Source organism: Poecilia mexicana, unplaced genomic scaffold (genome assembly GCF_051168715.1).
Source record: "Poecilia mexicana isolate PSO_F unplaced genomic scaffold, ASM5116871v1 scaffold_7, whole genome shotgun sequence".
NCBI classification, from domain to species: domain Eukaryota; kingdom Metazoa; phylum Chordata; class Actinopteri; order Cyprinodontiformes; family Poeciliidae; genus Poecilia; species Poecilia mexicana.
Window position 1 is genome coordinate 25,007,706 of NW_028263376.1, and position 126,617 is coordinate 25,134,322.

At 38.5% G+C, this 126,617-nt stretch overlaps 1 protein-coding gene across 1 annotated transcript; it reads right to left on the minus strand.

Annotated features, from left to right (window-relative positions):
* Positions 1-5,188: 5,188 nt before the first annotated feature.
* On the minus strand, positions 5,189-108,911 carry LOC106918372 (A-type voltage-gated potassium channel KCND3). The gene is made up of 6 exons (XM_088007535.1): positions 107,809-108,911; positions 23,978-24,146; positions 11,008-11,109; positions 7,054-7,146; positions 5,877-6,139; positions 5,189-5,363 (listed from the first exon to the last, which is right to left on the minus strand). The coding sequence occupies exons 1-6, from the start codon at positions 108,909-108,911 to the stop codon at positions 5,189-5,191; spliced, it is 1,905 nt and encodes a 634-aa protein (XP_087863661.1).
* Between the last annotated feature and the right edge of the window lie 17,706 nt (positions 108,912-126,617).

Below are 126,617 nucleotides of genomic sequence, written 5' to 3' on the forward strand. Positions count from 1 at the left end.
TTTTAAATGAGACGGGATTGTTGAGCTTCTAAAAGATCCTTGGGGTGTTGATGATGAAGAGGACAGCTGAAGATGCAGAGTCAAAAGTTCCCGCTGTTTGTCTCGGCCGCTGTGGACTTCCTGAAGCGCTCTGCAGACGCGCTGCTGCTTCTCTCTGTTCTGCTCTGTGGGAGAGAGTACACCCGGCACCGTTCATCCATGAAGTCGTGTCAAAATGCTTTACAGTAAATATCGGCATGAGGTGCTTTAAAACAACTGCCTTTTCCTGTAAAACAGAGCAGAAGAAGCAAGAGTTTTGAGTTTTGGTTTGGATTTTTGACATGCAGCAAAGTTTTAGTTGTGACCTCTTGGATTCTCAATGTGATTCTTCCCCACTTTGTCCTTTTTTCACTTTGGGGATTCGGGTTATTTGCTTAAGCTACCCGAACAAGAGAGGGAGGCAAACTGGAAGAAATTTAGGAGCTAATTTAGAAATAATTATTTATTCCGGCAGAAATAAATTGTAACTGAACATGTCATTTACACACCGAGTCAAGTACATAACAGTAAGACAGGGAGCATGCAGAGTGCTGTTTTGTTTCTGTTGTCCACTCTGCTCATAATCAAAGATTTAAGGAAACATCGACAGTCTGGAGTCCAGCTGAGGCCGGCAGTGTCCCTGCTCCTTCATCAGCAGGGTCATCTCAGCAGGCCACTGCCTCCCTGCTGGACAACGACTTCCTCCACATAAAGGTCTTGTGATCTTGTCCTGGAATGTTTCTATGCAGTTGTACGCTGGACGTTGTAAAGAAGCCAATGCTCTTCCCACAAAAGCAGGGAACATTAAACATATCTTCTCACATAAATCAAACACAAGTCATCACCTCTTAGTTTAATAGAGTGCAAGTCTAGCAGTTTTTTCAAGATGTTGGTGAACCCGAAGACGGCTGAAGTCACTCTCATTACCCGATCTGAGTCATTACCGACAATGATTCACAAATGCTTTATCAACCATGCTGAGGGCCGTAGCTGTGAAATGTTCTGCCAATAAATTCCATAGTTGAACAGGAGTAAATACTATAAATACCTCCACATTTATTGACCTCTCTCATGAAAGTGATTAAAAGAAAAACTTTTTGCAGAAACCTAATCTTAGACTGAACGATTCAGAAAAATCCAACCGTCACCAAGATTACATTTAATTATTTATAAAATAACTTTAGGTAAAATGACTGACACCACTTGCTGCCCCCCTCTGCAAAGAGGACAGCATTTGGTGTTTGTTTTTAACCTATAATTTTCTAAATATTTCTCAAAGCTGGGTCATACAGACAAGCAGATTTTTGATCAGTTCAATTTGCACCATGCAAAGTTGTTGGAGCTGACCTATGTTCTCACCTAAAAAGCTGAGACGTTAGTAGAAGGTAGTCTGGTCAGTCTGTATAGATTCAGCCAAGTGTTTTTGGATAAGGACCCAATTTCGACCAATTTCAGATTTTTGACAGACAAATGTCCTGGTAAAGAGCCTGTGATGCGTTCTCCTCCTTACTAAGAAGGATTGTATTCCTGTTAGGAGAGAAACTGGCTCACAGCATCACAGCTCCTCCTCTTGCACTTTTCCATATATTTATTTGCCAAACCAAGCTGAAGTGTTTGCTGTTGAAAAGCTCAATCATGGGTTCATTTTAACATAGCGTAATGTTCCAGCTAGCGTGTAGCAATCTTCACCCAGAGCACTTGTGATGCAAGGACAGTAAAGGCTTATATTTAGCGCATATTTAGATTTGTTCTAGAGTGAAATTATGGCACTGCAGTCAAATATTAATTTATTCTCTTGCTCCTACACGTCTTCACCAGGAAAACCAATAAACATTTCACTTTACACAAATTTTGCTCATCTGCACTGTGCATATGGGACTCAATTTGTGCAGCAACTCAAGTATGACCCAAAGTTTTGGCTGTACTCTCAGTGACCCTTCTCCTCCATCCAAAGAAACCACTTAAAAGTAATAGCCTATGCTTTGATGAAAACATATGGATTACAACTCTGCACTTATGGAAGAGCAGAAAAAAAAAGCAGTGAAGCTCTGTCTTCTTGCCATTTCCTGCTGTTCACACACTTGGACTTATAGACAGGGTTAGAAGGTGAAGAAAAAATCCCACGGACTACAGGTTTTTGTGGCAGATATAGATGTTTTATCAGGCGTTTCACAGTTGGGACACAAGACAAGGTCATAAATAATATCCAACACATGACAAGTTACGCACAGCAGTAGTCTCAACAACAACAGGTGGCATAGGAGGGCAAAGCAAAGAGTAAGGGGAGACTGAGCCTGGAGAGAGAGAGAAGAGTACGTAACGGAGACGGACACAACCACGAACCTATCTTTGTTGCTTGTAAATAAAAATGCGTCCCTTAGACATTTCCAGTGTATCATATGCTTACATAGAATGTCAACCTGTGTCTATTGAAAGTAGAGCTGACGTAAAATAACCTGTTCTGATAACAAGCAGCAGGAAAAGAATCAAGTTTTCAAAAAAATCTCCCCAGCATCAAAATCAAGGAGTTTTGCTTCTGCCTCACCTGTTCTGCTCCATTCCAGTAGACTCTAAGCTTCTTAATGTAAAGTCAATTTCTTGATTTCATTTTTTTTAATATAACAAAAATGTTTTGTGTCTGTCCTTGTAATTTTCAATATGGCCATTTTGACTAAATGCAAATAGTGGATCTAGACAGTTATCTTTGTGCCCTAAGTTACCAAACTCAGGGAAAGGTTAATATTAATAAGTACCAGAAGTAAAACACATTTTGGTACAGTTTTGTAGAATAATTTAGCTTTTTTGGGTTGATACTAATCTCTGGAAGAGTTAGAACTGATGTACAGCAGAAAAGACAAGTTGACCTAAAAAAAAATAATGTTCTAATACGACACTTGGTGACATTAAAGAGTTAACTTCTGCAGAAATAAAAACAATCTACAGGATAGTATTGCTTTTAAAAAGTCAGACATGAATCTGTTGCTTAGTGGAGGTGCTCTTAATCACCATGTTTAAAGGGCAAATAGCAAACTTTAGAGTTGGAAAACCTAAAAATCATGAAAATCTGAATCATAGCAAGATCACAATCAGTTTTTTTTTTTTTTACCAGCTTTTTAAGTAGGTAAGACATTTCATGGCACAGATGAACCTTTGGGGCCACACCTCTCTAAAAGGACAACGTTTCACCTGGAACCTCAGAAAACAATTTCTTGACAAAAAAAATCCCACATTTTATTAGAATATGTCAAACATAAGTGGAGTAGTTTAATGGAAACATAAATGAGTGGGCACTGTTTGCTCTTTGTTGCTTTGCAAGAAAAGTGGGTAAAACTTGTTCAAGTAAATATGTAGAGAGGGCTATTTTCTAATCACACACCAAAAGCAGTTTCTCTGTTTAAAGATGTTTTCAAACCCAAGGCTATTGAAACAACTGAGATCTTGGCTTCAAGTGAACACGACAACAAAGATCTCTGGCAGAGTCAGCGGCAGCTACAAGTACAAACAAAATTGAAAAGGAAAAGTCAAAATATGATATGAGCCTTTAGCCTGCAGAGGTGGGCGGTTAGTCTGCTGCAACTCTAGCTGGTGTTCCCTGTTGTAATGAACTCCTGACAGTGGTCTCATTGATTTGAAGACACAACTGACTGACTGTATCGCTGCTGAAACCTACAAATTACATTCAGTATGGAAAAAAGGCCAAAAGATGGTTCATCTAGTACTTTTTTTTTTTTGTCCCTGCGGTCATTTTTACAACAGATTTGCCTACTGTAAAGTCTCCAGAAGATAAAGTGAAAAAGAAACATCGAGGAGGACAAAAAGTACAAACACCAAGTTTGCTTACCACACGGATTACGTACATATACTCAACAACTCTGAAAAATGCTCGCTGAGTTTGGGGAAGAAGAAAAAAATGTCGACGGCTATAAAAACTACTGAAAGCATACTGTTGTTCACACAGATGTCAGGGATACAACAGGACAACAACAAGAGAGAGAAGGATGTAGAGAGGAGAGCAAGAACAAGAGGACAGACTCACTGCTTCTGCCAAACGATGGTCAAATATTACAAAATATTCTATTAACAATATTCACAAAGATCACAGGCTCAGGGCAGATTTTTGTCAGAAAATTCTCAGCAAATGCTTTGTGCTTTTCGTTGTGTAGATTTGGACTTAAAGTAAGTTTTTTTTTGTTTTGTTTTGTTTGTTTGCAAAATAAATTGTGTGTTTTGAGGCCATTTGGGCATTTGGAGCCTAAACAAATGGGTGGTGATTAAAAGTAATAATTAAAAAAAATAAATAAAAATACTTAGTGCTGCAAACTATGCACAAACTGAGTGAAACCCTTGCTGCTGAGAATTTTTTGACAGAAATATGTGCAAAGAACCCTTCGAAGTGGCAGCTAGTTATATATTATCATATACTGAGCCATAGATACTTCCAGAAGAACTGAAATACAAGTTTTCAATCAACCGAGAAAAACACACACAAACACACGCAGACACACCTCCTTTCAGAAACGGAACAACTTACAGTCTATCTTAAAGTTACAAACACTCATTCACAATCACTGGTAATGCCATCACACGGACACCTACTGCTTTTTGGGTTTTTAAGAAATTACGCTAAAGTGGAATAATGTTTGACCTGAAAAGGAGGTTTGTAGACCAAAATGGCTGAAACGGGCAGTACTCTATTTCAAAGGCATTAATCAGAGGGGGGTGATTTTTTTTAATTTGTTTATTTCCCTTTTTCTTTGAGTTGTCCTCATTCCCCCTCCTGTACTTCCTGCCTTAAACTCAAGCATAAATTATAAAAAGGTGCTTTTGTGCACAGTGACACATGACTAACTCTGGGAACTTACCTCTGACACTTAGAGGCACACAGTCCTCTTCCTAAATGATTCCCTATCCATCTGTCTTGTTCTTTTACGCACACATTCACATACGAACACAAGTCTGCCGACCACTAACATGAAGATACTGCTTCTGAAGTCCATCCTCCATGTGTACAGGGGAGTCCGTGCCAATGCAACTCTTCACCAGCAGGGGGCAGGCTCCACCAGGGCCAGAATACGTCTCTGAAAGCCCTTTCCACCATAGTTAGTCCTTCTCGGTCTGCTTCTGTGAGTCTTTCTCTGTCTGTTTGTGCGGCGCTGCTGCAGTCCAGTCTTCACAGAGCAGACACCTTCACCACATTTTGCAGGGTGGGAGCGGCGGGCAGGTGAGCGTCGCCTTCCGGAGTCGTCACTGGCGGTGTGGGAATGCTGATGATTGCTGTTGTGATCTGGCTGCTCTGGCAGTTCAGAGGAGCTGGCTCATCTACGCGCATGTTTAAACTGGAGCGGCTGTGGTGGGGCGGACAAAAACAGCAAATTGATTAGAACGATCCCAGGGAAATACTTTAACCCAAACCTCCTAAGAGAACTGATCTAACTGAGGAAGTTCTGTGTGCCACTTTTCTTGAACACACCTTTTCAGGTTTTCACCATGGATTTTTCTGGAGGGCTAAGATCAGGGCTAGGTGAAGGCCACTTCTCACTATCAACTTTGCTACTTAACTAATTTGGCTGCGTGTTTATAATCATTGTCCACTTGCAAAACCCATGTATGCCCCAATTTTAACTTCCTTACGGATGTCTTGAGTTGTTGCTTCAAAATTTCAACATAAAATTCTTTGCTCGTGGTGCGCAAATCATTAAAGCTCAAGGACACAAAACCGTCACCTTATTTAAAAGCAGAATCTGGATTCTGTTTATACTTGCTTATTGCTTGTTTGAACAGATGAACATGGCATCTTCACACATGTGGATCAGTATAAGTCAAGGTACAGTCCAGTCCTTTAGGAACTCTGACCTTACCTGGTACTTAGGGGCTGGATGTGGATGGTGCTGAGCTCCTGCAAGCCTTGTGGGTGTGTGTGCGTGTGTTTCAAAGGCTGCATGTGTGCTGGAGCGCTGGCGTTTGGTAAAGGGGTGTGGTGTTGCTTCTTGCTTCTCCGGGTGCAGCATGTCCCCGTCACGCCGTCTTGGCTGGACAACGAAGGGCTTCGAGACGGATAGTTCTGCAGCCCCGCTTCCAGGTAGCTCTGCTGATAATACTGCTCATCCACAAACTCGTGGTTCTGCGGAGCAAAAGCAGGAAGAAAGCGTCATCTATGCGTAAGGTCAAGAAGTTCTCTCACAATGCATACAGTAGCTGTAGCCTGTTTTGTTGTCTGAATTATTTTAGGTTTTTTTTTTTTTTTTTTTAACTGTTTTACTCGATATCTTTGTAAAAGCTGAGTATAACTTCTTAAAAGATGAGTCCATGATGTAAACCAAGCAACTTAAACCAGCTCTGCCATTTGTGATGAGAAAACTGGACAAAAAAGTAGATGGAATGATGCTAGGATGTTGCTGATGGGTTTTCTCTGAAGTTTGCTAAAAAAAAAAAAAAAAAAAAAAGAAACTCTACAATTTTATTAAAGTCTTATGTTGTGTAAATGAGTCCAAACAGTTCAAAATCCATCACAAAAAGACCCCAAAATGTGACATGAGTGTAAGTAAACGTCTGACTGGTGCTCGAAATGAAAACAAAAAGGATTTTAAACAAATTAATTTTGTTTTTCAGTGAAGCCAACATAATTGTTTCCATGCTAATGTTTGCCCCCTACAAGATAAACACACAAAGAAATCATTTATATTGATTACTGCGTGGTGTTTTTGTTTTCACAGATAAGGAGGCTGTTAAATATGAGTCTGGGTCCTCACGGATCAGAGCATGCTAGAACAACTGCTTGTGCTTGGCTAAGTGAGAGATAAAATGGAAAATGTGTATCAAAAGCTAAATGAAGCGAGTCAGAATGAAATGTACTGCACTGTGCAAAGAGCTCAGTTCTTATTAACTCAGCTGTGGTTCTACACTCAGCTTTTAGAAGTATTTTTACAGTCAGGACTGGTGGATTTTAGTGTGATGATGGAAAAAAAAAAAAGACACTCATGACAGTTAGAAGAAGACTGTACTCAGTTCCAGAAGCTCCAGCAGCCATGCACTCACTGTGGTTTTCTCCAGACAGTGCAGCAGATGGTGGTGCTGGCTCTCTATTAGAGAGGTAGATTTGCTCAAACGCTTCTCGTCCTCAGTGGAACCCTGGAATAGAAGAATTCACACACAAACACGAAACGAACGTTAGGCTTCACTCTCTCTCTCTGTCTGGAAGGGATGTGGGAGGCGTGCCGCCGAATGCCGTCTCAGTACCTGATCTGAAAGGTTCATCTTGTATGGAAGTTGCTTGAGTTGAAGAAGGAGACAAAAGGAGAACAAGACAGGTAGAGTTTTACTCGTGTTCACAGTTTGGCGCTGAGAAAAGACAGCCGTCAGCGTTTGCAGTCATGCCAGTCAGACAGAGAATGTTTACTATTCCAAACCCCAAGAGGAAAGTCTAACATCTAGGACACCGACCTGTGTGGGGAGGGTGGAACGTCTAGCATTTCTGGCACATAATAGTTACTCAGTATACAGTTCACATAAAATTTCCATTATGACATTTTGCCTACTTGTCTGTGTTCGCTAAAGGGAACCGTCTAATGACTTGTTTACCATATTCCTTATGCTTTATACCACTGAACTGACGCTTATGTGTTTACTTGCATAAAAAAAAAAAAAAAAAAGTTTGCATGAAAAGTCAGTGGTACTTCCAACTCTGCAGATATTTGAAGAAGGAAGTTCTGGTTATAGCTAAGCTGATGAACAAGGTGTGAACAAATGTAAAACTGCTATATGTCTTTTTGTGAGTTCACTTGGTAATTTTTTTTGCAAGAATGTGTTATTAGTCACTAAAACTAGAAAGGATTAAAGGTTATAGAAGATATTTCCACTGTGAAGAAAGATAAAATCACTTCTTTAGAAAGATTTGGGAAACAGATCCTTGCCAGTCCATTCAAATCACCTCAAAAAGTTGCTTTATCGTATTGAATTAAATTCAAATAGTGAAACTCATATAACATAGATTCATTGCAGAGAGACTTATATATTTCAAATGTTTATTTCTGTATATATTTTTTTATCATTCCTGTTAAAAGTTACTGAAAATCCATATTTCAGTTCAAGTCAATATCTTTTTTATTCAGAAATATTTTTGCCATGGCTATGTTACGGTATATAATCACAGGGAGGACTGGTGGCTTGGCATTTAGTCATGGATACCCTACAAAACAAGGGCAAGCCACAAAGAAGAGCTCAGTTAGCAGAGTTCTGTGTAAAAGCATACTAATGAAAAACTGAGTGGAAGGAAAATGTTGTCAAAAAAGGTACCAAACATTAACCTCATGAGAATCTATAGGGTATTGTAAAAGAAAAGATGAAAAACACCAGAGACGCCAATGTAGATCATCTGATGACTGTTTTCAAAGCATCCTGTTCCAGGTAGCACAGGACGGCCACAGGGTGATCACCTTCCTGCTGCCTTTCAATTATGCAAAAGGAACCTTGATCAAATACAGGGTGAATACGCTGTATCATATAAAAACTCTCTTTTACCAGTATTCTAACTTTCTGAGAAACAGAAGTTAGATTTTTCTTTTCATTACTTATAGGTTTTAGTCAACTAAATTAATCAAAATAGGTGATTAATATATTATGTTGTGTAAAATAACTCAGCGATATATTACTGTTTTATATAAGTTAATGAAATACATGCACTTTTTAATGATGTTCTTAATTACTGGGGTACAGCTAAATGTGTTTTTCCATCCATCCATCCATCCATCTTGTAATTGTGGGGTTATGAGGGTTGCTGGTGTCGGTGAGATGTTGGGTAATAATTCAACTCAATATTAAATTAACCCAGAAATAATCCAAAAAATGACCCAAAAACATCTGGAAATATCGTCACACCGATCCGGGTAAGGTGCCTCATCAGAGTTCTTGTCCTGTTATCTCTTTCCTGCTATGATTTACTTACAGACTTGTAATAAGTTGCCTCTATGCTCCCCAGATGTACCTGTAAGCTCAGTGAAAAGTACTGCTGTCATCCCTCATAACAGCGATAAGCAAGCAAAATGCTGCATTAGGAAGAATGGTAGTAGGATCTTTCTGCTTGTTGAGCATGTGGCTGGTGTTGAAAACAGAGGCTTTCCGTGCTGAGAGGGTACATCGCTGCGCTGATGACTCAGTGTTCCTCGGCTCACTTGTGTCGCGGTTGCTTATCTGTAGCTAAAGCAGCAGCAGAGCACAGGTGTTTAGGTGTGAGCTATTTCTGTCCGCCCCACACCCCCCTCCATACATGTGACTACAGGTCCGTATCAGCGGTCTATCTATCTGGAGGCGGCCATGCCTCACTACCCAGGTGGCCACCATACTGTAGAGTGGAAACAGCTTGATCTGCCGGGTGACAAAACACATTGTGTCGCTCTGCGTGGTGCCGGGCGTACTGTGAATAAAAAGCCTCCTACCGATTAAACATTTGACAGCGATTAACATTTTGTTTAACTTCCACCCAGTCATCAGAAACAGCAATAAAAACCATCTGTCTGACCTTGCTGCTCAAACAACCCTGAACTGCTGGGCTAAGCGCTCCGGGTAAAGTGGTTTGTCACAGAAACCTTAGAAACCTTAGAGCAGATAATGTTAAGATAAACACAAAATGTGATGCAGAGTTAATAAGAACCAAGTAGCCATTTTCTTTTCTTCCTTGCTTGATCAGAAGCTTCACAAAGGAAAAGTTAACAAGTAACCAGGACCAAGTCCTGTTTGCTACTTATTCCATTCGATTTAACTCTGATGTTAAATCTTCAATCTGGTAATGACATCAAACTAAACTAAACTCCTTTTCATTCACAATTTTAAAAAGCAGTGAGAAACCAAGGAGTTTTCGTTGAGTTGTCTGAGGGAAAGATTTAATGAGCTAAATACTCACAGACACACACACAGCAGTGATCACAAACTTTTACATATCGATCGACTATATTGGATTGTGAGGCCTGGGCTTGTGGGAAACCTCTGACTTATATTTCTGTGTTAACCTTTATGACATTGAATAAGAACATCTCATTCTGGCGGCACTTGAATAATATATAAACGAGGTGTTTTAAAAAGTTATAACGCACACCCTTGGCAAACATTTTGTTTTAAGAAGACAATAATTATGCCACCTTACTTGAACAAAGTCTTTATGTTGGGACAGACTTTATTGATAATAAAAATGTTTATGGAACTTTTTTTTGTGTTGGAATGCTATTTACTTAAAGCGCACAAATAAACCAAAAATAATAAGATATTTTTTGCCACAGCGCATAAAAACTAAACTTTTGGGACATGGAGTTCTGTATGCAATGAGAACATGGAGGTATTTTCTACGACTAAATCTGCAAAAACAGAAATTCTTGCTCGCATATAACTTGAACCGTTTGACACTTTCTTCCAATTGATAGTTTAAAAACTACAACATTTTTCCAAAAATACAGTTACAGGTTTATAGTTTCCAGTGCCTTGCTGCAAATGTGTTGCGTGTTTCTCGGCCAACAAGTCTCACTGGTGCCAATCTGATTGTGTCCTCACCAGTTCTGCTGGAGAGAGATACAGCAAAGAAGACACTGGAAGACTGAGTTAGAAAAGTGGAACAAACACTTGTTTTTGTGCTGTGTCAGCCCCCGGGGCCACTATAGTGCTTGCTTGTAAACCGCTAGATTTTGGAGAGGCAGGGAACATCCTTGTGTTGTGTTTACATTTCTTGCCACAACGCCTCAAGCCTGTTCCTCAGCTGGGCAGCTGGGCTCAGCGATGCTCACATTAAATGTGCCGCTCGCCAAATGAGAACACAGTTAGTTCCTCCGAAGGGATGCTGGGATAATTAATGGATATTAGGGAGCAAGGCTTGAATTTAGAATCTCGGATAGGGCACGGGTCAGGTTTTATGTGTCACCGCTTAAACTATGCACACTTTTGACTGCGTCCTGTGCGGCTGGTTGTTTCTCGGAATAGTAAATGATGTGGCGCTGAGGCGAGTCTTACCGTGAGCTCGAGAGCTTCGTTGAACAGGCCGTTGCGCTTGCTGTGGAGGAAGGCACTCGAGCTTCCTGTTTTTGATAGTCGTATCCTGGCAAGGCGAGCTTTCTGCAAAGAGCATGAAAATCACCTGTTAGTGAGGGCATATACCACATCCTATAACAAGATGATTGGGGATCTCTGACACTGCACTGATTTAAGCTTCAACGTGCTTGATTTCTCGCTTGTGAACTCTCTGATCGCACCACGCGGTGCTACTGCATTCTCTCTGATCTCCGGTGATAAATTCACTCTGATCCTCAAATATACTTATGAATTATTTATGGGAATCGTACACTAACACAGTCCTTGGGTTGAGAAAGCAGTTAAGAGCGGCAGCTGTTGGAGCAGATAAATCCGGCATAAATCAGGCACCTGAGCGTCATACAGTAATTTGCACCGTTTAAAACAAACGAATTCAATTTGCTTGAACCATGTTAGTGACTTTTCTCTGGCTAAATGAAAAATTGTAAGAGTTCAATGCCACGCTGCTCTACTTTTCAGCTCAAAGTGAGGACTGTCGCAAGTGCAGGGTTAGTCATCAAGTTAACTGGTTACGGTTTGCGAAGAAGCTCCTTCTTTCAGGCTGTCAAATCTCTTGTTAGGCACACTGCAACAGATACGAACCAGACAGAGAAGGGACAGGGAGGGACGTGGACAGGAAGGTCCTTATGCAAGAGCAGCAGACAGTAAAATGATCCTTCAGGGGGAGCCATTTTAAAATCTTTATAGGAAGTATTTCTTTAATAATATAGTGTTTGATTCAGTATCACAGAATGAAGTGAGTACATTGGAAATATTATCCATTAAAGAAATTAGACAGTGTTGTATGTGTTTATGCTTTTTTTTGTCTTTATATTAATTAAGAAAGAGAGAGAAGATGAGACAGATGAAATTTGAGAATGAAAAGACCAACATCACAAACAAAAATATTCTCCTGACTTTCTCAAATTAGAAACCCCACATACTTGCTTTTCACTGTTCTGCGTTTAAAATATAGCCAAGCTGGAACACTCTGTATTATTTATTGGAAAGCTGTGAAAGAGCATTTTGCTTTCCATAAAACAACAAAAGCCACACCAAGCTGTTTCTGGGATGAGATATCAGGTGTGATGTTCCTGACAGCTTCCACAGGGCTCATCTTCTTATTGCTGCCAAAGTCTCAGAATGACACGCAGCTAAAAGAGAAAACAGCCGACAAAAGGTGCGCTGCACAGCACTGAACAATCCAAAGTCGTTTGAAGAAGGGCTACAGTAAGTATGTGCCATTTCGAAATCCTATTTTTTGCAAAAAATGTGAAAAAAAGATTAAAAATGCACGCCACACACCGAATACTATGTTGATGTTGATTCTTAAGTTTAGCTGTCCTTTTATGATTTTCTGACATTTGCTCCTTTTGCTAATAGGTTAAAAATGCATGATGGATATACCACAGCACAGGCAGTACTTTCTTGAGTAGAAATACTTCCAGGCCTTCCAATTTAAAAAATACTTGAGGGAGAAAGTGCTATGATTTTACGTAGTTAAACTTGATCATATGGTGTGATTCCAACAATTATTTGAAACAAAAGTAGCTCTACATATCATAAAAAAAAGAAATTCCCAAAATCACAATGCCCAAAGTGAAAGATAGTGAAGATAGCATCATGCTCTGGGAATACATTTCTTTAGATGTAATTGAGGATTTTTAACCTGTTAGTTCAGATTGCCAGCCAGTTTTTCTCCCAAAACCAGAAGGTGTCCGTGAGAAAGCTGAGGATGAAGAGGGATTAAATTTCTTATCAATCACAGAGTCCAACAGTACATCAAAATAAAAAAAACAAACCACTTTGTCAGAGGAAAATTGAAGAGTCCAGAACTAAAGAACTAAACCTGACAGAAAATCTGTTGAACAACAAGAAATGGGCTGTGGACATGATGCATCCTCCCAGGCGGACAAATTTGATGGATCTTTGCACGGTGACGTAGGAAAACAAAGTGGCCGAGTCTAGATTTATCACTCTGACAGAGTTCTACCGAACAAGACTGAATGCTGAAAATGGGTTAAAGACTGCTTTAACCAAGAGTTCTTTAAGGGTGTGCACACTTCTCCAAATATATTACAACGCCTTATTTATTTATTTTTAAATTCATATGACATTGGATCACAATATGGTGCTTCTAACAGCAACCCAGAGAGTTCATTTCATCGCTTGTGTTTTATGACTTGACTACACTTCTTGTTTTTATTTGTATTTTTTGACAAAGAGCTTTATTTGCATTTGAATACCAAACATTCACAATCTTCTGAAGAATAAAACTTAAGCATAAACTTAAAAATAAATGCATCAGGATTTTGAAGTTTCGTTCGACCAAACAAATCAGTGAGTGCTTCCTTTCGACCTCTGGCTGCTCATCCAGTACTGTAGTTATGTTGTGCACAATACTTGCAAGTAATTTATTAAACGTATTAGGCAAGTAAATAAAAATGATTTATTGTTGCAAGATCTGCAGTCTTGCAGAAAAAGACTTTTGCAGGGCACTGCTTCCAGGTAGCATTGTTGTGCAGGTGCTAAGCACCCAAACTGCTGACTTAGTGATTCCCGTGTCCATGTGCGCTTTATGACTGTGCCAAGGCATCTGGCCTCATTTGAAGCTAGCTTCTATGAATCTTGTTACTTTACCATGTCATGTAGGGGGTTATTTATAGGGCAAAGTAGTCAAAATCTTCCATCCACGCAGTCATAAAAGTTTTGACTCCATGCTGTTTGCTCCCTGTTGATTGATACTAACGAGAACCATTTTAGTGTGTGGATCTCCCAATCAAGAAATGTGAAATTAAAACAACTGACCTTTGAATTGTCCCTGCATGACTTTGCCAGTCTGTGTCCACAAAAAAATATTTAAAAAGTCGTCTGTTAGCTTTTTTTTATTGCATGGATTCATAAAGATGGCTGTGATGAAGAAAAAAAAAACTGCTGAATAATATTCAAGATGTTTAAATGATAGGATGTTGTGGGACTGGATGGGTGCATTAGGGCCCTTTCCAACTAATGCACTTCTGAGGATTAACTGGTGGTTTGGATGAGTTCTACAGAGGTTTATAAAAGCATTCCCACCCCTTTGAACTTTTCAAAGTTTTAGTCATTTGGGTCTGGATTTTAACAAATCCATTCTAACATAATGATTTTCTTTGATCCAAACTTTTCCTGCCAAGTTCTATTATGTTAAGAGTAGGATTTTTTTTTTTTACAAGTTCAAATTATGTCTCATTTGACCAAAGCAATCTTCTCCATATTTTCTGAGTCTATTATGTGGATTGTAGCAAGTTGCATGCAAGATTTCTCCAAATAGGATTATTTCAGCAATAGAAAACCTTTGAAAGTCATTGAAGTAGTCATGCAGATTGTGGACTGTAATATTTATAAATGCGCAAAAGATGCAAGATGTCATGGCAGTAAATGGCAATCAAAGATTATATCCTCACACAACTTCTATTAAAAACACGATAATGGAAGTCAAACAATATCTAAACACAAGCACCTATAGCACCTTTCGTGAAATTATTTATCTCTTCTTCTCCTGAATCATTATCTCATCCTGCCCTGCAGTCCTTGACAGGTTTCTTTCCTCTCTCTGTGCCCTCACACACTATGAACATTCACTTTGGCACAGCATTCCCAAAGGACTTTGGAATAACCTTCCTGCCTCCTCAGCCAATAGCATTGTCTCAGCCGGGGTCACCATGCAAACAGCAGCCTATGACTGTGGCAATAGTTGCTAGGCAGCACAGAGGTAATAGAGGGGACGTTTAAAACATGTCCTGCCAGAGTAGATCCACTTTCACAGTTCTGATTGATTCCCGGGACCTCAGGGACCAGGGCATTCCCGTCTCAGACCACAACATGCAAAACTGAGGATGTACTCTTGCTGAAGCATTGTTAAGAGCAAGGAGGGTTATATTGAACACCTTCATACGGATATTATCGGAAGGATGGTTAATAGGCAAAAATAACTTTGTCTTGTGCGAACTGCACGAGAGAAGAAATAAACACACAGATGGCGTCTTTGCCCCTGCTTAGACATGGAAACATACTCAGGCTTGAAATGTAAAACCATTTGCAAGCTGTGAAAAGTACAAGAGCTGGTCTTTAATGTTTATGAATTGTTTTCAAACACATCCCCATATTCTTTAATGCAAAAGTCTGTCCTTCATCTTAAAACCGTCATTACGATTGATACATTTCACATGGAAATTCCAGACTTCCCCTCTGAAGCACTACATTCAAGAAGCTAATTTATGAAGAGTGAAACATGGAAATTCTGATATGTGCAATGAAATACTCCCAAACTAAACCATCTGAAAACCTTTTTTGAAACAAAAAAGGGTTTTGTTAGGCATCTTTTTTTTCCAGAAGTATCCCTTCTGAATAGTGATATATCATAAAAAATAATTAAAAAACAAACCATATCAGTTCCAACAGCATTACCGATTAATTTTAGACTTTACTGTATGTTTATTAAAGTATCTCTGACATGTAGAGGAACAGACAATTTATTAAGGGTATTACACCCCCACTTACCAGGTGTTCACTCAGAGGTCATCCTGTTATGAGTGACTGATTAATATTAGTATTAGTACTATTAATACTAATACAACCTGTTAATGTTTTAATATGACATATTAGCTGAAAATTCTCACCTATTTTTCTTGCTTTATGTCATTTTATTGTTGGCTTTCTTCCTTTTTTTCAGCCTAATTTAAGGTTGTGCTTTGAGTTGTATTAGAGTTAATATATTAGAAATTTTTTTTCTGACAAATTGAGTTACACACAAACAAATTCTGAAAATTAAACATTTCAGAAAACTTTCAGGACAGAAAAAAGTTGTGATGTATTTCAGCAAAATTTTCAAGTATGTATGCAAAACTCCATTACATTTTTAGTTTTATTTTTACGTTTCAGGTTTCAAGACAGCCAGATGGATGGATGGATGGATGGATGGATGGATGGATGGATGGATGGATAGATGGATCCATGACTGCTGGAACATTGAGAAACAGTAAATCTCATACTAATAGTTGAATAAATTAAATGATTTTAACTATACATTTTTTGATGATCTGCTGTAATGAAGAAAGAAAAAATGTCATTACTGCTAACAACATCTTTTTCTTTGTAGTACAAAGGACATAACTAATTTAGGAGAAAAAAAATTAGAAATGGTATTCTGATCCTCTTTTTCGCCTGGAGGCCAACATCAAGTTTCTGGATTTGATTGGTGCCCAGCTGGCGAACAGCCCACCAGCTGGGGACCAAGCCAACAACCTTGTGCTACGATCTTTAAGCACGGATGGAGGGTACGTTGTTAACCGAAGTGCTGAAGAGTACGGACAGCACCAGCCTTCAAAAACAGCCAGGTACGTTTCAATATTGCTTCATGGCCTGAAACTAATTAGTCTGAAAACTTACTTCAGTAACATCTTAATTGTTAGAGAATGACGACCCGCAGTCAATATGAAGAAAGCTTAGTGCAGAAAAAATATAGTCATCTGCAGAAGGAAAGAAACGTAGTAACCCAAAACTACAGAGTACTTTGACAGCACATAACGCTGTTGAATAAAATAAGTAAATTCACAAAGCTGTCCATTTTGAATTTAGTTTCTTTTTTTTTATCTCTCCATCTTTTGTGTTTCCCATTCATGAATCAGATTCCACTAAAATATAAACAGATGCAAATGAGGCCAGCAGATGCAAGAAATGTTCCTTTTTCTGGGACTTCAAGTGATTCACCTTTTATTTTCAGTGTTTTTGAAAATAAAATAAAAAAAATAGTGAATGAAGTTAGAAAATAATCTCTGTAAAGTTGTAATATCTGGATAATAAGAATATGCACTGTACTAATATGTTTGCTAAATAAAATAAAAACAGGAAAATATCCTGTTATTTTCATTTAACAACTTAACACAAAGGGAAACATTTTATGTGTGGGTTACCTTCATTGCACTTTATTTACAGATTTCAGATTTGTTTATTAGTTTTTTCATGAGAAACCAGAACGTTCCATATTACAAGGGTTATACATGCTGAATAAGGGAAAAGCAAAAACTGGATTTAAAACACAATTTAGACAATTTATTTCATGAAATCCTATGCTGGCATACTTTATTGGAAGATAGGGAGATTTATATGGTCTATTTTTTTTCTAAGACTAAGAGTGCAGAAAATAATTTTTCCCCTGATAAAAAAAATGCTCCAACTTATGATCATATTTATGTTGTGACTTTAAAGTCCCCAAAACACTGTTCTTTGAGAGTGGTATTATATTGACCTTGGCTACAAATTAAATGCTAATAAATAAACATATTCATTCAGAGTGGATTCTGAATGAATACCATTAACATCTCATTTAAATTTATCCAACGCCGAGGCTTGTTTGGTAAAACAACTCTATTTATGCACTTTTAAAAACCTGATTACAGTGGAAAATAAATAACTAAAAAAAATAAACTTGATCCCTGCAGTGAAAAATAAAGAGTAGCAAACACAAGCAGATGTGTTATTCAGTGTAAAAATATTTTGGCTCTTGTTAAACTTTAAATTGATCAGCGTTGGAAAATCAAGAGTTTAAAGAAAATAAACTTTTACAACATACTGTCAACAAATCATGATAGTGGTGATGCGAGTATGAGCAACTGAATCTGCCTAAACATGTCCATGCGAAAACTGCAAATAAACAAATCGGTGAGCGCCAAGTTTGTTTTTATTTCTCTGTTTTATATGATCAATAACTCTTTGAAGCTCACATCTAAAAGAGTCACGCCAGAGCAAATACTTTATTTTATTTGCTGCCAGCCAAGGACTCTAATCTAAAATATTCTAAAACAAATAAATAAAAAGCTGTATACACTGACATCATACACAATTTTTTTCTTTTTTTTTTGGTCCAAAGGGAAAGCTATAAGAAAATCATAGCACATAGTGGGGGACGGTGGTTTTGGTTTGTGTGTAAGATCTGGCTGCATAAAAAGCAGAGCAATCAAGCTTTGAGACGGGTTTAGGTTCTGCCTCGGGCCTTCCTCGGAACCCTGCGAGTGACAGAAGAGACCTTCTGATGAGGAAGAGCACCTCCACACCCACACATAAATAACCGTGAGAAGACTTATTTTGTTTGGCAGCTGCCACTCATCTTAAGAGTTGCTTTCATACAGAATGACAGTTCTGCCACAAGGAAATAAGTCTGAACCGCTTTAGGTGAGCTGCAGTGTGAAAATACAAATATAAGGAAGAAAAAGAGGAATACAGTATCAGACCTTCGGGGAGCAGGAAAGAAAAGTTGGGACTTTTCGAAAACCCATCGGGGAGGCAGATGGGAAGCCCTGAAGAATGGTGAAATTGATTTTAAGGAAATTGTATCCAGCGACACTATTGGCCTGTTGACAGGTCGGCTTTAGACTAACACTGGTCGAGGGTTTGGCTCTTCTTTGTAGATGAAAGTGCGCCTCTGTCTGCAAAGCGGTCCTATTTTCTCTTTTTGTCATTTCTCTTGACTCCATGCTCAACAAAGTAGCCCATCAACGCTTCTCTGCCTCCTTTTTTTGGTCTATCTTATTGCAACAAGCAGACAACTGAATTGATTGTCTAGAAGGCCAAAACACTCTGAGACAAAGGTCATTTCAACTTTTGACTTCAGCCTTCGGAGCGAAGGTGAAAAAAAACCAAACAAAAACAAAAAACAGGTGATTTAAAGAAAAGAACAAGAAACAGAGAAAGGCACTTTCTCTTTCTTTCTTTGTCTTGTTCTCTTTCTTTAGATTTAGTGAAATAATGATCCAAACACTGAAAGTACATTTCAATAAAATGGACTAAGTAAAAGCGACTTATAATCCGGAGTGGAAAATACGGTAAATATATTTCAATTAACATGGAGAGGGAAACATTTTGTTGCGCTACAGACTATGGGATCCAGCGTTGAGCCTCTGGTGGGTTTTCCCTCCTGCTACATTAAGCAACTGGTGGCATCCTCATGTAGCCGCTCTCTGTGCAGTGAGATAGATCAGGGGCTGTCTCTTCACCGCCACCCAGATGGATGGTTAATTGTAAGGGGAGCTCGGCTCACAGCTAACAATTAGACCTGAATGAAGACTGATGTGAGCGGGGGGCGGGTAGGAAGGTAGTAGGACTCGTGTGATGAGGAGGCCAAAAAAAAAAAAAAAAAAAAAAAGAGTGATGGGAGAGAGATGAAGAGGAGGCTGGAAAATGCTTGGGGACTAATGCTGCACATCCTCCCCTCAATAACTCCTCCTCCCTTCCGTCCCATCTGTTCTCCTTTCGTCATTTCAATAAAGTGAAAGGCAATCTAAAAATTGCTTTCTGATTTAGCTCTCAGTTGAACCTAGCCTTATTCTAAGAAATGACCTCGGGAGGAATGAATTTTCTGTGAAACATGACCACTTGTTGGTGAGAAGTGTGGAGAAAATGATGTTTTTGCCATGGCAAATGACTAGTGGCACTTGCAAATGGTTAGTTTAATGACAGGGAAGGTCGTATGTCATTTAGGTTATTGAGCATTAAAAACACTACGTGTTCTGCTGAAGGCAGTAATGGGGTGTTGAAGACTGTGCCATGCCTGAGTGATTCATGAGTCTGGAGGGGCATTAAGAATCACAGCTGTCATTAGCAGTGAAAAAGTAGACAATGCAACGATGAGGCCGCCGTCTTATTCAGAGGTTAGCTGCTAAAACAATGGATAAGATTAAAAAAATTATGTATATATATATATATATATATATATATATATATATATATATATATATATATATATATATATATATATATATATATATATTAAGTTATGTAGCATCTAATAAGCAGGACTCGTGTCAAAAAATGGGTTTGCACAATCATATTCAGTCGCTTTTCATTTATTATGAACGGGATGAGATATTAAAAAGCAGGTTCATTGTCCTGTTGAGTTTTCCTAGAGGATGAACTGATTTCTCTGTGGGCACCCGGAGTAGATAGATTTGTTTCTTCTCTGTAAATCATTAAAATATCTATAGCAGTTTTGAACGTGATTATGGCGTGAGATGGTAAGCCAATAACATCTTTCAAATATCCCCAACAAGATGTGGAACAAAGTTAATTTTAGTAGAGATGCAATTAAAGTTAAGTTACTTATCATTACTTTTTTAAAACAGTAGAGTGGAAAACCACTGATTTAAACAGTAAAGCTTTAGATATTTAGCAGTTGGAAATATCAATTCTCAAAGCCTGTTTTTACTAGAGGGCAACAATATGTTTGGAGCACACCAAACAGGTCTCAGGTCTGTGAGGATGGTGGCAACACCTAATCACGCTGGATAATTAAAGTCGGAAATGGCACCGATTAAATCTAAGCGATCTAAAATATCACATTTGCAAATCTCCCATCATCCATGGCACTTAGACCTTCAATTGCCATCGCAATAAGTCGTTTTGAAGATCAAAGCATCCAGGTGCAACATTATCATGAAAGCGGAGAGAAGGTGTTTCAGTCACGGTGTTTTGAAAGGGAGGAAAGCAATCCACTGGATGTCCTGGTGCTTGAAGCAAATCACTGACCTCACCGCGGGGCAAACCAGCGAGACATCAGAGTGCCTGAAGAGAGTCGTTTAGTGCTGGCTAATGAGATCCGCAGCACCATGCTACAGTGCCTCATTGGCGGCGGGTGAAGGTGTGGGTGTTTGGTGGCGTGGCAGTGTTTTAGGACACTGCGCAACACTGCGGCTCAGCGAACACGCGCGGGAAGGTGATACGGAGAAGGTCAAGAAGACTGAACCTGACGGAAAGTGAGGTGGGTCCAAACACGGAGCTGCCGCTGCTGCACAGATGCAGCCCTCCATCAGATGCAGATGGGGGATTTTCACTCAACAGATGCATATGCACACATAAACAGGCCTACAGACATAAACTTTCCTTCCAGCCAGCACCTCATCTGGGTGATAGTTATTTCAGGAAAGAACACAACATCAGGACACGCATCGCCTCCAGCTCTATCCCATGTCTCTGCTCCCTCTGCCTCTTCTGCTCACTCCTTCCCTCTGGCCTTTCTTGTCCCACTCCTTTCCCCCTCCTTTACCTCCGTCTAGTTCTTCATATCTCATTTCGACCCATTTTCCGTCTAGATAATTCCCTCAACTTCCCAATTCTCCTCTTCCTCCTTCTTGAGCAGTTGGCTGTGTAACAAAGGAGCCTTGTTCGGGAGACAAGGTTACACTTAGTTAAGACTCGGGCAGCGGTCAGTTGCAGATTTAAACAGCAACCAGAGAACATGTCCAGAGATGGATGGCATTAATCACAGGAAAGGTGAGACTGAAATGCAAGTGCGGATCTGGGAGAATTGCAGCGGCGGATAGACGAGCATGGATGGAGGAAGGAGATGAGCGAGGGGGGAAAAAAAAGGCCTTGCTTTGAAGAGCCGTGAATGGCAGTGATGAGAGAGAGGGATGGACTCTGAAAATATGTGTCTGCATGTGCTCGTCTGCCAGCTCTGAGCAAACACACGATCCATCTACGGCGAACAAAAACTGTCAGGCTTGCCCTCAAACTATGATTACCAGCTCAGTTTTGTATGAGAGCCAGCTGATGCTGCTACACTCGGTTTGGCTTTTGGATGCAGCAAATAAAAGTGACTTTTTAAAAAAAGATTTAAAGGCAGCGACATATACCAGACGGGGGACTGAGTCATTAAATCCCAACCTCTTTCAAAAGAAAGTTGATCAATCTTGTGAAAAATGTGTCTGTAATTACAGTGAAATTCAAGTGTTTACATAAGGTAGCTGCATAGCATTGGGTAGATCTTCATTTAAACTGATGTTATCGTCCACAGCCACGGTGCAGCTTTGGCTAATTCCTCTTGACAAAATCAGTACAACTGAGTCAGCTTTGCTTTTTTAGCAGTGTCCACACATTTTCTACGGGACTAATCAAGGCTTCTGATCGACTTTATTGTCCTCAAGCCACTTTTCTAGTTAATTTGGTGATAATATTAGAGTCATTCTCCATTTACAATGTTTTCAAGCTTGAAAGCTTCTAATTTTTTCCTTTAAATGCAAAAATTCCATGTGGTCTCATTACTCTATTTTATTTTATTCATTTTTTTTAGCAGTAAAATATTTAGTAAACATAATGGAGCTAAAATCAGAAAGATCTGGTTAAACCTAATGCCAAACAGAGACAGGAAAAGTTTATTTTTGTACAGTGTATAAAATCAACTGTATTATAATGCTGAACAAAATGTGGAAATAGTGCAAAAAGGGGAAATTACTGAATTGAAAGAATTACGTTTTGGTAAAGAGTTTAGAGTTTAAAGAGCACAGGTAATTAAGGGCTAAGAATGTATATAATAATAAAAGTTTAAATTGACAGGCAGCAAAATTAGCAAAACACTGGACGTTTCTGTATGTAGGGCAAAAGTATAAAATTAAATCAGCTGAAAGTTAATAAGTCAATAATACATATATTGTTTATGTCTGTATTATTTATACTGATGGGTCAAATACACACAAAATGAAATTCTGCCTGTGTGCTTGATTCATATGTTTACTGAGTGTTTGTGCAACCCGATGAATTTCAGATTTTTATTCATATACGAAGTGATTTGGAGATCATTTGTTTGGCTTTGGAACGTGTAGCAAAAGACTTCAATAATGTTAATAAATCCCTTTGTAACGAATGGGTTATGGATTACCGCTCGGTGGAAAATCCCTTTGGCACATGTTTATCTTTCCTACTTGATGAAAATGGAATTTTAAATGTAGATAATCCTTTAATAAATAAGTGCGACATCATTTCCCTTCTCCCACAGATTTTGTGAGAAGCTGTGTGGTCCAACGTGAGGCTTTCGAATTTCATGACAATCTAATGTTCACGAGACAGCCCTGAGAAGTGCGTGGACAGAAGCAGTGAGAGAAAGTACAAGACGCTGAACCGAGGTTCCTTTGTATGGAGCGATGAAAGAAAGTAAAAGGCGGGAAGTGAAGCTGCAGCTTCTTCGTGCTGAAACATAGCAGCGGAGGTATTTTGAGGATCTAATGAGTGCCTTGGGGCAGACCAAGAGATAACTTGAGGGATTACGTCTCTTAGTTGGCCTGGAAACGAATAAACTGTCTTGAAGAAGCAGAAAAACATTCATCTGTCAGGAGATGCAAAAGAAAACTTTCTTTTTATCTTTTTATATTGAAAGAATTTTGTCTAGAGCAACTTGATAGTCATTATTTGACATAAAACCAAATGGTGACTCGCTGTGAATATCATATACAATTTTGCGTCAATTTTATTTACCGCTTTTGCCTCTCTTGATTTGCATGAAGGGAAAAAAAAATGTTTGTAGCTTAGGCTCTTTGCAGCTTTAATAATAAATAGCAAATTTTAGTTTGCCTCTGGTTGTTCAAGACACCTGGCTAAGTGATGCTTCAAGCAGAACAGAAGAATGACAAAGTAGTGCCCCAAAGCTGGGGTTCTGCTGGAGAAAAAACATGATTCTAGCACCTTACTTAACTACACTGGACACACAACACAAAAAATAAAACAAAGCTAATTTAACTAATCCACAGGCACCACTGTGAATTGGTCTAAAGGGCCATATCGTGAGTAACATAATCAGCTTTATTGATTTTTTGTGGTTTTTAGTTGGCAGCAAAAAGAATCAAGAAAATACATTACCTAACAATATATCATACCTGATGAGGCAGAAAAAAAGAGTGAAAAATACACTTAAGATTTTTACAAATTCATCATTATGATCCTCGTTACAACTGTCCTGAGAAAAAAGAGGGCAGTTACTGATCTCAAGGTGCAATAAGGGGTTGGTTAAGGTATGTTTGATGTATAAAGCTGTCAGAGCCCCCTACTGGCCTGGAAGACTGTAGGTCCAAACCTCTGAGGCCCGTCTGAAGAGAAATAAAACTGTGTTCACCTGAACCTTCTGCGCCCGCCGCTTGTCTGCTCTCTGATTCTGGTGATAGATGCGGCTAAAGTTGGACACGATGACAGGAACAGGAAGGGCAATTACCAGCACCCCACTCAGAGAGCAGATTGAGCCGAAGATCTTTCCTGCAATCGTCTTTGGGACCATGTCACCATATCTGTGAGACACAGGGGAGAGGAGAAAAAAATAATAAATTTAGCAAAAATCTTGCAATGGAGACATGCATAGATGACCCTGCTAAATAAATCATTAAAATATTTCTGCAAAGTCACTCTCCTTAGATCTGACTTTCATCTTTGTAGCCGGCTTGTGCCGCATGCATCAATCCTCACAAGAGTAAAAGCCGACCTGTTGACTGGAAAAAAAGAAAGGCGTCTGCAACCAAACCTTTTCCATCACCGAATGACACAGTTATGTCAACTGACTCACTCACTGAGATCTGATACTATTAACCTTTCCTGAGGAGAAGGACGAGGACACTGTGAATGCCAGGCACATTTCCCAAAAGACATTTATTCCAATTATTTCTAAAATATTTGCAAGTCAAAAGCATTTTTTTTTCCCCACGCTCAAAAAGAGACAACTCAATTACAGTACATATCTTACAATTTCCCCCCCAAGGGATATGCTCAGGGTGCTGGCACGACAGTGGAAAAGACAAAAGAGGAGAAATCCAAAAGCTAAGATAGCACCAGTTAAGTTGAAAAATAAAACAAAAACTTATTTCTAACAGTGCTCATTTTGTATTCATGACTAAAACCTTGTTTTTTGTTTGTTTTTCTCAGAGGCAGAAGGTCAACTGAATGAACTGGACAAAACTTAAGTTAGTTAAACAAACAAATGAGCAGTAAATATGTAAAGACTTGATTGTCAAAAAGACGAATGTTTCCTTTTACAGTGAACTGTAACATGTAGTTATTCAGTTGGAAAAAAAAAAAAACAAACTAGCACTACAAATGACTTCATTTTATATCGCTTTTTGGATGACTTCGCTATTAAAAAGCCTGCGGCAAACACATGTTAGACACATGTTGACACATTCAAAAGCCAGTTTTTCTTCACTTGAACCACTGAGACAATGAGTCACTGAAACACTTTGGCTTTCGAGACTAGCAGAAAGTAAAAGTTGCAGAGGCAAAGCGAGGAAGACAGAAGCAGCTTGTTGCACATGAATCTGGCTCCACGGTGTCTTTTCACATTAGCTGTGGAGGAAGTGAACGCAGAGTGTCAGAAACAGGGAAAACCGAGTGATACCGTTTTCCACTGAGCCACAGAGTACATGACAGACAAGTCCTGCAACACAGAGGTTACAGTAAGCTGACGTAGACGTCACCTTGTCAAAACTGAACTCAGTGTGCCACACAGAGATTAAGGGTTTGTCAAGGAAATTATACACAGTACAGAGTTTTGCACACGTGTATAAGAAGGAAAACAGTATTTATGTATTTTATTAAAGGGATGTTTATCAATAATTCATAGAGATCGAATTGTTTTTACTTTACATTATCTAAGTATAGACACACATATATACAATGCTTGGGGGACAGAAAGGTAACAATTTAATATTTTGTTGGACCACCTTTAGTTTTAATAGGTCAGAATAGAAAAGCATTTATTTTCTCTCCCAACAGGTGACCTTCATCAACAAGCATTCTCACATAATTACACATATCCTTTTAATACACGTACATAAAACAGCATGACCAAACCCATATGAAAGAGAGAATATTAACACTACTTCGGTAAACTTTTAAAAGAGGGGAGCAGCTCTCATATTAACGAGTTTAAAGCAGATATTGCATAATTTCTTGTAGTTGTTTTTCCTGGATAGAAGAACCGTACACGTTGTGTCCGATGGGAGCAGCTAGAATGAACGATGCATGAGGTAAGATGGATCCTCTGATCATCAGGGTTTCCTTCCTGATCACAGAGCTCTTAAGCAGTTCAGAGAGAAGTTTCGAGGAGATCTGGTGAATTTGCTGGCCTGCTGAAGTTGGACTTTTTGTCATCACTGACATCATTACTGCAATAAATACAACAGAATATCAGAATTCAGTACCAGCACTGGATCTGATGTGGCCCATGTCTAATTACGCCTGTTGGATGGATACCCACACAGCTCATAAAACCTAACATGCTAAAGGTCAGAGACAGAATGAAAGAAAGAGTGAGAAAAATGTGGATTTATCATGATGCAGCTCTATGTAAAAGTGCAAATTTTTTTAGCAAAACGCCTTTTGTTTGATATAATTAGCCGAATGTAAAAGCCAAACTTGATTAAGCATTAGTAATTGATCTAATCTATATTAATTTTTTAAATATTGTTTTCATCTTGTAACTTAAAAAAAAAAAAACACTTTTATGTTGCATGTAAAATAGGTTAAATTGAACTTGCCTTACCGTCTTCTTGTGAATTTATGTAATTCTTTTGTGCACAAGCATTTTCTTATAAGTCTTATCAACATGATTACCATTTACAGACATATTCACAGAAACACGACCAGCAAAGTACAGAGAGGTATTTGGCTGCAGCCTCCGGATGCATTAGGTCCATTATAGGTGTCTAAAGACTTGGCAGAGTCCAGATCTACTAAATCAGCTGGTTACTGCTGCATGCTAATACACCAACTTGTGCACAAGGAGCTGTGAGTCTTTTAAAGGCATCACACCTTCTGCAACAAAACCTAAAAATAACCACGTTTAAAAAAAAAAAAGTATATATATATAAAAGTACTGTCAGTTCTTTTAGTTCTCAAACTTGCAACCAAATGACAAAAGATTAAGCTGGTAAACAAAGCACCCAGTGTAAAAAGCTGATTGTTCGAGCACTTGGCAAAAAGCACTAAAGATGCTCTCCGAAACATAACAATAATCTGCTTTAGAAGTTGTGCTGATTTATAATTTAATGAGGCACTTCTCTTGCTATTTGTTAGAGAAAGTAAAAACCCAGGACAGCCACACATACATGCATGAATTAAAAAAAAAAAACAACAACAAAAAAAACACACACACACACACACACACACGCACGCGCGTGCACACACACACACACACACAAAAACCCATTTGGTTTATTTTGGTAGGGGAGATGAAACCTCATGCTCATTAGTCACAGTTTCCAGAATAAAAACAAGCCCAATATATGGCTGTTTGAGTGGAGGGTGTTTTCTTTTTTTTTTTTTTTTGCAACAACAAAGCAAAAGCCCTGCCCACACACACAGAGAGACGCTTCGGTCCACAACCATAACTGAGAGCATATTTACAGAGAACATTTATTCCCCCTTCCAATGTCTTTAATGGCCTTTCCACCCAAATTAGGATATACCAATCCCATCACTGGTAAAAAGGTCCTATCACTACACAACATTTTATCTTCTCCCCTTTTCAGAAGATGTTTCCATTAGGGGGAATGAAAAGCTAATCATATTCATCTGCAAGCTTTCTTTAATGGGATCCTATCAGAGGATCTGATGGAGGCCCCTCTCTGCTAATACTACAGTCAATTTGCCGCTCCCATTTAGTCAAGCTGGTCTGTCTCTGATGATACCATCTCTGAGTCATTGTAAGCCGCACAGAAATAAAGCTGGGCTTGAGTACAGTGGAAGGAAGAAAAAGCCGACGCTACGTAGCGTAAGGCTGCACATACATGTGTGCCCGCGTCTGATAAGTTAAATGTAATTTCCTCGGCTCTGAATGCAGATGCAGCCATGATGTTAGAGAGTTAATGTTTGGCAGAGATGAAAAAGATGGATAAACAGAGGGAGGGCAAGGAGATTTTCTCAGCAGATGTAGAGCAGCCAGAAGTTTTTTTCTTTTTTTTTAATCATTTCTCCATCTGTCTGCTTTCAAACACGCACAACTATCTTTTTTTACCCTCCGTACAGTTAGAGAGTGCTTCAGCAAATCCTGCACACTAAGGTCAGGCGGCGAGGTCAGTGCTCGGTCAGCGTTGTCACATCCCATCACTTGAAGTGCCATGTCTCGGCAAGGTGTATTTATAATGTCTCATATAGATAGATGGTGAGATAACTGCCGGGAACAAAGTGCTGCTGTGAAGTTGTGTGTGTGTGTGTGTGTGTGTGTGTGATGAATGGTCTAAACATAAACACATACGGTGTGATTATGGCTGCTCAGGATAACAGACAAACACTGCCCTATCGCAGAACGTAGCATGATTTGTTGTGTACTGCTTTGACGAACTCATTAAACCAAACAACGGTGAAATGCAGCTTCACAAACGGAGCCGGCTTCTTGTGCAGAAGCTTTTCTGCACATGCACTGCAGAAACATATTGTCACATTGATTTAGTTTTTTTTTTTACTGGATTCTTTTAAGAAGAGACTTTAAATGAGAGAGCAGGAACGAGAGATGGTTGATTGGCATTGTAAGTGTTAACGGGTGGATTACTTTTTTACAAAATGTCTCCCACCTGATTCCTTTCTAATTCTCCTTAGGTCTCTCCAGATAGGAGTTTCTACCACAGCCTGCTTACAGTGGCTTAGCCACCACATGACTGAAATGAAGACACAACTTTAAGTGTTGCATGCTTAATTAATATGGACAAAGTTTCTTAGTCGGTAGTTGCTTGGTGCAATATTTAAAAGATAAAATCAGACAAAACTCATGGAGCAAGGGGCTAATTAAAATGTGAGGCAGGAAGTCCTTTCAGTGGCTTGCTGTGCTTTTACAACTGCTTTATAGAATAATATAAGAATGGCAGCATTTGACATGGATCAAAACACCCACAGTCTTTGTTTCCACTGCCTGCCCACACACAAGCAACATCTTGATGTATGTCAACACATTCTCAAGTTGCACTCAGCTGTAAATTTACTCAGCAATTGGAGCTTTGCTCATCTGAAAGAGTTATCTAACTAGAATACAGACAAATGCCAAGTCCTTTCTTTATGAATGACAACACTGCTGCACCCAGAAGCTTAGATTTTTATTTCCTTGTATTCATGCATGTTTTTACCTTGTGAGGGTAACTTCAGGTATAGAGCACTCACCATGAATCATAGGTTCATAAAAAAACCCCAAGTGTAATAAAGATCCACAGGAGAAAAGATAGTCCTGCATTTGAATTATTATTATTTTATTTGCATCAAATGCAAGGCAGTTTCGGCAACACGAACAGTAACTATTGTTTTAAACAAAATGTTTAGCTGATTGGGTTTGGGTTATTTTTTAAACTTAATTTAATATAAAATTCATATATATATATATATAGACTTGTTGAAAAAGTGGGATCCATGTCAAGAATTTGCAGGTCGAAAATTATGTTATATGAGACCAATAACAACATGTATTTTTATTACAGAAATTTTGAGATTCTGAAAAATATGTTGATGTACTGTACAGGATATGCACTTAGTACTTGCTTGGTGCACCTTCTGCATGAATTACTGCATCAATCCGGCGCGACATTGAGGTGATCGGCCTGTAGCACACCTGGGGGGGTTAATAAGGAAGCCCAGGTTGCTTAACAGCAGCTTTCAGCTCGACTGCATTATTGCATCAGGCTTCCAATTTCCTTCTTTCAGGTCAGGCAACTTTGGCTGCCAATCACCCACAGTGACGCCATAGTCATTAAATCAGGTTGGTACATTTGGTAGCGTTGGAAGGGCCAGATTTGAACACAAAACGAAGTCAGCATCTCCATAAAGTTTTCCAGCAGAAGAAAGCACGGGGTGTCCTAAAGCTCCCAGGTAGACTTTGTAAGTGACAGACCAACACCAGCAGATAAAATAGCCCTCCAAGTAATCTCTGATTGTGAAATGTTCTCTGCTGAAAATGTAAAATTCACTTTCATCTGAGGAAAGGACATTTCTGAACAAGAGTTCAGCCCATTTTCTCCTCAGCTAAGTAGGATACTTCTGATGTCCTACCTAGACGTCTGTGTGCGGTAGCTCTTAAGGCGCTGACTCCAGCTGGAATCACTGCCTTGTGAATTGCCCCAAAACTCCTAATGGACCCTGCTTCACAATAATCTTAAGACCAGGCTTATACTTTTTGCTTTCCAGATTCACCAAATTTTTCTGTGGAACGTGACTCCAAATCATTTTCTGAATATCGAACACGTTCAGAAGAAAATGCAGCTTGGAAAGCCGAGATACCTGAACACAATGTTACTGGACTTATTGGCTGGTGTTTGAAAAGCAGCCAATCCAGGAGCACTAATCATTTTCCTTCATGCCGATAGGCTATACCCACAAAAGAGCAGATTAAGAAGAATATTATCTTCTAGGGTAGTGGTAAGACAGTTTCCACTGTGCGTATTAATTGATATTAAGGTATATTTGGTGGATGTTTTTAATTATTAAAGGAGGCATTTTAGAGGCGGTCTCAGACATTTGTGGATTTAGCTCTTCTCTGGCTGCTGTGGCCACTAACCCCAGTGAATACCAAGGATTTACTGTACGTCCATTTCAGTTTCTGCTACTTCAAAGCCAAGTAACAGGTAGTTGTATATGCAGTCTGACTTCTATTAAATTATTCATTACCACTATATTGCTTAAGAACATTTTTAAAGTAAGTTGTTTGTGGAAAAGCCTGACCATAAATAGTTACATGTATGCCTTGCAGGTTTACAGTGGTGGTGGAGCTCTTTTTTGTTTTTTTTTTTTATTTGGTAGGAAATGTGTCGTGGGCTTGTGTGGCTTGGCTGCATTGAGTTAACCAGACAGAAAGAATCTCCTCTGTAGGCCTCTAACCCTTAACCATCCATCCATCTGTAGTCCTGTCTGACATTTCATGGACAGCCAGTCAAATGGAAGTAACTCAGATAACATACAGCTCTTCACGGATGGGCCAAACATCTATAATCACCTCCACAAATGTCACCACAGCAAAGCAAGAAATAAGCAGGGGGAGGAACAACAGGTACCGAGACAGACGGGCACAGAGAAAGAAAATTCACTGTGCGAGAATATACTGAGAGGAAAATGACTTAAAATACTGAAATCCAGCCCGCATCAATGTTTGTTATAAACCAGCCTTCAAGGACATTTTAAAGAGGAAATACACGAATTTGACAACATTATTCACCTCTGCTTTGAGAGAGTTTTAAAGTGAAATACAAATAATCTTTTAAGAATTTTACTTGTTAGAAAATTCAGTGAGTTTCCAAAACACTGAATCAAGTTCGAGAATGCTCTAAACAAAGAGACACATCACGACTTCCAGCTGGACAAATAGTGACTTTCTGAATAGATCACATAAAAACGCTAACCTTGGATTCAATGGATGCTGCAGCCCTTGTGTGAATGGCAGCTCTCTGAATAGCATGTTAATTGCAGCGGTGACCTTGTTTTGAAAAACTGCACAATGGCAACCTGGGTACTGTGAAACCATGCCAACAAGCTGAAATCTAGAACGTGCCCTGTGAAAATGATAGACAACTGCCCCTGCCAGCTGCCCTGGGGTTCTCTGATAACTTCTCTGTTGCATTTATTGTCTCAGTCAGTCAGTTCCTGGTGCCACCTGTTTTATCCACAAGAAGAAAAAAAAACTGCTGAAATCTATCGGATTCAATGTACTAATGTACTAATGGGTGGGTGAGATTATCACAAAGCAGAAATGAACCATTGTGTTCCGAAATACAATGAGGCTCGCGGCTGAATCCTGACATCTAGGGTCATCCAGGGCCACATGTCCTGTTCAGTGGCTCAAACGAGGTTTATCACCTTGTCAAACCAGAAACTTGGTGTAAAATCCAATTTCCAGTTTCAGCTTTTCAGAACTCACTCAAATAAAGGCATATAGGTTATTTCCTCATTTACATTTATCAAGTGATGAGAAGGGAATGGGGAAAGAAACACAGATAAATTGATAAAGTAAAGGGATTTACTCTCACCCTGCACTGCAGGCGGACGAAAGGTCATTATCATCACTCACTTCACAACCAATCTCACACTGAATCACACTGAGGAATCGCCACCATCTTTTTAATGCACACACACACACGCATACACTCACGCACACACACCCCCACACACACACACACACACACCCCCCCCACACACACACACACACTTTGGGCAACATTCTAACTTGACTGCCATTGAAAAAAAAACAGATCCCCATGTTATGATCAGATTTCAACAACTGTTTCCTTTAGTTTTGAGTGGGTGTGTTGAGTATCAATATCGCAAAATTTGGGGCTGGAGAGATATGGTTGTGCGATATACTAGATAAGCTCTGAAAATAATGTTTTCTAGACTTTCTAGACCCTCCCGTAATTGATGGGTTTCCTGGTAGCCTCACGTTTGTCAGACTCTCCCAGCGAAGCCGTGGATAAAATCCAGCAGCTTGCCACCATCAACAACAGTCCACTTCAGGTTCTCCTTGGCCCAGGTGTGTAAGCTTCATCAGCGCATACTGGATTCAGATGTTCTGACTCAAACCTCAGCCCATTCCTTGTGAGGCTCCTCCAAATTTATGACTGGATTTTGCTTCCCTGTCCTCTCAAGCCTGCAGCTTTCTTTGCTCCTCTTGCACCATTTCCTACCACACTTTTTTTCTTCCACTCAACTTTCAATGAATGTACTTGGTTACAGCTCTCTGTGAACAACCAGCTTCTCTAGCAAAGACCTTCTGTAGTTTCCTCTCTCTCTGAATGGTGTTGATGACTGGACGCTGGACATCTGTCAAGTCAGCAGTCTTCCCCGTGACTGCTGACTTGTCCTACTGACCCAGACTCAGAGACCATTTAGAGACTCAGAATGGTCTCTGAGTCTGGAGAGACCATTCAGTTGTTTCATTGAATTAACTTAATATTTATAAAATTATAATTTTTCCGAGACAATGAATTGTAGGTTTTTATTATCTGTAAGCCATGATCATCAAAATTACAAGAAATAATAGCTTATGTCCCGCTATGTATGATTGTTCTATATCATATATGAGGCTTCCTTTCTGAAATAAGGGATAAAAATAATGAACTTTTTTATGATATCCACATTTTTTGAGATCTACTTCGATTGTGGATTTTAAACAGGAAAAAAAATAAAATTAAAATAAAACAACTAAAAAGAGAGCCACAGTGCTTTTGTTGAAGGACATTAGGCAGCTTTTTAAAGTCTATAGAAGCTAAATGTCAATTAATGTATTATGGTGATATATATGTTAAATTTGTAGGGAACAAAGAGTTAACGTGCATTTTTTCCTTCACCTCTGTAGTCACTCAGTGTACTTCTTCGCTTTAAATGCCTAAAACCTTTGACTCCTCGCAACTCCAAGTCTCTACATATCCCTAAAAAAAAAAAAAAAAAAAAAAAAAAAAAGATGTTTGATGCTTGGAGGAGACTGTCTTTAAATCCGGTGATAGACTTATTTGTCAGGATGTGCTAAATAACAAGGCCCTGTCACAGGCTTTGCTCATTTATGTGAGAAAATGCGTGTATGAGTAATCGTGCGCGACTGTGTTTGTGCCTGTCTTTGTAATAAGCGATTACCAGACTGTTTTCAACAAAACGCTTCAGTGAATCCACTTCCAAGCAAAACAAGGAAGTTCAAACACAATTACCAGAAGAGTTGAGCAGAACAACATTTAAATATGAATCACACATGAGATAGAAAGAGTCCCTAAAGCTTGCACCACTGACTGCCTGCGCACTGATGATGAAAATCCATTCAGCTATTAACACATTTTCATACCGCATGCATATCAACAAGCTATGGTAATTCTCAGTCCGTGTGGATAGGTGCACACTTTCAATATGGGTATATCAACATAACAGGAAAAATGCTTTAAAGGTTTGGAGAGCTGATAGGAGCTCGTTCATAGATAAAACCAGTAATGTCTGCTGATAATTGAAAGAGGAAACCCTTTATCTTTGCAGCAGTGAGTGCGCTGAGCAGTGAACCACCGTGGCTGAGGTAAGGAGGAGGGCGGTCGAGGAGCTGAGGAACAATTACCTTGATATGTGGTTCAATTAAGCTTCAAACAAGAACTAACGACCCTCGGTTGAAACCTGCATCTCTGGAGAAATGTTTGGTTTCTGTGATGGATCCCCGCCACCGGAGGCAATTCAACAACAAAATGGAATTTAGGCATGCACAGGGGACGTCTCCTACTTGGTTATCAAACACACGGGGTGGGTAAGGCGCCGCGGTTCATGTCGAGAACGAACTTGGCAGTTTAAACAAATGAAGCCCCGACATTATACTCCATGATAGATCATGACAGGCAGCGCAACATGTTTAAGATAAATATGAATCCCATTCGCCTACTGCTTATTGATACAGTTAATTAGATGGTTAATCCATTTTAAGAGAGCAAATTACCCATTTCAGTATTTATCAAAAAGTTTTTTTTTTACAACAGGCCAGCATAACTTAAGTGAGCATCTACAGTGATAGATAGATATTTACACCTATTACAATAAGTCAGAGATTCTTATGCTTTGTTTGAATGATTATTTTCTGCATGGATTCATAAACTTAAACTTCAATGATTTGGGTGCAAAAGTTTGAAAATAATATGGATTTTCTCTAAGCCACAAAAGGAAAAAGTTATGCATACAGACTCAATTATTGTCTGTCATGCACCATCACTACAACTTTGTTAAATATCACTGGGAAAGCTACAAAAATCCGCAAACATTTTGCAGCCATCAACCAATGACTACAAAGCTGTTAAAAAAAACAAACTTTTAAGCAGATATTAAGCACACTTTTCATTATTTCTGTATTAATTATGTTTCTTGGAATGCTCTTATGTAGTTTTTTAATTTTAAATGTCATGCTTCCATTTCATTCAACAAAGTTAAGAGAAAAATCTATATTAAATTATGCATCCGATTTTATTTCTAACAGATTTTGTACAATAAACATATATAAGCATCATTCCGCTATGGAAAACATTTCAAACAAATCATTAAAACCATAAAAAAAAATTCAAATACATTCATGCTTATAATGTATGTAAACTTCTGACCCAAACTGTTAGGAGCTTTCAGAGTTAACATGCAAAAAAACAGTTAATCACTCATCTTTCAAACAATAAGTTGCCAAACACATCAACAACCAAAGAATAATTCTTCACAATGTAAGACTTAAAATACTTAATGAATAAAATAATATTTTACATGATCTGATTGAAATCCACAAAAGTATTGCAGAGAAACGAATGGAGACTGAAAACCAATCCTAAAAGACTGTTATATCCTGCCCTGAGGTAACATCAGGTTAGAAGCAAAAGGATTTGAGAAACTGAAACCATTTAATGAGTTCAGAAACCCTGATGGACACATAATTCAGGAGCACACGTCCCTCCCTGTCTTGCATCAGCTGGAAAACAGAATGGAGCCCATCCAGCTTTTCAGATGTCAGTTCAAAAGTTAAACTACATCACCCTATGGTGTAGCAGGTAGGCTTGTGAATCAGACTTTCATGGAAGGTATAGCTTATGAAATAAGCTAATGCACATCTTGCATTCAATAGAACAAATAGCGAAACCTGACAGTCCGGAGACTTGTCAAGTGCTGAAAACATCTGACGCATTTGAAAAAAATGAAATGTATGACAAAGGGGGCCCTTAACTATTGCGCAGGAGATTTTTCTTCTTAGCAGTGAAGCAAAAAGGTAAAACTAAATTACTTTCATCAAGAAACTTTGGAAGCAGAGGGGGCTTTAGGGCATGAGCCCTACCTGTCTTGAGTTTTGTGTAAGAAAAAAGAAAGATATTAAAGTAAAAATACCAGATATGGCCACATTTTTCATGAAATTCCATGATGTTTTCTTGCGCTGAACTGGTTGCTGTGTTGAACTTACGCTATTTATGTTTACCCCTAGTTCTGTTTCCCCCACGACAAGCACCGTTTCTGAGAATGAAAAAAAAAAAAAAAACAAGTGTGCAAAGTCTCTTCAGTTATTATTATTTTTTATATAGAATAGAATTAAACAGACTAGTTTTTATTGTCCTTATATATGGGGGCACAATAAAATTAATAGAAATTCACTGAGCTATGCACTGCAGATGTTTGAACACTCATAAAAACTCTCAGTTCCTTAACATTTGGGCTTTTAAAACTATCGACTGCAGTCAGTAAATCTTGCTCTAAAGGCTGTGAGTGACTCCAGTTTGCAATGCTGCTTGCCAAGCACTGATCAGAGACCAGACAGTTGTAATTATAAACTGTTGCAAATAAAGATGGAGATATCGGTACACTTGATTGCAGGGATGATGAGACTTATTGTGTAATTTGTATTAATAATCTTTCTCTTTGCTTTGTAATCCACCAGCAAAATACAACAGAGAAAGAAGTTTTCCAGTTTACTTAGCTGTTTTAAAATAAATAAATAAATAAATAAATAAATAAATGATGAAGCTTTAATTGCCGCTATTATTAATTAGGAGTCGTTTGACCCGTTTCAAGTCGGGACACAACAAACGTTAGAGCCTCCATCCTCAAGTGCTGTGAAATCAATAGTTTACTACTTTGCTTGGCTGCTTGCTTTTACAAGATAATAAAATGTGGGGAGAAGAAAAGTATTGATATTTTTGATGCAGTGTCACAACAGGGACTTTAGTGAGCCAACTAAGAAATATCCCATGAATCTTTAATAAAAATCATACATCTGATGCTACTCCATCTAGCCAGTCTGTATGCTTCTGATGAGCAATTCTGTTTGTGTTGTGCCTTTGATTCCGCTAATGAGATATGTTCAACCGTCGGAGCTGTGATTAAAGTTTCTACTACATGAAGAAAATAAAGCAGAGATGCTCATACTGCAGAATGCAATTCAGGCTTCTGAACTCATTCAGAGCATCCGCAACAAATGCAACACCTCTGTCAAGAGAATGATCTCTTTCTTTTATATTTTAGGTTAGCATGACCCGTAAAATCCAGTTTGACTTGTGCACATCCAAAAGATAAGTTTGCATGAAAATAGCTGTTTTGCAGGATAGAAAAGGTAAGTTTGGGGTTTCTTTCACTCATAGAGTATCTTTATGCCTTGAATACATGTGAGTTGTAATATTTCATCTTTTTGATGGATCCAATTAACTGTAAATGATTCTCATGCTCTCTGCTCGCAAAAATAACACCATCCAGACTAATCGGTTACAGTAAACTTCGTGTTGCTAAGCAATGCAGAGCTGTCTTAAATAATATTTGTTCTTAAAAAAAAAGATACTTGGCATCAACAGATATGTTAAAATAAAAGTGATTTTATTAGGTTTGTAAAAAGAAGGATCTGCAGACTCCGTTATCAGTTTGTAAGGTCATTCAGTTTAAAGAAACCTCAGAAGAAAAGTAATTATTTTGTTCCCGCTCCTTCTTTGGCCATGCTTTGTTCCTGATGGAGCTGATATCCAGAGATTAAAAGATGAAATAGTGCGGTGAGATTAAAAAAAAAAAGAAAGAAAAAAAAAGTAGCTGGGAAAGGAAAGGTTAGACGCTGAGAGGTCAGGGGTCAACTTTGTTAAGCAAGAACTCCTACAGTAATAGAAGGAAGGTGACCATGGCTGGTCCAGTGCAGATCTCACATAAGGAAGAAAGGAGCAAAAGAAACAAAAGCAGAAGATAAAAAATACATTAAGGCAGGAGACGGCTGGAGGGATGTAAATGCAGGAGACGGGGTCCGCTGAAAGGTAAACGAAAAGAGAAAGTGGGTTTGGAGGGTGACCCAGAGAGTGACAAACACCAAATGAGATAGAGGGTGAGAGGAGAAGATAGAGTGATAGATAAACACAGAGAGAATTGTAAAGCACGTTCCAGCCGTCAGATTGCCTCTGCCTCAAATTCAGAAACCGGACTGCATTTGTTTCACTTTGTGAGACCATTTCCTTCTGTTGTGATAGCTGAACTCGTTCCTCTGTGTGATTTTTGTGTTCGTGACGACCAGCTAGCTCACCGAGTGCCTCTGAATGGATCTGCTTGCAAATGTGGGTTGGTCTGACGTAGCCATAGGAGGAGCGGTTACCGTCAACAGGTGTTGCTATGTTTCATTTCTTGCACTGCGAGTGGCTGCGACACAATAGCATGAAACTCATGTTATTATCAGAGGTGATACAATTTTCTTTTATTGTTTTCCTGCCTTGGCTTTGCACTGTAGCTCTGCAGCCACAATTCTACAACCCAATTCAATGTCAGTGTGTCAATTTGGAGTCTAATGTGCGAACAAAGTCATTATAAGAAACAGTATCAGAAGCTTTCAGGCAAGACTGGAAATATTGACTTAAATCTTAAACCTGGGAACTTTTTCCAAAATGTGCAGGGAATTAATTAAACTTCAGATCAGCTGTTTTTACCCTCAATATCAGAGCTGAAGTGATTTTTTTTTTGGTGCCGCATACGTAAGAACTTGTAGACTTTAATCTGCCCCGACAGCCAATAGATCAGTAAAACCAAGTTCAGAGAAAGTGTTTGAACTGAATGACTCGCACAGAGTTCATGGGTAGGTTTTCCATCCCGTCTTTACGTCAAAGGGAAATCTTCTTGTAAATCCTCCCAGGTATTTGTCAATAATTTGGAGAATTTCACACTGAAAACACGCAGCTTTTTCATCCGTCCTCGTTTCAACACCACAGCCAGCTCTTCCTCTCGGTTCTTTGATGTTGCCTGTTGTCATGGGGACATCGCGAGTGCTGCAATGCTGAGCAGCATACAGAGTGCCGTGTTACTGCGGTTAAAAGGGTTACATTAACAACAGCAGCAGGTTACATTAGAGCGCGGCTACATTACCCATTAGAGGTAGCAAAACACATTTGTGGCAGCAAGGCCAGCGCCATTAGCATTTAGCGCCAACTTAACAGGGCTAAGCATTCAACCTATTTGATTTAAGTGTAATTTATACTTGACAAGTTTCTGAGAGTCAGAACTTCAGCTCTCAACATCCAAATTATTATTTGCAGGAGTGAAGATATATATAAAAAAAAGCAATATGAACAGAGTAAGACAGAAAAACATCCAATAAGCCTGCATCTCTCTCTCTGGCACTGATAGCGGATGCAGGAGGCGATACGCACAGTTTGCTGCTCACCACTCCTTGAATCAAAGTTTTCTTGTCAGATTGTTTATCTGCGGCCAGTGATATTGGCTCGCAACAGGCTGAGCTTATCACACACTGTTTTGCAAAGCCTGACTTATTGACTATGAACACAGCCAACATGGCTCCTCTCATCAGTGTCCGACTCAACAGCAGCATCGACTGTACTGATCTATGACCAAGTCTGACGGAGGGCCAGTCGATGCAGCTAACGAGAGCTGGCCGGCGCTTCCAAATCTGCTTCAGGCTCTTCAATCCTCCAAGTCTGAAAAAATATGTCATCATAAATTGACTTCTTCATACGCGAAAAGAAGAATACTTAAAGAGGGCTCGGAGAAATCCTTTTCAAATATGGTTTAAATTTTAAATGTAGAGAATGAATTGCGGACCCTGAAAGGTTATTGCAAGCTCACGACCAAACAGACATCAGTGTAATTAAATGCAACGCTTCATAACCTCAGTGAATTACAGCAATGATTCTTAACCTTTTTTTTCCCCCTGGAAATTCACTTTATTAAATGATGAAGACTACATCACCATCACCATTTTCAAGCTCCCATGCACATTACATTTGCATACACCAACTGTAAAAAACTTTTTTTTCAGTTAGTTAAAACATACCGTCTATTTAGAAGCTCTTGCCTGTTGGTCTCATAATGTGTTAATATTAGGAATAGCCAGATCAAGACATTCATATTTATTAAACTATTTGCATTAAAATGTGCTTTATGTTCTAAAAACACACCATCTAGACAATTTTAACTCTTAAATGAGTTAACATGACAATAAGAGTTTCTGGCTTTGGATAAAATGCACCACAGTCCTAATCAAAGCAGGTAAACCAGCCTATTCTCAGGAGAACAGATAGACTGAACTTCTATGCTGCTTGTCTTTCACACTGACCACTTAAAGTGCGTTTACACAAGAGCCACATTCACTCAAACGAGTTCACATTATACACTGATAAGCAGATCAGTGAACAACCTGGGCATAAGTGATATGCCCATAGGCAGAACAGGATGTGGCAGGTGAAGACGCTGGAATCAGCCAGTGATTGTAAAATTACTGCTTTTCCCACTGTGCCAGAGTTAGTTATTGTTTTGGCATAAAGTGCGATGTTCCAAGCTGTGCATATGAACATATGTTGGAAAACAGGAGGTGTAAAACATGGTTGCTCTGCTCCCATAGGAAGCGGTTCACATAAGAGCATTGTCAACATAAGACAACAGGAGCTGATTTAGTTTAAAAGAAACTCGGTTTTTTATTTCTTAAATATATCTATTGATCAGGAACATTAAAAACTAACTCATAAATGTGCTGAAAGGTTTGTATTCTTAAGCATCTCTTTCTGGCTTCACAACTCACACGGCTCAGACTGATGTGTATAAATGTGACTGACACCTAAACCAGGTGTATCTGACTGAACGCTGGTCACTGATCACGGCTTATCAAGCTGCTGCCTGTCCGATCGCAGTCATCGGCTGGTAATTGCTGCTTCTTAAACAAGGAAGATGAGCGTGAACCAACACTGGGAGTAGCTCACAACGGTCAACCTGTCAGCGTGGATCAGTGGGAAAGAAGGTAGCTGTCTGGCTGCCAGTGCGAGTGGAGAAAAGTAGGTTGCAGGAAAAACTGGGGCATCACCGAGACTCAGGAGAGGTGTCTCCAGCCCAGAATCCTGTCCTATTTCACTGCATGGCGAGACTGGCATATGTGTGTGTGTGTGTGTGTGTGTGTGTGTGTGTGTGTGTGTGTGTGTGTGCGTGTGTGTGTGTGTGACTCAACAGAGGGAGCACCCTGGGCAGTCGAGAGAGAGCTTTAGGCAGAGGAGGCAGTCAGATAACAGGCGTGCACCAGGTAGGCTCCTTGTGGGAGGGAGGGGGCTCAGTGACATGCCTCTTTGCTGGGGTGGAAAAGACGTGCTGAAGCCCACTCCCGCCCTCCCCCCCACACACACACACACCCTCCAAGGGCATGGAGCAAATATCAGACAGTCTATGCACATGCACTGGAAAAACTGCTCAGAGTTTTATTGGAATTTGTCACCTGCATATACAGGGTTCCCTGTGAGTGTGTGTGCTGCAGCTGTTTAGATGATTCAACAACAGGATGAAGGATCAACTAACAGATGGAGGGAAGCTGCACACAAGTTAAAATGTGGTTCGATTGTCTTATCTGACATTGTGAATGCCCCTTAATCAGCCACAACATTTTTTTTAAAAGATATAATTCTTCTACCACAAGTGCATGAGTTACAAAGTAACAAACTACCCATCTGCACATGAATCCACTGAATGTTTACTCCATCTCTGATAGGCATTATTTATACACCAGTCCCCATTTTCCACTCGTCTGGAGCTTTCAGAGGCATCACTAATTCATCCCCTCTGCTAAATTCGAACGGAAACACTGGGCCTTTACGGCTGCGCCAACTTATATCCTGGTTCTTTCTGTAAGCCTATATCCAGGATGGGCTCATCCTCATGCAGCAACTCTACCCTCCAATCACTGACTCTTGTAATCAGTTCAGAATAAAAATGTGGGTTAATGTGTGAATGGTGCACAGCTATTTGATCTTTGACTGTGCAGGTCACGGGCAGCTTGACAAGTGGACGAGCGTGTAGTGTTGGGTTGCCAGGTTCAGTTTTCAGGGGTTTAATTAGTTGGTTTTGTTATCCGGAGAACCAATGAGAGCTGGTTTTATGTTGCGGCAACTGTGAATAAAACCGTGGTTTTACTTGGGACAAAATGACAGTGCAGTTTGTGCTCCGATGTTCTCTGAAAAACCTGAGACTTTCATAGAGTAACTGGATTTAGACTGAGAAAATTACACACAGATGGAATATATTCACTAAGTAGGCAATTTTAGAAGGACGCATCGGATTTAGTGGCGAAAACGAATACACATGATGCTTTTTAGATTTTTATTGGAAAATAAATACACAAATTGACATTATTTTCCTTCCACTTTACAATTAAGTTGTTCTTGGTATTAGTTCATATTCATAACCTCACATCCTAAGAAAATACATTAAAGTTTATTGTTGTAACAGGACAAAATGTGGAAACACTTAAAGGGTATTAGTACCTTTTCAAGGCACTATATTTCTTGATCCCCTTCCTCTGCTGTTCTGACAATGTGATCATCTTCACTGTTTCCACCTGCGTCCCATCAGCCCAGTTTTGTATATATGGCCCTGTCATTTCCTCTCCCTTTGTCATTTCGTCTGTACTTAAGATCGGCTTCTTTCTAGACTTCTGCTTAAAGTCAGAATGTTTTGTATTCGTGACAGATCATCTTGAGTTTGGACTTCGGTACAGCCTGCTCTTGTTTGGCTCCACGTTTTCGGCTAATGTTGAAGTTCATCTTTCTGAAATGAAAAGGAGTGCAATAGCCTGGAGACAAATATTCTTCAATATTCTCCTTTTCGTAACACTTGACCCACACAGTCCTCCCTTATGTAGCAAATAAACCCTGGAAATAACTTGTGTTTTCTTTTTTTTTTTTTTTTAAAGTAAAACAGTGAGTGAGCAGTAACACCTGTCAAAACAGGGACCAGACCGTCAGGTGAGGTCCTGTGATGTAGTGTGGAGAGCAGTGGGTGTCTCGGCTTACTTACATTTCATCTATCGATTCTGTCTGAATGCATCTTGACTGATCTGGGAGCACGAGTGTGTGTATGAGCGAGACAGAGCGAGCGGTCAGTGGGTGGAAGAGCAGGAAAGAGGCCAGGCCACATGCAGGCACTATTAAATTTTAATTTCAGAAAGGTCAGTTTTTCCTCAAGGTCAAACGCAAAAATAATCTTCAAAGGAAGATAGCCTGAAAAAGCCACTCTCTGTAGGACTGCTGGGGATTAACCCGTCGGACAGAAAAGCTACGTATTCCACACTGAGAGGAAGGAGCAGTATGAAAAGGACGCCTGTTAACATGCACCATAAGCCAATTAGTAACCATGGCAATGAATGAAAGACAAAGGAAATATGCCCCCTCTTTGGCAGACACAGCCTTTCAGATTGAAGTTTGTGGTGCAGTACACCTACTCACACAGAGCCTAAATATGTTAGACACAAACATAATGGTGCAGGTTGGTATGAATCCTCTGTGCTGTTGTGGGATCACCTAGGAAATCCATTGCATCTACACTAATCCACTGGACACAGTCTTTTATGTTGTACATAGCCAATGTTTTGAAACCTCGTGTCCCTCAGACGCCCTTGTGAACCCCATTCACCACATCCACAAAAGCACTTCAAATAAAAAAAAAAAAGTGTCACAAGACAGAATGTACTTTTTTATGGTTTCTCTTTCCCCCGCACCTTAAAAAAAAAAAAAAAATGGATGTGTTTCAAGTTAAGATCATGCAAATGTCATATTTTAAGGGTTTCACTAGAACAATTTTTATGTGGGTGAAAAGGAGACGAGCTTGTAGATACAAGCTGCATGTTAAACACGTGACAAAAGAGGGACATAGTGAAAAATCTGCTGCAACAGATAATTTATTTGCTCTCTGCTTGTTCTGGTTACCCCTGAAGCTCCCCATTGGAAGATCAGCTACCATCTTACCCCCTTTCAGATGTGCACTGTATTAAACTCTTCAATCTTTGGTTGGACTAACTGTGCTTACATCCTGTCTGCTCAAACCCCCAGACGATCATAGAAGATGATCGTACACTCTGAATGTGGCACTGTTGCAGGTTTCTTCCTTTTAAAATGGAGTTGTTCCTTTTGACTGTCACCACGCGCTTATTCAGGTGGAGAGATTGCTGGAAAGTCAATGACTTGATGCACTTTAATCTTTTTTTTCCCCCCACAATCTAACTTATTACAAATTTATTCTGAATCTATTTAGGATCATACATATTCACTATAGTAGCAGACAATCTTTAAGATTATATGTTTTTCCACCTTAACAACATCAATGTGATTACATGAGGTTATCAATCCGCCTCCTCGGCTGTTCAGATGGATCAGCAATGCACTAGTCTGATATTTTCCAAACATCTATGAGACATAGAATATAAAAGGGTTAACCATCTTCCATGTCTTCGAACATCTAACATTCTGAACCGAAATTAAAGCGCTAACTCTATATTTGGCAGAGTTATAACTGACAGACATCAACATGAGGATGATTTATTTAGCCAGTCGCCACCAGTGTAACCATATTGATGTTCTTTGGCTCAAAAAAAAGTAAAAAATTGAGAAATGTTTTAAATGTTCATTATTTGCCAATCTAGCACTGACACCTTTATTTTGAGTTGTTTCAGGTTAGAAAGATAAGGTGGAGGTTTCACTGACTGTGTCTTAGCTTTCCACAACTCTGACGTTTTTAACTATTTTTCTTTGGTTTTGCAATTTTACATTTTTGTAAAAATGACTAACTTTACAGAAATGCTCTTCAAAGAAGTACTCCTTTATGGTCTTTTTGAAAATTCTCCGCCACCTGCACAACTGACAGGCTCAAGAAGGACGAGGAGATTTTACAATGACTTACATATGCTCTCCAGACATGACAGATGCTAACTGAGACATGTGTGCAGTCACCAAGCCTCATTTCATTTCCTCATCTGTGACGATCTTGTATTCTCTCAGGCAAATGCAAGTACTCGCAGAGATAGTGAAATGTCACAACACACCTGTATCTGAAGCTTCCACAGACTGCCTGACAGCTGGCCTGCCTGGTCCTGTCTACCCATCACTCTGACCTGTTCTTTGCACCCTCCATCTGGCTGTTCTTGCCTTTTACTCAAATCAGTGCCATCTACGCGCCCAAGCAGCTGGTGTGCCAGCCAGTCTCTGGCCCCTCACCAGTGGGTTCTCTCCTTGACCACCAAAGAACAAACATTTTTTTTTTCTTTACCAGGTGATTTTCTGTAATTATCTTTCTTTTAGTTCATCCTCTCTCCTGTCAGATATGCTATATCCAAATCACCTGATGCACACAGCAAAGGAGAGCTTCCTACTAAATTTACTCCTTAAGTATTTTACCCAAAATGGAGACAAAACAAAACAAAAAAAAAGCACTACACCTCTTAAATTTAACATATCTTCATTCTAACTTTTATGCCCTTATTCAAGCCTTCATTAACACCAACAGTGCAAGCAGAGAGTAAGAAGCAGGATGATATTTTTAGTGCTGTTTTGCTCGCTGCAGGCCTGGCTCTGTATTAGTGCATACACAGCAGCAGAGAGAGATGCACACAAAACAAACGCACACACAGAGAAACACATGAGATTTGCATACACATATCTGCAGATTTAAGCACACTGGCTAATGTGCCATTTCACAGCCTGACATTCCTTCCACTGAGCTGTGTACGTTGAGTCCAGTCGATCTGTCAAAACATTTCAGAACTCCTGTGCAAAGGAATATGCAATGCTAAGACTTGATTCACATGCACACAGAAAGACACAAATGCAACAGATAAAGAAACTCAGATACACATCACCATCAGTTTGTGGAAATGTGTTGAAGGACAGAAACCACACATGCGGGAAAAACATAGTGACACTGAAAGTTGGAGTAGTTACAATTTTTGGGGCTAAAATAATAATATGAAAAGCTTAGAAACAGTGAGCACATTTTCATATACACGATGCTTTTGCAAAGACAATATTTACAAGATCTTGCAAAAGTATGAAAGTATGAACTTTTTTGGAGTTTTGTTGTGTCAAACACACCTTCAATGTATTTTAGTGGGATTTTAACAGTAGTACACAGCTGTGAGGTGAATAGAAGAGTGGATATGCTTTTGTAAATGTGCTAGAAATAAAAACTATCTCTACTTATGCTACATAAATTACATCAAAGTTTGCAGCCAAGAAGTGACAAAATGTGAAAAAGTTCAACAAGTATCAGTATTTCCACTTTTAATGGTGGAATTCACTCTCCTAAGTAAGCAATGCAGCTAAAGACAAATTTAATTAAGAAACAAAAAATATAATATTCCCCACACAGTTTTATTTTTCGACAGTCCATTGAATATGTTACTCATTTTCATGCAAGAATTATTTTTTTTTTACAGATTCTACAGCAAGAAGGACAGATGGACAATCTTCTCCTCTTGGTAAACATTTGGAGCTCAGCTGAAAGCATTTCCATTTCAAACACTTCAAGCCTGTAGGAGAGAATCGTGTAGATGTAAGCGTGTAACTGAGCATGACTATCCATATTAGCATTTATTATGATTGGAGGCAGCTGAGGCACAAGGCATTTGCACTCCTTACTTGTATATGTGTAGAGAGCATGCAGTATTTATAGAATGTGTTTGTGCTGTTTTCCAGGCGAGGCCCTGAGCTCAGTTGAATGCATGTAAGCCTGCAGCACAGAAACACCCTTCGGCCAAGTGCTTAGGCCAAGTTTGCATCTTTTCAACATTGCCTGTGGCAAGAAAGTTGTTTTGGATCTGCAATTATCTTTTTTTTTCATACAGTGCAGTATTAAACCTGACAAACTAATGCATTTTGTCACTTTTTGCCATTGAACGGTAACTCCTGCTGAAGATATCATGATTCATATTTTACCACAAATCAAGCCAGTAGAACCAGCAGCTTACAGTGATGATGGCATGAAATTCTCTTTCAAAGTGTTTTAACCTTTTTAAATGGTGTCATGAATCCTTCCACTCAAACCGTCACATCAGCCAAGACAAGCCAGTCACTACTTCTGTCAGTGAGCCAACAGTCTCTCTGCCAGAAAACGTCTAACCATATCAGCTTGACAATGACTTATTTTTGCATAGGGCGGCACTATATCGGTACATGCACACAATAAAGTCACATTCAGACAGTGTATGGCTGTGCTGGCCTACCCACTGGCTGTCTGTGTAGATGATGCTCCGTTGTTTAGTTCTGCACAATTAAGTTCACAACAACCCCATAGCCCCTCTGGTCCCTCATAGCCAGAGGCTTTGCTTCATTACACAGCATTCAAGCACTGTTCCAGGAACACTCGTAATTGGCTTCAATGTAATCAACGTACTGAATCCAGTTTGTTTTAAATTAACCTCAAAGTCAGCAGGAGGTGCAAGTTTAAAGCAAGAGCAGCCTCCCCAGTGGCCTGAGAGTGCATGAAGCTTCAGGCCAGAAGGGAAACGCCGCAGTAAGGGGAAGAAGTTAAACAAGTGTGGGAAAGGAGTCCAGTAGTCACGTACTTTTCTGTTTCTGTCGCACTGTCGTGCTGAAAAGCTGACACAAAATTACTGTGGGGCTCCAGTGGTGGTTAGATAATTTAATCTGATTTGCTTTCAACTAATATCCCCCTCCAGCATGGTTCAAGGCCGTAGCTGGCCTGGGGCTACGATGGCCGTATTCATATTAGCTTTAATATTTCCTGGGTTGGGAAACAAAAAAAAAACAAAATCATCATTTATTACGCTGATGGGGTCTGTTGGAGAACATTTTAAAAGGAGATATGAATGTCAATTTTTGGATTTTAGTCATGCATTTGAACTGAGATTGTCTTTAATTTAATGCAAAACTTTCTCTAATCCACACAGGTTCAAAATGATACATACATGCTCAGATTTAAACAGAAAGCAAAGTCTTCTAATTAGTGGTGGTACTGTATGCATCTAAACTTGCATATACTTTTATAGTAACCCTGTGAATTTTGAAGAAAATGCCAAATAAATTAAAACATTTGGATTGGGAAAAGGAACTTGAGAATATGAATATCTGAATGAATCATTGAACCCTTGTGATTTTCTGGTAATAATAATAAAAAAAATAAAAATACATCTGAAAAGTGTGGAAACCATATTGTAAAACCTTTAACGTGATTTGTGTGTGACACAAACAAACAAAGCTAAATGACAACACAAATCCAAAATATAACGCGGCCAGAATAGTAGCATCTATTATGTGAAAGCAGGGAGCTAAATTCAGCAAGCATGTCGAGTTCCTGTGAACCAGAACAAGTGAGTGTTTAAACAAGTATTGTGACGCCTACACAGCCCACAGTGCATATTGAACTACATCAGTAAACCACAGCAAAGGTCCAGTGGGTCATCAGCAGTAACAACAACAGCTGCTGAGAATAGCCTTGTAAGGCTTTACTGACTGTCAGTGTGCTGCTTGGACTCTGAAGCAGCAGGCACCAGCTGGCTGCGGAGCAGCGCTGTGGTGTTTCACGTGGAGCTCAAGGGGCCGCTGGGAGGTGTGTGTCCGTACGCATGCGTGTTGGCGTGTGTGTGTATGTGTGTTAGATCTACATAGACCTGTGGTGAAGGGAGGACAAACGGACAAACGCAAACTAAGGAGGAGGAATAAGAGGAACATCAAAAGGATGCAGGGGTGTTGAACAGCAGCAGAAAAATGCAAACATGCATAAAACTGAGGTGTTATGTTGATTGAATTAGTCTACTTGCATATAACCTCCTACAAAGGTTTCGTTATTATTCCTCACTATTGGGTCAGGATTGCGTTGGACTGAAATCGCATTTTTAATTTGGACAAAAGAGTATTTTATCCAACCAGGTTGAACAAAATATCCCAAAACATCCCCCAAAATTCAAGATAAAATATTCTCTACGTTGCTGTTTGAGCACAGAGCAGTGAAAGTGATGTGTGTGGATGCAAGAATGACGATTAATGAGGATTACATCACCTGCAATTACCACAATAAAATGAGGAACCCCCTGAGCAAAACACTTAAACGTCTCATCGTACATGGTAATTATTTGGTTAAAACACTGATTGCCTTTAAGTGACAAACTTCCTCAATTTACTAAGAAAACACAGTTAAACTTCTTTAAACAATTAACTCATTGCAGGCAATCCCTGCACAATAAATATTTTATTTTTAATTCTAAGATGTAAATAATAACCAATCTAGACAATAAAACTACAATTCGTTGATAATCATCTTACATTTTTTTATTAGTACTCAGCAGTTGTTTTGTGCTGTAGTTTCTTGTTCTCGTTACATCATAAACTCTCTTTAGTTAGATACAAACATTAGGCCTCTAATTGCTATACTTTTTGATTGATGTTGTTTAGCCAGTGTTTGGATGAATGTTATTTCAGATACGCTTCCAGAATCTAATTGCAATTTTTGTCTTGTGCGGTGAAATTAGTTTATCTCATGGTCTTTTTCAATTCCTGAAACATGAGTGATGAGCCAAAGAGAGACGGAAGAAATGAAGAGCAAAATCACCTAAACTGGTGAATTAGTGACAAAAGCTCTGAAACCGAAGCCGTAAATTTGTTTAAAGCCAAAGAAAGAGAAGTCAGTCAAAAATGTGTGCAACTCCAAATGATCTGAATTTTTAAAAAGTGTTGAATGGAAACCTACACAGAAGATAGGGAGCACTAAAATATGTAATCTCCTTTAATATTTCTTCCTGGAACTCCCTTTAAAAACCTTTTATCATCTCTGTGTTCTGACATGATAGACTTGTCTGGGCTTAAACATTTACAGCTAAATTTGCAGATCCTGATGTCACGTGGAAAAGATAAAACCTGTAGAGGCAGTCACTGTAGCTTTTCCTTCCCCTTCCCATGAATGCTAAGGCTAGTTAGCATCATGCTGTGCGGATGCTTCTTTTGGGAAGCTCACTAGTGCTTTGAAATACAGCACAATTAGTATTACCTCAGCGGTGGTGAATACATAAAGCACTGCTTTATATTAAGTTGCAACAAAAACAGTACATTTACAATAATGCATGCATGTACATCTTTGATCGTTTGGTTGCAACATGACAAAATGTGGAAGGTATGGACTGGCATCAATAGTTTCCCAAGGCACAAAATGTCAATTTCAAAACAATGAATATTATTTGTTAACCCAAAAGGGGGAAATGTGGTTAATAAGAGTGAATAAGAGTAAAAAATGAACTTGAGAAGTAAGAATTTTGAGATTCATGCCATGCCATTTAGCTCAAGGGCTAAAGATAGCTTACCAGCAAGGAGCATTGAGATCCTCCAGCTTCCATGGCCTTTCGCTATAACAGGTGCCCTGAATTGTAAGCACTGTATTTCAGTCATAAATCTGTCGTTAAATGTTTGACAACGTTTCATCTTAGCTAGAGGACAGATCATCCTTTCAGACCAGTGAGCCATAGGAACTGTGGCAGCGACTTTCTTATGATCATAGCTGAAACATTTCTAACTCCATAAAATAATCAGAAGACCAACATGAATCTGCAAAGCAACAATGCTTGGGTTCACACTGTGGAGGACTGATGTAATTAATTTTTTTTTCTTTTCCAGTCATGAGAGGAGAATGTCTCTTTTTCTGAAGTGTTTCTTCAGTAACACTTCAGTTTAAACAGCCATAATGGCACATTTTGTGAAGTGAAAATAAATAAATAAATAAATGTAATCCTGCAAATGAATCAATGCTCCAAATCCTGTTTCTATATTGAGCTGCAGAGGAAAAAAAAAAAACCTTCAACAGACTCTGTGCCCTAAGAAGTCAATAGAAAAACTCTTCAGTCCTGCAGGGAGTAAGATAACAGCTACACGTCAGGGATTCCACCTGTGGGGACATTTTCTTGTGTTGGGATTGGCAGTCCTGAAATCCCCATGGAGATGGCTCTGTTCCCAGGAGGTCTACTCCTTGGAACTATTTCTCGACTACCTGTGACAGCACATACACACACACGCACACACGCTCACAGGCAAACATCTACACTGAAATTGACATTTAACTGCATCTGGAATCCAACAGAAAGATTAGAAATGAGACGAATGCAACGCTGCCGCTACGCTGTCATCAGCCACATCTCCGGTTCTCACTTGGTTATAATTCATTATCACCTGAGCAACTGTGTTACGTCCCCTTGCATCCTCTATCACAACTTAACATGCACACTGCAGCTGTTGTTCACAGAGGAAAGACGTGCTTTTATGTCCATGCATGATATCTGAAATGAAGTATGACTGAAAGGCTTTGGGTGACTTCAGTGGGCTTTGAAGTTGGAACAAAGAGAATTCCTGCTCGTCCCATGATACAGCCCTTTCTGTCTTTCCCACTCTTCTGTTCTCACTCCCCTTTTTTATGTCCCTAAATAGTGCACCTATAATCACCTATTCCTTTTTAACTCACCTCAGTAAAAAAAAAAAAAAAGAAAAAAGAAAAAGCTCTGATGATGATGATTCATCCTCCCGTCTTGGGTTGGGAGGGTTATAAACTGTTTAACAATCCCTACCCTACTTTAGGGTTTCTTGTGCTTTCTCCAACTGTCTCATTACAAAAGGCCAGGAAGGAGAGATGATTCAGGTTGACGGCAAGGTCAAACACTCTGTCCATATTACAAATTGGATTGTACAGATGTAAACCTGGGAAAAAAAAAAACACATGACAGAATGCTGAACATGCACAGAAATACATCCAGGTGCATGATGTTCACATCAGGGGAGGTGCAGACCAGGCCAATGTCTTTTCAGGTCTGAGGAGTTGCACCTCTGCGCTCTGAGCTATTTTTAGTCGCTTAAGTCCTCAGACAGTTAACCCACAGCACCCTTGCATCTAGCGAAGCAGATGCTCCCCCAGAGGTCCCAGGTAAAGACAGTTTTGTGGTTACTATTGCTGACAATCATCATTGAAAGTTCAACTAACAGGGATTCTGTATACACATACAGCTAACCTGTGATTTAACCTGTGAGCAAAGCAAGCTAATATTAGCTAGTATGTAAATAGAAATGAAAATACCATGATTATCAACTAATACATCGTTGCGCTGCATCACACACTTGTCATAAAAGTTTTATCTTCCAAAAAAATATGCCGCTTGATTTAACTGTATATCTTAATGGAAATATAACATGTAAAATGTATTTACCGTCCTGTTTCTTATTATTCTTTGTCGTCAAGGCCTGGATTGCTGTCCAGGTTTTGTTTGGTAATGCATTCACTGCTCCCCCCTGAGACCACTGCAGCCATGCTTTTATCCTCCACTCATCCCGCTCTTTGCGGGGCAAGAGCCTGGGGGCACACTGCTTTCTCTGTTCAGCATCCCACAATGCTGCCCAGCTCTCTCTCTCTCTCTCTCTCTCTCTTTCTCTTTTTCTCTCTGTATTCATGTGTATTTGTGTGCGAGAGTCATACACAGTTGTTCTTTCTTATCTTGCATCATTTTTTTTGCCTACGTGTACAAGCAGCATAATATAAATAAAGTCCAGTGCTGTTACAGCGAATAGTAATTGGAGGCATGTGTTTATGTATTGCGCTTCTTGTGGGAATCTGTATATGCAGTCATATCTACATGTTTCCTACCAAGGCGTCTCTCTTCCTAATGATGTGTTGTAGGAGAAAAGTTTCAACCCTTGTTTAAAAACGCCATCGAGTTGCAAGAGGTGAGACCGATATGAATTTTGCATGAGGAATATTTCCCAAAATGCTTTCATTTTCAATGCAGAACATATAATGATCAGGGGGACAACACCACTGACATATTTTACATGTAGGCTTTTAGTTTGCTGAAAAGTAAAGGCATATGCAGCTACCAGCACTTGTTCCGAATTTGATTTGATTTTTGTTGGTTTATACTTGAAATTCTGGACTTAGTTTTTGAGACGTTTATGATGAAGAAAAACTTAATGTGCTTTACTAGTTCACATAGCCAGCTTTTGCGGCTTATCAGATCAATATCAAAATTATTTGATCCCTAATTGTCCTAAAAATAATCCAAAAGTCCTTACTCTGTGTGCTATCTATTGTGGTCCAACTTTCAACAGTAGAACTTGATAACTATGGCAATAAACCATCATGCAATTAGAAGTAATATTAAATAATTAAGGACATTTCTTGGGTATTTTTCCTAAACAATTAACTATTGGAAGTGGATTTGCTTGCAGAAATTTAGCCACTAACTATTTTGACTCGGGGACTGGTGTTTACATTAAATTGTAAGCACAAACAATTTCAAGTGTGAAAATTGTTACACTTTAAAAAACATATCACTAGCAGCTGTCTTCTTTCCAAGAATTCAGATCATTATATCTCTGACTACACCACATGTGACCGGATCGAGGTGTTGCAAAGTAATGATGCTCATTTTGCACTGGGTCAGGATGTCGCCAGATAATACCATTCACCTTATGATTCTTACCTCAATAATAATGGGAACTATGGCAAGAAAACATAATCCACACTGAATACACAGAACATGTGGTGTGGTCTCACCTGCAGAGACAGACAGGACGTACTTTTTCATGCCTTTAACACTGCTATAGTTTACAATCCAAACACTGGACAAAGAATACAATCCTAAACAATGTTGGACATTCAGCCATTAAGGACTGAAATACAACCTAAACTGGCAGGGATCCCACTGGTGCTCGACAGACCATCCATAAAAGTTCTCTGTGGCTCTCATCAGAGCTCTCATGTTCCCCATCCAAATCGCGTCTTGTCAGTTAAACCTAAATGGAGCGCTGGCGATCCAACCAAATTTGCAGTATCGTAATTCCACCGCACGTTGTGCAATCTGAAAAATTCCAATGGTTTCTGAAAGGAGAGACATTGCACTTTCCAGCGAATATCAGGTTATTATGGTAATTTCACCCCCACAGTAGCAGGGAATGAAATTAATCTGAGGGGCGCTCTTTTAACAGATGGTAAATTGTACTAGATTTTGGAATTTCCAGTTGTTATGGATAAATGGGCAAATATATTTACTCACGGAACATTTAAAGAACTGTGTACAACTAAAATAAGCAAGAATATCCAGGTGGACATTTTAAATTTAAGATATAAAGGGGTTGAAGTAAATTTTTGATAAAATTCAATGTTGCGGGGGTCACCAGGTGGCTCAGTGGTAGAGCAAATGCCTCACACAGGAACTTCAACCCTTGACAAAGGTATCCCAGATTCAATTCCTGACCCCATGACTCTCTGTATCCTTCTTCCTATAATGAATTAAGACCACTAGCACCAAAACGCTTTAAAAAACACTCAATGTTGCTTGTCTGTTTATGTTACAAGATATACTATGTTCACATTTGAGCTGATAGTTAACTTTCCAGGTTACATGTATTATTTCTAGCTCAACTAAATGACTCCAAGATAAGACACTTCAGCCACCGTGCCAGATGGTGGTGGTCAGAGGACCTACATGGCAGCTTCACTTTTCTGTCAGACTGCCCCACGGCAGTAGTGGCTACAATGTAGCTTACCACCATTAGCATGCTGTGTGCATGAATGGATGAATGACTGAGTGTAGTGCAAAGTGCTTTGGGGTCTTCTGGACTAGATAAAATGCTCTACAAATATAGGCCATTTACCATTTTACCATTTTGAAACAGTTTCCCTGCTCTTTGCGATCTGATCTGCGCATGTGTCAGACCTCATTTTGTCTCAAACAGCCACATCCACCATCCAGACTATCGGTGAAAAGTGGATGGTTAAAAGATGGCAGCTCCTAAAAATCTCACTGAGGATGAGATTATATTCTTAAATTTGTGTCCAAGCTTGTAATACATTACTTTTAATTTCTGTTAAAAGCCTGTAAATTTGTTTTCCGCTTTCTGTTTTTGTAGTTGGGTTGTGGCTTATCAACCTTTTTTGTGGCCAATTCAACTTGTTGACTAATAACAACAGGTGATAAAACTTTTTGAGCTCGGGACAGAACTCAGTTCTTGGTCTGTCCTACAGTCTAATCCTGGTGGGACGTGCCTGAAAAACCTCCAAAGGGATTCACCAGGGAGGAATCCCAATCACATGACTGATTGCAATAAAAGCTTGACTGAATGACAGACCATAATTCCAGCTACTCGACTGAGAAAGCTCATTTCACCTGTTTTTTTTTTTTTTTTTTTCTGGAATACCACTCTGTTTTTTGCACTGATCCAGACATGCTGAGATTATATACATTTCTGAACACAGAACAGTAAATCAAGAGATTTGTTTCTAGGATCACCTCTTTGTACACCTTGACAGACCAGAACAATGCCTACCTTAAACCAAGCCAGGCCCCAGTCCAACTATTAATCTTCCATGTCACCTTATTATAACATTATGAAGAATGTGCAATGAAAAAGTTTTCATGTATTAAAACTCTGATCTAAGATAAAAAAAATAACAACAAAACATCAGAGCTTCATAAATTAGATCAGACCATTTGTAACATTATATGGCCTGTAAACTGAAGACTATTATGAAACAGATCTGCAAAAGTTAGACGTGTTTTGCATGAGAAGCTGTGCATTAAATTACCTAACAGAGTAAGAGTGTGGAATTCAATGTGTAAAACCCCAGAAATATATGCTTCTATTTATTTGTACAATTCCAGAAAAAAAGTAATGAGCTGCAATATATGTTTGGGATAATATCAGGAGGCATGTATCAGCCCGAGCATGCATGAAAACCTACACACATCCTATTTCTTTCTAAACTCAATTAGACTCTCTGTCTTTTTGATCCATGGCCGTCCATGGATGCAAAACAAACAAACAGAAAGACTATTCTGGAGATTACATAACCTAATATAATGTGAATACTATGCTTTCTTGAAATGCTTTCATCACTTATTCTTCACCCAACACTCCCTTATTTCTCTGGGTTCATCAGCCCATCTCTTGGTAAAACCATTGATTCACATGTTCAGCTAAGTGAAACACAAAGAGAGCTGATTAGGATTAAGGGGTACAAATGTAAGCTATCAGAAAGCAAGCAAATGCAACAAAAATCTGTTGAGCGTTCATAGGAAATTATCATTAGCACAATAACACCTACAAACTTCCCAGTAATTTTATTTAAGGCTATAAAAACAAAACTAATTTCCCAGAGGTTTACAAATATGAAATGCAGTTCATCCCCAGAAAATATATGAAATATGAAAAAAATAAAGATAAAATAAAAAGAGGACACTGTTAATGTACTAGTGCTAAATACTCACACAAACTATATTATATATTGCACAGGAGTGTTATTGCTCAGTTTGTATATTCTGGGTATCCTTTCTTATCCAAAAACTCCCACACACATCCCCACTTAAAAAAAAATGCACCACTGACAGCTGTTCGTTGGCACTTTAGGGATCAGTGTAAAATCTATGGTCAGTGCCCTGGGCAGTTGGCAGGAAGACGGATGATGATTTACGGTGTAGAAATAAATCACAGGAGCAATAAATGACTTCATCACGCTCCGGAATAGTGGTGAAAGGCAAAATCACTGCTCATTTGAAGCTGAGGCTAAGCAGTTATTACTTAGATTTGGCATTTCAATATGGATGTTTTAGTCTACTTTTAAATTGCATAACATATTTTAAAGGTAGAGTGTCTGTACCTCTCCATGGACATGATGTTCATGTCATTAACATCCTACATCCTGCCATGTACATAAAACCACAGAGGTTGAAATGTTGAAAAAATACATTTAGTCGTTTTTGCACATATGTGTCCTGACATTTTTAGCAAAAAGCCAATAAATACTATGGCGACTTTAGAGTTTCCACAGGTGTGAGATTTGACTTTAAACTGAGAGTGACAGACAAGATAAAGCACAAAGCAAGCAGGGATAAAGGATAAAATAATTTGATGGCTTGTCAGAGGTTCTACATAAAGTCACCAGTGGAAAAGAGTACATTTGTAACAATAAATGTTAAACACTAAAATTTAATACAGTGATTGCTTGTAGTTTTCCTTGCAGGTACACCAATGAGTCAGGGGGTTAAAAAGATAAAGGAGCAATAAGACGGCCATGCACTAACACATATAAACATAATCCCGCATCCCAAAAGAAGACCGTTTAGGATTACTTCAAAGCATGTTGCCTCTTGGCAAAAATAATTAATCCCTTGTCACTTTCTCACTTCTATCTCTCATTCTCTCCCCATCTCCTCCTAAAAAGCCACAGCTGGTGCAACTTCACAAAGCCTGCCATCACCACATAATGTCCATTAATGCAGTGGGCGTGATCCTGCCACTGGTGGCAAATAACCAGCAAGTGGGTGTCAGAACTTCCAGTCTCATTTATAACCGCTGACATATTGATCCTTTGATTGCCTCTGACTCTGCATATGAAATTGCCTCCTTCCCATATAACTACGAAAAGAGCCTTCGATGGCTGCACTGATGACTGCGATGGCATTTCTCTGTGACAAAGTACAACTCTAACTGCCTCTGAAACGCAGTAATGAGGCCTGTGTACAATGAGAACTCATAGCGGACTTCCGAAAGCATTAGCAGAGTGTGTAGTATACAAAGCAAAATGATAATAGAAAAAGAGTCGACCCATTTCCTGCCTGAAGTCGCCGGCTATTGCGGATGCAAACAGAGCCCCTATCTCTCTTCAAATGGAGCTAATTGGCGTATTCGTTAGCGCTTTCAGATGAAAAATAGTTTGCACACAAATCAGCTAAATGTACAAACAAAACATAAATGGAAAACTATTAGAGATTTCAAAATAAACAAAACAGCTGAGCCACTCAAAGATGAGAGGATGGGAGGAACACAGGCTTCTGATTTACAGTCGCCCACAGTGGATGCAAGTGTCACTGCAACAAGTCTTAATTGGTCTGAGGAGGCAAGATCTGTCATGCTAGACAAAGGAGAAATATAGACAGAAATACGGAGGCTCACACACGCACAGGCAGACACACAATATTTCTATTCAAACAAGAAGAAACATCATCGTTGGACGCCCTATTTTTTACACCCCGCTTCAAAATGTCCATCCATGTGGAAAAGATGAATCATATATGGTTGAGGAAGTATATAAAGAATAACAGCCTACATAAAGAGACATCCAGCACAACAGTCTGTATGAATATGTAATTATATCACCCTCCACATAGCACAGTCCACAGATAAAGATGTGTGAAAAGTCTAAAAAAGGAATACGTATTTTATTGAAGCAGCATAATAATAAACGTGATGATTTTTAAAAAAATAAAACCTTTGATCCAACTACTTCTCTAAGCAATTAATCGGCAGGGAATGATCATTTTAAGAAATAAACGGTTTGGTAAAAATCCAGAGGAACACTTGGTGGCACCACTAATCATCTGAAATAAATCTAGCTTAAGTAATGTCATGAGGTGGCGGTTTGTGAAGGTGAGAATGAACGCAGGAGTCCAGGTTATGAAGAAAGTGATAATGAATTTAATGATGAAAGTGGCTCAAACAGTCCAGATCAGGCAGCACAGCAGAGACAAAAAGCACACAGCTAAATACCGGTAGCAACTGACACAAAGACTGAACATGGAGCGAAGTAGTCTCAGGACTATACAGTTCGACTGAGAACTACTGACGACAACCGACAAGCTACATATGGCTAGGATCTGACAACAGACAAAGACAACAGGTGGACTTAAATACACTGGGAGGGAACGAGACATACCTGGGAAACAATTAACAGAGAGGACAAGACATCACAGAGACTCAGAGGGAACAGGATCACAACAAACAGAAAAACCCCCAAAATAAACACAGAAAACTCAAATCCTAACAAGTAATTGTTTGTTTTCTGCTTTATTTTGCTGAAGTTGATAAAACTGAAGTTTTGATCAGTAATTGCTGACCTCCTATTGTCTTAGCTTTTAAAATGGGAAAGACTACAGAGCATATTCAAGCAAAGCAGCTTCCTCTTGACTACAATCAAAGCAACAGTTTAAAAGTTTAAGACATCTAGTCAAATAAGCTGCAAAATGGTTCACTGGGCAAATCAACCCTCTGCCATGATCAGTTCCAAAACCTAACTGCTAAATTAGGAGTTTTAAGTTAGGAGTCTTATATTTTAGGTCAAAGGTCAGATGTCCTTTGACCTTTTGATGTGTCCCTTTTTAAACATATCTGTATCAAATGAAGGAATTGCCTCCTGACTTGTCATTAAACCGTAGAGAATCCAATTACTGACTTATTTTATTTACCTGTTTTGGAGCAGGGGGACATCTAAAAGCAGCAGGACATTAGTCTTGGTCAAAAATAAATTATTGATAAACTTAGTGACATTTTATAGAAGGAAAACAACCACTGTCCTGTTAGAAAAGGGGATGCCAATATTTGTAGACATTATTAATACATTAAAGTGGAGTTTTTTTTTAATTCCTTAAAACAAAACAAAGAACTCCAACAGTGAAAAAACGTATAACATACTTTGACTGAAGGTTGTATTTAGAAATTAATGTTAGTAACTGAAGAGGATGCTTTCACTGAAAAACTGCTTGCAGCGTCAAAAGTACATACATAAAAATATCACAAATGGCGGATGAGGAGAAAATGATGGCAAAAACACAGCTTTGAATAAATCACCAACATTCACATTTAAGTATAAAGCTGTCTCAAATTAGGTCTTTTAGCTTTTAGCATCGATTTTCACATCTCAGACTAATTGTCTGCATCACATAAGATGTCATGATGCTAATGAGCTGCCTTAGTAAATACTTTGAATATTGTAATTATTACCATAAGGAAAATGCAGGGAAACATGTTAACTGTAAAAAGTCAGACTGTGATTAATGGAAGTAAAATAATTGATATATTCCTCAGGAGGCTATTCCTCCATGACAGTGGCTGTCCTCAGGTTGAAGCCCGACAAAAGAATTAAAGAGTAGCAGCGAGAATATACTTGGGACAAAAGGGAGATCTAGCTAAACTAATCAATTATTTCTGAGGCTTTGTGATAAAATACAGCTTTAATCTAGTTTCCTCTGTGACTGATTTACAAAATTCAATAATTCCACCCTTTTAAAACATTTAATAATCCATATGATAATATTGCACACAGATGATTTGGTTAGTGTGGAAATAAATAATACAATATATTTTATTTTCATTTGTGAGCTTTTGGGTAAAGATTTTTATATTAATTCTCAAAAAAGCTGCACAAATGTTTTCCAGCTTACGTCTGAACCTGGCTGAAAAAGAAACTTCTTTAGAGACACTAAATATGGAAATACATGTTGAAATCCACCATATGGCAATGGACAAAACAATATTATTACTGATAAAGTATATCACACCCACAACAGGGTCAATATTTGTTTTTTGCACACCTGCACTTCACAAATTGATTCTTTGGAACAGGCCTTTCACTAATGGCTTCAGCTTTACAGTTGTTGCCAGCTCTGTTGCTGACTTGACCTAATTGACCACAATAAGGCTTCAGACAGAAAGCACAGAGGACATCAGTAGAATTTAAGCTGTTTATTGTCGTTCCACAGCAATGCATTCTGGGTACAGAATAAACATTAGCTACTGCATCACATCATGCATGGAGAACGTGAAGAGAGGAAAACGGAACTGCTGTGTAAACAGTATTTATTCATTCATTCACCTGAAAATAAACGAGAGCATGAACAGAAACATCCCACTACCTGAAGAATTCGATAAACAAAACTTCAACACAGATGTTGAACTTTGTTACAGAACAGCCAAGTAAATGAATGCCTTATAATTTATCCGGAAAGAAATTAATTCACAGAAAGCTAAATGTGCGAAATGTTTTCAAAGCCAAAACACAAAACGCTAGCTTAATCAAAAGGAAAAACTGTTATCTCACCGGGATATTAATGTATTTTGAGCTGTTGAAGTACCAGAGTTGAAAACTGACCCACTCATATCCCTGTTTTAATTGCCCTACTCATACCTTGAGTCATTGTGTTCACTACTTAGACTTTAGTGGTTATAGTAAAGGTGGTAAGGTGCTACATTTTGAATAAGGTTTTATTGGCAATCCTTTCCTAGATGTCAACAAATCCTTGCTGCAACTGCTGGATGTAGAAGGACTCTAGCCCTAACCCTTAAAAACTTCTAACTTTTTCAGACAAATGGACATTGGAGCAGAAATTTGACTGTGAGTGTTCCCCGATTTGTCAGCTACCTCTTTCATTCACTTTAGAAAACAACCCCGAGGAAGCCCAGCATCATTTATAAAATCACAGTCAACCACTAAGGCTCTCTCATAATGGATTTACAATAGAGAGAGTATGCTTAATCTGGGTTAAGGCCCCTCTGTAAGGCCGTGCTTTGACTGATGGAGGGCGTTGATTTCCACCAGGGAAGGTGGCGGAGACCTGAAAATACATCTCAATGAGACCCTCGGATGCTACATCTGGGGTTGCCAAGGCAACCGCTTCCCAGGAGTAGGCCAGCTGACAATCAAGTGTGGAAATGATGTGAGTGAGAGTTTGCATTTGTGCGTGTTTTCTGTCACCGGGTTGACAAGGCGAGACACAGTTTAATCTCAGCAGATTAAGAGTGTCTGTGTTTATTGTGAGACTGCCATAAAAGACAGCAGAGGATCAAAATGAAACAGGATTTAAGGGATTTCTATTTCCTTCTTTTTCTTTTTCTTTTTTTTACCTCAAAACGCACAAATGACTAGCCAGAGGAGGACAGCATGATAGTATCTCAAGACGAGGGGAGAAGAGGAGGAGGAGAAGAAGAATGTGTTAAAAGAGAGAAATGGGATGAACCAAGGGTAAAAAACGAAGCTCATGGGAGATTTCTAAAAAAAGGTAACAGAAAGAGAGACAGCATGAAAGGCACGGTGCATGGTTTAATTAGAGTGGCTATAAATAACCTGGGGCCTGACATTTGAACATGGAGTACCACTGAATGTCTCTGTGTGTTTTCTGCAAGACGTGCCTGATGCTTGAACACATGCTGCCAATTTCTATGCCCTCCTCCTTATTCTCCTGGTCCCTCTAGTCTTCCAGTCGACTCTCTTCTCTGCATCTAACCCACTTGTCAATTCCCTTGTCTCTCTCAAACATATGTAGACGCCCAGACCCACGTATAAGTATGCTTGTCAGTCACCTCCCCATATAATCCTTCCCAGGCTCGTACCAGAAAAGAGTAAAAGTGACATATCAAAAACAGTTTTTTCATTAGCTGCCAGGAAGAGGAATGAGCACACACAGACAGGCTTGGCACCAGGTATGATGTCGGTCCTCAACCACTTATAGCTCATCCTGACACCTAGTCAGTCACACTAAAATGCATATCTGTCACTTTACGTTGACACTGAAACACTAATTCCGCAATTCTACTACATACTTCAGAGGCGGTTCATTAGCAGGGGCTAAACGGACATCTCAGTGAATTAGAATATCCCTCAAAAGTTAATTTGTTTCTCGGCAATTCATTGCAAAAAGTGAAACTTGTGCATAGGCTTATGAAAGACCAAGTCTTGTATTTGGATTCATTTTTTATGATCATGTTTCACAGCTATGAAATAAAAATCAACGAACAGAAATTTTATAACAACAATGTTATGACTGTACTAAAACCTACACAGACTGCTGACTTGGCAGTTGTCCAGCAGACAGTCACGACACAAGCAGGATGAGCTACAACAGGTTATGGCTAAAGAAGCTGGCGGTTCACAGAACGTTGTATCCAAGCATATTCCCCTCAAGCAAATTTTTTATTGAATAGACAGAGAAAAACCTTTTGCATGAACAAGTTGAAATTGTGGTTGAAAAGGAAAAGGTGAAAAGATGTCCACATAAAGACTTATAGTAATGTGATTGAGTGTTGGATGGGGGGCATTGCACTTCCAATGTCTGCTTAGATAATTTCTAGACAGGGCATTTTTAACATTTCTTTGGACTTGCCAACCGTAAAAAGGAATGTCCATGTTTGTGTAGTGATAAGAGGTTTGGAAAGTTAAGTGGAAGGAAAAAAATGTAGAAGAAAAACATACAGAGGTGTCAAGAAGGTACTGGAAAGCCCAATAACCTCATCTACCTTAAAACAAATTGTATTTTATCCAGCGAAATATAAGAGACACCACAATATACGCACAGTAGTATTAGGATAAGCATACAACTTTAATAATATTGTGAAATATTACAAAAACAATACTGATTCCAATTAAGCAACATGCCGAATATTCTCTGCCTTACAATCTCGCTAGCCTGACAATTGCTTTCCTCTCATCTCATAATCTCTCATCTGACATTTCTCCTGTTTGACACGATTTTCGCTGTTGAATTGCAACTGAGCCAATCAGTGAACATTAGAAGTTGTGAACAATTATGTCAATTTTTTGTGCTGATTTAGAATTCTAGTCTTCCTGTAGCTTGACAATCTGAGCGGAGGAAGTGAATGAAGCCATTCCTTCCATGTTGGCCACACTTCCAAATATCCAATTAACATGAATATTTGCCTAAAACAGCAATTTTGTTCAACTCAGCACTTCTCTCTTCACAGTCAAAGATTGCTGTTTACAGCGCAGTCAATTTTCGGAAAGCTTCATAGCATCGAACTGATGCATTTCATACTTCATGGACAAAAGTTACCAATTGGGTCCATACCTCCAGCAAGCAATCATTTCTCAATAGTCAAGGGTCCAGATCCTCTGAATGAAGCAAAACGTAGAACAAGCATCTGATTTTTAACAAGCTACAATGTCCTATGTTAGGTGTGGGCACTAAAGGCAGGGAAGTCTGACCAACTGACCCAAATACTTGTATGCACAGTGAAAAAAAGGCCAAAAATGACTACAAATTATCACAACCAAGTAGTCCAATGTAATTCTGAACATGTAGATGCTGCAACAACTATTGGATTTTTTTTGTTTGTTTTATAATAGGCAGACCTAAAATATTCCCAACAGTGTAAAGTAGCTGAAAGCCAAGGCAAGTCTGGGTCCTTTAAAATGTCAGCAGAACTACAGGCAGATTGCCTCAATGTCAGACAGTGTTGATGCAGTAATCCATGCAAAACAAGCTCTGACCAAGTACTACATGCATGTATTATGCAGCACATACCTGGAATCTTAAATTTTAGTTTTCATTTATCTGTCAGCTATTACAGTTTGGGAAAATAAATTATTGAAATACATCACTTGAAGTCTGCCAGATGTGCTTTAAGTGATGTATCATATTTTTAAAATCTGAATTGAAGAAAGAAATAAACTTTTTGAACATTCATTTACTGAATTGCACCTATAGAAACATCCATACAATCCACTGGATGCTTCGTTTTTGGTTATAGCTTATGAAGTTTGGTCTTTCTGCTCCACTCTAAAGGCTCTCTTATTTCTTTTAGAAAGTTGCTATGGGAACTCTTATCGCCACAATACAAGAGGTGTGCATGATATTGAAAAGTCTGAAACACAGCCTATAAAAGAATGGAGAGCAAAAAAAAAGTACAGGAGCGGACTGAGTGTTCTGAATCCAAGTGTCAAAAACAAAGAGCAGTGAAGGAGGAGGGCGAGGGCTGAAGAGACAGAAGAATGGTGCAGAAGTTAAAGAGGACATATAGCTTGTTCATCTCTGTCACAGTGGAGCCGACCAGATTTGCCCGTGATAAGGCCAGTCATTACTCATTGAAGCCCAGCAGTAGCACCTTCACACACACACACGCGCACACTTGTCTGTCTCCCGAAACATGCACCCAACCATTTACCTTGTATGTGTCTGCAGGGGCCTGAAAACATGTGGAGGTGAAGGAGTGAAGCAGGGTCTAGACATCTGGACAGATACACAATAGACCAGACGGCAAAGATTGATAAGAGAGAAGTAGCAGTGACCCCATGAGATCAGTCAGACGTTGCAAAGTGGCTCCTACCAAAAAGGGTACATCCATCTTACGGCACATTTCAAGTGTTGAAGAAAAAAATAACAAAACAACTAACATAGCCTCAGTCTATTCTAAGTAACACTATTAGCAGTTTGACCTTACATAAAAACAAGGAAAATATCCAACTATTACAGCAGGGGACACTGGGTATAGCTGTAACATGTGGAGACGACTCTAATATGGCTGCACTTTGTCTTATCACAATATCAGTGTGCACAATATGAATGTCGTCATATAGAGTTGGAAGCGCAAGTTAGAAAGAGAAGAAAACAGAACACAGTCTTGCATCGCACCTGATCACAAAATTTACAATTTTTCTAATATCGTACAGCACTGACCTCTACTACCACCAACCAGAGAAGGCATGGCATTGCATCACAGCTTGCACTGGTCAAGAATGGAAAGAAGTTACATTTTTTGGTCTAAATACCAACTTTGGTAAATATTAATGCAATAGCTTAAGATAAATGAAAAGTTTGTAAGGAAAACTGCAGCACATTTTACATAAAAATCCCACAACCGTAGGAGTTTCATGACAGGGTGTGCAAGTGGAAACCTTTATTTTTCCCCCTCATTCAAGGCCAGTAATACGGTTTAAGTCTGGTAATATGGCGCAGCCGATAAGCACAAAGGGCAATAATCCATACAAATATTAGTCCAGGTTTCACAAATGTCTCTGTCGAATGAAAGAATCTGTGTGCAGTATGTCTGTTTCATGTTGAGAGCGCATTATGTCTACAAGCTTACTGGACCATTTGGAAAAGAAGATTTATAATAAGACTGGACAAACAGAAAGAGCTTTATTGAGTGACTGGAAATTTTCATTGTTTGGGTCACATGCACCTTCACAGCTTAGGTCAAATAGAGTCATGATTCAGATTTTCATGTACTGCTGTTTGTCCATGTGAGACTGTGACAACTACAGCAAATGAATGGAATAAATCAATCTTCACTGTTTAAGATGTGATTTATGTGTTTTACTAAATGTTGTTTTAGTGGATCTTAAGCTGCAAATAGGGTCTTTTATTGTCCTATCGGGACTACAGAGGAAGCTGCACTTAAGAAACTGATCCATGTGTTGATCTTTAGACACCTTGATCACTGCAGCAGCGTCACAGGTCTGCCTAAAAAGTCAAAGGCGGCTGCTCATGTTCTCACTAAAACCAGGAAAATAAGGCACATCTCCCCACTTGTAAAGTCGTTACTCCAGCCTCCCATAGCTCAGAAAATAAACTTTTAAATACTTTTACAATTGATAAAAATCACTGAATGACTTAGCACCAAGATACACCAAAGTCCTGTTGTTGTCTTTGTTATGTCAAACTTTCAGACCACTCAGGTGTTCTGGTTCATGTCTTCTCTGTATTCCCAGAACCAGAACCAAATACGGAGAACCACCATTCAGTTTTCCCGCACCACAAATCTGGAACAAACTTCCAGAAAACTACAAAAACACCGAGTTCCTTTAAATCAAGGCTAAAACCTCACCTGCTTAGAGTTACCTTTGATTAAAACAAGTGGAACATTGATTAACATATATACAATGCATATAATGATAATTATTCTTGATTATTTTGATGATAACACTTGACAACATACAATGTTAGTTACTTATTTCATAATTGGTTACTGTATTGTGTTTTTATCATATAAAACACTATGAAGATGTTTTAAGTGAATCCGCAGCCAAGTAACACCATGGACCAAGCAAAAGCACAGTCTGTGCCATCCTCTGAAGCCCATCCGTTTCTATTATATGCACTGCAGTTTGGCACTAAGCAAAGCTCAATAACAGCTTTGGGCAAAGCTTGGCGAGACTGCAGTCATTTTCATATTCTATTTGGTTTCAATTTGATCGCAGTTACCAGCAACACATGGCCGCACATCTAATAGGCTTAAGAGATCCAACAAACGGCCGCTAGACAAGTCAAAGGTAGATAGTTAATGTGAATATCGTCTCATCACAACCTGTCAGTTTTGGGGAGGAGAGAGACGCATCATCAAAGCTGCAGGCTTTAACTTCTTAAACGTAGCCATTATCTACTCATTATTTCCAAAGCGCATCCTCTTTTCACTTTATTCACCAAAGTGCTCATGCAGTGTGTGAAGTTGCATGCAGAACCTCAAAATTTGCAACAGCTGCCGCTTTCATAAATGTGTTAGAAGTGAAGCACTGAGTCATTGTTTTCTATTATGATACAAACCAAAATGATTATGGAAGTTAGTAAACAAATTACAGCATATCTGCCAACTTGTCTAATCTGTTGTATTTAACAGGATATTGTTCACAAACCCCCCCCGCCACATCCCTATTTATTTTTTCATGTCTGCTATTTAGACGTGAAAAAAATATTGATTTTCAATCATTTGAAAATCAAGCCTACCATCAGCACCATTATACATACGCACACAAATAATTATGCCTAATTGAACACCGCAGGCAATTTATAAGACTAAAATAATTGTAATTCTATACTAATCCCCAAAAAGAGAATGTCTTTTTTTTTTTTTTTTTTTTTTTTGTACAGGCTTTTATACAAGTGGCTTGGAGTTCCCATAGTCATTAATGTCAAAGACAAAATGTTGAGTGATATTTGGAAATAAAAGCTGTTTTAAGAACCAGAGGGTCTTTGTGGTCAAAAGCTTCAGGGAAAACTTGGTGATGAATCATTTCAGAGTTGTACAGCAAATATTTCAGGGTCTAATTTATTTCATTGTGCATCCCCTGAAGGAAATCAATCTGTCACAAAGTTGGGGCTGATGCATTTGTACTTTAAGAATCAATAGGTCATTAACCAAGTAACCAGAAACATCTACAATGAAGTACAGAACGAACTCTAGAGATATTTAAGGGACTTAATTTGCACTTACTATGTTTTAATCTTGCTGCATTATACCAGAAATCTTTTAGGTTCAAAGTCTAAGAACCCGTAGCAAACTACTGAAAATAATTTCCAAAAACTTGACTTGAACCAGGATCCTTTTCGTAAGTCATTTGATCAATTAAAGATAATTGCAGAAACTATTCTTTGTAGAATTTATAATGGAACCTCAGACTATGCTTAATCAATGCTCCTCTAATTTACCAGCTAAATCAATGGGATCATTACAAAACATGAAGCTGAAGAATATGTTTAAAAGAAACAAAATGACATGGTATGAGGAAAACTAAGAGGGAGCATCACATGCAGACACAGCAAAGATTAACCATGAAACATAAGTAGCGTACTAATCAGTATCATTATTTTTAAGGGAAATAAAATGTTTGTTTAGTTATGTTTGTGTGAATTCAATGAGGAAAAAGCAAGATATATAATACTGACATTATCTGTATTTCTATAGGCATAATAAGAAGAAGGAAGTTAAAAGGGTAAGAGGGTCTTTACTTTTATCCACTTGTTTTTAGACAAAGAACTGATGGATAACAGTCAGAAGGGATGTCTTGAAAATGTATCAAGTTGTTATTTTTCTTATTCTGCTTTGCTGTCTTTCCTTCTGGTTGCTTTATTCTTGTGAAGGATCTGATCTAATCTAAAAGCTTCCTAATTAAAGTTGATCACCCTAATGCTGTGTAAATGTTATCATTTGTACCCAATCAAAAGATTTCACTAAGACTCTCTGCTTATCTCAGTGTACCGCCCAGATTTGTGTGACTGGGTTTAACTGTCTGTACAGGCTGGGGCATTAACACTCCCCTTCAAGAAGTGGTGCCAAACAAACAACAGGTAAAGAACATAAAGAGTCCGATCATGGGCTCCAGAAGAAAAAACAACGAGGTTTGTAATTCAGGGAGGAAAGATCTGTTGTTTTCCCAGAGTGGATAATTCATCTCTCAGGGACAACAAGGAGACCAAACGGCATTGATAGTCTGGTGAAAAACCACTTAGTTCTTTCTTTGCTGTTTCAATGTCTGAGTACACAATGAATAGAGAAGTGCATTATTGCCCCCTATGAAGCCTTAGCAAAAATTGTATATGTCTGAGTGAAACGCTGCTGTTCAGCGGAGCTAAAAATACTTTCAATAGGGATGCACGCTTGTCCACGACGTCCAAGCGTACCTTTGTGCAACACTTAGTCTTCAGTGATCAACCACAAGAATCATATTTGCAAAGACTTACTTCTTTCTTTGACTCTTGTTTTTCTAGATCATAAAAAAACTGCTGCATAAGTATTGCAAAGCCAGAAGACGTGTAATCTACAAAACTCCTGAATAAAACACAAGGAAAACATGGATTCTTGGACAAACTCTGAGTTCTGTCATTTATCTTTGGTATAATAAAATACATAACTGGGCTCATTATGGATTACTGAATCTGGCATCTGTTCGTTGCAGCAATGAAACACATTTCAGGCAGACAGCAGAAGCTAAGTCACGTAATAGAGAACATGGTCGCAGTGCAATTTTTTGGCCTCCAAATAGCCTCTGTGTTAGTGTGTTAGGAAAGTTAGATTGGTCCCTGTGTCTGCTAATGTAGGCACAGAAAAGGACTGGACTCTAATGTAAGTCAGTGGAGCATGGATAAGACACACACACACACACACACACACACACACACACACACACACACACACACGCACACACACACGCACACACACACGCATACACGCAAACACACATATTGGGGGACTTTCTGGGGCAGAGTAAATTCACCCAGACAGAAAAAGGGCAGGAAACAAGAGCACTGCCACAAGTCGGAAGCAGAATGAGCTTCACTTATTGCACATGTTGTTAATGCATTCTTAGCTTATGCAACAATGTACAAGAAAATTACGCTTTGATAGAAAGCAGAATTAATAATAAACACACGGCGTTCGTCTCCTGAAGCATACACATCTAAACTGGTGTTGAATGTTGCAGACATGCGTGGTGCCAACACTGCCAAAGATTTATTTCTGTATAGAACTATTTTAAGAGCTGTTATTGATCTGTCTGTCTGCAACCACAGAGTGAGATTGGGCTGTGTGACAATCTACAGACATAAGGATAAGTGCCGCATGTGTCACAACATGCATGACAGACATCATAAAATAGTGTATTTTGAGATCAGTAGTGCATATTTAAGCCCCAAATCCTTATTGGAAAGCGATTCCCAAGAGTGAGGGCTGAAGGTAAAGCAGCTAAAGCGGTGAACAACTTAACTTTTTTTTTTTTAAACGAGGATCACTGTTAATAGCACAGATGAAATCCTAAAACCAAAGATTTTCTTTTCCAAGCTGAATCAGTTGTGAGAGAAAACTCCTGCAAATCCATAAAAAGACCAATTATTATGTAACATCTCTATAGATATGCTCTGAGAGTATGCTTGTATGTATTATCTGATCTAAGTGCGTCAGCATGTTTGGCTCTCCTCAGTGGTCTCAGCTGCCTGTAATTAGAGTGTACGCAATGAGTGTAAGAATAGTGGCCCCAAAGGGACTTAAGTGACAGTGTTGAATTGGCACAAAGAACCTTTATATTCCCACACATACAAAATTACAAAAAGACACATTATTTTACAAGGTTTTTTTTAATATGGAATTATGAATAAAAGAATGAATTTGTACTGCACTTATCCCAATAAAATTGCAAAGTGTCTTACAATGCACATAGGGCATTAAAGAAAGTTGTTTTTATAGCATAGTTAAACGGAGGAGTAATTTTGATCGCCTTTCAAGACCAAAATTGATGAAAGCTAAATGTAATTGTGTCTGTTCTGTCTAATTAGGGTTGTGCAATATATTGTAACACCATATCCAAAAAAAATAAAAAAAATTACAGTTTGTAAATATTATCAATTTTTATAAAGTATGAATCAAATGCAGAGAAAGCTGTGATATTTTAAACGTTTGTTAATTGTTGTTTCTAACCTTTTTAGTATAGAAACAACAATGATGAAAAACACTTTTGCGCAAGTTGATTGAGTGTCCTTCGTTTTCAAAATGGTTGAAAACAAAGCCTAAGTTTGACTCGACGGATAAGTTCAGGTGTTTAGTTTGTACTTTGACCAGAGGAACCATGCAATGGTCAGATGTTCGGTCTTCTCAGAGATCAGCTAGAAGAAGTTACTTTTTTCATCAGCCAGTAATTTCTTCCAAGCACATAAGTCATTCTAACACTTTGAAAACCTACAAGGGTTTCTATGCACTGCAAGAAATACACACGGTTTACATTTTATGATTCCTTAAGCTGCTTGGGCTCCTGATCATCGAGAGACATATACGTTTTCATGTAGGCCAGATGAAAATGTCGAGGTGAGTGAATGTATACTCACCATTTTGTGTTACAACATATCCATGAACAGATGTGCAACTATGATACTACCAGGTTCTAGACTATGGTCTCATGCTAATGAATCCCACTGAAACCAGGCAATGAAGCCTCATTGCCTCACACTGGCAGTGTTGCGAGTGCTGAAGGGTTCCTTGTGTTGCCCCTCTTTCTTTTTCCTCTTTCTTACCTCATTCTGTTCATCTCCAGCTCTCGGAGTTGCAGTCAGCACACAGAGGGAGCCACAGCACATCATTAACCGTCTCTCGCAGCAGTCTGCACCCCAAATGCAGAGAGCGGGTCTTTTATGTGCCGTGCTTGATGGACGGCCTAATTCTCTATTAATGGAGGGAACGCAGCCTCATTGCTCATTAAAAATGAATGGAGACAAGCTCTCTGTACTGATAATTACATATATACACACACACACACACACACCTGGGCACAGGGGACCCTGCGTCATCCAGACAACAGCGGGCATTTAGAGAGACAAACACGGTGAGACAGAGGCAGACGAGAACAGACATACACAATAACAAGGAGTCATCAGCACTCAGCATGAGAGCAGAAATTAGTCAGAAGTGTAAAAGTAAGGCTTGGCCTGATGGAGAGCCAATCACAAAGGAGCACAAAGTGAGTTGTATAAAGCAATCAAGGTAACAAGATTGGCTTAGTTAAAATGGAAGATTAAAATGTGCCAGAGTAAACAACACCAAAAGATATCTAAAAAAAACTTATAAGGAGTTGTTACAAAGGATTAATCCATTGTGTTACTAAAATACAAGGGATTATTCTTTTGTCCAAGACAAGTAGAACAGAAATATGTTTTAAAAAGTCAAATAAAGCTGACATGACTGCGCAGAGCAACAATAAATAAAAGCCAGTAAATGAAGCAGGGAGAATTGGAGTGAGTGTAATATAGACTGAAGGTTAATGATGTCTGTCCAAGTTTCGAACCCCCCCCAAACTCACCCCCAAAAAGCAAAAAAAAAAAAAAATAAATACACAAATCTATGTGGGTGATGCCATTATGCTAAAGCAGGCAGGTAATTAGCAACAATGGCTAATTAATTCTGATGAAAGAGAAATGCAAATGACTGAGGTCAGAGGTTTGAAATAATGACAGCAAGACACTAAATGGCTATTAGATCAACAGCAAAATAGAAAAAAAAACTAAAAATATCTATCTGCCAGAGTTGACTGGTGTATGGCACACAGCAGCAGGCATTCAGCCGTGCAAATGCAACTGTTTGTTCAATTACTGCTAATTTATGTTTACACAGGAAAGCGGAAAGGAACCTAAACAGGGCCAAATAGCCCCCAGTGCAAAAGCTATTAAGTAAAGCAGCTTTTTGTTTTTTTGGGGGGGTTTTTTTTATCATTGATTGACTCAGATATTAAAACTGCAGCCACCATCAAGACCCCCTTTTTAACTATGCTCACGTTAGAGGAAGAGACACTGTGATAAATTGCTCTGGGATGACCGGAGATGCCTGTTTCAGATTCTAGCAACAGTCTCTGCACATGATATAGTTCCACACAAGAAGAACTGTTCCCTGGTTAAAAAGCGCTGAGTAGAGACTTCTGCTGAATCACAATTAACACAAGCAATCTGCTCAGATTCGGAAAATAAATCAGCTCATCAAAACGGCTTCAAACAAACTGATTTTCCCCTGGAGTAATTTATCAGCCTTCATGCATGAGTAATAAATAACTGAACTAAACAGGAGAGGCTATTTGTTCCTTCTCAATTATAATTTCATGGTTAAACTGCTGTGTTATTATATGAAGAAATCTTTCCTGAAAGAGAAAAATTTAGATGGATGCAAAACAGAAAAAAAAAAAATAATAATAAAATAAAATATATATATATAAAAGTTGGAAATTTTTCTGGAATTCTCTTTTTATGAATACGTTGAGGGTTTAACAGATCACATTCATTGTATTTCAAAGAATCTTTATAAATACAGATTTTACTGGTTGAACTAATGTATATTTTATTCTTGACAAATTATGTTGAGGTCCTAGGGTCAGTACTGTCTGAAGTTTTATAAATAGAAAAAAATTGATAGATTATGCACTAAAGGTGGTTAAAAGTAGCTTTAACATTTTAAAAACCTGTCATGCTAACTTTTGTGTAACTGGCAGTTCATGGTTATCCAGTGTTTACACAGTGCTTATAAATAATGTATATCTTGTCTGTCATCATTTCTACAGAGTATCCTAAATGCTCTCAGAGGCTTGTTACTCATCCTCAACAGAGATCTTTTCTATTTGACATCAAGTGGCAACAAGAGCTACTTCCTCTCTTATTTCAAAATCCCAGTCTCTAACAAAACATGGAACAAAGCATCAGACTTAAACAACTCTTTTTCATGTCCATTAGTACTGCATTTTGTTTTAATTATATTATTTACATTTATTGCTGCTATTACGAAACCAACGTTAAATTTGCTGCCGGTTTTAATATTTTTTCAAAGCAATCATTTTACTTTTACTAGTACTGTATGCCCTAGCAGAAGTCAATACATATTATCATTCAGCCCTACTAGACAATGCACCAAACACAACTATATGTAGTTTAACATCAGTGCATATCCAGGTAAGGCTTTTGAACAGCAAAGTTAAGTCACTGATGTAATTAAATGTAGGTGGGTACACATTTTAAGAGGGGCACTAACTTTAGTTAAAGTTAGGGCAGTATATCATTTCTCTGTCCTTTTTTCTGGTAGCAGGAAAAATTCACTTTTAATATATGTCACAATCTGCAACAAATCACATTTCTATATACTGTGGAATATCTCTCTTACTTCTTTCTTTTATCAATTATGGGTTCCTTGTTTCCATTTTCCTGGTTCACTGTGAATGTCATTTGGGGGCATCCAGCCAAATTCCTTTGACTTCCCAAATTTCTTTCGGATAGTCAAAGGAAATTCCAAAATTGCTTGCAGAAATATTGAAATGATGATGATTCATGCAACATAGTAGTGCTACTACAACCTCAGTACACTCCATTTCTGCTTAGGAAAAAAAAAAAAAAAAAAAAACGTCTTTACTGAAAAAATCTAAAAGCTTTTCTCAGACCAACAAAATATACTTTTTTTAATCACTGATTCAAATTTATTACATAGAAATATAGTGGGAAACTGTCATTTTGATGGATTACAACAAGGGTTAATAACCACAGAGAGAACAGCTGTAGTTGTCCGTTGTCTGGTTTGAGTGTACATTATTAATTAAGTACGGTACAGGTCCACGCGGGCATCATTACTGACCGCAGTACCATGACTATCCAGGGTGCTGACAGCACATTACAGGGATATTAACAAGAAGGAGTGCATAAGTGAGTACTACAGGATACAGGAGGGCAGCATCCCTCGATACACAAGTACAGGGATAATATAATCTGTGGATTTTTTTTTTTTTTCCCAGGAATGCAAGAAGTTGCAGGATCAGGGGTCCTTAAGAAGGATAGACTGCCAACAATTACTGTCACCAGTGTGGCAGCAGCACAAAAACGAAGCTTTTGAAAACATGCACACTCATACCAACATGTCAGTTTGGAATCACCTATTAACTGAACATGCTTGTTTTTGAGCTGTTGCAGGAAGGTAGAGAAAAACTTAGGCAGTTCCCAGCTGAGGCGGTATGAGTCACTATTCCTTTGGGTAAAGACACACTTTATGTGTATTGATGTCATCCCAGCATTAGCCTAGCACTTCTGCAAGCACCTTTGCAAAAAAGAAATCGGCAGCAGGAGCAAGGCCTGCGTTTACTGAAGGTTGTTGCAGAAAGAACTAACCAAATTTGTTGCTGTACAGAAAAAAACCCCAAAACTGCAGCATCCAGACTTTATTATGGAGTGTCTGAAGGATTTAAAGGAAGTGTATTCAGTTATTTTACTGCACTTTAAGGGCAATAAGTTGCAGTGTATTTAACTATTTTACACATTTTATCTTTTTCTCACTCTGTCTATCCAAGCAAATGTCACTCCAAGTAAGAAAAGTGTCTGCATAACACAAACACTGATTTACACAGCATTGTAAATCAATGATTGGTCAATCTGAACATACTGGTAGTTATAACTGTCTCTGTCTTACCAAGGCTGGTTTTACCAAAAGGTTATTTTATTCTGACAGCGGGCCAAAAAGTAAAAAAAAAAAAAAAAAAAAAAAAAAAAAAAGAAAAGCAAAAATATGCTGGTAACATCTACTGTATGTGACTGTTGGGATTTTTCCCACAGACTCTCAGTTCAGTAATAAAGTAAGAAGATCTATACACATCTGTGTGTTTTGGCATATGGCAACCTAATCATATCCAAAATTGGCTGACTGCACTGCAAGTAATTATTGTTAGACTTTCGGCACATTGCCTGCTATTTGCATGCCATCCTGTCACTGCTCTGGTTGCTAAAATTGGCTCTCACCAAGCAGGTGAAATGAAGCATCCAAGTTCACCACCTACACATACACACGCACACGCACACGTGCTATGTCCTGGCCCCTTGATTGGCTGTGCACTGCACCCCCTAGAGTGGGGTTTATAGTTTGGGAGAAGCACACAAAGATCCAAAATGTACATATAGACAGATAACTTTGATTTATTTTTTTCATTGTGTATTTATTCATTTCATTATGATGATTTTTTTGTGACCCTTTTAATTTGTAAAGCTACTTTACGTATTTCATGGACTTTTATCTTTCAGCTGTGTTTTTATTTCAGGTTCTTATATTCAAATTAAGGGAAAGGTCAAAACTACTAAAAATAATGAACTAAACATGTTAATGCAAAAAAATAAATAAATAAAATTCACATAGACACATAAAGATGGAACCTTAAATATCCTATTTAGACAGTTTATCAGCAAAACGTTTATTTGAGGGTTAGTTACACTTTAACAGAACCTGACTTCTTCCATATAAAAATATGTTAATGTATCAGAGTGACTGTGTTGGTTTAGAACAGCAGCCAGGCTTCCACCAGCGAACGTGACGGAGAAGTGAGTGAATAATGCATCAAATTGTCTTTAAGCTTCTAGATCATAATAATAATGCTTTATTATTATTATTATTATTATTATTATTATTATTATTATTATTATTATTATTATTATTATTATTATTATTTATTATTTATTATATATTAAGGGTAATTGGTCCATTCAATAAAGCGTTCTCAAGTACATTCAAGTGAAATCCACTGTTTAAAAAAAAACTTCAATTTCTTAAGTATTTTCAATACTTAAGAAACCACATACCCCAGTACTTTTACTAAGTAACAATTTGACAGAGCTACTTTTACTTTTATTGGAGTAATATTTGACCAGTAGGATCAGTAATTTGACTCAAGTAATGAAACTGAGTAGTTTGCTCACCACTGTATGTTTATGACTGCAAGCAGAGTTCAAACTTTGGCATCTGCTGGTCCAGAGGGTCTTTGCCTTGATGGATGAGGGATATTTTAGCAGGAAAATAAGAATCAGATAAGTGGCCCTAATGTTATGTCTTATCAGTGCATGTCATTTTCACCATTAGCCAGGGTCATAACAATTCAGATATTTTAAAATGTTGTTTTCTTTAAACTAAGTAATTCTATCTTAAACACAAAAACCTGCAAAAGCTTGTCTATATATAACTCTAACAAACCAGAAAATGCAAAAGAATCTGTACCCACCAATGAAGTGATAAAGAAAATACTGCATACAGATTGATTTATGTCTTTATTACAACTGCAGATGCTTAAAATGAAAAAAGGGAAATTATGGACTGTGACTTCATGCAATCACAGCATTTTTATCTTACATGCAGGTTCTACTATTTCTGTCTTCGAAGAAAAGCGATGATTTCCCTGTGTAGGAATGAAATACGTGGCGAACATAATAAAAGAAAGGGACATTCTTTTGTGACAAAATGGCCAAACACAAATGGCAGCAGTACAAAAGAGCCTGAAAGCAGAAATATGACATCCTGTTTCAAATGGAAAGTGTTCTGTTCAAAATGACACACTCTCAGCATACATTGTGTTCCTCCCTGCCAGCAGAGGACAAAGCATGCGGGGCCATACAAATGGGCTTGATGTTCAATCTTGTTCCTCACTTAAACAAAACATGCTCAACTGATGAAAAACAGAAGACGCAGAGGGGTTTATGGTCTGAATATCAAAGCAGAGGACTGGTGAAGAAGTGGGAGAGTGCATGGGTAAGCATATAAACAGGAATAGACACACAAACACATAAACCCAAAGCCCTGAATACCAATTGGGCAAATGGAAAAAAAAATAAATAAATAAATCCCCAAATGTGTCAGAAGCATCCTGAGATAGCCCTCTGGCTACAGGGTTAATTTGTTCGGTTTGCGTGCGTGGGTGTGTGTGAACATTTCGCCACGCGCAAGAGAAAACTCTTTAGAGAGATGGCTCTGTCCATCCGCACTGCTGCGACCCACAACCACGGGCAACAGATTCTGGATAATTCATCATCTTCATTATTCCACAGGCCATGAATAAACAGATTGAAGAAGCGAAGAAGGATGCAGCCGGCCAGCCAGCCACCACCAGAACCGCTATTTGTCCTAACACACAATCTGTTAGCGCTGACAGATTACCGCACATCACTGGGCCCAACATTAGTCTGTGACAGTGTTTACTTCACAAGGCTCCCCTCTAACTCTTTCACTCATGCCTTTCCAGCCCCTCTGCTTTCTCCGTCTCTCCGTCCATCTTTAGTGGCTTCCTCTGGAATCTGAGCTGTTGATTTTGACCAGGCAGGAATCTGGTGGATTTAACGACAGATTTGACGGAAACCAGGAACACCCTGAAGCATGTGGCAATGCACTGAAAGTAAAGCTCTTCACTAACTCAACGTTTCCATTGTGTGATAGGCTTTAAATAAGTAAAGACAAAACAGCAGGGGTCTGCAGTAAAGCCAGGCTAACTGTAGTCTCTGTCTGTTTGCAAAGGCGAGTTTTCAACAATGCTCATAAAAGATGAGCAACACTGGTAAAAAAAAAAAAAAATCTGGATTATTAATATAATGTGGAAAATGCATTGTAATAAAAATTGCAATACTTAACAAAATTAAAATTAATGAATGAATTCTGAAAGATTAGTTTATTGTCCACTGACTGAGTGGATTTAGAAGAAGAGAGGACTTTAAAAAAATAGATGAACACAAGAAGTTGTTGTGAAGGCATCGTGCACCAATTGAATCCCCAAAGCTGAATCTATAGCCGTAGACCTAAATTTGTATTTGCTTTGACTGTGTTCATCATATAGAAGCTTGTGGGGCCGATTTAAACGATCAATTTTTGTTATGTTTCACTGTTTTGTAGCACCAAGGTCATGAAACTACTGGAAAAGAACCTGCTTCCTTTCGCCTCAGAATTTCTAAAAAACTGAAGTTGTTTTGTGCCTTTTACTTCTTCTATTCATACAACAAGTAATGCCCCCAAGCAGCAAATTCACAGACCTAAACAAACACAAAAGACTCCAGGCCCTTTTCTCCCCTTTCGCCAGTTTGCACCCACACGTTGCCATTTTGTTGCTTTCTTCCTCCGTTTTGACACCATTAGCAAAATGTTTCAACCCAATGTGCTTGCTACTGCATGACTGCATGCATTTTTGTCATGTTAGATAAATATATTTCACAAATTATGTAGATTTTTAAATCTTAACATTTCTCAAACCTTACATGAAGTTTTAAAACTTAATTCATTGAGTCAAGACCAAAAAAAAAGTGGTTTTCAAATGCTGACTTCATTTAACAAGGAAAAAAGCTTCCCAAGCTAAACCTTTGAAAGAATAATTTCACCCTTAACCTAATAAATGGTTTTGCCACTTATGGCAGAAAAGAACTCCCATGATGCATTTGTGACGATTGGCAATCAGTCTTTGACATCACCTTTTGGTGAGAAGTGGTTCTGACCTTAAAACTCTTCCACTGTTGCCATTTTTGCTGGTCTTCTTTATGGTTAAATCAAGAGAACTGACCTTAACAGTTTTTGTGGCCTTCAAGATGAGTCATGGATGAGGTCTACTGGTGTACTGTGGAGACGTTTCACCACATGTCCACATTTGTAGATAACAGCTAAATCCCAACGCCTTGAGCAGATATGTCTTTGTGACCCTTTTGACATTTATACAGTGTTAGATTCATCTGCTCTTTAATTTTCTATGGATCACGACATGGTGTGTTGCTTTTTGGATCTCTAACCCTACTTCCTGTTGTCAGACAGGTTCTATTTAAATGATTTATTGATTGCACAGGTTAGGCAGTAATTGCGTTGATCGCTAGTGACGCTGAACTAAAATCGTTGCTGATCACCACTCCTAATTTATTAAGGTGATTAATTACTTTTCGTATTTGGCCAGGTTGGCTTAGTTTGCTTTTTTTGTGTCTCTAAAAAATGAAATCAGTATTTGAAAAGTGCTTTGGCTATTTACTCAGATTTCCTATAAAAGTTATAATTATTTGGTGAGCTGAAATATGTAAGAGTGACAAACCAAAATCCAGAAAAAAATCTGTCAGGGCACAAACACTTTCTTCCAGTTATACATGATGTCCGAGCTTTATTGTACATGTTAACCTAACTTATTTAAACTAGGACATTCCCATTGGTATTGATGATTTAATGCTGACAGCATTTTAACTTGGACTGTGCTGCTTTACCATTTCATTCCGCCATTTTCTTTCTTGCTGAACATGTACCTCACGACCTCAGAAAACGGCACCCGCACGTGGTTCATTATGTGTCTTAGCATGAAGCTAGCCATTCCTGTTTTCCAATGACTTTCTCCCGGTGTGATCCAATCCTCAAATTTCATGAACCCCCGCTGGTAAAAGTCAGTGGTTCAGACCTCCCGGGACAGTATCAGGTCTGCTGTCCATCTGTCATACAAATACTTGCCAGATCCTCACACACTGATTAAAGCGCTATGGCAACTGAAACTGTCACATTTGTTTAATACACCAAACAAGTGAATTGCATGTGAAACTAAAGTTGCAAATAAAAATAACTTGTAGACTTAAAGATACCAACGCTGAAGCCAATTACATTCCCGTCTGAAGTAATGAAACTATTAAATCCTCCAAAGTATTACTGTTCCAAAATAAATTAAATAAAGGTGCCAATATGAGGCTTAAAGATTTTACTCTGAAGCCAAGCTCATTTATATTTAGGCCATGTGCATGTGTGTATGTTTTATAATAAGTGTGCAGAGCCATGCTATGCCAGGAAGCACAGTGTGAAACCACGTCATCAAATCTAAGATCAAGCAGACTTGGACACCTCCTCGCTGGTTTCCACTGGGAGACAAATGCAAAGCAACAAATGCAAACGCTTACTCCTTCCCTTCATCGTTCTCACCATCTCTCCACAAGTCCACATTTGCTGTACTTTTACCTTTTGGCTCATATGCCGACCTCAACAGATTTTTTATTTATTTTTTTATTTTTTTTGAAAGGTAAGGAGCAATCTTTAAAGTTTTTTTATAAAGTATCAAAACTGCAAATGTGGCAACTTTGGTACAAAACCAATAAAAGAACAGGTGTGCTTTCTATTCTGAAGACAGGTTTGACTGCATTTCAAAAAACGGGTTTGGAGAAAGTTCTGAGTTCAACCGAGCGCTTGTCAATCACGCAAGTTTCGACAAATCATTAAAGAAAAACATCTGCATTTTCTAAGAGCTGCCTGCTGATGAATAAGGAGATTTTCAGGCACCTCGAGATTTGGAAGATGTCAGACTGAGAGCTCTTGGAGTTGCTTGCTTCTGTCATTACATGCCCCATCTGCTAGCTAAGGAAATGTTCTCAACACTTGGTGTGCTGTTCATTCACTCGTCCAGGCAAGGAAAAGTAAACAGGAAAAGTGAAACGTAGGGAACAGACTAGAATATTTGAAAAGAAGAAAAACTTACATTTCTGAAAGTGTAGGAATTTTCATTTTCTATTTGAATTGGATAATCATGAGTTTAATTTCAAAGTAGTCTTAAAATATTTAATGAATGAGGATCTTAATATTTATTAGCTAATTAGGCAATCACATGGTACTAACTCAAAGTGACCTAGAAATAGTGAAGAATGGCTATTATTTCAGTGCCCTGTGTTGCTGGCCATGTCTATTCTTCTCTGACTACAGTGTCTTCTGATGGTTACAGCCAGGAGGATAATGCACTATATGCTCAAATCCTTTCAGAATGGTGTCTTGAATATGGCAATGAGTTCACTACACACCAACGGCTCCTCAGTCAAACATGTCAACCTAGCAGAGTATCTTTGTGATGTGGTGGAATGGGAGAATGGGAGATTCTCACTGTAGATGTATAGATGAAAAGAATGCAGCAGCTGAGTTTTAGTCCATGTTGTCTGGTCAATATGGTCTAAAATCTCTTCCAGTGGTTCCAACATCTTGTTGAATTTAGGCTATGAAGGGAAACCAACCCAGTATTGGCAAGATGTACCTAATGAGATTAAGCTTATGCATAAGAAAAGTATGTATTACACAACAACAAGCACAAAAGACAAACGATTATTATCTCTCTCTTGTCCAACTATGAAATGACAATTAGTAGGAGATGCTGAGGCTAACACAAGAAAGTCAAAAATTCTGTAGTGCAGACACAGATATCTTCCATAGATGGGGGAGATATTATTATTCTGTTTCTGATGGGATCAGAAAGTACCAAACTTGTATGTTTAATTAGGGCTACTTCAAATATGGAAATACTGTTGTAAAACCACCTACTGCGTTTTGGTCATTTTTTGATATTTGGGCTGTATATCACTAATCTAGCAAAGAGGAATGACTGAAAAAAAAACCTTGGCATTTGAAAATGTGTTTGTAAACTTATGATATACATTTTTGATACAGTGTTGTATTTTAGAAAAAAAAAATGAAGTTACTGGAGGAAGATGGATATCCATGCACAAAGACCTGTTCATCAAAACCTGAAAGAAATTAGTAAAGAATAAATGTATTGAAAGGCGTCTTATTTTAATCTTTCAATAATAGCTTTTTTTCCCCCATTATGCGTTCTTCATGCTCTGTACAGAGCTAAGCCTTTTCCTGGCAGGTGAACCTAAGCTTATCAGGGGTGTCATAACTAATCCTTTGCAAGAGGAACAACGTAAATTTGGCACTTTAATAATTCTGGTAGGATTGGAGAATTTTGGGGAATTTTAGACTAAATATTTTTGGGGTTAAAATGAAAGTCTAACTGTTGATACTACGTCCAAGATAGTCACCAAAAAAACCCAAAATCAATGTTGCATCCCTTTGGAAGACATATACAACATTTTTTCTCCAAAGCAAATTTAATTAAGTCTTTTCCTTTCCCCTCTACTGTCTGCTACATCCATAATCTGCTCCTCAGCCGGTTCCTACTTCTTGCCTCCTGGGAAATCACAGCTGATCCCTGCCTCTATTGAATACCCATGCCTTTAACTCGCCTCCCGCATTTGTCTATTCTCTTTATCCCTTTGAGCCACAATGGACAACTCACAATCAATCATGTGGTTATCAATTAGCAATCTTCTCTTTACTGATCAATAAATCTAAATGCATCCCTGTTTTCTCTCCGCAGCACGACCCCATCCCTTTTTTTCCCATGCCATGCCTTTTAACAAGACCCCTCAAAAAAAAAAAAAAAAAAAAAAAGAAAAGTATACATTTGTTTATTCCTACACTCAGCTCTGTTGGAGTGCTCTTTTAAGTACTGGATCAAAGTCAAGAAAACGGTGGGTAAACAGGAATGTAAGCTGGCGGCTTAAACTCGTCTCTGCCACCCCCTAACAATTTGTACACACTAAATACACCTGCAACTTCCCACTCATATTCTGACTAAGAGGTATGCACACAAGTAAAGGGATCCATGCTGTGAATATGGATCTAACCCTAGTTATTTCCCCTCTCACACTAGATGCTTTTAGCTTACGTATATAAATGAAAAATCAAAGCATAACAATTTAAAAGGAGAAATTGATTGTCCTTTAATTACAATGTGAGATAAGAGTGCCACACGGGAGCCGTGAATAAAGGGATGAGAAAGGAATCGTCAAAAGGGGCCGTTACGTATGTCCTAGACTTTTACTACTGAGACTATATATAGAACAACCATATATCAAGGGGACACTTAAAATCAGTTTCTTTAGAGCAGCAATTTTACAGAAAGGAACACAGATCGATAAAAACAATGAAAAAGCAACAAAAATAATTCTATAATTGATTTTCTAAATTAAAAACAAACTCATTCAGTGCTGCCAACATGTTTCCTGTCTGATAATATATGTTAAAAAATAAAAATAAAAAAAATAAAAAAAAAATAATAATAATAATAATAATAATAATAATAATAATAATAATAATAGCACAGCACTAAGAATGGGCCAGTTTAAAAATGTCCATGATAACCTTCAGTAAAACAGTATTGTTATATTAATAAAGAATGTAACTTAATACGCCTTCTGGGTAGCACGTCTTTTCTCTGCACCAATCATTTCCAGCAAGTTGAAAGTGTGCAGCAACAGGTAGGGGAGGGGCAGTTTTGCATTACTTTACATTCCATACAATCTGAGAAAAATCTGTGCAATGCATTTCAGTAAAAGAACTTTAAAATGTAGGAATTTTAAAGTTTCTACATTTTAACTAGATACAGTTTTCTAGATTCAACTGTATCTAGAAAAAACTGTTGAAAACTAAATAAAACTGTGTGGACTCTGTAACAACTCTTAGCTCCAGAAGTTAAAAGCAAACAAACACCTGTGTGTGTAGCAGGTTATAGCCCTCCGAGGGAGAGCTGCTGTTATGCTGATGTTCAGCGCTGCTTCCAGCTTAAAGTTCAACCAACTCATCTTATTCAGTGAAAACCCAAATTAGACGTGGAGCTTAATACGGGGAGAACTATGCATGTACCCCTATTCGCAGAGTCCGAGAATATTTAAAGAAAGACTGCAATGCAGAAGGAGGTCATGAAGCCAAGTCTCTCATTTAAGCACGGAGTCAGCAATATCCCACTCTTTGTGATCCTACCTTAATCAAATCATTCAAAAGGCATCATGAGTTTTTAACCATTTCTGACGGTTTTTACATAATCGAGGATGCTTGACCTACCATCCCTCTCTCAGCGCCTCCTCACTTACACAACTCTCCCACCTACAACACTCAGCATCTTTTATGTCTTATGAAGCCAAAAGTAGGAAGTGTGAGATGCAGATCTGCTATATAAATATATATATATATATATATATATCTTTATATATATATATGAGGTGCTGGAGGAACCATCATGGGAAGACAAGCCCCTACATGGGATGTACCACCAACAAATAACTGAAGTGGCTGATATCAGGAAATCCTACCAATGGCTGGAGAAAGCTGGACTCAAGGACAGCACAGAGGCCCTCATCCTGGCCGCCCAGGAACAGGCCCTAAACACCAGAGCAATAGAGGCTCAGATCTACCACACCAGACAAGACCCAAGGTGTAGGTTGTGCAAGGAGGCCTCTGAGACAGTCCAGCACATAACAGCAGGGTGCAAGATGCTGGCAGGGAAAGCGTACATGGAACGACATAACCAAGTAGCGGGCATAGTGTACAGGAACATCTGTGCAGAATATGGACTATATATATATATATATATATATATATATATATATATATATATATATACCTCTTACTGGTTCTATGAGTAAGAAGCATTACCACAGTTATGAGTAATCCACCTTATGAGTCAGACGCAAATGCTTGTTCTGCAAACTGTAACATTTCACACACGTCTCTTCTTAAAAATGTTGTTTGTTTGTTTACATCGCTCCATTGGCACAAAACATCATAGAAGGACACAAAGGGGTAAAATTTGTCAGCAGGTTGCTTGCAAAACCCTCTTTGACAATACTCTCAAAATGATTGCGCCTTGACAACCTTTCACCAATCAAAGACTGTTCTTTTGACCTTACCATCTACCTGGAGCACCAGAGGAGATAAGAGACAGACAGACTGATTACACAGCCTGTCACTGGGTCATTATATAGCCTTGTCTAATCCTGTCTGCCCCTTCATCTTTCTCCTGCTTGCCTTTTCTTACACCCTTTATCTAACAGTGAGGCCTTTGACCCTATGTTGTTTCAGTAAATAACATAGATGCCCTTCAAAAAGAGAGAAGAGATTGCAAGACAGTGGAAGTTAATGAAGGAGGTCTCAGTCTGCTGTGAACCCAACATAAATGAACTGGGAGAAAAAGACGTGAGTGAGAGGGATAGAAAGAAAAATATAGCACCTTCTAAGGTTATCGGCAGCTGTGGTAAAGAGGTATTAAACAAATGTACCTTTTATTACAGCTCACAATCAAAATTTTAGACAAATGTGCAAATATTGAAAAATACAAACAATAACAAATATTATTTTAATCAACATCAGGTGATTTTCTTTGTAAGATGGCCACAGATTCATAGGAAAATATCTAAAAACTTTACTTAATCCATGGCATTCTACATTTATGACCTTACTAAGAGGCCCTTTTTTCCCTAGTTTTGCCTCAAAATGGGAAATTCAAGAGAACATGGCGTCATCTAAGTTGGGACAAACATGGCTGGAAAAGGATTGAAATGTATTGTTTCAAAGCTTGGTGTTAACTTAAGCAAGGAACTGCATCTGAATATCACAAATCCATCCTAATAGCACATCTTTACCAGCTGTCATAAATTGTGGGTGTCAGTTTAGCTGGAAAAGAGGAACACACTCTTCCCAGCAAATAAGCTCACTAAACAGTTTCATGCTGTATCACAATTTTAAAAAAGTAACAATTTCAAACCTATGAAAAATGTCTTTCACACCACTGCAGTGTTGCACAAAGTTGTTTCATAGATTTAGCAGTTGCTTTTCCTTCCTCCTTTATTTTGTAAACTCTTATCATCAAATAAGGAGACGATAATGACTGCGTAGGGATTGTATCAGAAATAGTATGTTCATGGGAAAATGTTCTTAAATTCATCATTAAACTTTTTTTTTTTTTTACAAACAGGTGGGAATATGCATAGAGACTGTGGTTTTATAAATAGTCTAAAATATGAGTAATACACCATTATTTATGGTAATTAATTTCATTCCAACCATTATGTCGTACACAAATTACTCTGCACAGCTGCAGACTGCTGGGATCAGTGTTGCTTTAAGTTTTCAGAACCAGCGGAAAATTAGTAAATATTAGTGATAATCAGTCTTTGGTTTCACATTGACTTATTGCTCACACTGAGCCAGCCAGCTTTGGCACAACATATTATTAATTTTCCTTTAATAATGTTGTGATATCAATTATTCCTGATATTAGCAGGGGTTTGGTTTTAATGAAAGGAAAATGACTACACACTACACTCAACCAGACAGCCAAACAAAAAAAAAAACCTATGTGCACAAACACATCAAAACTTAAAAGAGAAATAAATTCAGTGAACAATCTGAGTTGTTTTTGTTGTTCCTACACTATTTTTCTCCTAAGACCTGCTGTTTGCCTCAAGTCTTATGCTTTTTTAGCGACTGACATGTCTCGACACCCCCCTCCATAAAATATAGTTTCAATTCTGATCCCTTCTAAAACTTTTTGCTTCGTCTGAGTTAAACACTTGACAGATACAGAAAATAGTTACATTCAGTCTTTCTTTACTTAGTAACAGCATCCACTCTGAAGATCATTGTCAGTGCAACCAGGCAGCACTTACAAAGCGCCTATTCGATAAGTGGAAAAAAAGACAGGATTTTTCTGACCGGGTACTCAACATTCAGAGCAGATCGAGCTAAAAAAAAAAAGAAAAAAGACGGGACTAGCTGAATAAAAATTTTATCCCTGACACTTTTAAGGTATGTCTGCATTAATGCACAAAATTACCTTTTTGCTTTTACCAACATTTCACTTTGTGTGTTGCTCAAATACACCGAGTTGATCAATAACAGATGGTGGCAATGATAGATGAGTGTGTCACGCTGTCATTAATCCTTTATATGAATGTCAACAGTGTGTCTCCTGCTCTCACCAACTCGTAAGTGCCCTGTGTAACTTGAGCATTTGAGGCTCATTCTCTACACTCACGTCCTCCTATTGCTACACATAATCAATATATTCACAAAAAAATACATCAGTTTAGTATGGTAATAATTTAATTGGCGAATGCAACATTTAGAAAATTTGTCACACTGACTCTTTGAGAAAACTAAGTTGCTCTAAAATAATCATGTTATCTTCCTACAATAACAAACTAGTGCATCCCTTGCAGTGGATGTGTTATCATTGCCCTGGATGTTTACATCTCTATAGCGGCGTATGCAGCGCGTGGTGGGCATCAACAACATTGAGTGCATGTACAAATAAGAAAAATAAAAAAGACACTGCACTAACATTCTCTTATGTATGCAGGGAAAACTTAGAAGAGACTATTGATTTCGTGAAAAAGAGGAGGCCGATAACGGATGTGCAAATTTGTCATCCGGGGAGAGATTCAAAGGGAAACGGCCAGTGCAATCATTACCAGCAAGGAGCTGGCAGGGAGGCACTCGCACACAAACACATGCACGTCTTTATAAAAATGGACAGGAGGCTAGGGAGAATATATATCTAAAAAAACGTAAAGCTCAAAATGAATGGGGTCAAGAAGTTAACATAAACAAATCAAATCCTAAAAAAAAAGGCCAGGAAACTGATATTTCCCAGGATTGCTCAGGGTTACAGCTGACTTCTTCTAAAGTTCTAGGCATTTGAATGATGATCTAATTGTACTACACCGTCCCACTGACCAAATAAAACCCCAACAGGTGTCTGATGGGAGACAGGGCACACTCAGAGTGAGTCACTGCATCTTAACCACTCATACTGCGCAAGTCGAGGAAGAGTTTGAGCTGATGGAAGAGGAAGACGGTGTAAAAATCAATATGATAGCATTCACCATGACTGCTATAATGTTTTTGCCTTTCACGCTGCATTACTCATGGAACAGATTGTTACTCTGCTTGGATATGCTTAAGAATCCTATTCAGTTCAAAACAGGAAAGGTCACTGTCACAGAGCATATAAAACGCCACGGTCTTTTAGCGAAATTATATATTTTAAGGTAAAGACATATCTAAAGCAAATGTGATTTTAACGCTGCAAAATTGGGTAAATGCTTTTTTTTCCATATAAGTATTTTGTTTAAGCAAATAATTATTGCTAAAATATAATCTAAATGTCTCTAATGCCGGTCCCAGCAGTGGTAATTGTCCCACAACTTGAGAACCACAGATCTAAAATGTCCCTTTAAAATTTTGCAGAAACGAAGGGAAGGAATCTGAAGACCATAACGTCACTTACGTTGCCAAAAGTTGTTACAAAGAAACAAACATAAATGCAGTGAAAGGGATATTCAAAAATATAACCTTTCATATTAAAGTTCACATCTCATATTTAAGCTATTTTTTTTAAAAACTACCCCAAACATCTAATTATAGCTGCAGGCACAGTTCTGCATCGAGTTTATATTCTGCACATTGTGCGAGACGTGTGTGAGTAGAAAGGTTCTGCGATGAGACAGAAGGAGAGGGATGTGTTAAGAAAGGGAAGATAATAAGAGGGGAGGGGAGGCGATGGTGAAGGTGGAGCTGATGATGGGAGTGTGGACAGTTTCTATTTTTAGCCCACATGTGTGATATATGCCAATAGGTGTTCAAAGCAGTGAGTAAGACAGACTTTACCAGACTATTACAGAAGGATTCTGTCTGCTGTCACATTTGAACCTAATCCATAATATTATAACCTAGTGTGGCACCGACAAATTGCATTTCTTTGTAGATAAAATCAGCATCACTAATACATCAAATTCCAGTCCATTTTTCAGAAGGATGACTGAAGATAACCGCTGGCCCCAATATTACCTTCCCTGCCAGAAGGCAAAGGTGCCGAAAGCCTCTATAAAAACGAGTGAATTGAACAAGCTGAAATTGAATTGAGTGCAGGACGAAAACAGATCAGGATAATATCCATAACGTCACTGAGAGAGAGCAGTTATTCTTAAAATGATTGGGCAAAAACAGGAAGGACATAGACGATAAAAACACCAGCACTCACATGAACAAAGTGACATCAATCAACAGATACCAACTGTGAAACGATATAAATAAGGAATCCCCAAAGTAAAAGATTCATACAATTTCTCAAAAAAAGACCCCAAAGACATTAAATGAGCTCTAGAGTAGAACAATAACATGAGTGATGGCACAGGAAAAGCCAAATCTGCTGTGACCACATTACAACGTTTTTCTGAGTGTGGCTTCAGTGTGGTTGATACGTCTTTGTTTATAAGGCTGCCGTGCAAAGGCCAAAGCCACTTATTGAATTATATGGGTATCCTATCAATCACTCCTTACTGTGACTGGCCCCCCCACTTACTAAAGCATTTATCTGATGAGCTTTCATAAATGGGCTAATGAATTGCAATGTCCTCTGACTTTGGTCAAATCATAATTGCATCCTTTTCAGGAGGAGATAAGTGAGGTTCTGTCTACATTTTACAAACTGAAGGTTTGGAGGAGGCGGTGCAGACTAGTCAGGGTTAAAAGGCTAAAATGGAGTAACATTACCATTCAAAAATATATATATAGTGAACCACCAATATTCACTTTATATCATCTGTGAATAGCTAAAATTCTCTATTACTTGAAACACCCACTGAAATGCTTATAACTGCCTATTTTAACAGAAACCAATATACCTTATTACGCATTAAAATGCACAGTGGAAATGCTTTATGTACTGCCACAGAAGCTCAAGTTTTCAGCAAACTTACATCTTGCCCCTACTGACAAAATGTTTTCACACAAGTTAGCTGAAGTGCCCGGCCAGTACTAACATCTTTACTCTTTTGATATGTCTTGATGAATATTTCGGTCACAGAATTGTCAACTGGTTCCAGTTAATTGTGCATAGATAAAGCTTACAGAAAATGTCCTTTGCTTTGAAAGTTGTAAAATTCACATCGTGGAACTGTGAGCCTGTTGAACTTATCATACAAACTACTTACTCAGTCCCACGAACAGTTATAAATAACGCAATAGAGGAGTATTGTTGTGAAGACTTGATGAAGGTGGAGTGTTGGAAAGAGTAGAAGCTTCTTAAAGAGACAGAGGCCAATTTCAAAGTTATAGAAATTTCAGCATTTCTATAACAACTGATGATATTGCGGTTACATCAATGTTCTTTAAGGCACTGTGAGCCTGGACAATACATAATACCATCAATTCAACTCGTCCAGCAAAGCCAATGCATCTTCTCTCACTGTGGATTCTGAAAACATGTTGAGGTTCTTATTTACAAAGCAAAACAACTTTCACGTGTTTGGAATATGCAGGAGTTTTTCTACTGCATTTTGGTTGGTTTTTCTCACTTTGTAGCCACGTGCACACATGCAAATCTGAGTAAACAGTGCAGGCAAACACAGACAAGAGTATACACACACACACACACACACACGCACACACGCACACACACAAATGCACACATTTGGAACAGCAAACTCTCAATATTAGCCATCTGTGAATGTCTAAAAACATTTGGCCAGGTTTTTGGCATTAGTTTACTTGTCCGTGGGGTCTGGCTCAAATCTGTTACCATTTCTCAGCAAGCCTTCTGTACAGAGCACACATCAGTGACCTCACTGCTGGAGGACGGGGCACAGGCCAAGTTTACGACTAAGAGCTGCTCTACAGGGGAAGGAGGAACACACAGAGATACTTCTCTATATCTCTGCTGTCCTCCTTAAAAACCTCAATTTGCTCTCTGACCATCTCTTGGTCCTTTGCTACAGTGTATCACTTTCAGCTTGAGAAAGCAAGCCAAGGAACTGTCCTTTCTGAGCACACTGGAAGACGTATTTGTTTCTCAACACTCTTATTGAAAATACAATTAGGCCACACGGATAAGACTATCCACTGATTACAAACCTCAGATGAAAAAGAAACCTGTGTTCCAGCAGAACTACAGTTGAAACGAAAAAGCAAAAAGACACGTAACCTGGAATTGATCTTATGTTAGTTATAGAAGATCAGGCCACATCTGCATCTATCTAAACGTCACAGGTCTCCTATGAGACAGACGGAGAACAACCCTAAGTCATATGTTATTCTCCAGCAGTGTGGTGTTGCGCAGTTTGTGTTTTATACTCAATCCTTTGATTGTTTTTTTGTTTTTTGTTTTTCCTCTTGGCAATTTGACATTTACTTTGTCACATTGCTAATGAATTGAGTGAAGTTAATGAAAACTCAGAGGTTAATGTGTCCAGAGCTTTATCTGACCGGGCCTTGCCTAGTTGGAAGGAACAAATGGAAAGATGTTATCCCCCTTTCAACCACCTGCTGCCGACCTGGCCCACCTGCCCATGAAATATTTACTATGCTCCAGAGCACATGGGCCTGACCTAAATCCACCTATTAGGCTGGCTAGCATCACAACAATGATTAAGTGAACCGTGCAGTTAAGGGCTGGCAGTAGAAACAGTCAGTCGGCTCTTAATAGCGTGAATCTTAGCTGGGTGGATTTGGTTTACATATTTTACATCGCTTTTGTGAGAGATCCAAAAAGAAAACAGCTTGTGACTAGATTTCCTAGAGTTTTATCTGAATTTTATCTTATCCTAAAACTTTTGTCTGAGGAAGCATAGGGACGTACAGAAGCAGTTTAGATGATGTATTCTCTGCAACATGCAGTTAATTTAAGGTGTAGGATAGAGTGCAATGCTTATAGCAAATTAAAAAAAAACCAGTAGAATTGCTGTATTTGATCCTTTTGCAGTTTGCAGATGGATCATGCTGAAAAAGATTTCAAACAGCAAACGTTGTGATCACTAAGTTATCCACTTTAAAAATTTGCAAACATCTTCAGTTAGAATTTAGCAAAATAATTCCTGCTATATTTTCCATGCCAAATGTTAGATCCTCATGGTTAGGCAATTTATATGCTTCATCCAGCCCCGTTGAACAATTTTTTTTTCATATTCAGGTGTTAAAATTTGTTCTGTATTTACATCTAGAATGAAAAATAATCAAGTATAACAAACTATTTAAGGGTTAAACCAATGGCACTACCTGTAAATCTCTATTCTTCTTTAAATGCATATCAATTTCTTTCGATAAACATAAACTCATTAATTCTACTAAGGCAGCAGATACATTTTTTTAACCAGTGGCTTTGCTGAATTTTTGCACTCATTAAAAAAAATAATTATTATTTCTGAAATGTGACAACTCTGAAATACAGTAAGGCTGTGCTACAGTTATTCCAACATATCTGTGTATTCTGTTTTTGATCAGGCAAAAATCAAAACAATAGCTTTATTTATACTTATGCATCATCACCTCTCCCACCTCCTTTGTAATATAAATAGCAAAGAATGATGTTTTTGTCTTTTTGTTTTTTCCTCCCTCACGTTACCGACATGCTGGGGAGATGACATTTCCACACAGTGTGTATGTGTACATGCCCAAGGCGAATATGTATAGAGCACAAACTGTGATAAATTAATTGTAATTTAGACTGGTTTGTAAGAGATGCCTGTGCACTGCAGCACTGCAGGTTCAAAGTAGTGTCTGTAGGAGAGCAATGAAGAGAGTGGGAGGAAGAACGAGAAATGAGCAGGATTTAGGCAGACATTTCATGGACTGTAGAGCACTGCATTACAAAACAATACTCTGAAGTCTTTTGGGATTTTTTTTTTTTTTTACTTATTTTCACAGCAACATTATGTTGTAAATAGAAAGAAAAGAGAAAAACTAGGAAGATATTTTAGAAAGAAGAAGAATGTCTGCACACTGACAAATAAAGCTAAGCTGCACGTCACAGAGAGAAACACTGTAACCTGCAGTGTTTCTCTCTGCATGTTACAGAGAGAAAGTAACACGTAATTACTGTACATTTCAATTGGGGCTGCGACCATCAGTCAATTTAACCCATGACATCGTCAATAAAAATTCCCCAGGCAGAATATTGTTGACATGTTATACCGCCGCAATACAAAGTAAATGGAGTTTAAATAGCTTTAAAATGCAGACAGTTATATAGATAGTATCGTCGCTATGGACACTTGCAATACATCAACATCTCAAAAGTACGACCAAATTAATGTGGCATCTTGACTCCTACGGCCAACTGAAGCCTTTTAAGTAGGTAGAGATGTAGAAACTACATGTAGAAACATCTCCACCTAAGTTTTAACTTTTAACACAAACACATTTTTCTAACAATATCTTTAGTAGCTCTGATAATATATGATGATGACTGAATACATAACTCAACAACAAGAAGAGGATGAAAAATTGTTCTAGGTTTAGGACTCAGAAACATCAGTGCTTGCGTTTCACGTGATTGCATCATGTAGCCATTTACAAACATCCTTTTTATGCCACTTGAGACCGAATGTCATGAACCCATTTCCTGAAAAGCATGTGACCGGTATCTGTTTTCCATAGCATGCTCCTTGTATAGCATACTGTTTTTCAGGAGAACAGAAGTCATTTGCTCACTCTACATGTGTTCAGTTGTTCCCCCACAGACAGGATTTTAGGGAATTATTTTTGAATTCCACATTAGAGTTCCAGACGACGTCCCCCCACTGCCAAAGAACCTGATTGATTTCTGCATTATACTCTTTCATTCCCCACAGTAAGCTAAGGACACATCTCAGAAATTATTTTGCACAAATGAGACAGCTAGGCGGACTTCTGAGCTCTACGTTTTGAACAAGTTATTGATGCAGCGTTAATTCAATCCTAATAAGATTAAAACATTATGCTGACTGTCTCATGTGAAGTGAAGCCAGTGAAAATCCTTTTATTGAGCTGCAGTGGACCATGGCCTTGCTACTCCCTGAGCATGGCGGTAGAAGTTGGGTCATGCGTACGAGACGGGGGTTTGAAAATTGAATTAATATTACCACCAGTCAACCTTTGAAGGGCTTACTGAAATCTGCTAATGGTTTTAGTCCATTACTTGACTTTTATGCTCTTCCCAGTGCTTGGTGTTTTCAGATGGCACATAGCAGGTTTAATCCCTCTGCATGGGTAATCCCCCAAAGACATCTGGATAAAAGAGAAAAGTTGATTCCTAGCTTTGGGAAGGACATATCCTGCACCATGCTCTCATATAAGTATGGTAAAGCACACCAGAGGTCAAGCAAAAATTTTGACCATTAAATGAAAAGAACACTTTTTTTTATTACACTGACCTAAATCAAATGTCACGACATAAAATCCTGTCAGATTATCCTCCATGAAGACACCCCCCCCTCCATCAACACACAACGCACACTTTTACAAAGGCACACGTTCCCTAAAAGGGGGGGGGGGAGGGGGGAGAGAACTAGCAGGACAAGCACTAATCCGCACAGATTTAGTGTAGCAGAACAATTGCTTTTGTCACCCTGGATAATCAGCCCAGAGTACAGTTTATAAATTACAGTACACGCAGTAAAAAACAAACAGGGCGACAGTGAGCGTGCAAGTGAGAACAAATGCGAACACTGCAAGTGTGAGAGTGAGAGCGCATAAAAATGGAACAGTGATGTCAACCTGTTCAAAAGCCCGTCTGCAAGACTCAGAAAATTACTCCGTCTCATTCAGAAATGGTTTGTCACACACTCTGCAGGGAAATAAGAGGTAATTTATTTCTCTAACTTGGCCTACATATATAGATAAGTATCATTCACATTCCCTTCAGCCTCTATTATCCAGACAGTAATGAGCATGTCTGCCCAGTGGACACAATAAGGCCTAATCCATGATTGTTTACATTTGGGTGTTTGCTCAAAGCAAGCTAAATCAAGGGCCACTCCAGTAAAATGACAACAACAATGCCCTACTAAGTGATGATGTAACTGTCCTTGTGTATCAACCCTTATTTATGCAATTCAGTGTTTTGCTAACTAAAGAAGCAGTTAGCATTTATTCCACTTTTTTCACAACACTGGGAAAATATACTTCTGGGAATGGCTCTTTGTGCTTTACCATCTCACCCGTGTCATTAAAATCAGAGATCTAGGACACCGAGGACCGATTTAATTGCTCTAATACATTATTGACATGCAGAGCATGAATATATGTCTAGGGCTAGCATATATCAGCCTCTGCTGTCAGATGGAAATGTGAATATTTCTTCAAGTGATTAAAGGAAGAAAAGCCATTCCAGCTTATATTCTTGGCTGCACAAACATTTTTTATTTAGAAGATATTCTGTATTAAACCAATTTAATGACCAGGAATGAAATATGTTCTCTGGGGAATACACACGGGAACTGTTATAGTAATGCTAACCAAGCTAAGAGCTTATTTCAGAGCAAAAAAATAAATAAAAACAATATAAAATATCAACCCCATCATCATTTTGTCTTTATCTTAAAGTAATGGTACAACTTTTACAGTGACTGTTCTTTCACTTCCATAAATTGGTGTTGACCTTGCTCCTTGTACTTATAAATAATGAGCTCTTGTAGCAGAAAGATTAGAAAAAAAAATCATTTTCAATGCTACTAATGGATCATTTTTTTTGTTTTGTTTTATTTTTTTGCCACAGCTCTTAAAGAGAAATCACAACTTTCTGGAATCAGTATGAGCAGTAAAAACCAGACATCAGAAATTGGTCTAATGTCTATTATTTCACCTCTGATCTCTATCACAAACCAAAGCATAAATATCACAGAAAGGAATTATAAATCTTTCCATGGGATTTGCTGTGGGGAGGAGTCATCAGCTGAAGCATACCACTGCACACTGGAAACTGATAATCACCAGCTCATTACGGGACTCCTCGCAGAGAGCCTGCTGGTAATTGAGATGGACACGACACAAGTGTAGTCGGCTTGGAGGGATCATAGATGAAGGAAATCAACTGCCAGAAACTAAAAGGCAGGTTTGAGGTAATGGGGGTGGGGTTAGTTTCAAAGACATAGAGCATTCTTTCTTCTTTTTATGCATCAATCCAATCACTCCAGTAACTCTAGCCCAGTTACCCAGGATTAAGCAGGCCAAAATTAATTGTAATGTTTGCATGCATGGCACAGTAATACGTGAAAAACAATTGCACATGTATGAAACAGCTTAAAGAGAGACACTCATGGTAGACACTCAAGCTTGAAATGCTTGGCAGTCAAAACAATTGGGCAAACATCCAGATCTATGGATGAAAAATAGGTAGAATACATGCCAATGACCAGGCAGTGACATCTGAGCAAAGATCCAACAGAGCTGAAAGTAATCATTTTTTAGATTTTTGGGAACATCAGATTTAGGTATGGACTTCTGTGACCTCATAGACAAGCACACAAACGGATATGCACTCCACTTTTTTAAGGTCAGTTTTCATGTATTTATTTAGAAAAGATTACTGTTTTTATGTGTTAGTTCTAACTTTCATTTTAAATATTTGAAAATATATATATTTTTAGCTGCTGCCACTGCAAAAAAAATAAAAAAATAATAATAATAACTAAAGAAATCATTTATTAGGGACAAGAATAAGCTCATGGTGCTTGCAATCAGAGACTGTAATTAAAATGCATTCTGAAATTTAAACTAATTTCAATATCCTACAATAGAAAAATTGATTCGTCATCATTTCTGTGATTACAGAGCAAAGCTTATTAAAATTCTACAACTAAATTCAATTTGTTTACCAAAATATGTCCCAGTTTAATTGAGCCAATTAATTTAGATGTTGCCTCAAACCAGTTTCTTACTGTCGCCCCGTCTGCTGCTTCGCACTGGGACAATCCTGTCTGAAACCCAGTTTTGCACATTTCTACACAAGTACTTAGGATTTCTTTTCAGATTCCTGCTCGCTCACTTATAGGAATGCTGTACACTGACTGATGGGAGAGCAACAGAAGTCAAACATCAGCAGCACCTACGGAAGAGCCAGATGTAGTAAAGCTCCACAAGAAAACCATGGATACTTGTCCCAGCATTTATCCTCTAAATAAATTAATAACAGAAGATGGTGCGCAACATGGACGTACGCAATCTTTTATATTTACTCCATAAAGCAAAGTCTCGTGTGATATTCATACACCAGAGAAATGGAAAGTAATGGATTACTAATTCCAAGATACTTTGATCCAGTTAAAGAGGAAGTATAAATTAAAACTGCTTCATTTCAATTTAATGTATGGATGTTGTGACGAGCAAATAAATATTGCACCAGGGACTTTGTCATACTTTAAATAAAAAAATGAAAATGTTTTCCATCTTGTGTTTTTTTTTTTTCATAATGATTAAAAGTACACCAATTAAAAGCTTGGATTTTTAAAAGTGAGACTAAGCTACTGTCTTTTTTAACCTTTATTATGAGTTGTTTTTTAAGTGTGGAGAGATCTGAATGCATAAACTTAAATTTTTCAAACTAACTCACTGAAAAGAGAAGACAGACACTATTTAGCTGTCAGGTGACTCTGAAATATCTTTCAGATACCAAGAACAGCAAGTTTCCAAAAATGTTCCCAGACAACAGTTAAATGAAGGTTATCATACAAATTCAGGCACATTTTTTTTTTCTTTATTTCTCAAGTGTATTTCTGTTTCCTTGAGACCTTTAAGGCCATCAGGCAAATTGACTTGAGATCTCATAAGCCCATGCATTATATCAGCACCGGCAGCATTGGATTCACACCTAAACATGGAGACAAATACAGCATCACTGTGAGCACCGTGGGGCGACTGTCACTCAGTGGGTAGTTGTTTTTGCCATTTGGAAAGTTGTGGGTTTAATTCGAGCCTCCATGATGATCCTCCCCTGGGCAAGGCACTTAGCTCCAAGTTTCCTGCCAATCTTCATATCGGCGTATGAATATGTTAGAGTGTGAATGGGTGATTGAGGCTTTAGTGTAAAGCACCGAGAGGTCTTTAAGAACGGACTTTAAACATTATAGCATTGGAACACAATCATCTCATGCACAGAGCAGCAACTGCAAGTTCATAACGGAAGTGGGACGCGTACTAATGGTCATTTCCTTCCTACTGCCTAGATTTTCTTACTGTGATAAGTACCTGTTTTTACTGCAGGAGCTCCACCACACACAAACCTGCTCTTTAGTTTGATGTGAAAGAAAGCATTACTTAAGGTAAAGAAGCCTATTTAAACTGAAATCAGCGTTGATCAACGTGCTTTGACTTGCGTCTGTTTGTGACTAAAAATCACAGCTTGAAGTGATTCTGGAGTGAGGAATAGTAACTTGTTCTATATAACGGTGCAAGGTTAACATTGCTGTGAGTGTAAATGTCGCCTGAAGTATTTCCATTTATCTTCCCCTGGAATAAATCCCTTGAAAACCCCGTAATGATCACTTTTTTCCTCTTAATGCATAATTAAATTTTTCTTATATTAATCTTGATTTAATTAAGGAATTAAAAGATACTTGTGGGGGCGGAGGAGTTGATTTGATTCAGCATATGTATGCTGAAGTGCTCTGAATATACAAGGGAGAGGTTTTTTTAACGCTGAACTGCATATCAAATAAAACGTATGTTCTCATTTCTTACATGTTGTTTGGAAGTACCAGAGAAATAGGATTATAAATCATTCCTCCACCAAACCCCTGTGGCGTGTGCATATTCTGCACTAATGATCTCCTCCCCATTTATCAAACTCCAAACAACTCTGTGGACGCAGAGTCAGGTTACCACTAATGTTGACCTTGAAAGGAAAAGGCTACAAACAGATAACTGCTTTCATAAATCCAGGATAATGTGTCGGCGACATCACATTAAGTCATAATCTCATCACCCATTCTAATTAATAGCCCTAACAACAGCTGTCTCACATTTCTCACTGCTGCACGAATCCATACTCGCTCGTTTCAATTCATCATTGTTTTCCACAAGCTGCTGCCTCGAACATAAATGCTCTATGAATTTAATGGCAAAGACTCATCAAAGGGGGCGGAAACTAATGACTGGATGAATACAAATGAGCTTTTCAACAAGGAAATACAGTCATGTTTGTTGCGTCACCAGCAGACGTACTAAACCCAGATATGATATGCACATAAAACCTGTGCACCAGAGTCAACAATATAACGCGTGCGTGAGGCTTTGTGTGGTTGTCAAGGAGACACCGAGCTCCGCATTGATCCTCAAGGCTTAGTGATCAAAAAGGAGCTGGCTTCTGATAAGCATATTAAATCACATACAGGCATAGCTACAGTAATGACTACAACACAACCAAACACTCCAGCTCTTATCTAGATTTCACTGACTGAAGCAGCCTAATTGGTCCACAAAAATCAGTAAGAAGAAAAAAAAAAACATTCGGCATAGTCTTATTTTTGTCCTTTCATAGGCACAGTTGTTTACATTGTCAAACTGTTGCTGTAATTACCAAAACAACAGTGGTACTCTTCGTTTTACACACAGAAATCTACAGCAGAACAATAGTAAGCTGATGAGGTTAATTCACAACAAGGTAAACTGAGACACACAGATTTATTTAAAGGCACACCTCAAAGACACTTCTTCCTCACGCGGTATCATGGTATCATAAAATAAAACAATATCCAGTAAATCAGGAAGAGATACGTATTTGGACATTAACATGTGTGCTTCAACTCTGAAAAATGTCTCTGGACTTCCAAAGGTAAAATTGATATTTACAGAAAAAATGTGAACCACCTTGAGAAGACGCAGGATGGAGCTGTGGGCTGAAGGATAAAGCATTACAGCATAAAGACATTACAGATTACAAATAAAACTGAGAAACAAAGATTGTAGTTTTTGCATGTATGTACTATTTTCTGATAGAACTTAAATTGAAGTATTTGGCCATGATAACCACCAATACATTTTGGAAGGGAAAATACGCTAACAACAGTATCCCTGCTGTGAAGCACAGTGACTCAAAAAATAATATCACCTAATTCTATTTAAAAATGTTCTAAGACGACAAAATCAATAATTTGGAGTGTTCATATCAAATCCTTGGTCTAAGTTTTAGTAAAAAAAAAACATAAAATGGATTCAAAGTTGAAAAGCTGCGTGTGACCCAGTGTTGTGGTACTCGAAGTTGGTCTTGGTCTTAAGACCGGTCTTAAGACCATTTTTTGATGGTCTCGGTCTCGTCTCGGACTCGACCGCATTTGGTCTCGGTCTTGTCTCGGTCTCGGGCGCTGAGGACTCGGCATTTTATTTCAAGACCAGTCAAGACCGCAACTGTGAAAATATCACTAAACGTACAGCATTCTGTCCACTTTATTTGTTAACATCTTTGTTTTCAGTGGATGCAAAACGCACCGATTAAAATCCAAGCAACTACGTGTTTCTGTTACTCCCCCCACCCTCCCCACCTTTTACTGTCCCTCCCCCTCCCCTCCCCACCTTTCACTCGCGCGCGGCGCTCCAGGACATGAGCAGTGGTTTTCTCTCAGCGGCAGAAAATGTTTGTCTAATCGTCAGTAATATAATAGCGCTGCATAAATAGTAAGAAATTCGATGGCCACAGCTAACTCAGCAGCGCTTTGCTTTCACAGACTGTGGGGACAACGTCTAACTTTTTTCGTCACTTAGAAAAGTAGCTCAAAGAAGTAAGCTCCGTTAACGTGATGTTATCAAAGCTAGCTGTACAGAGACACATAAGCATTGTGATGAAAAATGTTATCACTCACTGCGCTGAATTATTGTGCGGAGGTGTTGACTGACTTGTCGCATATATGGGACAACGCTATGTCCAAAAGTCTGCAATATAGTGAGGTGACATTCAGAAACAGTCGATTCTTCTCCACGGCTCTTTACTTATTAGATGGGACTGGAGTGTCACTCACTGAGAGCCGTTGTTCTATCAGATAGCCATACGCTGTCAGGATAGCATACATGCATTAAGCATTAAGAAATCCGACCGTCGGAGGAGTTGTCAGTTCACCATACGCAGCAAGTTATGATGAACATAAGTCATTAAATTGTTTTCAATGATAACTATATAGATATACATGTGTTGTCATGGTTTCAAAGTGTATTTAAAGCAGGGTCTGGCTGCAGCTTGAGTCAGCTACAACACACGCCCGTGTAAAACTCACTTAACCGCTAAGTCAGGATGCCATACAACTGTTAATAACAAAGTGTATGACGATCTACGTCATGATTCTATGTTGTTGATTAAATGAAATCTTATGGTAATGACGTGTCTGACAGATATAGCCGGTGTTCTATCACATAGCCATACGCTGTCAGAATAGCATACATGCAGTGAGTACCATGCCAGCGCATGCGTCAGTGTAGTTGTCAGTATACGCAACAAGTTATGACGAAAATAAGTAATTAAATTGTTCATAATATGACATAATGTGATAACTAGATGGATATACATGCGTTGTGGTTTCAAAGTGTGTTTAAAGCAGGTCTGGCTGCAGCTGGATGCCATACAAGTGTATGATGATCTATGTCATGATTCTATGTTGCTGATTAAATAAAATCATATGGTAATGACAGCGTATGCATGTCTGAGCTAAGCGTACGACTATCTGACAACGTATGCTGATCTGACAGAATACCGTGATCTGACCTGACAGAACACCCGTTCTTTGTTCTTGTAATGCTCTGTGTACACTGCATCATTATTTTATTTTATTATGTACGTTAATATTTAAATTAACAAATAACTAAAACACAAGAACGAAAGAGCATGCAGAGCATGCAGAGCATGCACATTGCTCTTTGATTGTTTTTGTTCAAAGTGGCAGCTGTAATGTCTGCCATGGTGTCAGACTACCTGGCTTCATGTACTGGGATAGAAAGTGAGGACAGTCACGATGAGCGCCTTCTGCTTGGTTACTTCTTGCTTGTTGCTCCTTGGTCAGTGTTCATGGTTGAGCGTTATTTACCGTCAGGGCATTGCCTCAATTGCTATGTTTAATGGTGCAGACAGTGGTGGCTTCTTATATGAGCAATATGGGCAAATGCCCAGGGCGTTATGTTTTTAGGAATGGCATGAGACCATCACACTTTTTAGCACATAAATGGAATATTTAATATTAGTAAAATGTATTAAGTATTTAATATCTAGGTGTTTTATGGTAATATGGATCTTTCAGATTATTTTGAGAAGCAATTTCGATCATATTTTACATTTTATTGTGTCATGTAGCACGGGCCGCTGGTCTTGGTCTTGACTCGGTCTCGACTCCCTTCGGTCTTGGTCTTGACTTGGTCTCGGACCCCAAAAGTCTTGATCTTGTCTCGGTCTTGATACACTCTGGTCTTGGTCTTGTCTTGGTCTCGGGTTAGGTGGTCTTGAACACAACACTGGTGTGACCAAAGCAGCTTACAAAAAAGCCTCAATTATTCCAGTTCTGTAGGAAGAAATGGGTCAAAATTCAAAGTTTATATAGCTTATGTGTATAAAATGCAAAAGTAGGGCTACAAAATGTTTCTGGGATTAATCTTAACACGTTTTTTGAATTCACAGCATCAATAAAGAAGCACTATTCTTCTTTTTCCTATCTTGTCAGCTGAATTTATAGATAGAAGACCTTCTGTGATAGCTTTATTTAGTCTGCAGTCTTTCTTTCTGTACACAATCATGTTTTGATGTAATGTATGTGCTCAGAAAGAGGGAGCAGACGTGAACCTGTTGTGTGGGAGAGGAAGAGCGACTGAATCAAGATGTTTTCCGAAAATTTGTGATCCGATTTTAAATTGCAAATAAAATCCATAATCTATAATCTTAACTGACCCAAAAGGAATAAAAAACAAAGGGAAAAAGTTATTTCTCTCAGTACCACACGCACACTTCAGCTGTATTTTCCAGGAGCACGGTTCTAGACATCTTAAAACTAACAATCATAAAAGCTCCCCGAGCCAATAATGAAGCAAACATCATCTTCAGAAGTTTGATTTAGACATGTCTTCTGTGCATCATCATCACAGAGGAGCTCCGGTAAACAACAGTGTAAAACAGCAGTGCTCATTGCAGGTTTTGTTGGCAGAGACATGCTCTTTAGCACAGATTATAAGATTACATTAAAGGCAAAACAAAGGGACAGGACTTGATCAGCTTCCCATAAGTGATCGAGGCCCTTGCCAAAAGCAGACTGTGAAACCAGATGAGTGAAAGGTCAGGCTGGTGTCTCACAAATCTGAAAGGCGGAGCAATGTCTCTGCAGTTTCCACTTGGTATCTCAAGGTGCAAATTTGTCATCTTGTGTTATGAGTATTAAAAACACAGAGAGCGGGTAAAAAGACACACATTCACACCTTTCCTGCTGTGTAAACCCGTACTTGCCGCTTTGAGTATCAGGTAAACTATTCAATAATGTGTTTGATATCAAAATAATTAAATAAGATGGAGAATTTTTTTTACCACAGTTGTCACTTTTCCCGCTAGAAACATAAACCGTCTCAGGCACAATTAATATAATATATTTTAGTCACCAATCAAAATGCTGATTGGCTTTTTTTTCTAGGCTATTTAAGTTTTCTGGACATTATTCTTGTTTAGTAATAGAAAATTAAACTTTTTTTTCAATGAGTTAAACATTTACCTGACCAAACCCAACACATTTTAAACAGGTTTAGACGTAAATACCGCTTAAAGAGGCAGAATTTGTATCCTTCACTTTTTAATAATATTGTTAAAAATAAATGGTCTTTTGAATGAAAGTTTGCTTGAGGGAGCTTTTTAGCATGAGCTCTAGGGTAACCTATAATTAACTTTTTCATTGATTAAGGCAGTGGGTTTTTTTTTTACAACCCTGCTGGTTTCACTGTAAAAAAAAAAAAAGGTGGTGATGGTGAGGGATGCAGAGGTTGCCAGAAACAGATGGCCAACATAAAAAAAGGCTAAGACATAAAAAATAATTAGTTTCCCTAAAGTCAATCAGCTAGTCAATTAGGCAACCTTATTTGGTCATCAATGATCCTTGATTATCATAAGCATTTCAGTGACAGAATATGTTACTGGAGGTTAGTAAACGTATCTCACCTCTGCTTTTTGAGTTACTTATTGGGGAAAAGCAGGTAATGGGCTAAACAATTAGACAATATCAGTAGTGCATAGACTTTCTCATAACCTCCATAATTTGATAAAATACAAATATGAAAGCAGCAAAAAAAAAAAATGGATCTTTGGAATAAATGCAGCTAAAGAGATTTAGAGAAACAGCAATGGGATTCTGTCTTTTAACTAGATAATGCAAATTCGTTTTTCTTCATGGGGGAAATGAGTTTCCCAAGAGGTGCAGAGTTGGTAAAGGAATCAGATAAGACAAAGATACTATGGGAGTACCTAACTCTTCCATGACTCAATTAGCATTCTGATGAGCATAATGCCATTTTGAAAGAGGGTGAGGTAATTCCAAGCATGAGACATTCAAATGACTCTGAGTCATTGCTGGAGTGAAAATACATATTGTCTCTGATTAAAACAGCTGAGTGGTTTCATAAAACCATTTTCTGAAGTATTCTATTACCGTATTATGAACATCTTGGATTCCTGTCTCAACTTGGATAATATTTTAGCAATGTGAGGCAATAAAGCTTTAATAACTCCAGCAGAGCACCTTTGAGAGATGATAGATATTCACTTTGTAGTTGTGCAACCAAGAAATCTGCAGCAAATATGTGTTGCCATCATGCCAATCTGGACCAAAAATTGTGAGGGCTTTCAACACCTTGTTGAATCTATGCCAGAATGAATTATTAGAGTTTCAATAGCAAAAGCGGGCCAGCCCAGTACTGAGAATGTGTTTCAGTAAGGTTAGATAGATACAATATAATTAAAACCCCAGTAAATACGGCATTATACAACTGGAACAAAAATACGTAAAGTTAAATTTTCCCGATTGCATGGTAATTTCACAAAAGAACAGAGGTTACAGCAAGTAATTTTGTGTATAGTCATTTGTCCGTTTTGGTAATGGTCACTATAGCTTTTCAGATCATAATTCTGCAATCAGTACTTAAATACATATATTGCCATTATGAATTTCTTTGTTCTTCACATGATAGAAGCTGATATGAAGAGATAACAAACCGTGTGTAGGTCAAGAACCTACGGATGGTTGCAGAACTAAAGGGGGCGTGGCTAACAACTTGTAGCATTCACCTGAGCAACATTTATAAGAAATGTCAGATATTTCCACCTGATTAAAACCTGTGTTACGATCCTAATACTGGCTGTCCAAATGCCCTTTAAGTGACGCCCTTTAAAGAACACTTGTTATTGTCCATTCTTAAGAAGTTATATCCAGCTGCTGATTAAGTCTTGCTCAGATGAGATGGAGACCTGAAGATCCTGCAGTGTTTTTGTTCTGTACACACATCCAGAAAGAACAGCCTAGAAAGTCATGCTGTATCACTCCTAAAGCAGGGTGGCCAAGTCCAGTCCTCGAGAGCCACCATCCTGCAAGTTTTAGAAGTATCCTTACTCCAACAGACCGGGATCAGCTCTACAAAGGCCTGATAACGAGCCATTCATTTGATTCAGGTGTGTTGAAGCAGGGATGCATCTGAAAGTTGCAGGATGGTGGCTCTCGAGGACTGGACTTGGCCACCCTATCGATCTGTGGCTTCAATTTCTTACTTCCTCCCAAGGTAGGTTAGGCATGTATGGACGGATCAATTTTAACCCCCAATTCATGTAAAGCCATTTTAGTTGATGAAATGAAAGTATGTTCTTTACAGAGGAGTTACTAGTGCCATGCAGAGTACTGTTTTTTTGTTTTTTCCTACAGAAAGTGCTCCTGGCTCAGTGCGTCTCCGTTTAGTTGTGCTTGTATCTTAAAAGAGCCACTGATCGAGCTATTCCTGCATTAATTTAATTTACTCTTTGTCCCAGACCTGACAAATGACCAGTCACACTGATCCCAGTTCAGTGTGGAGTTTGTTTCTGGTGTAGAAGAAGTGGGTTTTCTCCACTGTCAGCACATCGCTGAATTTTAAGAAGCGCTGCAAAGTCAACAAGATACAGATACAATCCGATCCACTTCATTAAGCGTAAATGTTTACCAGTTGTAATTAGTTAATCAACTCCACCTGTCTGCATGGCATTACAATTTTAATCAAATCAAACTGTATCGTTTTTATCATTGAGATGCTTTGGAATAACTTGAATTAAATGGGAGTCTATGTAACTATGTATCAACTGAATCCATTTGTCTTATAAAACACATTGATATAAAATTAGTTGTGAATTGGTACTGAACAATTCAGCTGAATTGAATCAAACTCTAATAAAAAGTACTTAGACACACGTTTAAGGCCTAGGAACCAAAATAGAAAGTCCAGTACAACATTGTTTGAGGTAACTGGCTTTCATCTTAGTTAGGTGAGTATAAAAGTTTTTACTAACACCTTTTTTGCAGATTCAAAAACAAGTAGGAGGAGCGTAAAAAAAATAAAAAATAAAGTATTTACAAGATATTTGAAAAACTAACATAAGCCACGTGCAAGGAGAAAACATTTGTGTTTACACATACTGCTTAATTAAACAAAGACATATTTTCTCTAAATGTGTTTGTGTGTCGGTTCCATGCATTTATGACGTCAACTGTAAGCAGAAAGCAAAATGTCAGGAAGGTTTACATTAGTCAGCAGATGCAGTGGACCACATCATTAGTCACTCTGACACCCTCTTCTGGCCCTGGCTTTATTGATGAGACCAAGCTCAACAGCTACCCCTCTCTTAACACACACAAACACAGACGCTGATCCTCCTCTGAAAGCAACAGGAGACTGATTCACCATCTCAGGTGGAGAGGCCAGCACTGTGGCTGTGTATGGGCCAGGAGCTGCTGCGTGTCCAGAAAATTAACATCCAGCAGAGCAGAAAATGTCCACGGTTTAGCGGATGTTTGTTTGCAGGTGGAGTGCACAGGCAATCCAGAAACAAACATTTCCACAACAACAGGTCTGTGCAGGTTGTGAATGGCAGGGCATGGTCATAGGGTTCCAAGTGTGTCATGGCAGTGAGCTCAGAGCCGTTTATGGCCTCAATGACTCTGACATTTAGCAGGATGGTGCAATTTATCAGCTTCTCAGTCTGACTCATGTGCAAAAACAAACACACACAAAGTCATCTAAAGCATTAGGCCCAATAGTGCTACATCCCATAACTTTGTTTGTGTGCATTGTTAAATGAACGTTGTTTGAGTCAATGCCCTAGTAAAAAAAAAAAATGATTGCAGAATTTTATGATGAAAACTAATTGATGCATCACAAATGCTCAAAATCTTCTTCCTATAGCACTCAATCAATGACAATTTACAGTTTTTAAACAGGACACAATAACAACCTGAATGCTGCACAATGATAGGTCATTTACTTAGTAAATGGCAGCATTTCTGCTTTTGTAAATCTGTTAGTACCAATAATATTAAAACTGTCGGTAATCTCAAAGCAAATATTTGATTCGCTTTGAATAGAGCGCAGTTATGTGCTTCACATTTATAGCCTTAACCTCAAGGCACTTTATCTCCATCCAACAAAGAGTAAGTCTATTTGCGGGATGCAGTTGAAGTAAGTAGGAGTGCTCTCCACATGCAGAGTCACTGTTTCAGTTGATCCTGGAAGTGTGTTGCTGCTAACCACAGGGGGAGTTAGAGACAGCAGTAATGCCATAATCTGTTTCTCCATCGCCTCTCTAATGTTTTGTTTCAGTGAGGCGCTTTCAACTTCCTCTTTCTCTCCACATTTCCCCATGTTCCTTTTCTCAGTGATGTTTTGAAGTCTGAGCAGTGGCACAGTCATTACTGAAAGAGAATATCTTGATGGCTGCTCTTCCCAGAAGAGTAGTCACGAAACAAAAAAAAGAAAAGATGCACGGAGAAGAAAGTGCTATTTCTCTGCAGTTATATGAAAAGTTTAGAAGAGATGCTTTGGAGAGAGTGGACCTGCTTTCAGAAGCACTTGCAGGTTTTGAGCCCACAGAATCAGACGCTTCAAGTTAAGCTGTAATCAAACATTTACCCACACAGCTTAAAATAGAAATGGATCCATTTCCAGATTCATTTGCCGAGTCTCATAAACATGCATGCAAGCATACACACACACAAACACACACACGCGCGCACACGCACACACATACAGCAAATCACAACCAGATAAAAGACATGTGTGCTCTTACCCGAGCGTTGTCATAGTAACGATGGTGTACCAAAAGGAGGCTGGGATGCTGGTGAATTTGCTGGAGGATGAACCCTTCTCTGCGTAGAACATGACAGTGGCAAAGATAATTATGGCCATGGTGAGGGAGAAGAGCAGGAACCCCAGCTCCGAGGCACAGCTCTTCAGCGTGTAGCCCAGGATGCGCAGGCCCTGCGAGTGACGGGAGAACTTAAAGATACGGAACACCCGGAAAACCCGCAGCGTCACAAAAGCCCCGCTCACGTCCTCGTTGTCAGTCATCACCAGCCCGATGTAATAGGGTAGGATGGCCACCACATCAATGATGCTCATGACGGATCTCATGAAGCGGTAGCGGTTGGGCGCAGCGAACAGGCGCATCAGGTACTCCACCGTGAAGATCATCACGCAGGCAGTGTCCATGCAGAAAAAGGCCACAGTGTAGCGCTCGCCACATGGCACTTCCTTCATGTTGGGTGCTGAGCCGCAGGGCACTGTCTCTACCACGTTGGTGATGACAGAGACAGCAATGAAGAAACCAGTGACATAGTAGAAGACCAGAGCCATCGTGGAAGTGTGAGGGTTCTCAAATGCACGCCACATGGTTTCCCTGAATGTCATGTTGGGCAGCTTGGCATCTTTGTTGTCCTCCTGGTCGTCCATGAGGCGCTCTGCGTTCTCTCGCTTCCTGTCCTTGTACTCTTCATAGCAGCAGTCCCCGATGATCTCTGGGACAATGCCAAAGAAAGCTAGCTCCTCATCATAAGAGGAGATGCACTCATATCGTGGATAGTGGAGCTTGCCAGTGCGGTAGAAGTTAAGCACACTGCGGAACACGTCAGGGTCACGGTCAAAGAAGTACTCTTTGGTGTCCTCGTTGTAGAAGAACTCCTTCTCCGAGCTGCCGAGCAGCGTGTCCGGATAGCGGTCCAGGGTGTTCCTCCAGGTCTGGAAGCGCCGTCCACTGACATTAAGGACTATGAGCTCGTCCTGCCTCTTGTTCTTTTCAGTGGGGGCGACCGGCATGGGCAAGTTGGCCACAGGCATCCAGCCGATCGCCGCTGCCCGGGCAAACGGAAGCCATGCCGCTACTCCCGCTGCCATGATGGTTTCGGCTCGGGGCGCAGGGGGAAACAGGTCAAACACCTTCACAACCAGCTTGACTTCAGCGTCTTCACCATCTGTGATTTAAAAAAAAAAAAAAAAAAAAAAAAAAACATGGAAGAAATCGATGAGGGTGGGAATCACTTAAACAATAATGCTTCAACTTTGATGGGGGAGGAGGGGCGATTCTGATATTTTGATATTAAACTAACAGAGATATTACAATGTAAACAAAATCACAAGCTAATTAGAAAAACAAAAGCAGGTCTCTTTAAACAACATTTCAATCATTTATTTTCAATATGAAATTAGTTACTTAAGGAGTGACAGAAATGAAGTTCATCATTAACTGGATGAGAGCTACATTCTTAGACACAGTTTTGATTAGCACAGTGGGTTTCAGTGCAGAGACAGATTGCACCTTCAAAAAGAATCATCTGCCTTCACTTCAAGGTTATCTTTCTCTTCTCCTTCCTGCGGAGCTGCAATACGAGAGAACCTCCTCAGGTTATAATTAACTGCATCTTACAGATAAAAAAAAAATGCAAAAGGGAAAAGCAAATTAAATTACTAAATTGGCATCAATTTTTTTTCTTCGTATCTCTTTAAAACTTTGACTTTGTTGAAGGTCTTTTTCGGGGTAGATCAAAAACCTGTTGAGTTCCAGCTCAAAGAAATAGAGAGAGAGAGAGAAAGAGAGAGAGAGAGAGAGAAGATGCAGCTTAAATTTTAAAATCAAACAAACTATTTAATAAACAGCAAATGAAACCACATTAATTTGACACCCGGAATGTTAATAATTATAAACTGCGATTCAGGATCTGCCGGCGCAATGAGTCAAAGAGACACAGAGAAGATTGAGAGCAATATCTTCTTGTTTGCGGATGAATGTTGACCGCTTTCGGTCAGTAAGGCTTCAAACTCACCGATTCAAAATTCTCCATCCAAAGAAACACGACCGCCTCTCCGAACTGTTAAGTTTCAACCAGCTAGGGTTTTTTTTTTTTTTTTTTTTTTAATAATTACTAATAACGTGTCTGAAAAAAAAAAAGATGGCAGAGAAGTTATTAAGCTAAGAGAAGGACATTTCTACTTAGAAGGGAAGGAAAGCGGAAAAGTAGCGCTGAGCAACGTACCACAGTCGTTTTCTATCAGTTTCCATGATGCGGGAGGAAAAACGATGAGCGGAGTCCGCCGTGAGGACCGCGTTACCTTGGCTTTTCGGGATGAGTGGTAGGAAGAGACGGAGGAGGAGGAGGAGGAGCGCCCTTCCTCTCTCTCCTCCCACCTCTCTCTCCCTCTCTGCGCAGAGTAGGTTTGTGAACCTGACTACAGTCGGTTCAGGAAATATAAGGTTTTTTTTTTTGTCATAATCCTTTGGACATTTTATCTTTTCTGTTTTAATCTTTATTGTTTTCAGATATCAGCTCATTTCTTGTCTTAGTTCAGTTATTCTTCTCATTTTGTTTGCTTGTTTGTTTTGTTAAGGCTCCTATATGGCCTAGTCGGCATACTGTGGAATATTTTAATTTAGCAGTGGCATTGACTCTGATTACAGGTGATGAGAAGATGGGTGGAACAAAATCTAGAACAATGTTGGATAAAAATCAGTTAGAGACTAAGAAAGACATTGGAGTAGCTTAACTTTCCAGGAGGGAAGCAACTTTAAGCATACAACTAAAGAATCGCTTGGATGAAATCATTTGTGTGTTTTAGAATGGCTCAGTCAATGTGCAGATCTTTGGCATTGCTTATGAATGGCTGTTTGTAGAACTCCAGCAAAATATGGGAACATATTCTATTGTGGAAAGCTAGTAAACACATATTCTACAAAGTCTTGCGGTTTTCGGTGCAAATTAATGGGTAACACTTCATTGGAAGGGGTGTGCATAAGACTGACATGACACTGTCAGAAACACGACATAACATCTCTCATGAACATAAAGCAGTCTTTATGAATGTTTATGACAGTTGTCATGAAGTGTCATTCGGTAAAAAATTACACTTTTAATGCAAAGTTGCTCTAAAAGTTGGATTATAAGTCATGCCAACTTTGCTTTAAATTGTCATAATTTACAAAATCATGCAAAGTTGGCACTTTCAATGGACTTTTAATGCAACTTTTAGAGCAACCTTGCATTAAAAGTGTCATTATTTACCGAACAACTCTTCATGACACATGTTATGTCATGTTTATGACAGTGTCATGCCAGTCTTATGCACACCCCTTCAAATAAAGTATTACCAATTAATGTTTTCTACAAATTATTGACTAACAGTGATGTAAACATATCACACATATGCATTACTCGGTGTTGGTAAGTGACATACAATTCCAATAAAAAAAAGCATTCAGTTTGTGTCTGTAATGAAAATAAAAGTCAAAAGGCTGCATACAAAATTATAAATTAATGTGATGATGCCAGCCTTTCTTATTGACGTACACAGCACTTTGGTTGACTCTGTTTTTTTTAAATCACTTTGAAATGAATGATTGAATGTGCAAATCACTGTAAACAAGGTGAATTATGTACATGCATATATACCTTGGTAGGACAACGGTGGTAGGAGTCTGTCCTGAAACTGGTGGGTTGCTGGTTCAAACCCCTGCTCTATCTGTCTAAGTCATTGTGTCCTTAAGCAAGACAACTGTGTAAGGACGCAAGTCCTGCATAAAAATTGTAAATCATTTCTATGACCTCGCTTCCTGGCAGTGGTCAGAGGGCCCAGTGGCACCAGTGGATGCTAGCCTCACTTCTGTCAGACTGCCCCAGTGATTTGCACAATGTAGTAGACGCCATCAATGTAGGAATGGGACGATGACTGAATGTAGCTTAAAGCGCTTTGGGTTCCTGTGGACTAGATAAAGTGCTATAGAAGTACAGTTACCTTAATTCATATTCAGATGCAGTTGATGTTAATGTCTGCATTCCCACATTAATTGGAGCTTTGCAAAGCAATATGCAGTCCTAATTGAGTCAACAGGGATCCTACCAGAATATCAATAGAGAACAGCTTACATACAGACTGCAACATATCCAGCTAAATCATTTTGGTCACAGAAATGCATGAGGTCCAAACGAAAAATCAGTACTTCAGTCCAAACTGTATTTTTCACCATAAAATCACTATGAGATGGTTTATAGACCCTCGTTTGAAAATGACAAATTGCAAGTCATTGTTACTTCGACACTCAACAACACACATTCCCTTTCCCACACAAACTCAGACACTCTTGTTTATGCTTCTGTGGTCCTCTATAGCTATCCTCAGAGGTAGCTTTTTCTTCTTTTCTTTCGACTTAATCTAGTCCCTGACCGTAAACTGCCCTTTTGGAAAATTAGAAAATGGACAAAATTACTCTTCCTTGTGAAAAAACAAAATATGAACTCGTTAAACTCAAACTAGATGTCACAAGAGGAGGAGTTGAAAATGTACAAACACAATGATCAGTCCTCAAACACATCAGGTCACATACACATACAGGACAGACAATGGCCTTTGCAAAGAAACTGTAAGAGGTTCCAATCGCTTAAATGTCATAGAATAACAAGGTGGGCTGTATTTTACGGTCAGCTGCCCCCTGTAATTATCTGCAGACTCTAAGGTGACATTAAAATCGTAACTCCTTTGTGCATTTTTAGCTGCTAAATGCTAACAAAATTTTAGCAAAATCCTAAATGTTTTAGCATTTTAGAACATGCCTCTTTAGGAACAGGCATGTTCAGTGGAAAATACAAAAGAGTCTTAGAAGAGGTCTGAGAAACAGAGTTTTCTATGATGGAGTTGATAGCACTATCACTTTACAATAAGCAACATTCTTATATGAATGTCAGATAGGAGGTCTTTGAGCAGTTAGCATGTTTGTTTTTATTTTTCTATATTTGGGTTCCCTTCACAGTTTTACAAAACAAGTGCAGAGGTGATTTTAAACTGACCATAGGTGTGAGTGTGAATTCCCTTGACTTCGTTAGAAGTTGAATGAATTCCTACATTGTAAAGGAGACATATTATTTCAGCTTGGGGAAGTTATTTAATGTAGAGCTGACCCTTTGTTCTTTTCCACATTTAAAAGTTCATAGCATAAACTGCTTCTCGGCATTGCATTGTTAATGCTACATTTGATCCATTTAGCGATCCTTGCAAACAGTTTACATCACAGATCTATTCTGCTTCTGGTTGCCATCATTTGCCCTTTTTGTTAAGCTTTACATTTGCAGGTATAGAGACAGCTCCACCGTATTGCCAAAAATATTCAGTCACCAACTAAAGCCATTTTAGGGAGATGTTCCAAACATATCAATAGCTACGGTTATATAAAATCATGTATCCAGACATGATAACTGCTTCTAAAATCACAAGTTGCCAGGAGAACACGGCTTGACTGAGGATTAAAGTGCAGACATGTTTTTCAAGAGTTGGGCCTTGACTTACTGTAAAAAGAGTTCTTAGTACATCAGCATACCAAGACATGTTGAACAATTTGATACTTAAAACTCTATTGCAACAGGGGATGGTCCTCTTGCTGCTACAATGCAACAGCAAGTGAACCATCTAAGATCTACACAGAACACATTTTGGATGAATTAGTTAATACTGCAAGCGAGGCATTCTTCATCATTCTTCATCCAACATCAGGGTCTGGCCACACAAATGCAGTTCTAGAAGAGTGGTAAATCATTTCTATGAATACAATCCCAAACGTGAAGGAAAGCCTTCTCATGAAAGCCAAAGTTATTAGAACTTTAATGTCAGTTCTGACATCATGTAAAACCTGATGGATTAAGAACTGGATGCCACTCACTCACATTCATACAGTATGCGTAAAGACAGTGAGAAAATATCTTTGGCAAGATAGTGTGTGTCTGCAGACTGAGAGTTAACCTGCCACAGCTTGGCTGGTTAACACTCTTGTTTATACCATTGGAATCCTTCCAGGTTCCAATGTAATGTCTTGGACTCTAGTAAAATGCATTAGTTTGACCTGAACTTGTACTTCAGGACAAACATGTAAAGTGAGTGTGAGGCAGTACTAAAAAATATAATTCGTCTTTTTATTTTAATGTACCCCTTAAACCTGGAAATGAATGTATTAAAATTATTTCATATTAGGATTTTATGAAAAGCCTCCTGACATTTCTGAGACTGATCCAAGTTCAAACCCTCCTGAAACAGTTTCCATGCTGGAAATAACTGAAGAATGATTCAGTCTAACCTGAACACTGGCCAACTGCTATTGCTAGACCTATTTCCATCTTATTGGCCCAAGAGATAATTTTAATTTTGTAAATTTATTTTTGATTCAACCAAAGAATCTCAGAGTTTGTCCTCAGTGAGGTATGAGCCTCCTTAACCAACAAAGTTTTGATAATGCCATCAACTCCTACTGTGCAGTGCTTTGACTTTCAAAAAGCAACTTGTCATACATTTCTTTCAAAGAACCAGAAACATAAAGTAGAATGTAAGACTCAGGTGATTTTATTTTTTAATTTTTTAAAATAAACACACACACACACGCACACCCTGACACAGACATATAAAACACACATTCAGAGTTTTTGGTATAACACACACCTCTCAGGATTTATCCTAAAGGTTTTGTTTTGACATTTCCCTCATTTTATATAAATGCTTTTGGCTGACTTCTTGAGATCAATTATTCATGAATAGCCTTTTACCGTTTACCTAATCCCCATCAGATGTCTAAAATCTTCTTTTGGGGATTAACTCAGTGACTGTGATAGAGTTTATCTATGGTTTGCCAAATACTGATTTGACAGCCCTTCTGTCTAATGTTCAGCAAGGCAGGTAATGACAACAGGGGAAGTTGAAGATGATCTCATGGCCACTCTCCAGCACACAAAGGGATCGAGACAGTAGGTCCTGCACTTATTCTGAACCTTTAAAATTTCATAATTTTGTTTGCTTATGCCTGGAATCAGCATAGAAACAAGTTTTGTGCAAGAGAAGGCTGTTTCTCAGTCAGCATATTATCATGTATATCTTAGGTGAGCTGCAGTAAGTACAACAAGGAGACTTTATTTTAATTTCCATAAAAGAGGACACCTGGCCCAGTCCAGAAATAATTCAATAAAACCTTCGACATTGGTATGGGCCAAATTTAGTCTTTTTTAAGCATATGGGATAGAAATTAACCAATCACGCAAACTAGACTGGATTAATGTAAATGCATAAAGAAAACTGGCCTGTAATAATAAAAGCTCATTCTTTAAGTCGATCGAGAAAAAAATTACACAAAAAATTGAAATTATTTTCAATGTAACAACAAAAACAAAAAGCAGGAGTCTCAGAAAAATACTTAAGTCTTCAGTTTTAGTATTCAATTCAATAAGTAAACTCTCACTTTGTACATCGTTTTTATCATTTTTGTGACCATCTACGGGACCTTTGACACCGGTGTCACAGAAACACATGCCAGCTCAGTGCACAGTGCACTCCACCACACATTTGTTGCGAAAGGGGCGAGATGAAGAATGTTTATTTTACGACTTGTCCATAAGTATATTGTAAACATCAGCTGCAGTGCAGCCTGCACTATATGCACTGTCTGTTCCCTCTATGAACGGATAAATACTAGCCACTTGGCACCAGCTTGGGACAGGGAAGATGTCACATGAATGAACGGCTGTCATATTCCATGAATAACCATCAAGCATATCCCATCAAATTAAGTATGTCTATTGGTTTTCTGAAAAACTCAGACATTCAAAGAAAACTCCCCAGTTGCCATACACAGAACTTGAAAATTGGACATGTCCTGGGAAAAGAGCATGTTTGGTCACCCTAAAGTACAATGACTCTAAATTGTACGAAATCAGGTTAAAAGATAATAAAAGTCAACAGATATTTCAGAATACAGCATTTACTTCACTTGAGTCATTTGTACATGTGAGATTGTTTCTCTCGCTGAAATATTTGGTAGTTGTTTGAACACACTGTCAATGGAGACACACCCAACTAGGCTAGAACTGAACCAGCATAAGACATGGCATTGGATAAGGGGCTTTCCCTGAACACAACTTTATGACTAAATGTGGATAATATACTCAAATCCAGAAACTATGTATTTTAGATTACTTTACACACTATGAAGTATAAATTACAATTTGAGTTAACCAAGAGGATAACATTTTCATACCAAAATTAAACATGTCAACAGAACAGAACGTGATACGACATCCTTTCTTTCTTTGGAAGAAGTAGACAGGAAAGAAGAAAAGAAAAAAAAAACTGGAGTTACTGTCGTTTCAAACACTTCTGACATTTCAGCAGAAACATACATTTTGCACCAGCTTCATGCCGCAGCCACCCCAACACCTTTGCTGTACATTGAACAGACACAGTTTTCCCTTAATCTTTCACAGTCGGAGCTGAACAGAGAGCGAGAGAGACACAGCCTGCGTCTACAGAGTGTAGGTTTCAGAGCAGGACACGAACAGGCACATTCATACCACAGCTTTTACTTTACAAGGTTAGGAATGAGACCACATGATTTCCTTTTCTCTGGCAGAACCTTAGTATCTTCCGGTGAATGCCACAATCTAATCTTTCCATGCAGATGGATAATAATATTCCTTTCATGTCACCGTCAAAAGGTTTAACGTCGAAACAGATCAGTGTAAATCTAGACTATGCTTTTTACGTTTAGATTAAAGTTTAAGGACTGTCTGAGTGGTTCAACCTTTTCTTATCCCACATGTATAGAGTTGAAACCAGTCATACACTCACCCCCAAAAAAGACATACCGGTATGTATTTTATCCTCGCTGTCTGAAGCTAAATTGAACGAAATTTATCTTATTGTGGGCCAGTTAGAATCACTAAAATGATTTCTATTTCCTAAATGACAATAAACTTTTTTTTTTCAATTTTCTTCAAATTCAGAAGTTTACATGCATTTGGTCAGCATTTTTCATAGGTCACAATCAAACCTTTATACAATGATTTAATTGTCTAAGTTTCTGACTTAACTTGCCACCTGCATGCACACAATATAATTATTTTCTCTCTAGATTTTTTTTAGGCACCTTAATCTTCACTTTCAGTTCCTCCTGTATTTGTGCCGGATCTTAAACATTTCAAGGAAGGATTAATTAGGTGTATTCAGTCGTCTTTCTCTGTACCAATGTTCCTTGTACTTATGCAAGATCCGTCAAGCTACATAATCAAGGATCACACATATCATTTTGCAGATGTTCGACTGACGGAAATCCATCAAAATAAGACAGAAAAGAGTGATTCAGGTCATTGATTGTGTATGTGACACCTTACTGAACGAAAGAATAAAAAAAAAACACTGCAAGCCAGTTTTTGCATAATCAAATTAATCTCTCTTCAAGGATGTCATCTTGTCTTTTCATTGGTGTGAAGAGTGTAGGAACTTTCTTGAATGATGATTGCTTAAGTAGTTGGGACTGCAGTGCATCTTAATGCCTGCTGATGATGAGATGTAATCACTGAAGGTTAATAAGGTTGTACGGCACTAATCAGGTTTGTTGGTGCTTCCTTAGCTTTTATTAATAAAGGGAGCGAGGAAAGATGGATGGAACTCAAATTCTGCAATAAAATGCAAGAGAACAACACAAAAAAGATTGCTATTTTCAGGGGCATTGCAGACGTGCTTAGCAGATGTTTTATATATGCTAAAATCCAGGAAGGAAAAGTTTTTACTTTTATAAAAAGTCACAGTCTGAGCCTCTCTTTTATTGTATTATATTAAGTCCATTCACAGCTGGTAAGATTTGAAGTGAGGATCTGGTCAACAATGCATTACACACATTTTATTGTCTAATTTCTCTCCTTGCCAATACTGTTAATTGGCAAATTCCTCTCAGATTCTGACTAAGATGACATTATTTTATTGGTCATAACAATTAAATATATTTTATTGTTGATTCTTGTTTTGAATGTGACATTTTCATTTTGTTAAACAGATTGTGCAAAGATATTAAAAGCTTTTGTATACTTTTTGTGTTTTCGATGGCCCCAATTATTGAGCAGTTACATTTTGAGCCATTCTGCTCTTTCAATAATGACAGGAAAGGGCTTGAATAACACAAGAAGCAATGCAGAGGTCATTTTGTCAACAATACTGCTCCTAAATACTCTTAGAATGAGCAATTGGAACAAACACACATAGAGTCACCATTTGGTTCACACAAAAAGTGTTCTCTGATTTATGCTGGATATAGGTTTATAGTCACTGACCAGTTCTGGCTGTGCAAGGAGTGACTTTGGCAGGATCTGCTGTAACTCAGTCAGAGCTGGCTGTTGCTTTGTAGTGGAGGAGACATAATAATGACTCCTATGTGTTGCAGCAGACAGAGTAATGGTCTAAGGTGGCGGAGAGGGAAAGGCTTGGCACCTCACACTGCCACTTGTAGAGGAGGAGGTAGAAAAGATGCCACATCATACACAGATGGGATGGTAACATGAGCCAAAGGGCCAAACACTTGCATTAACTGTGTTTAGCATAAGGCAGTTGTGTAATGTGAACATAAGTAACTTCGTGTGAGTTCTGATGTATATGAAGCATATTAGCTTAGGTAATGTGGTATGTCATACTTCAGTAATGTTTGAATTGAGTCGAATGAGAACATGAACAAATGTGTTGCATCCAAGGCTTAAGAGTAAATTTTGTGCTGCAATGGAAAAGACACTGTCAGCTTTAAAATCAAAGGGTTTGAAGCGTACGCTCTTCAAGGATGTACTGTAGATGACAGACCGACAGACAGACAGATAAATGGCCCAATTTTCTTTGTGTCTAGCCATCCATTGCCTTGTGTCCTGTCTACCGATTGGCTAAGGGCGGTCTCACGTGTATTAACGTGACATTGGTTCAGCAGAGGACCATTTCTATTTGTAGACCTTCTTCAAACCTGAGGACAAAGGTGTACTTCTTAATATAGTTTCCCTCTCTGTGTGGATAAAAAAAGAATATGGCAGCATCTGCTTCACTTACTGACGATATCTTGACCTGAAATTACTGTATTGAACTATTTCGTGATTAGACGGAAACAGGATAGCTGTTCAGATTAATAAATGAGTTCATTCTTGTAGTCAAGGGCAGACTTTCACCAATCTCACCAGGAACAATTTATTTAATGACATTCGATGCTGACTTACATAAGCTACAATATCTTCTTCCTTTTTCCGAAAAACCTTAAGCACATAAACACTTCCCGTTTTTCCTACATCTCATCCCCTATGGTCTGATCTGTGCATGGAGAGCATCCTAATCCCTTTATCCTGCAGGAAATATACTTTATCACATCTTGGCATGTTATCAGTTACACCAGGCTAGGACAAACTTTGCCGACAGGAGCGTTAGGGATTTGTGGGGTCTAATTAAGAGAACAGGGTAAACTACCCCTGGCTCATCAAGTGAATGAGCTCAACCCTCTTGCTCTCAGGTGGCTTATTTTAATTAAGTGAAATAAAATACTTTGTAAAAAGGAACATGTCAGTCTTGGAATGGAATGTTGCTAATCAATGTAAACATAAATGTTGAGGAGATATTTACTTAAAATAAGTTAAGTTGAATTAAAATCATTTTCTTTGGTTGGTGTGTTTCTGCAATCCTATTTTGATTTTTTTTTTTTTTAGTCATTCTTCAAAGATGGAGATTTTCTGAGTTTCTGCTTATTTTCAGATTTAAAAAAGACATAAGGATATGAGCTGAATGTATATTGTAAGGATTCTTCCACAAACGAGCGCATCATTAGGTTGGACATGGAATATCGTCGTGTTTGTCCTTTTTCTCCTCGTCTTTACCTCTTTCTACTCCTTGTCGTCCTTCTTACTTACTTATTTACTCCTTTCTTATTGTTTTTGCAATACCTCTCTTTACTTGATTTAAATGGTTGTGCTGCAATTTTGACTCTTCACCTTTCCTGTTTTTTTTTTTTCATTCTGGGGCTTATGCGCTCTCTAACAAAGGGCTCACTCTAAGCACAATACTGAGAAAAAAAAAAAAACATTGCTTGAAAATGTTTATTGATCTTGATCTGAGCCAAAGTAAGAGGATGCCAGAAAGCCAATATGTTTGTAGAAAACAATCGAGTCATAGAGGGGATACACCATTCAATAGTCTAAACCTGATCAATGGAGACAAGACACTGTGACCTGTATAAAAGCAAAACGTTTCCAGCTGCAGGTCAGGTTCTGTTGCTTCATACATATAGAATGATCTTTCTATTGAGCTGCATATATGAGCAGTCAGCTGTGACTATAATGGAGATTTGGGGCTTTCATTTGTTTTTCTGACTGAAGGGGAGCCTAGTCTAACATCTGTTCTATAACAGATTAGATCCATTACTTATTCGAAAACTTTATATAAACCCATTAACATTGTATTTGAACAATGAAATTAATATTACAGCTCTAGTTATTTCTGAACTGAACTGTTGATGCTTTTGATTTTTTTTTTTTTTTTATGTAGAATTTAAACATCATTGGCTTTTTTTCGATCATGTTTTACATCTTGACTACTTATATTTTCAAATGAAAAGCCAAGATATAAGTTGGAGCTGAAAGTCACCCTCAAATTGCTGGTACTGTAATTTGATAATTGAACATCCCAGGTTGATTCATTCAAAGTGGATGAATCCATTTACAGTCAGAGGTCATTTCATTCACATTGAGGCATAGGGTTTGTTTTTCTAGAGCTAGTTCTGTTTCCTGCTGAAAATGCACTTTCAGTGCAAAACTTAAAGAGAGAGAGAGGGGAGAGAGAGAGAGAAAGAGAGAGAGAGAGAGAGAGAGAGTGAGAAATGAGTTGTGCGTTGGAGAGGCTCTTTTGAGGCCTCATTACCATAAATCAGACATACATCAAAAACAATTCAACATTGGGACCAAGCATCCTTGAATTTATGCAGTTTGCTGATTCAGTAAGTCTGCATATTAGATGCATGATTGAGGGACACGGGAGACGAAGCTTTCTACTTGAAATCCTAAAGTTTTATTTAGAAAAATGATTCTAACACTGCAAAATGGTTTATAATCACCATGTAGAAAATGAATGACAATATAATAACATTTTAAGAAACCGCTCAATGTTTCCCCATGTTCATACTCCTAATATGTTTGTTTGAAAACAACAAAAATAGGTGTTTTGGCAGCTTCTCGGCTGTATTCGACCACACATTGATCATTATTTCCTCCCGTTTCATTTCTGCCTCCTCAAAAGTCAGATAAGAGCCTTCTTTGTGAAGCGAAGGCTGTTTATTTGGGAGAAAATGTGAACGATGGCCAGCCCACAAACACACGGTGCATCAGAAGCTATGAAAAACACCTTACTTTCAGCAAGCCAGACAGACAGACAGAACCAAAACAAGAATGCGTGATATGTTGTTATTGATCACCACTGTCAGACTGAGGCTGGAATGTACAAAACCTTATCTTCCTTTCATTACACCAATGACTAAGATGTGTCAAGCAGCTTCAGATACCAGTTATTTGGATGGGAGCTGTTGACGGTGATGACAGCCACTCCGAAACGTGATGCGCTTGCGCTTGTCCTTAGAAAATTAAGACATTTTACACAGACATGCACCGAATCACTGACGCAGACGGTGATCTATTTGTGGTATATGTATTTTGATAACTGAAATGGGCTACAGACCATGAAACAGCTGTGTCTTGACCTGCTAGGAAACGTTTGTGTGCGTGCGTGTGCATGTAGGCTTGCGTGTGTGTTTTTACATGTGTCTGTATGTGTTTGTTCGTGTGCTTTTGCCCTGTCACATAGTAATTACAAGACACACCTGATGCTCTTCTCGAGCTAAAAAAAGAACATCTTGTTAGGATAGTCTGTGAGGAAACTGGCAGTGTAGCCTTTAAATAGACTTCCTAAACCTATTTGCTTCCCATGTGCTGTCATTGTCAAAAAGGCTTGGAAGGAGAATGTGATTATGATCTTCGTCGAAAGTGTTTGGAGCATTCTGGGTTAGATTATTAATCAGTTGATTTGCCTTTAAGCAGACATCAGACAAACTTCTTCTCTCCAACATCAAAGGAAAGGCTGAAACAATGCATCAGTGTTCACTGCAGAGGAACACACACACACACACACACACACACACACACACACACGCACGCGCGTGTGCGCGTGCACTCAAAGATAGGAGTCCCTTTTTGAAAAGCAATGTTCAGAATGAATGCTTGCTCCTGATGTTTAAACACCTGCACAAACAAGTCCTCTATTGTAATAAATGACCACCTCTTGCATGTCAGCATAACTCCGTTTGAATCATGTACACATTTTACATGTTTTACATTTTCCCAAGCATTTTTGCTGCTGGCACAAGTAGACTTCACAGGTAAACATGGAATTCAATCTGCCAAAACAGGCTTCCATTCTGGGACACTCATCAAAATGGCACTGGGGAAACAGGGACTTAATTAGTTCCTCCCAAAGCTTAAAGCCCACGCTGTATATCCTTTGAATTCACATTTCAATAGAAATCAATGTTAGGCACCCCATGTGAGCAGAATGGGCCATTTACTTTGAAGCAGATTTCACTACAGCTGTCATCGTTTGTCGATTTAAACGGGGAGGAAGATAAGGAAAAAAAAGAAAAAAAAAAACAAGAAAGAAACTTGATACACACAGACACAACTTGAAGGTCGTCAAGCAAAACTAGGTGAACATAAGTTTGTGCAGTACAACGTGGAGCTCAGAGTGATGCATTATGTTTTTCTGTTTATGTATATAAACATTTCTGTTAAACTATGTTGAAGAGATGGGTAAAACTGTGACTTTTTAAAGCACTATACCTCAATGTGACGTCGTCCTGCACTTCCTCCTACTAGGATGTAAGCGTGCACAGTTCTATGTTGTGCCTTGTTCCTTGTCCAACTCCATCAGCAGTTATTATTATCACCAGCAAATCCTTATGTTGCATAAAGGAATCATCCAATAAGCCTAAAAATGACCTTGTATCTTCAGTCAGATTCTTTGAAAAAACGGAAAAAAAATAAGAATTAATATGAGTGATAACATTTAACTTTCCTTTGGGATCTATAAAGTATTTATGAATGTGAATTTAAAATTTCTGACTCCCCTCGTGTGTCTAATCAGTTAATAGATTAGACTTTTCTGATTCTGCTGCTCGAAAAGAGTTACTATCATTGACATTAATAATGACCTATTCACTGAATGGTTTAATACAGTTCTTTGAAATTACAGTAATGATACGAGCAAAACATATAATCAAGTCCAGTAGCTATCCATGTACTAGTGTAGTCATAAAACCCTTAGATATTCTCTTTTTCTCATTACCTCCTCCTCTGTTTTTCTTCTGTTTAATTAATGGTTTTCTTTTACGATGCCAGCCATTTCCAACAGTTTTCTTTTCTCTTTTTCCTTTCCTTTTTCTTCAGCTTGATCTGGTTTCAAAACCCCACGTGAATTCTTCCTCCATTTCCACTTTCATCTGTCACCTTCCCTCTCCTGCATGGTCTCAACCCCTCTTCATCTGTGGTGTCTCTGCCTTCATTCACCTTAAGCTGCACTTAATGATGAATGAGACATCCTTTCCTTGCGCACAAACCTGCATAGCTCTGTGGGGTAATGTTCTGCTCCTCACTGGATGTTCAGACTTAATTTCTTATTCATGGGCTGTATTAACACCAGCCTCACTGGTTGCTGTAAATCCAAAGGCCCGTCACTCTAATTACTCTGTTTTCAAAGTTAAAACATAACCTGTTCTCTTTCTTCACAGTAATTCATCTTACAGTTCTGCTTAGTTTCAAAGCAGCTTAGGCAGTGGCGGTTTCTGATATGGATAGGCAACCGCCCAGGGGGTTATATTGTGAGGGGAGCGGCATTCTACTTTCAATAGGGTGATTCTTACGAAAAAGGCCAGTGGCTCAACTAAAACAGAATCTTTGACTGTTTCTAAACCAATCCCTGAACCCACAAAAAGAGCTTTAAATTTGTTGTTTGATACCATAACAAACCTTTGGCACAACTGACTGAGAAACTAGAAACATCATTCACATTCTTATGTTGGTTAGTAAAGTATGACAACCATTTAAGAGACTATACCATTTAAAGTTTCTTCTTCAAATCTTCTTTATAAAGAAAAGCTTAACCTATCAGCGTCTAATATAAATATATATTTCACTGGACCAAACAGTGACCGTCTTATACAGAGGCAGTCTTGTTGGAGGGGGTAGGGAGGCAGTCATCCCAATGTCTCTGTAGGTGTATAAAAGTATAAAATAGTTTTTACTCCCAATTCTTATATCAATGCAGAGTGTTTTTTTAATTCATGCTTGCAATTTTTTATTTACATTATTTTCCAGAAATATAGTTTTTTTTTTCAGAAAAACATCCCACACATGAACTTTTATCCTTCCTCTTTTTTGCAAAACATATTTCTGTACATTAAAACCTTGAAACCTACTTTGAAAATGAGAACAAATTTTCTGAAGTAGAAATTTATCAGAAATACAACCTGCTGTTTTTCAAACCATCATGTAATATTTGTGACTCTAAGATACTTTTATTTAGCCGCACTGACAGCAAATATGTTTTCAGATTGGAAAAGTGACAGACACCAGGTCTAGAAGGACAACAAAAGTTAATTTTCCATGCATAATGACTTTCAAGGGCTTTAGATTAAAGACGTGAGACTGAATGAGAAAGGAGACTGCAGGAAAGTAAAGGGTTTTTGTTTTAAACCTAATGGTCAATCTCTTTACCTTCTTGTGAATATTGAACATTAGTCACAGTGCATGAATAAGGAGGACAAATTTTATTGCAATAATGCCATAAGAAACCTCTGACCACTATTAGAGGATAACGGGTCAACCAAGTGTCTACCTGCATGAACTGGCCATGAACAGAGGAAATGGTTCCTGCTTCAAAACCTGGAGTAAAGCAAACTGTCTGTGTAAAAGACAAAACTTGAATAATTAGTTAAAAAAAATCTGCAATAAATTGCAGTTTCCGGGCTGTTAATCATTGTCTCTTGTGTAAATTGTACATAAGAGGTCAGGGAACTCAGACAGAGTTCCTGGTGTTCTGCTGGTTCAGACGGCAAAACGCTTTAGCAGTGGACAAAAAATAATTAAACTCTCAACCTGGGAGTAAACTGAGAAATTTAAATATTTTTTTTCTGCAAGTCTATGTCTAATGTGTCTGAATTTTATTTTGTCTGTTTCGGCTATATGAGTTTTTTGTTTGTTAGTTTTTTTTTTCTCCATCGCCCTGCCAGAACAAATCCCTTTAGAGGGGGAAATTAAATAAGTTTTGAGCTACAGTGCTTCTTGAGTGAAAGTCCCGCATTGCAGCTGCTGTAGATTCACAAAAGCTTAAAAGAAAATGTGTTTCAGCCTAAACTCTTCCAGCAATTTACTTTCTTTCATCACAATTTTTTGTTATTCCAGTAGATCCTTATCTTTTCCGGATAGATATTTTTACTATTAACATCATAGTTTTGTGTTGAGTGTAACTTCAGATCTATGGTCTTGTGAATTTTGCATTCATTGCTTTTGTCAGAATAGCGTTTGGTTGTAAAATCTGACATGCTGGTAATATTTATCTGTGTTGCTAAAGGGCAAAAACAATTGTCTGCATGTTTGCCTTGAAAAGTGCCTTGAGATGAAATCTGTAAAAATAGCTGACCTCAGCTGAATGTGTCCGTTAGGATTTTGGGACGTTTTGGGTTTTTCAGGGTTGTAGTTTGATTCATTTGTTTGTTCTCTTTTGTTATTCTTATTATGATTGATCTGATTTCTGAAACCCGATGCAGAACGATCCCAGGTCGGGATTTGAACCCATGACCTTCTTGCTGCAAGGCAGTGGTACCAGATTATCTTTAACACAACAATTAAGATCCACTCACCGTGGCTAGTTATTCTTTTCAGGTTTTTGATCTTTCAGCATATTGTTTCTGCAAAATGTTAATGCTAAGAAACAAAAACATCTTTTTTTTTTCATTTCTTTTTCTAGTTGCTCGAATGAGCTTACAAAATGTTTCTCAGTGCTCAACCTAATATTTAGCAGAGTTCAAAAAAAGATGATGAAACTTTCCAGCATAAAGTGTACCTGTAGTGCCGTCGGATTTATGCGTTCTTTTCTGTTGTGGTGTTCAGTGCTCTCACAAGCCTTCAAGATAAATAAAAGCAAGCATTTTTGTCAATACTCTGACTCCTAGTCCCTTCAAGGGAACACATAACTAGTCTAACGAAAGCTTAACTGTGCCTTGTACCCTCCTATTTCAAAATATAGGGTGATACAGAGTTATGATGCATTTAAAAAGGGCCTTTGAACTTTTCTTTTAATACACTTCTATTGTTATCTTCAACATCATCTATATTTTTTATTTTGCTCCTTCCCTTAGGGCTCTAGCTTTTTATAATGGGTTTATATGACAGGTTGTGGCTATATCATTTGAAACCTGTCATACAGTCAGCGCTCAATGGCTGCATAATGAATGAGTCTCGGGGAGTAACTGTGCAGATTATTTCTCTTGCAGAATAACGTTTCTTCTCCCTGCTAGAGGATCAAGTATGTATCTCTGTCATGCTGGAAAAAAAGTTGTAAAAAGTCTCTGCTTTAACAATATTTACAACTAACGCCACACAGCCAGACCCGCGTTTACCAGTTGCTTGACCCATGGATCATTCCACCATATTTTATTCATGTCAGCTGTCGCATGAATCTTTTATCAAGGTG

Coding starts and splice junctions, on each gene's coding strand:
- LOC106918372 (XM_088007535.1), bottom strand. CDS start 108,911: ATGGCAGCGGGAGTAGCGGCATGGCTTCCGTTTGCCCGGGCAGCGGCG. Junction 11,110..23,977: donor GGCGGGCGCAGAAGGTTCAG/GTGAACACAGTT, acceptor TGCTCTTTGCAG/AAAGCTCGCCTTGCCAGGAT. Junction 6,140..7,053: donor ACTGTCTGGAGAAAACCACA/GTGAGTGCATGG, acceptor TTTGCTCCGCAG/AACCACGAGTTTGTGGATGA.